This window comes from Motacilla alba, chromosome 4A (assembly GCF_015832195.1).
Source record: "Motacilla alba alba isolate MOTALB_02 chromosome 4A, Motacilla_alba_V1.0_pri, whole genome shotgun sequence".
Lineage (NCBI taxonomy): Eukaryota > Metazoa > Chordata > Aves > Passeriformes > Motacillidae > Motacilla > Motacilla alba.
This window is the reverse complement of record NC_052045.1, coordinates 12602153-12746331: the sequence shown is the minus strand read 5'-3', so window position 1 is coordinate 12746331 and position 144179 is coordinate 12602153. Positions and strand designations below refer to the sequence as shown.

At 43.5% G+C, this 144179-nt stretch overlaps 1 protein-coding gene across 1 annotated transcript; it reads left to right on the top strand.

The window, feature by feature from the left end:
• Positions 1–60108: 60108 nt before the first annotated feature.
• Positions 60109–143721, top strand: MAMLD1 (mastermind like domain containing 1). The gene is made up of 5 exons (XM_038122840.1): positions 60109–61704; positions 109421–111151; positions 139739–139885; positions 141148–141229; positions 141520–143721. Exons 1-5 carry the CDS (start codon positions 61651–61653, stop codon positions 142536–142538), a joined length of 3033 nt encoding a protein of 1010 aa, XP_037978768.1. The 5' UTR covers positions 60109–61650; the 3' UTR covers positions 142539–143721.
• Positions 143722–144179: the final 458 nt, after the last annotated feature.

Here is a 144179-nt window from a genome sequence, read left to right as displayed (position 1 = left end):
GAAACCCCTTTTAAAAATGTTTAAATTTTATTTAATAAAGTCAACAAATAGTATTGTTTATGATAGGTTTTGATGATATTGTTGCGGGGGGGGGTTGTTTTGAGGGGTTTTTTAAGTCTCAGAAACCTCCAAGCATGATGTTTTTCATCAGAAATAAACATTCTTTCAGGCTGTGACCTCCAGAAATTACTTCCATAAAGGGAGTGCTGACTGAAATGATTGTAACCATGACTTTACTGTAACAATTTGCAAAATAGAGATGGTGCAGTAAGTGTGATGGTTTCATATACATTTACTCATGGCTTTTAAAATTACTTCTGTGGCTGGATAGTAAAACCATCCTGCTTTATATTCCATGTGCATATTTATATTTATATTTGGCTGTCCACAAGAACTATGTTATCCTATCTCTGGGTAGGAAGTGCGTGGTATCTCCTGCCAGCATTGCCTACACTGGCTGTGCTGCACCCTCACAGAGCAAGTCTTGTTACCTGCTGCCCATGCCTGCATTAAACTTCCTAGAAATATAAGAGCAATTCTATGGATGCAAAGAGTGGTTTTGGTACAGTCCATGTTTACAATTCTAATTGGGATTAATAAAGAAAACACATAGCCTATGCATACCCACACAAAAGGTACAGTGGCAGGGTATTGATTGAAATTGAACGAGTTCTGTTCATGTAACAAAATTAACTCAAAAGTAACCTAGATCCACTTTCAAAGGCATGAAAGAGCTGAAGTCGTTGTGAATCCAGAACCACTTTCTGAGAGCTGAAATATCAAGTTACTTTAGGCATGGCAACAAATATTTATATTTACAGTCCTGTTAGTTTGAAACTTGGCTTATCATGTATTTGCCTGGACAAGAAACACTCTTACATTGATTGACTGTATACAGCATCTCTGACATTGTCTGTCTAAGGAATGAGCATTCAATTTTCATCCTCTTTCCTCTTTATCTGCATTGTCAGATCAGTGTTTGTAATGGCACAAAAGGGGATATGCTATGAATAGTCCAACTTCCATTACACTGGTGCCCAGCAATGCAGAGGTGGATTTCTCTTTGTCATGGGAGAGTCACTGTAATTGTCTCAGAGCTTCATTAGATGACAGTGTCTCTATGTCTGACATGTCAAAACCCAGAGACAACCTACTAATTTCTTGTTGAAAGCAGCCACAGTCTCTAGAGTTGAAAAGATACACAAGCTCCTTCCTTTTATGCTAGCATACCTGACAAGTACCAAATGCTCTCAGCTCTAGATGAAATCTGTAATCGACAGGTTTTGTGGGTGCTCAGAGCTCTCAAGTGGTTTTTTTAAAGACAGAGACCACAGTGCTTCATCTGGGCTCGGGTTTGGGGGTTTCTTGGCATCCACCTGTGACTGCCATGTACATTCTGTTGACAGTGAGCAAGTCACTTAGTCCACATCCTCATTAGCTTCTTCATCTCAAAATGGAGCCCACAGCTTTTTGTATCTAATACGTCTGTGGTGAATTCCTGAGGATTGGTAATGTGTTCAGGTTTTATGGTGATGGTTATTTTAACAAAAAATGTCATCAATAATATTTGGATTCTTAAGGTGTTCATATGAAATTGTTCATGTTTCATCTATCCTGACTCCACATCCAGACAACATTTAGGTCCTTCCCAGCCTTTAGTCTTGTTTCCCTGAGATGGAAACTCAGAGCATGTGTTGGAACCCAACCATGATGTGTGGTGTGTGTGGGTGCACCATGTGGGTGCACATCTACCCTACATCTATAAGGTGAGATGCTGTGACAGGCAACATAGTTTGTCTTCTCCTGATGCCTGACTTCTCAAGGAAGTTGGAGGCAGCTTAGCAGCTTTGTTATTCCCAGCCTAGTGGATCCGGAGCAGTCCTGGGGTACTTCTGAGAAGACTGTGAGTTCTGCCTACGTGGTTGCCTTCAGCAGCAACATGATAAGCAGCAGCTTGTAGCACCATCACACCCTCCCACACTGGGGATGACTAGAATGTGCAGTTGTCTTCCTTGTTTCCTAATCTAGTACATGATTTTATTGCCCTTGGATCCTGCACTGATCCCAGACAGGCATACGGATCTCACACACTGTTACAAGGGAGGAAACCCTGAGAAATGCTAAATGTCTGGAACTTAAGCAGAGTTGCTGGTGACTCTTGAGTCTCAGGATCACATCTGAGATGTATGATGTATAATGGACACACATGTTGTATGCAGTCCTTTTGCCCTTAAAGAGGAATTTTTATTTTGTATGAATGGCATTGGCCAAAGATATTGTCTAAACACACAGATGTTACATAGTCTTTACTGTGATTGCTTTCTGCACTTTTGGAGCTGTTAATTTTAGCTCTTCATTTCCACAGCAAGACCTTCTGGCACCTTTGTGGAACAGGAGCAGGGTCCTGAATTAGCACAGCTCCGTGGTACAGACAGTGTATAACTGAAGGAAGGAAGTAGCTCCCCTGGTATGTTACTGTAAGCAGCATAGGGATATTTGTTGAGATTCATTGAGGAGTAGAGGCTGTAAGAAGTTGTAGTGTACTGTAGCTTCCCAGCAGAAGACAAGGGTATGGAGGCTCCAAGGAAAACAGACAACCTGTTTAATTCTCATAATGCTTACTGTCCTTTGCTCCCAGGATGAGCAGAGCAGTAAATGTTGAGCAAAGCAGTAAATATCAAGCAAAGGATGTTGATTTGTATGCGCAGCAATTGTTGGAATAAAAAACAGTTCAGACCCCAGTGACTCTTGCCAGCCCTTGTTATGGCTATAGAGATCTGAATTCACAGCAAATAAATACAACTGAAAATTCAGGGTACCATCAGGTTGTAACTCCAAATAGATCCTTTTCCTTTGCAGAATTGACTGGAAAGTTTCCATGGGAGGAGAGAGGCCTCAGGGGAACAGGACCTGTGGAATTGTGTTGTGTGGGGAGCTGTATCCCCCACCCTGAGATGCTGCTGGCATTTCATTTTTTGTTAAGTAACACAATAATCTATTGCAGAGAGAACAAAATGAGAACTCTGTATCAGAGTGTAGATGCCAGACATGCATTAATAAAACAATAAATGAAATTAATAATTTATATGTGGCTTTTTTACTTTTTGGGTGGGTTGTTTTTGTCTTTTTTTTTAACACTAGTAGAAGGATATTACCATTCAAACTGAACTGGAGTGAAATTACTTCTACTAGAGATAAAACATATTCAGATGAGCAGCATGCTTTCCCCACAAAGCTAACTGCAATCCCAATTAACACTTCTCAAAACTGAATTTTTTTCCCCCTGCTTCCTAATGAGGTTTTTTCCTCCCTGCTGTCTTGATACAAAGCTTTATGCCGTATGAGTGTGTTCATATGGTGCTTGAGTGCGTTATCTGACCTTGATTGGTGTTTTGGGAGCCAGTTAAATAGATTACATAGAGGTTACCTTGACAACTGTCTTTGCTGATTTAGCAATGCAGTTCATTCTTGGGCACAAGACTCTCAGCAACTGTGGAATTCCACTGACTTCATATTAATCATTAACACAATGTTCTGGAGAGGCTCTGCCGAGCTAGCAATAAGGACTGTATTGAAATTATTTTTTTAGTGGGTAAATGTTATAGACCAAGATATGTTTACAGTATGAAATGTTGTTCACAGTCATAAAATGAAAATATATGTTCCTGTTTATTTTTTCTCTCTCTTCTAGTTTCAACAATAATATTGGAATAATAAATCTCCTATCATGTCTGATGGGAAAAGATGGTATTTTAAATGAAACTCTTTCCTTAACATTGATCTTACACCATACCTTCTTTTAGGTCTGTGCTGTAACCTCGCAGGCATGACAGATAGTTAAATTCAGTGTGCAAAAGCTTATAAGCCTGGAATCTGAGCTCTATTAACTTCAAGGAGATTGCTTCTGATTTACATTTGTCTTACATATTGGTCAAAACCTGGTGCTTTTCAAAAGATGTTGGTAGACAAGACAGGCACTTTCTTCTTGAAAACTGCTGTCCAAAATTGTTTACAATAGCTTAAGCATTAAAGCTCTTATGTGATCAGGGCTTTGGGCTTTTTCTTTAATATTTTTACTCTTAAGTACCTAGCTCAACCAGAATTTTGCAGGAGGATGTCAAAATTCCAGGACTGAATTTTATTGCAAGAGGCTGGAAACCTTGTGGAAATTAGACAAAGTTTTTTAATGAGTTAAATATGAAAATGAATGATGAAGTCAGAACAGGGGCCACAGCATGGTTTTTCTTCTACTATGATATTCAGTGTGCCTCATAATGTCTTGTCCATTGTCTCCATTTTCCATCTGCAGCATTGTATGGCAAATCTAACTGGTATTTTTGGGTTGAAATTGCCCTATTGTGAAATACAAAATGTCATGTACAAAGTCAGAGGAGAACAGAGTTGAGGTCTGTGACACATGGATTTCCCACGTGGAGGGAAATTATATAGGGCTTATGGGTAGATATATTGGGCTAAATATTTTGTTAGTGCTATCAGGTAATGAAATACTAAACTTTTCTTTTTTAACTGCCATCATTAGGTTTCAGAGTTAGTCCATTACAAATAAAAAAGTCATTTATACTTCCTGGAACAGTTGTTTGAAAACTCAGAAAGACAGAATTAATCCTGGTGTCTTCCAGTCCTGATTGTGAGTTACTGTTTGCCCAGTTTGAGAAATATTTTATTTCAACTGAAATTATACTGAAAATCATTTTCCCCAGCTTTGTTCTTCCATTCTTTGAGCAGTTTGTTGCTGGGCCAGTGCCACAGGCATGAGCCATGTTTTTTGTTTGGGGTGAGGACAGTGCACACATGGCTGGACCTGTGGCCACTGCAGCTACTGGGGATTTTTCAAGGTGTTTTCTGCAGAGTACCAGATGTAATTGGAGCTCTTCTCTTGAGCAGTGTCTGGGTATGGTCTCATACTCTGTTTACAGCCAAGGACCCTTCCCTCACTTCAACACAGAGGACTCCACATAACCACACAAAGAGGCAGTTCTATCTGAAGAGCTTTCAGATTTTTTGGAGACAGGTATCTACAGTCATTCATGAATGGCTTAGTGAGACATGATATTTGCCTTTGCACTCCTGATTTTGTGTGTGCAGTGCTTCCTTGGCATGCTGACAGCATTGAGACAAACATTGGAGGCATAAGTCAGTCAGAATAGCCAGTAGGAGCTGGATTGTGTGGCTGAGTTACTGTACCCAAATAGGAATCTTCCCTGGCCCCCTCCAGCACAGCTCTTCTGCATGCCCAACTTAGGACTTCTTAGCATAAAAATACACAGGTCTGCAGCTGGAGCCTAATTTTGGACGTGCACCCAAGTACCTTTGATACAGTATACTGACATTTATTTTTTGCTGGTGCAGGATCAGAATCAGTCTGAGGCAGGCTGGTGGGGCTTCCTGGAAGCTATTCAGAAGAACACCCAAATCCTTCACTGCAAGAGTGAGTAGAATTGCTTACAGATTGCTTAAGGAAAGAAGAACTTTGTTATTAGAGATTTTAATCTGTCACTTCAAAAGACAGTGATTATTTCCAATACATGCTCTAGGGTGTTTCACAATTGGCAGAGTTGATTTGTTTTGGAGGCCTGTAACCCTGCAAGAATTCAAAAGTAGCACATTTTGGGGCTTCTGGTTTTGAGATATATGGCATAGCTGATGGAGATCTCCTTGACACAGTTTCTTTTTTCTTTTTTCTTTTTTCTTTTTTTTTTTTCCCATTCTAGTGGGTTTGACTGTTCAGCACAGAGGTGCCCAGCTGCCAGCCACCTGATTATGTCATGCTGGAGTATTGAACCTCCTGGAGAAGGAGATAGAATAGCCAAAGTATAAATAGAGATAGGGTTGGTTTAGGGGTTTTTATCACAACTAGGAAAGTTCCTTTTATCTAAGGAACCTACAAGCCTGAAACAACTTAATTTCTACATTTTGTACTAACAGAGTTTCCAACTATCTTTGACTCATTTTAAAATGCAAGGGTCGACAGAAGTCTTATTTTAGAAAAAGATCCGTTGCAAACTGCTTTTAGCCCTATGTCATTTTTACACCCATGTATTCATTCCTGCAAGCTGTGACCTCATGTGATCAGAATCCAACCCATTTGTCCCATCTGCCCTTCTGTCACTGCAGGAAATAAGGGAAATATTTCTGTCTCTCATGATAAATAATTATTTCCCTTGTTCATATGTGAATGCCCTGTGTAAACCCAGTGGCCCTATGTACTGATAATTGTCACATTTCAGCATTCATAGGAAAAAAAGGGTTTCATAACTATCAAATTTCCACTGGTAGGAATTTTAAGAAAATGTGTTTTGAGGCCAAGTATCTATTCATATCGAAGTTTAACGACTAGTCAAGACAAACATCCATGTTAACATCTGAGATATATTTATGCTTTAGCCAATCTGGTCAGACGTTTCAAATCTGTGTCTATCTGGGCCTGAGAAAATTTTTCCAAGATTATTAGATATAGTTTGAGGCCTATAGACCTGAGATTAATGGCTGTTTAAAGCCTTTAAATTTCTGCAGAAGAACAAAAAAGCAGAAACATTCACAGACTCAGATAATGAAAAAGTCACTCATGGATTATCAGGAGGATATTTCAGCAAGATACTGTAGAAACGTTGTTAAATTATGAATAGCAGCCACTGTGGTATATTCTCAGAAGATATGGTCAAAACTATCAATACTGAAGTTATGCAAAGAGTTAAATAGGGCTTTCTCCAGGCTGATGAAGCAAATGGCTCTGGAACCTATTAATTCTTTTCCCAAGAATACTCCTGTGGTATTGGTGCCTGGTGCCTGATGGGCTTTGTACTAGAACAAAAAGCATGTTTAGATGCTGATGCTGGAAGCTGCTCTAACTTATGCTTTGGGACTGTCTCGCAATTAGGTTGGGATCAGGGGATTTCGAAAGTCACCTTTGCACCTCCTGTTTTGAGCTGCAGTCTGCTTTTCTATCTTGTATCACACATCATATCGGGGGATGGGATTGGAGCAGTAATTTACTGTATTACTTTTCCCTATGCACCAATAAATAGAAAATATTTTGTATTTTTTACAGATTTACTCTTTTGAAATAACTGCAGAATTTAGGATTGATCCAATATTTGTCTGGGAGGAAAAAACCTTTGCAGACTTTTGTTGTTATATATGTTTTTCTAAAAGATCCTTAATGGAACAAGATAATTCCACCTGTGTGTCATCATTCACTGTAAGGGTAGAGTTGTCAACAGACTGCAGGGAGATGAGCACTCTGGTTTCCTTCATATGGAAGTAAGATATATGTGTGTTAATTCCTTATATGTCACCTGGAAGGTTTCCCCTGAGTATTGCCACGTCATGCAGTTAACACTGCTGAATTCCCCACAAGAGTCTGCACTTCTGATTTTGTACCCACACTAAGACAGTGATTCCAGCCCCAGACCAGCTTCATTGTTGACTAATACCAGGTACAGGTAACTAGGAAACTTGTATATGTTTATGTACAACAAAGGCTTTACTAAAGCAAGACAGAGCACTAGCTTAGAATACAGAATGATTTCTCCATCTTCACTTTATTTTTTCTTTTCTCAGAGGGTGGGGAAATGGGAAAAAACAACCTCTCAGGTCAAGGTTGAAGACTTTGTAGTGCAGAACAACAAAGCTTGACTGTGATAATCTACAGAGCACCTGCCCTGAGGATAAGCAAACAGTTCACATTTTTCCTCTTTCAAGTATGGTATGAGCAAAACAGCACAAGCAAAAGATTCTTTTGAACCTTATAGGAAAGGAAAAATGGAAATCTTAAGAACAAACAAAGTATTTTATGTCCTGTGCTGGATTTTGTAATAGAAGCTGCAGCACGCAAATCAAATTGATCAAAACCAACCATGTCATAAACCATGTGATTGGATCTGAGACAAGAAGGTGTTCTCCCAGGTTTACCAACTTATTATTGAGCTTAATTTTTTCTTCCATGCCCTGTGCCTTGCTGATGGCAGAAGCACACTGCTTGCCTTGTGAACCACACCTGAGTTTAGTCCCTTCAGCAGGTTGATTTTTCCAAAAAGTCTTCCTTCCTAGTTGCTGTGCTTTAATATTCTTTCCATGTACTCCAGAACATTCCAGCACCTCTTATTTTTTATAGCCTGAATAATCACATTTTTAGACTCTACTGGTCTAAAGCCTTCTCCTAGCTAGTAGAATTTTCATAACTAACACACCACACACCCATCACATGGTCCATGCTGATCATCCCACAGACATGCAGGTTTTTTCCTCTCTCTTTTGCATTTCTGTTGTTCAAATATGGTGTTGATGAGACTCCAGGAGAAGTCTTGCATGATCTCTTCTCTGTGCATGATACAATCTCCAGCCTTTGAGAAAATGTTACATGAAGGGATAATCCTTCAAGGAAAAAGTTTCCCTTTCAAGTCTTGGACTTTGGTCTCCTACCACAAACACTGAGCAAATAGGCTTCTGATAACTTTGATTTTACTTCAGCTGACATTCCAAATTATACAGAAATACAAAATTACTGAGGAGAGCACTGACAGACAGCATAGGGAACCATTAACCAAGAATGAATGGTTAAGCAGAGATATTAAGCTGTGTGTTGCTGAAACACAGACTGAGTGAAAGGGAACACAAACCTTAGGAGTTCACATCAGGCTGAACAGCAACAAATGAGTCCAACAAATAGACATGCTTGGATTTCTGGAGGGCAGACTTTGTCCTGTTTAGGAGACTGATTGACAGAGTCCCTTGGGAGGCAGTCCTGAAGGGGAGTCCAGGAGAGCTGAACATACTTTAGGAAGGGAAGTGTAAAAGCACAGGAGCAGGCTGTCCCCATGTACCAAAAGACTAGACAGTGAGGAAGACTGTCCCAGCTGCACAGAGATTTGGCTATAACTCAGGAACAAAATGAGAGTTTATGACTTTTGGAAGAAAGGGCACACAACTCAGAAAGGCTACAGAGATGTCATGAGATTATGCAGGGAGAAAATTAGAAGGGCCAATGCTTTGACACCGTTTCCCACAGCATTTCCATGGAGAAACTGGTTGCTCGTGCCTTGGATGGGTGCACTGTTCACTGGGTAACTGTCTGGATGGCCAGGCCCAGAGAGTGGTGAGGAATGGAGTGGCATCCAGCTGGGGCTGTCACCAGTGGTGTGCACCACGGCTCAGTACTGGCTCAGTTCTCTTATCACATCTTGATTAATATCTGAACAAGGGGACTGAGGGCATCCTCAGGCATGGATGGCACCAAGCTGGGTGGGAGGAAGGACCAAGGCAGTGACCGTCCCCTTGTGCTGGGAACTGGTCAGGCCACACCTGTGTTCAGTTTTGGGTCCCTCATGACAAGAAAGACATTGAGGGGCTGGAGTGTGTCTAGAGAAGGGAACAGAGCTAAGGAAGAGTCTGGAGCACAGGTGTGATGAGAAGCAGCTGAGAGAGCTGGGGGTGTTTAGCCTAGAGATAAGGAGGGTCAGGGGGAACCTTATCGCTCTGTACAACTGCCTGAAAAGAGGTTGTAGTCAGGTGAGGGTTGGTCTCTTCTCCCAAGTAACAAGCAATAGGACAAGAGGAATTTGCCTCAAGTTGTGCCAGAGGAGCTTTAGATTTGAGATTGGGAAAAATTCTTTCACTGGAAAGGTTGTCAAGCACTGGAACAGGCTGCCCAGAAAAGTGGTTGAGTTATGGTCCCTGAAGGTATTTAGAAGATGTATAGATGGCACTTAGGGTCATGGTTTAGTAGTAGACTTGGCAGTGTTGGGCTAACTGTTAGACTTGGTGATCATAGAAGTCTTTTCCATACAGAAAGATTCTATAGTTCTAGGCTTGCTGGTGTCCTGAAAGCTGTTACTGACTACATCCTCGCTCCATCTTGATCCCACTGGAAATCCCTAACAAAATTCCTATTTATTTCCATTGCTGAACAATCCTGGGAATTGATGCTTTATCCTGGCCTTATAAAATTCAGAGGCAGACACAGTTAAAGGATAAGGGTTTTTACCTCTGTATTTTAATAAAGATCCTTATCTTGCACTACTTTGCCAAGGTGGGATGCACCGCAGTGCACACACACACGACAGATCACCTATACAATTTATAGACCTTACAAATTAGCAGATATAACAAGGGTGCCCCAATGGGAGGCCTGGATGAATGGTTGATATTCCCCCATCCGTGGAATTCCTCCCTGGATGGGCCAAATCTCCACTTTACAGGATATGTTCTGGAGTCCACCTTGGTTTCCCAAGATGGTGTAGGGTTTTCTGGCCTCCTGCTATGAGTTAGGATGATGCTTGGTCTCCTGGCCTAACAGAATACTGGGGCTATGCTAAGTTATCAGACTTAAGAAGTTACAAGTATGCATGCTGAGAATACTGAGGATACATAAAAGTTATATAAAAGGTATATAAAAGAAAAGGCAAAAAATCATCTTGGCATCAGAATAATAGAAACATTTATATGCAAAGAAAATGTGTGTGTGTGTGTTTATGATTCTCCTCTGGGTTCTATTTTCTGTAGAATCAAAGTCCCAGTTCCCATTTCATGATGAATCTAAGTCTTCACTTCTGTTAGCACCACAGAGAAATCTCTGACAAGACAGATGTCTGCAGCCACCAGAAGCCTTAAATTGAACACCTAAAAATAGAAAGCTGCAGAATTTATAAATATTTTTGCAAATCAACCTTTTATAACTACCCTCCTTTTGTAGCAGTGGTAGTTAGCATTGAAATCCAAGTACATTTCAGCAAAAGAGAAAGCTGACCAAGCAACCCAAGAAATTCTGCAGAGTTCTGCAAATTGCAGGAGGCCCAGGGAAGGAAATCACTGCACGCCAATTTTCCCCACTGATTTCTATTGTCTCTACTTATCATATGTAACACTAGGAATGCAGTGTGGAGCACTCTATCTTCTCCACAATTCTTACATAGCTAATAGCCTGAATATGTTTTATGACTTTGTACTCTCATTCAACATACTTTACTCTTCCCTTAGAAAATATGATGTGCCCTTTATTCTCTTTGTTCACAAATTAGTTCGGAGAAGGATCGACCGGTAGTGTGGAAAGCTGGTATTGGATCTGCTAAGATCTCTTTCTGTTCAGATTTGCTTTCTGTGGCTGGAGGCTACTCTTGATAGTGATTTGGAATGAAATTTTGTTCATCCCCTTAACAAAGAGATAGTTGGTTCCATTCAGTACTTCCATGAGCTTCAGACAGTGTTTATATAGTGTGTATTCAAAACACGCCAGCTATTTCTTACCATCATGTAGTTTCTCTGACCATGAGCTGGGCTTCTCTTTTATCAGAGGGCTTCTGCTTACCTGGCATCTCTTTTTGTTCTTTTGTATCTTTCTCTGTGCAATCATTCCCTGCACTGCCTGAGCAAATATGATTATGAAGAGGAAGAACTGCACAATTTCCCTGCAGTGGTTTCTTCAGCTTTTCTTCCAATGACTTGTTCCTGTCCCCCTATCTCATACCTGAGGTTGATACTCCCTTCTCCACTTCCCTGGCTCCAGCATGTGGGCATTGCTGTGGAGCCCATGAGCAAATCACTTTGGATGATTTCCATTTATGTCTCATGTCTCAGTGTACCTCCTCACTGGGACTTCTCTCCTCTCTTGTGCATCCCATAACCCATTTCTTCCTGGTTTCACATTGCTACTGGAGCAATCTGTGCCTGGTTGGAACAAATTCAGGGGACTCTTTAAAGTAGAAAGTTACTTAACCCAAGAAGTTTCACCTTTCAGGAGAGACCTTTGCTGATGAATAGATCTCTTAAAATTGGTCTCTACTACCAAGACTTTGCCAGGGAAGTCGAGCCAGTAAAAGCTTCTTGATAAGGATTGAGTACTGTGTATAAAAACTGCCTGTATTGTAACCAGACTTCTCTAATTATATAAACCATCCTGCAGAAGATTTCTTTTGCTGCCATAAATTGTGCCAGCTCAGGTGATTTCCTTTCTAAGCTATTTTGGCAAAATGCTGCCTATGCAATGCTTTGTAGGCTACAAGGATCCCTTATGGAGGATTTTTTTTGGACCAGCTGAATTTTTCTATTGGCCTGATATGAATATCTATGAAAATCTAACTTGGGTCGTACCAAAGCCTTTGGCTTAGCTGCAGGAGTGGGAACATGAGAGAAGGAAAGAAAGAGACTATTCTATTCTTCTATTGCAGCCAAAAGAGCCCCCGAAAGATCTCGGTAGGCCCAGTCCCAATACTTAGCTTATCCACTGTCCCCAGAGGATGTGAGCATTGACAGTACGTGTCCTTCCTCTGCTGGGTGTTGAAGTCATCGTGGACAAGACATATTTGGTATGTTCTTATGCTTATGCAGGCCATTGAAAATGCTGGGCCATATGCACAGGTCCTTTAGATTAATGCCAGTGCACCTCTTTACACCAGCTGACAGCCTAGCCCATAATGCACTAAATGCTATTTATTATTTTATTTTGTTTCCTAGAGTGAAAATGGAAATGACAGTGATACACAGGTCAATTCAGTCCTGCTGACAAAGCCTTAAGGGGCTTTATGTTAGGGGCTTTTTCCCCCTCTCCCAAGAGAATCTCCTTTACAGTTTTATATTTGGCAAGGTTTATTAAATAAGCTCAGCAAATTAGCAGTCTCATAAGCTTGTTATTTTTTGTATCTTTTTATTTCTTTAGCTTTATTAATCATCACGGTGCTTGAAGTTGCTAACATGAAAAATGCACTGTAAGAATAAATAATCATTATTATCAAAGTGCTTTCATAACATGATCTGTAGGATTAAATCCTTATTAAAGCAGCCTTATTGGTCATGATTATCATGATTATTACATATTAATTAGTCGTACCAAGATAGTGCAGCTTTCAGAATTATCTTTACCAAAGTCAGTTAAACACAAAGGTTTCAAATTGCAATAGATTTAGTGGTTTAGGACAGGGTACTGGGATTATAGATAACATTATTTATTCAGTTCAGTACTTGCAAAGAGCTGATGATGTGCTCAATGCTGTGCACAGCAGAATTTGCTGTCTGAAACATATACTTTAAGAAAGGGAAATTATATAGTTGCATTAGAGTACGGGGTTTTTTCCTGAAATCTGGGAGCACAGTGTTGTTTATGGCTTTGCTACTTCCTGTGTCTGTTAAATTTCGTGCTTTGTCATTTATTTAATCTTCTCTGACTCAGTGTATGCATAAAGAACATTCCATTAATTAATCTGTGTACAGCATTTTAAATTATAGGTACCATATAAGAGTAGAGCATTTTTTCCCATACCTGAGAAGAAGCTGCAGCTTTGGATTGCCATGTCTGTAAACTCTTCATAGATGTGGTGCCTGTTTGGTTAATGTAACTGTGAGGTGATGTGATGGGCAGATTGTGTACAGAACACTTCCCTCCTTTTCTTTTATCTGAAGTGATGCTATTACTCCTGCCCTTTGATAAAGTAACCTAGCCAACTTCAAGAGACATGGGATAAGAAAAGACTGACAAATAAAATATTGTTATGGCAGGTGTTGCAAGATGGTACTGTTATATAAAGTCTTCCATGCTTTTTTTTTTTTCCCCCACCTTGTTATGTGAGCAAATGTTCAGTCTTGGGAAGACACAATGTGTTTGTAAATTTGCTTTTGCAAGGTCTTGGATATAGAAAGTCAAATAATTCATTTTGAAGCCTCAGCCTGTGGATGGAGTTGTTCTGGAGACAGATACTCTCCAACAGACAGGCATTAATACTTGGCTAAATTCCTGAGCAAAGCCATTGCCCTCCTGCTGCCATCTTTTTTCCAGGTCTAATTCTGCTCGTTCCCTTCTCTCTTTATGTCATGCCTCAAATTTAGCATCCCAGGCTCTTCAGGGGCAAGACACTGTGTGAGATACAGAAATGCACCTTAGGCACTGATTCTGCTTGGATTTTGTCAAAAGGACAAGGTGGGGAAGTTAAAAATGGCAGTCCCAGGAGCCACCATATTGAAAGGGGAACTGGTGGGTGACACAGGAGCAGATGCCCTAGGGAAGGACAGCTTTCTGGCCTCTGAGTGCATAGGTGTCACCTGGGATCCTGAAATGTCTCTTGCAGGTTAATGCTCACAGGAAGCTAACACTTCTCTACCAAACAGAGTGAGGAAGAAATAATGTCTTTTTTTTTTCTGCTAATTGGACATCTTCTAGGAAATGGAAAGCTAAATGTCCCTCTGCTAAATCTAGCATATAGAACTAAATTTAGGTCTCAGAAAGGCTCTGCCCACCAGGATTTTTGAGCGCTGTGGGCTCTCTTAGCCTCTTCCAGTATCACTGCTACAATTTGTGTTTTATGCAGTGAGATACCAGTGGTTGAATTACTTAACGAGATGTCCCAACTTTGTCGCTTGCCATGTGAGTGATATAACCATTGTTTTATAGGATATTCCTGTCACAGCCTTTTCCGAATGGAAGAGATGGAAGAGATCCAGGTTGAGGTCCCCATCCAAGAGAGGAACAGTGGGGTTTAAAATGTGGATCACCCAGGCCCCAGCTCCTACAATGCTGGGTTTAGTACATGCTTAGAGGTATTGACTAAACTGGTCCCTGCTGGTTAGTAAATAGTCTGTGGTGCTGAGTAACCTGGTCTAGATTCTTGCCATTAATGTGCCACGGGAACTTAACCTATTATGGACATAATGGCTCTTCCTTTAAAAGCACCACGCTCCTCTTGCACTCAGTGTCATTTTGGGGTATGCAAGGAATGCACGAGCAGGCTGCTGACAGCAGCAGCCAGTCATTTGAGCAGTCTGAACTTTTTGCTTGGCTGCCCTATTTAAAATGGGTACCAGTGGAGCAATAGATTGGCATCTGATGTTAGTTAGGAAAAAAACCCTACACACTTAAGTGAAACAGTAGCAAAGTGATTTTTTTTGGTAAATCTCTGGAATTAATAATTACAGCTATTTGAGAAGAAAAACAGTATCATTCATATACTGAAATATATTCTCTTCCTTCCCACAGGGGAAGCCTGTGTAGGTGTGGAGCTGCAGTCTGGGAAATTAAAAAATGCAAATTAAAAAATGCAAATGTAAAAGAGAGGCATTGCTTGCTGCAGTGCTCTAAGGGTTTTCTTGAATAGCAGCAAATTAAAGAAATGCTATGTAATCAAAGTTTATATCAAGCCTATGAAAGAAAAGCAGCATTATCTCTAAATATAGTGATAGTACTCTGCTCCTGATCCTTTGTATTGTGTACATATTACCAGTAAATTACAAAGCTACTGTATTATGGGGTTCAACAAGTCCTTGAAGAAAATGCACATTACCCTTTTATGTGCCACTTTATTCTGTTGTATTAAAACATGATGATTAGGAAGGAAAAGGTACTTGGGCTACTTATTTTTTTTCAACTCAGTTCATTCAGGTTTCTTCACTCCATTTCCCTTTGCTGTCAGTACCAACAAGTGCTTCCCAATTGGAGCTTTTTGCTGCCAGTGGTAATACAGGTCCATCAGATAAACTGCACTGATTGTATAGAAGTTTAGATAGTGGATTGTTCTGTCTTCCACATCCCCTCTCAATTTATGTGTATATAACACTATCCACCTGCTTTTCTCAGTTTCACATCAACTTCGTTTGTGGTCTGTTTGCAACATTTCCCACAAAAGGCCGACACAGCCCATCTAGGGAATAAATGCACTTGCAAATATTATCTGTTCAGTGTTTCAAGATAAGCACAGTGCAGTGAGAAGGAAGGTAAGCAACATGGCCACTTAGGAACTTCCCAACACAGGGGTGCAGAACAGCAATATCCAGATGGATTAACAGCACAGAGAGTGGGCAATGTGGCTGAGGAAAAGGAGAGAGCATCAGGCAAATGGTGCATCCTAGCAACATTCAGGTAACCTGTGGTCTCCAAGGCAATATGTAACTGATTTTGAAAGGGATGAGATCATTGCCAACTAAAATGAAAAATAAGCTGTGATGGAAGCTCATATTTATTTGATTGGTAATTACAATCACTTTCTCCAGCAGAACTCAGGATATGTTGGGCATGACTAAGAACAGAGGGCCAGCCATAAACCACATAGCTGGGAGTTTCACCAAAGGTAAGAAACTCTCTTTAAGTTTTGCTTCCTCTGTTTGAAAGAACTTGTATTGGTTTGTGCTGTGATGATTGCACAAGTTTCGTTAGTTTCATTATTTTTTTGTGATTCTTTGTCAGCAAACTCACTGTAGCCAGAGGTTTGCCAATGACAATCTCTGGGCTCCTGCAGAGATTGGGTAGAAAGTAAAGTAGAAATGGAAGGTTGTGGAGTCTTCTTTCCTCAAATGTTACAGGGGAAGTTTGCAACCACAGCAAGGTGCAGAGCCTGGTGGTTGTGGAAAGTAGAGCAGATTTGTCTAAAAGCAACATAGGCTTTAGAGAAATGCTTGTGACCAGAGAATTCGGATACTTTTGGCTGAAAATGTGCCTGCAGTCTGAGCTGTACACAGAATGCAGCTCTGGATTTGGCAGATTGAGCAAACGAAGACTTCAGCAGAATCTCTAGGTACTTGAAGAAACTAGGCCAAGAACAGCAAGGTAGATAGCCGCTGAATAAAATTTTTTTACATGCTGATTTTAATTAAAATAAAGCCTAACTACCCCATTGTGGCACCACTACAGTTTACAATTCTTTCTTCATTTATTTAATGAATCAAAACAGATAAATCAGTGCTTGCAAATAGTGCTTGCAAAGTCTCCTAGATTAAGAGACGAAATTCAGATAACCTTCACCAAATACATTAATAAAACCAGAATTAGCAAAATACCCCAAATACATCTATAGATGAAAAATACTGAAAGGATTTGAAAACTGCTCTTAACAATAGTTGTAAAAAGCATATTTTTAAATTTAACACTGTAAAATAAGATATGGTCCTTACTGTTCACACTCATTAGACAGAGGGTATTTGAATAAGATATCATGCAATGGAAAAAAGATGGCATTTTCAGAGCTGTTATGATCGTGTGATGTGGTGAGGTGAGTAAAGATTCCTCCTGGGCATCTTCTTGAGGCACTTCTTATATTTCAATGACTTTCCCTGTCTCTTGGTCTGTCAAAGAGGGAATTAAAACAGAACTGCATTGGCAGTGCAAAACACTCACTGGTAGACTGTAAAAGTCACTTATGATGTGACCTTTACTAGCTCAGGAGATGAACTCCTCCAATCCCAACCGATTATTGCAAAGGACAGTCATCATCTCTGTTTCTTTACCCACTTACTGCATCTTGACAGACATTTGTAACTAGTCTGGCTCTGCTCCCAAAGGGGCAGTTTATTACAGAAGTACTTAAGTGTTTCCATGATTAGCATTCCAAATACTTCATGGTACCACATACGAAACACAGGTCTACCTCTCCTTTGACATTTCAGTCCTAAATTGAGATGGCCACTCAAATTTTACATTCTCTGCAGTGTGCATTTAGCAGCCCTGAACCTTTTCCAAATAGTCTGGCTTTAGCTGCTTAGAAGAATCCATTACTCTCAAATTCAAATACCATCATAAAAGCTGCTGTAACACCAGGGGTCCTCAAAAGGTCTTTGCCCAATTCACCTAACATTACCAAAGTGCTTGTAACTGGACATTTATGTTACATTCCTTATTTTAGTCTATTTTTAATGTAACTAGCATTGACAAAAGATGGTGATTTTCTCAAGGTCTTAAAAGAATCTAATATATCTTTACTATTGGGTCTTCTATTCTTTACACTCATCTCTTACTCCTGACAGCTAGAGTCAAATTCTGCTACCAGTAGTTACTGGTTTTATGGGTGTCAGTATTAGCTGTTCTGAAGCCTCTAAAATGGCTAAAGAACTTACTCAAGTCATTATCATTTCTATGGCAAAACAAGTCAAGTTGTCAAGCTCGTCCTTTTCAAACCAACTAAATCATACCTTCCTGCCCTGACATCACTGGAATTACCCATCTGTTTCCTGTATTTTAGTGCCTTGTTGATTTGAGAAGTGCCTCACTCATGTTTCTAACTAAAAGTGATGTGCTGAAGCACATCTGCAGGCATTGAAGCAAGCTTGCAGCACCTATTCAGTGAATGGATTGAAGGACTTTTGCCTCTAAAGCTATTAATCTTGTACCTTCCAAGCAGAGAAATCAATAACATTTTGGAAAGTCAAATTGTTCATAACGGAACTGTGGGTGGTGTCAGTGCAGAAAAAGCTCATAGTTACTGGAAAATACAGAGGAATATATGTATTTATTTGATATTGGGTGGTATCAGAAACATAGCAAATACCTCTAGCAAGAAACAAACAAGGAAATTTTTGTAAAAGCTTTGTTGTCCAAAGAAGGGAAACAGATCTAAAACCAGAAGAAGCAGGGCTGTAAGAAGTAATAATCAAATGCACATAGTAACTAGACCTGGACTACAGTGCATAACCTTTTCCTTCAAATGTGGATTGAAATCTTTCCAAATATCAATTAATCCCTAATCTACCATGCATTTCCTAGTTGCTTCCTGTGCATTATTAATGGACTGGTCACCCTGAGATGAAGGTAGGAAGTAAAAGCAATTAAATTCCTCTCCCACCCCTGCAGATACAATTGACCTAGAGGATTCAGCTACAAGTAAAAATTAAAAAGCTCCAAAAAAGAATAAGGATGGCCTTGCCTGAGCCAGACTGTGTAGTCTAAAAAATAGCATGCAAGAGCAACAGCAAGCTCCCTTTATATAAAATATCAAATTCTATGATCAGGGCTGATCAAGGAAAAAAAGCAGGTGCCCAGTCTCTGCTGGTTTTTCCTGGTGGTGTCCTGTAGCTGAATGAAAACTTTAAACCAGAACTCCAGACACTGATTCTTTTCTCCGTGTAGAAAAGAAAAGCCCATCTGTCTCCTGGGAAGTATTGATTCCATTTGAATTCAGAGAAACAATTTTAACTTCATGCTTTTGTGGAGGGTGATGGCCACAGAGTTCAGGAAGGCTTCTGACTGTGTAATACAGTTAACTCTGGCCTGAGAGGGATACAGTCATCCTAGCCTGCAAGTCCCAAACAGATCAGTCAGCAGTGGTAACAAGGAGAGCTCTGTGGCTGCTGTTCGCACTCGAACGTTAAAGGCTTGTGTTTGCTTCCTCAGTGTTGGAATGCTGAGGGGAAAGTCTATCCCTTTTGCTCCGTTCAGCATCACTGGAGATAACATACTAGGCTAAAATAGATGTATTTCCAATTATCCTTCTGTTTAGGAAAAAAGCCTCCTAGCTCAGCCAAGATTACGTTACCAAACTTGGGGTGCACGAAGAACTGCCTGGTAAGGCAGGAAAACATGGACAGTGCCTACACAGGGAAGAAAAGTGTCATGTGGTTGTATCAATGCAGAGGTCACTCTGAATGTCTCTGAGTGAAATCCTGGGCTGTACCCACCCTGTGTGTCACCACAAGTGTTCCTCACTGTTGGTTCTCTCTCTGGAGACAGCCAGCAGACACTGCCATTAGGATACACCGAGAGTGAGCCAGCTCTGCCTCTCCTTGCCAGGCAGTCCTGCAGCCAGGAGAGCCCAGTGACAGAAACCAGGGTGGGGAGGTGCTTAAAGGGGGACCTGGGCTGGCAGAGGAGCCCAGCGGAGGATGACTGGAATGGGAAACAGGAGGGGTTCATTTTGCACTGTAATGAAGAATGGCTTTGGAAGCAGGGTGCAGAAAGGTGGGCTATTGGCTGAGACTGAAGTGCCCATAAAACAACAGGCAGGATGCAAATTGGTATTGTCATAAAATACTCAAACAAAATTATATCAAGTATTAAAAACTCTGCTTACATGCCAGCAAGAACTGAGTAAAGCCACAGAACACAAGCTTGATTCTGTGCCTTTTAATGAGACCATTGTACCCATTCTTCGTAACAACATAAATTCAGGAGAGACCATCCACTTCGATTTAGAATTTCCATGTTTGTCAAACTGAGTTTCTAAAGTGAGGATTTTTTTTCTCTTTTTCTTTTAAAAAGACAAAAAATAAGGAGATCACAGTATATTCTAATCACTTGTCAAAATCTCTTTTTTAAAATCAAGCTGTTGAATGTTCAAGAATCTTTTTTATGCATATAAATTACTGTGTTTTACTCTTCTATGATTTAAAACCGATTTTATTAATATTAGCAAAAATGCCGTCACAGACAGACTAAACTCTTGTGCCTTAACTCAAATCCCAGCTAATTATGGCTCAGCTGTAAAGTTATAAACCCTTGAAAAACAAGGTTTATAAGAGAAGTATTGACACAGTCTTAACTATAGCCATGTGAATGGAGCCACTGTAATATTGTTTGGAAATAGTGTTCTAAAAGGGAATCTTTTATGAAAAGAGATGCCAGCTGTTCACTTTGGAAACATTTATTTCATTGGCTCGTGATAAAATTGGCTGCAAAAGATATTATTCTGAAACACAGAAACTTCTTAATTTCATTATGACCTGAAGTCACTGAGAAAGACAGGATGCCTAAGAGCAGTGAAAAAGGATTGCCACTGTTAGTTTTTCTTATATTGCTTTTCAACAAATAGACATATTTGACTTAGAATAATTCATGCTGGACAGGCCCTCAGAAGGTCATCAAATAACTCCTGGTCAGAGCAGAAGAAAATAACAATATGTTATTTTTATTTCATTTTTTGCAACAAATATTTTCTTTTTGTTAAAAACAAAAATCCACTTGCTTTGCTTTGAGGGAGCAGAAGTCTGCAAGCATGGCTAGAACCCTCTGCCAACCCCATCCATGCTCCACAGTCCAGGATTGCATAGGAATAGGTGGATGGGTGGCTGTAACCGCAAGAACCCAACACCCAAAGAAAATAAAAAAAAAATTAAAGAATCAGAGGGGAATGGGTCCTGTTGACTGGCTGATGATCTGCCACAAGGATTGTGAGTCAGAAAGGTTGCTGGGTCTGGGAGAGAGATCCAGCATCTGAGAGTTGGCTGGGGAGATGCCACAGCTGAAAATGCTGCTCCACTGATACCTTTCTGCAGAGAAACTAACAGGAAATAGCTGTCTACCCTAACAATGAGATCTGCCAGGAGTCTCCTGTACATCACATGGAGCTTGTTCACCTCCCAGGGAGAGGTATGGAGAGGTGTAGCTCTGTCTGTGCCCAGGGACACCTGGCTGTGAAGTCCTGAGATCATATCCTACATACCCTCTATTATATATATCTTATATTCTAGCATATTTTAATGGTGCAAAAACTCTTGGAAGTGCAGAGGAGGAAAGAACTTCTGCTTCCTTGAGTTATTTTTCTGTAATGTCCATGCAGTGCTAAGACCCAGATCTGTGTGTGTTCATTCCTTATTGCTGCATCTCTTTGTCCTTGAATAGTGCTGATGAACTTCTTGTACTGGCCGGTGTCTGCTGCTATTATTGACTGCAGTCTCCATCCTCTGCCATGTCATTGAACTTCCATCACCATCGGCTTCATTAGCAATTATTGTTTTGGTGAAAAAAAAAATCCTATAGCACGTATTATGGGATGACCTGAGGCCATTATGGAACTGAACGTTCCCATAAGGATAATCTAGCCACAATATATCAAAGTGCTGAGAAAATATCCTTTGTCTCAGGTCATGTAACCAATGTGGCTGTTAAATGTTTTAAAAGCAGTTATATAACTGGCATTTAAAATGTTTTATTGAAAACCCTTAATGCTACTGTAACTAAAATGACCTTTAGTGGAGTAACACACATCACATTTTAAAATGGGATTTGATTAAAAATATCAAATGTTATAATGTGCTCATGGCTCTACATGTACCATCCTGTCATACCAACCACAGAGGCAGATGTACTTGCTTTGGCTCTTCAATATTTTCAGCTTAAATTTATAACCTAGTTACTTTACAAGGAATGATTATTATAAGCTTTTAAACATTCCTTGCAATATCTGACATATGAGCACTTTATTATTGGTATTTTTTTATGAACAGGTGGTATTTTTTAAGGCAGATGTTCCTAAACAGAGAGCATTTGATCTAGGGAGAGTTGGCTGATCAGAGGCTTCTCAGTGGCTTCTCTTCTCTTTCCGTGCTATGATTAGATCTTTCTGAGAAACAAAAAATGCATCCATTAATCTGTACTGTCATAGAAGAAACCACAAAACTGCAAAAAGTAGAAAGGTGATTTTACATGGTAATGCAAAGCAAGACAGCCATGATTTTTTTATTCTCTTAAAAGATTGCCCTTACTAAAAGCAATTTCAAAAGCCCCATAGAGAAACCTTCACTTGAAAAAATATTAAATGTTGTGTTACAAGTCATCTACTGCTGATGTCTGGAGTTTTGAACACAAAACCATCTGAATAGGAAGAGTGGAAATGTTTTTGAACCCAAGATAACAAAGCTAGAAGTAGAACAGGTACGCAAGTGGGGGGGAAAAAAACCCAAACAAAACAGATTCCCTGAATGACAACTGAAATGAGAGATATTTTTTAAAAATGGAGAAATGCTCTTGCTGAGACTATCTAGCCCACTGAGAAACACAATTCTTTTTTCACTTTCAAGTACTCTGAAGAGGGCTAGGTGGAAAAAAAAAAAAACTTACTCCAACAGATGAGAGCAAAAGATCTTTTTATCTTTCTATTTACTTTCCTGTCTAGTAGCTTTTTCCCTACAACCTCACAAGCACCAGTCATTCCAAACATTATCCTCACTATTTTACAGGTAGGAAGTTGAGTCATAAAGGAGTAAAGCAGTATCCAAGATCACCAAAAAGATCACCAAGAAGGCCTGTGAGAGGCAGAAATCAGGAGCTGAACAGTCTGTAACACATGCTTCCATCACATAAATATTCTTCCCAACCCAAACTTCACTCGCAGTGCCTGTGCAAATATCTCACTCATATTAAACCGATATGTGCAGAATGGGCAAGACTTGTTGTACATGGGAGCAGGATTCAGGAATTCAGAGGATTAATTTGTTGCCAAGGTGTTCATAAGCAAACTGAACAAATATGTGGCCAAAACAGACATACAGAAATACTGGAGGAAAGTTTATCAAAAGTGTTAAAGATATAAGGGACAGCAATGAAATTTAAAGTTAATAGAACGGACTCAGTAACTTCCCCATATCTGTTCATGCTTTCAGAAAGTCACCTCTAATCCCATGAATTTAAAAGGTACAGCCACAAGCTTTTAAATACCTTGGTGCAATTCTAATAATTGAACAGTTAAAGCAGTAATTTGGCAACAGCTGTGGCAAATAAGGGAGAGTCCTGCAGGGACAGGAAGCTTTTGAGGCTTCCTGGGTGCTGCTGGGAAAGAGGTGAGAGGAAAGGCTGAATAAGAAGGAGCACTGAGGGGCTGGAAGCAATCCAGAGCACTGGGGGAGCCTGAACTACAATGAGGAGAGATGGGAGCATGAGATGAGTAAGAAGTCCCAGCCAAACAAGTGTTGTACTGACAGAGCTTGACAAATGATATTTCAGGTATGAAATTTGTTTCTTTGTGGCTGGTATTTTAGACTGTGAAAATTGTAGAGGTTGGCTGGGTGAGACAGAATTGGTGCTGCTGTTGTCAGAGATGCTGTACAAAGAAGGGTGTTGTTTTCTGGAGCCATGGGAGGTGCCTTAGGAGAATATTTTTGAGTTGAAGAAAGTCAAGAATCCTGTTAAATATGTTTAAACAAAAGCACAGAGAAGGCTCCAATGTTGTTAACAATTGCAAAAACCCCTGAAAGTTGAAACCAGCCAAGTGCTGGAAGGAGGGAAGTTTGAGGGGGTTGAAAATAACTCCAGTAGTGAGGATCATGCTGAATAGTCATATCAGCATTTGTGCTCAGTCAGCCCAGGACTTGTCTGCCAGACAGTTTGATTTTTGCAAAGGGAGAACAATGGAATCGTGCATGCAAAAAATGATACTTTGTGGAGGAGAATGCTTCTTGACCAAAAGGGAACATAGGCTAAACTGATGTTTAAAACTTTAAAATGTGAGCAAGAAAAAAATAGAAAAAAAAATAGAGAAATCGAACAAACATAAATAATAATAAATAACTCCAAAGACACTGGATAAAGTGGGCATAATGGTGGTGGCAGCTTTTGTGGCTATGGGCCACGGTGGAGATATCAGTGAGCTTGTAGTGTGTTACTTATTTTGGTACTTTTGCAATAAAAAATGAGTAGAAACAACAAAAATGTTTTAAGAAATGTCACTATGGAGCTGGGAAATCAGTAGGTTTCTCATGGAATTTCTTCTAAAAGGGAAACATGAAATAACCCCGAGAATAGTAAATCCCAGTAAATGTTTATACACCAAACTTCACTCTGATGAGCAGCTCAGTCCCCCTCTGCTACAGGGCCCTGGAGCAGAGCTGGCAATTAATCTCCAATTGCTTGAGTGGGAGCAGTTCACAGCTCAAGGGGCTCTGTGGATTATAAATCTGGCAAGCAAAATGGGAACTCAGAGAACTGGTAATGAGGGAAGTGCCAATAGTTAAAGCTATAATCACCAGAACTGCAGGGCAGATAGTCAACACCTATATGGCAATTTTCAATTCAATAACTAAAGCTAACGGAGTTGCCTAACAACACCACTGAGCTGCGATTACAACTGGCAGCATTATGTAACTGTGACAACCAGACGAAGTGAAAGAAAAAAAAAAGAGAGAGAAATGCATGTATATTTCCAGTCCTAGTTACTGAAGGAGTCTGGGGGATGGAGCCCCACATTTGAAAGCTGCAGAGAGAACATACTACAACCCATTTTGGATACTCCTCATCAATACTCTGGGGATCTGCAGACACACACAAAGAAGAGGATTAGACAAAGGCACTTTATTTTTATCCTTACCATGAAAGTGGCACCAGAACTGTATTTTTTCCACTGATTGAATAATGCAACCCAAGTATTCCTAAAGAACCTGGAGGCATGGTTAGCTTCAGCTCTAGCCACCAGTGTGGAATTTTGCACTGCAATATTCTCATGTTCAAATTTACCATAGCAACCTCCACATCACATTTAATACACAGAGACATCCCTCCTCTTTCCTGTTTAAAGAGCCCTTGTTAAGTGGTTTTGCTGTATTTTAGATGCCAAGATGTCGGTAAGATTGATGGAAGGGTGCACAATCAAACTTGCAAGGAGAGCCTAGCATCTAGCTCATTATGTAAGAGAATTAGCAAGGCAGTTCTTTTGACATGACAGTCCATTATGGCAGCTGTCAATCATACCTTAACATATGCTTTTTTTGTCCTCTTTGGTGATTTTTTTTTAAGTTGTTTCATTCCTGTTCCTCAATAAGGCAGCATGTAGATGCTTTGTGTGCGTGCACAGGAGCTGCTGCAGATCTAGATGGGCAGTGCTTTCTCCACATAATTGCTGGGTAACAGGTAATTATGCACGCACATGTAATCCTGACTGGTATGGCTCTTTGTCCCAATTATATGTGCACAGAGGCTTCAGTCTGCTATGGCTTCTCATCCACCTCATAGCTCTGGTCCTCTCAGATGAGATAGTGATGCTTAGGTATTTTGGTGTAGAAAGTCTAGGTTTGCTTCCTGAGGAAAATGCAGCTAGAAAGGCAGTTATATTAACTCATTCCCCCTTCAGGAGAGAAGAGAAAATCTTGCACTAAGACTTGTCTTAAAATGGTATCAGACGTTGTTAACATAATAATATGTGCCACTTTTCATAAAAGGACTTCCATGTAATGAATTTAGCCTGGAAGATGATTCAGTATTACAGTAGTTAGCCAGTGAAGAAGTAGATGCATAGGGAATGTCAAGTTTGACTCCAGTTCACACCCTTCCTCAAGTCTTCTACAACTGAGCCATTGCTTATTAGAAAAGAACAGGGCTGGAAAGGAAGCACCTGCTTAAAAGGCTCTTTACTTCTCTGAAAAAACATCTAAGAGGAGGAGGAAGCACCAGAAGGACAGATTATCTCTGAAAAAATAGAGAAGTACATCTGTACAATCTCATCTTGACTGGTGTGCTCATTTGAGAGGGCTGGTTGCTGGCAGTAATGCATGCTAGGAACCCTGGGAAGTTAACACATATCAAACAATAGTGCATTTGCAAACACAGAATATGTATTACAATAGAATCATCTTTTCTTGATATCTTTAAGAAAAAAAGTCCTATATGTTAGAAGGCAGCTCTTGTAAATTATAGTTTCAACTGCTTTGATTCACGCACGTATATCAAGCAGTACAGTTGAGACTAGGAGAACACTTTACTGGTTTGGGCTCACTCACAGGAGGGAACAGAGATAAGTTGGAAAAAGAAGCTTCATTACTGCATATCCGTCTTTCTGCCACTTGTTCTTTCTGAATATCTCTCTTTTCTAGCCCCTGTAAAGTCCATGTTCTTCTCTTCTGGGGCAACACAAACTTAACTGCTAACACAAAGCTGCACCAGTGGAAAAGAGGTGACATATTTGTCCTAGCAAAGATGAACTTCCAGAAGGGGATTAATTCACTGGCAGAAACAAGGTTTGATCCATTAAAAATGCCTTATCTTGGCTACAACTTTTATTGGAGTGAGTAGGAAGGTGGAATTGCATTTTAAAAGCCTAGTGGGAATACAAGGGTTTGGGAAGGTTTCTTCCTGAAGTAGATGTTTTCAGAAAAGTCCTTCAAAATATCATCTAGTTTCCCTTCTCTTAATTTTTCTGGAAAGAAGTGGTTTGCTTTTATGCTGTTACCTGCAATCCTAGGTAGGACTGGGGCACCCACATAAATGCAGATACATTACCCCCTCTGCCCCAAGGATCACACAGATCAAGGCTTGTGTCCTGCAACTATTCTTGCTTGCATACATTGGCAATGATTTCAGGGGGGTCCTCCAGAGCCAGGGCTCAAGAGACCTCCCAGCAGGACAGGTCTTGGACAGTTGGTGTTAGCATTCGCCTTCGTCTTTCTGCACAAATGGATGAAGCATCATTGACTTCATTGGTACTGCTCAGATGTGCAGTGGTGTGCAGATGTTTGCTTCTGACCTTTTAACATTCTTTTCTATTAAAAATCAATAAATGATGCCCTGAAATACCAAGCAATGCACATCATTCCAGCTGATTGCAGCTTAGGTGTTTTTCCTTTCTGTGCTATCATTTCATAGTCCTTAATAACTGTTGGTTTGTTTTGGTTTTTCCTTAAGGGAGAGAATATATATATTCACAACCTGTTAAACAACTTCAAGGATGCTTCATTCTACTATTTCAGCCATTAGGTGACTCTTCCCGTGGTCTGATGTGCAGTGAAATCAATGGAAAGTGTTCTATTAAATTCATTTGGCTTCAGATCAGATGCTGCCATTGAAAACTCTAATATAGGCAGCCTGGTCTTTGTGATATCTACCATAATGGCACAGTGTGGTCCCAATCCTGCAGTCTGACTCTGGGAAAATCCCTATTGACTTCAATAAGAGCTCTCTTAAACTAAAGATTTCACAATCAGGTAATGAGAAGCAATGAGCATACACTGCCCTCTCTATTAGATCCTGTAGTCAGACTACTTCTGATGGCCTTCTATAAAGTGATTTTCTCTAGCAATCTGTGCTTGCAGCAGCACCTGCTCTGTTAGTCTCTCAATTCTTCTCTTAACAAAACAGCTTGACTCCGCAGGTGAAAGATTCTGAAACGTTTTAATTAACTAGCTTGAGCACCATTTGATTTCTATCTCCCTGGATGTTTCAGGAATTGCAAACTGCTTGGTTTTGTGACTGTCATCAAACAAGATTTGAACATATGAAACAGGCTGCTATAAGAGGAAAAGGTGCTGAGTTTATAATCAAAAGTAAAGTTTATATCAGGCCACTGTAAACAGTGTGTGTACACAGCTTGTTATCACTGGGAGATTTGCCTAGCAATGTTTCTCAGGCTGCAGGAGTAGTTCTAGAAGCCGTGGGCCAAATCTTATAGCTCTGGTTTAGTCAAATCTCCTATTGGTCTCAGATCTTTTGAGTTGAGGCTTATCTTGAGTTTTAGAGAATGAAATAAAAGATCAATGGGAAGAGGGGGAAAAAAAAAAACCACCTAGAGTTTTTTAAACTATTCATTTTTCAGGTTACACAGGAATATGCATTTTGGTAGGCTGGTATTGTACAGAAGCAATTGGAACTCTGGCTCATACGATTAAATAATTACTGCAGTGTTCTGGCCACATTAGCATAGCTCAGTTCAGTAGGTCAAAGCTGTGCACCTACCACCTCTAAGAGAGGGATCAAAGGAAGGCAGTAAAGCACAGCGCCGGGAATCCTTCCGAGACATCCCACACCTCGGGCTGCCACACCCGCGCCAGCCGCTCCCAGCAGCAGCAGCTGCAGATAAGGGCTCGGTGTCTGCCTGCAATGGAGCAGGTTCTTCTGAAGGCCTCAGAATGGACCTGTGTTTAGCAGGGGCACAATCAAGCTGGAGTAACTATTACAGCTTATTTGGATGTATCAGCCTGAGTTACTTGCTTACAGGATTTGATATCAGGCTTCTGAAAAAACTGGGGGAAAATAGGTGTGTGAAAGGAAGGAAAGCCATCAGATGTCTGTCGTGGCCAGTGGGAACTTTTTTTTAGTTCTGCCAAAATGATGAAAATATACCTTTACTAAAAAGATAAAAGCTAAAATTCTCCTGTAACAACTTGCCTCCATGATCTGAAATATCAGAAGGCTTATAAAGGGATGAAAGCTGAACAGTTTTACTAGTACAGCAGCAAAGCACAGTGTACATTTGTGGAATCCAGGATTTGAACATGATTTAGTCTATATGGAATGGGTTTAAAATGTTCTACACACAGTAAGAAACCATTTACCAACAAATCTTTAATAATCAGTGAAGTGCTGCTGGGGAATTTATTTATTTATTTATTTTATATGGGGTTTTTGGTTTGTTTTGTTCTTTTTTGGTCTGGGATTATGACACATGTCTTTGCAGAATTGCACATATTAGTGTTCTGAAGTCAGAAACCTTAATCTTAAGGTTTTTTTCCTCCTCACATTAAGCTCAGCAAGCTAAATGAAGTGTTCTGTGCTACGTTGTGTCTTTTCATAGTTCCTGAACAGAAGCCAATTTAAATGGTTAAAATCCATTTACAGGTAATGGTCCTCACAAACACTGCACCACTGAGACTATTTGTCTTTCTGAACTTGTGCTAGCGCTCACTGCATTAGCAGTTTAATCAGATTTGTTAATGAATAATGTTTTGCTTGCAAAGTATATCTTACGTGCATTAAGCTGTTAATTGTGGAGTTGCCACAAGCCCTGGATAAAAGGCAGTGCTCTGCAGCAGCCAGGGAATCCAGATCCCAGCTGGGCTCCTGCTCCCACTCGCTGCTACCCCACTGCGGGGTAACAGACCCTGCTGAGCCCAGGGGTTCAGCTGAGCTCTCGGAGTCCTCTGAGCACCGTCCTGCTTCCCTCTAGTCCTTGGTGGGGCTCAGGAAGCAGGGAGAAAAAAAGATGATTTTTCTGATGCAAGGGGTTTTTTTGGTGATTTTTTTTTTTTTTTTGGTTGGTTGTGGTTTATTTTTCGGTAACTTGAAACAGAGGAGTGTAGAGGATTTTGACTCCTGAAAATACTAACTTAACCCCATAGGATAGTTTCTGTATTGTTGATTACTGATGTGGTTTTTCCCTACTGATGACTTTGTTGTAGCCTTGGAGTTGTACTTTCATTCTTTGGCTTAGCATTTTAAGAAATTAACCAAAAAATGGAAGTTTGATGTAAGCCTTGGGCTGTTTTAACCTGCTATTTCTTAATGCTTGGTCCTTACCTTAATCTTGAAGTTTCATTCATGTCTTCTTCTTGAGTGGATGTAATTTATTAGTAAAATATATTCACAGTTGGGCATCACAAAATTCCATAGGCTGGGCAGTCTTTATTAAAGTAGAAGCAAGCTTCCACATTCTGACTAGTGATAAATCACAGCACTGTGTATGAAACTTCACATTTAATTGCAACGTAGAACAGTGGGGCAGAAGTAGGAAGTGAGGTTTTATTTCTCTTTGAAGTTAAACATTCCACTTCTCATTTTCTTATCAAGTTTTCAGTTTCATATGCCTTTGAAATACAGCGATTACATAAAACACTGCTTTGAACAATGTCATAGAAAACTGTGTGCCAAATTTTTTTTTTTAAGGCATGGAAGAATATATAAACATAAGTTGTTTCACACAGTATCTTGTTTTGTGGGCTTTTTTGGAATGCAAACTAGAATACTGAATCAGGCATTTGTTTAAGGACATAAAGAAATGTAGAAATTTTCAAATAGGAAATCAGGTCCTGGATCCAGGTATTAGTGATCAATTCCTTACTCAGTTTATGTGGCAAAACACTTTTGCAGTGTTTTAAATATGTTCATTTTCCTCCATAGTGATTTTTTTTTCCAGGGAAGGTTAGTATGGTCTCAGGCTGAATTATCTGAAATTGCCTTCCTTAAAGTATCTTTTTCAATACCGTTAATTGTAACTTTTATTGAGTCATTCTGAAATCTGTCCAACTTCAAAGAAATGAGACAGACGTGCCTCACCAGGGTGGTTTCGTGGCTGTCTGCTCTCTGCCTTTGCTGCTGGGCTGTGCCCCAGCAATGTGAGCAACCTCTGGCTGTGCCCGTAAAGAGCAAGCTGGGCCGAAAATGGGCAGCCTTGAGCTAACAAAAGCACCTGTGGCCAGTAAGCTGAGCTCAATGTTCACTGTCCCTTACCTCAAGTGACACCTCAGGTGGCTCAGAGGTGAAGCGGTGTGCATGAAAGCCACCGCAGGCCCCTGTCACCAGCACCCTTCCCCCTCAGCCCCATCCTTTGTTGCCACCCGGCCGCCGAGCACTTCGTGGGAGGCAGCAGCTCCCGGTCCTCGGCTCCCTGAGTGTCATCAGGAGCTGCCTACACACATCCTCCTCCAGCTGGCTCGGGAGGCGGCGGGCTCAGGTGAAAGGTGCTGCTGGCAGCTGGGGCTCCTGGCAGCAGCACACGGTGCTTACTCAGATCGGCTCTCTATTAAACATTCCCCTATGCCTGCTTCGCTCGCTTGCTCCTGCCCTTTCCCAGCTGATACTGGGAATTGCTCTGCTCCACTGGTGCTAATTCAGGAGGATGGTGCTGGCTTGCTAGCCTGGCTCTGGGAAACTCTCTCCTGGGTTTTTTCCTCTTAAAAAGAAAAGAAAAAGGAGGAAAAATAAGTCCTCTGGGTTCTCCTGCTGTGGGTTCCACAGATCGGGATTAGCTGGTGGCACAGCAGCGATGTGGCACTACAGTGGCACAGCTTCCCAGGCAGGGGGGACCTGGGGCCCTCTCCCCACGAGGCTCCGCCAGCGGTCACCGCGGCCGGCCGTGTCCCCGGGCAGGGGTGGCGAGGGGCTGCCCCGCCGTGTCCCCGGGCAGGGGTGGCGAGGGGCTGCCCCGCCGTGTCCCCGGGCAGGGGTGGCGAGGGGCTGCCCCGCCGTGTCCCCGGGCAGGGGTGGCGAGGGGCTGCCCCGCCGTGTCCCCGGGCAGGGGTGGCGAGGGGCTGCCCCGCCGTGTCCCCGGGCAGGGGTGGCGAGGGGCTGCCCCGCCGTGTCCCCGGGCAGGGGTGGCGAGGGGCTGCCCCGCCGTGTCCCCGGGCAGGGGTGGCGAGGGGCTGCCCCGCCGTGTCCCCGGGCAGGGGTGGCGAGGGGCTGCCCCGCCGTGTCCCCGGGCAGGGGTGGCGAGGGGCTGCCCCGCCGTGTCCCCGGGCAGGGGTGGCGAGGGGCTGCCCCGCCGTGTCCCCGGGCAGGGGTGGCGAGGGGCTGCCCCGCCGTGTCCCCGGGCAGGGGTGGCGAGGGGCTGCCGCCGTGTCCCCGGGCAGGGGGGGAGCGTGGCCCCGCTGGGCCCGTCCGGGGCTGATGCGCCAGCGACGCGCGGGGCCAAACAGCGCGGACGTCACCGCTACCGACGGCTCTCCCGCCAGCCTCCAGTTCCTTCCTGGCTTTATTTATTCCTTGTGGTGAGCACCAGCTGAATGCGCCGTTTTATCCCCAGCAGGACAGGGCACACCCAGTGAGGAGAAGCAGAGAGTTCATCGCGGCTCCAGCCAAGCTGGCGGTCTCTGCGGGGTCACTGTCAACACGAGCGAGTGGGGCGCGTTTGGCTGGGGAAATATGATGAGTAAAACTTAAGGAAGGAGGGAAAGCCAAACGTGTCAGCTCTACCCAAAGCAGAGCTAGGTAAACCTGCTGCCTATTGGGTTACACCAGCTGCTGTAGCCCATTTCCTAGAATAAAGGCACAAAGAAACCAGATTGTGACCGAAAACTTATTATTATTGTGACCGAAATCTTATATGTTTGCCACTCTGGCACCCTATTTTGGCAGTAGAAGGATTGAAATTTTTTTAATTAATGTGTGATTGCCTTCTTTGTGTCTACTTCTGTGATGCTTATGTATGGATGGCACACCCCAGCGTATCCCACTGATTCTGAAGCTGATCCTTCTGCTTTGGGACGTCAGTGCGAGTTAATCTGACTGATCTTCCCAATCACTGTAAGGTTTTTATTTAGCACCTAATGCTGTGTTAAATTCTTCTTCTCCCTTCCCACCATGTACTTAGGGAGCTGCTGAGCGCCCCATGCCCCAAGCAGTGTCACCACTTGCCATTCAGCTAATTATCCACTAGCCCCCATGGCAGAGAAGAGTATTTTAAAGTGTTTAAAAAACACTTCCCTCATAAAGCCAGCAGACTTTGGGGAAGTAATTGCTCCATCTTTGGCTTAAGATAACTTCTGACACCATGTAATGCTTTATAAATACGCGAGAGGCAGGTTTTTCAGGAGAGAAGGCACACTACCTATTAAGTGCATGAGCAGGCAGCTGTGGCTGATTTTACTCTGGTGTTTGGGAACTCCTGAAGTTTTACTTCAGTAGAACCAGGATTTCACCTTTTTGGTAGACACGGGATGCTCTCAGTAGTTCTGTGTGATTATCAGCACAGTCACATATACACCAAAATTATTATTTCATTTCTTAGTCATACTCCTGCTTGCAGCCAGATACCTCAGCCCTAATATTCTTTGGGTAGCTCTGCTATCATGTTATGTACAGTCCTCTTTCCTTTGTGAATACAGCACTGAAATATGACCAAGTGCCAAGCCACGGTGCCAAGGTATGAAGTGCATATGAAGAGCAGACTAGCTCATCAGCAGAACAACCAGTGCCATAGCCAGGGGTTTGGGTACAGGTTACATTTTTGTGTGAACTGAACTATGCTATAAACATGAGACAGAAAAATCCCAAGTCAATGAGAATACTGTCACATAAATAAAGTCATATTTATTTCTTCGACCTAAGAAAATGTTGTGACTAAAACACTGAGGGAGATTAAAGAGGCAAAAAAACCCAAACCCCTAAGTAACACAGTAATAAGTGGTGAGTCCAGCTTCCCTCTTATAAACTGGTCAAATGTGCCAGAGCAAGTTCTTAAGGCCTTCAGTGATCACAACTGGAACAATGCTGCAGAGCACACAGGAGGGGAGGCTGTTCTTGGCTAGGTCCTGACTAACACTGACAAGTTAGCTAAGGGTGTAGCTGTGGCTAAACCACTGAGCAGCAGTGAATACAGTGCATGGGGCTGTACTTTGTTTGAAAATGAAGCTTCCTCTCATCAAGAACACATGGAAATATCTGAGGAAAACTGATTTTTAGAATACTTCAGGAAATGGGCAAATTAGGTCTGACAGAACAGTGATATGTAAAACAATGAATCTAATACAAAAGGTGCATCAGGGAATTCTCAAGACATCTTTCATAATAACAAAGCCAAAAGCCATGCAAGACATGGAAAGATAATTTTCTTTCAAGATACGGATTTAGATTTTTTCCCTAATTTTCCAGCATGCTGTTCCTATTTAGTGGCCTGGGAGCCTCTCCTCCATCTGCCTGCAATGCTGGGTCTTGCTTGCACAAGACATCACCAGTGAGTAAAGTTACTCACACTTCATACTGACAAACAAACTATTGGTTTTTTGCCTGTGTGAGAAATAAAATATAGAGACCTTACTTGTATTCAAGAAAGAACAATTAAATGTTCAGAAGCAGGTCATGAGCTTATCTACACTGATGTTAACTAGGATAAAAATCTTAAGAGATTTAAATGTTTATGATTCACAGCATATGTAAGTAGTGACTGATGAGACTTAAGGAAATATTTCCCTCTAGGGCAGGCTTTTCTATAATCAGCCATTACAGGCACACTTCTTCTGATCCATTGTACCAGAATAGAGGGACAGCAGGTGTGATCCACAATGGCAGCTCCCATCTTCCTGACAGGTAACAGCTGTGGCTGACAGTCCCTGTTCTCTTGAAGCCATGCCTGCTGCCAGTGTGCAGCCCATTTGGGGTTTTCACCAAGGCAATATGGGGGGTTCCACTTAGTTGTTTTCATCATTTTAAGCTCCTTCCCAAGTAACCTTGTTAAAAACATTTCCAAAATTGCTGTGGATTGACTGTTGATCTGATGTTACAATCAACTAGCCAGTGCCTGGTCCAGCAAGGAGTGTTCTTGTTCTTGTGTGTTGCTGTTGAAGACTGGGCTGTGTTATTTCAAGACAAGATAGCAGCCTGGGCGGGGGAAAATATATATATATATATATATATATATATATATATATGAATAGGGAAATTACTTCATGCTCTACTTTGGGCAGACTCTTGCTTCTGTAGTTACCACCTGCCTTACTTCAAGACCAGCAGAAACTGTGAGTAGGTCTGTCAGGAAGGCAGGTGTGACTTTGAACAAGTATGGTCCTGTTAGATCAGCAGTAAAACCTGTCATGTCCTGCCACCAAAGACAGAGGTCCTGTCAGGCTGCTGCTTCAGTGCTGTGAAACTAATGTATGGATGTGTTTGTTGGAAAAGAGAGGGTGTCTGATGGGCACAAGTAGGGGATCAGCAGTTGGAGTGGGTACCTGCATCTTGCCCATCTAAGGGGCAACTTTATACACTGAGTGGAACAGCTCAACATCCACTACAGTGCTGTGATCTTTACCAAGCCTCCTGTACTGGGAAGGCACTAAAAATTGAAATCAACTCCCTTTTCTGTTGACAGCTCTTTATGATTCTCTCACTGGAAATACTGAAGTCTGCAGTTAAAACGGAAATGTGTTTAAGAAGTATACTTTTGTCTGTGTTTGCCTTGGCTAGAGGCTGAAGTGAGTACAGTGTGAAAATGTGGTGCAATAAAAGAGGCTTCAAGAAGGAAAAGAGTATGAGATGCGTATGTTATAGATGTAAATATCACTAGCAGAGCTGTGCTGCAGAATAAATTGAAAGGTTTATAATGGGTTTCTGTCAAGAGGTTGCATAATGGTTAGGAAGGCGATACATGGTTCAAGTCTAGAAATGGAAGCAGATGGAAAAGTATTGATTTATATTAGTGACAGTAGAAAAATAAAGGAAATAATTGAGCTACAACAGCTAGTTTCATGCTGAAAGAACAGTGTTCACATTCCAGTTACTTGCTGCTACTGTCACAGTGACTCCAGGAGAGATGCCTGTATTTCAACCACTCACTAGCATGTTTGAGGGCCAGATAATTTAATAGCCATCAGCAATGAATTTAATGGCATTATTCTGTACTCAGCTAGTGCTATTGAAAGCAGAATTTTGTCTTGATAGGAAACAAAACAATCTGTATTTCTACCAGATTCTAATGTAGAAGATGTAAAAGCACAATTGTGCTGAGCACTAGAGAATGGGGAAGATGTCAATGATGCAACTATAGCCTCTTATATGCTGATCAATCTATACTGACAGACCCTGGATGACTTAAAAAATGATCATGAGATCACTCCATTCTCCACCACTGGAATGGAGTTTACATTAAGTGGAAGATCACTGGAGCAAAGCATCCCAAATACTCCTTTGTTCCCAGTTAAAATCCCTAACGAGATTGGAAAGGTACAAAAATCACTTCCACTTGGCTTTATCCCTTTAGTGAGAGAGGGTTTTCTTCTGGTCACATAAAGCAAAACCTGTTCCTTTGTGCCACTTTTACAGGGCCAAGCATTCTCACCTGGGGTTTATAACTCACCTGCATGGGGCTGCATCCAGACCAAATGGTCTGGGAGAGTTCCCTGCGGGTCCAAGATCCCCGGGCGTGCAAATCAAGTTCCCTGGTGCCCAGGCAGCCAGGCTCCATCCTGGGAAATCGGGAGGGATGGTGGTGGGTGGCTGGGTCTCCCTTGACAGGAGCTAGCAAGACAGCTGAGGCAGGGATCTGAAATGGGAATGTGCTCCTGTATCTTCCAGCCGAGCCCGAGCCTGTGGCATAAACAGGGACAAACCTCTCACCTGAAGAGCTGCATGCAAAGGGACTCCTGCTGTCTGTGCTCCCCTTCTCTCCCTTCACCTCTCACCTCTTTTCTGAGCAGAAAAGCTGAACTGAAGTGGGCTGGGTTCCAGATGAGTCTCAACTCCCACAGGGTACTTGTTCTCCCCTTTCTTGGAGTTTCAGGAGTGATAGAATTCCTGGATGTGGTTTCTTTTGTGAGTGTAGCCACATGGAGAGATGTGCCTGAATGTAGATCTTCACATAACATAGCCCTGGAACAATAAAAATTCTGTAAATTAGGATTGGGTGTTTAAATCTGAGCCAAAAAAAGCATACAGGGGTCAACTAAGGCTGTGAACTGTGTTGTGCAAAAGCCTGTATTTTCATCAGCCTTCTTTGTACATTTAACCCGTAAGGTACAGGTACTCCTGCAGCTGGATTTGCACTGTGGTGAGGCAGCTTTCTGGCAGAGGTGGCTACAAGTCCATATTTGCAAAGCAAGGCCTGAAGGACCCTGCTCATATTCCTTTGGAAAGATGAGGTGCCCCCCGTTCTGGGGGTGCTGCTGACACTTCCTGCCATCTTCCACTGGTCCATCTGCCCCAGTAAGTGACAGTGCAAAGCAAGAAAGGTGACTGGGATTTCTGGAGGGACCTAGGCTTCTTCTTAAAGGACTACTAATATTGGCTGCTGCAGGAGCAGATGGGATTTGCAGGAACCCCAAGCTCCATCTGTTCACAGTAGACACGATGAGCCCAAGTTCCAGGGCACAGCTGAATGCGGTGGCCAGCCCAGCACTGTCAGCTGGAGGTGAGGAACAAGTGGGTCAGAGCAGCAAGATTAGAAAACAAGCAGTAAAGGCCTCTTTCCCTAGAAAATGGCAGAAAACACTTTTCACCACTGTTGAAATATACCTGTGGTAGAACCGAAAGTCCAGCAAGGCCACCTCCTGAACACACCAGGCTGTCCTTTGAACAGCCTTATTTCCCCTTTTAAGCTGCCCATGGCTGTGGCTGCACTGAAGGAGCCAGAGCTGACTGCAGCATGCAACCTTTTACTTAGTGGGTGGAGCTGGCACAGCAGCATTTGTAACCTCAGAAGCTTGAATAACCCAGTTTCTAAAATCATCGTACTTGCCAGCCTATGCAAAGAACATATAATTAGAGCAGCTTTGACTATTTCTGTTGAAATAGCTCTTGCAGCTTCTTGTTAGTTCTGATAGCAGGAATGTTGCTGCTTCTGCACTAATTGCTGTAACAATCTTCCGAGGGCTCAGTCCTGCAGTCAGTACGTACCATTCCTGCTGAGCATGCTGCTCTTAAAACCCAGGGACTGTCAGCCCTGGCAGAGCAGGGAGCAGTGCTGGCTGATGTTCTGCAAGATTTTCTTGCATAAAAGCAGAAGGCATCATTACTTGTTACTGATACAGTTCTTCAGTGTAATCTGCTCTGCTTCCATCAGGCTCTCCACAGCTAACTTCTTTCAATGGCCATGAACTCTGCTGTGACTCTCAGGTACAGTCTCTTACTGCTGCAAAAAAATTAGCCCCCTTGGGTAAATGGTTAGTTCATCTAAGACAGCATCCCTTGATGATTAACTTGTTACTTTATGTGGGGAGAAGATGCTAAAGCTGCCTTAGCTCTCTGTTACCTGTGACATGTTTACCATTCTCCACAATGGCAGAGCTTTCTCCTTGTTTTGGCTGTGATTCTTAGTTATCACCAGATATTTCCACATCTGGAGCACCAGGGCACAGTTTGCCTCTCCACAGCATAAACTCCTAGACCTGCTCGCCTCAGATGAGGCCACATTTGAAGTAGACTTGTTTTTCAGCTATGGCAATCTCAAACTCTAGCTGTGCGTGCACAGAAGGCCAAAGAACTTTTTATCCTGGAATGGCAGAACTTCTCACCAAAAGGCAAAGCTTCCTTTTGAGAGCCTTGGCCAGTGTTGGTGGTGTCAGGCTAAAGCGTTAGCAGACCAGGATCTTGCCTATATAACACAGATTAGAGTGGTGTATTTGAAATACTTTAACACAAATTTATCAGTCACTGCCTCTGGGGCATTTGCCTGATATGTTGCAATCATCTGGATATTTTAGCAGAGTTTCAATAGACTTGCGTCAAAATCATTTTGCCATCATCTTGACATAGTAATGTAGTCTCCAGTGATTGCAGTGACATTATTTTGCCATCATCCTGATATCATCTATTACAGCATTGTGGTCCCCATGCTCTGGCATTGCTGAGCACTTTGCCTCATTATACTATTTTCATAAGCTTGCTCTGAAATTTGTGCAAAATAGCTCTGGTTTTCATAGCAAGTTACATGCATGGGGGAGTTCCCTAAAATCAGAAAAGATATTTCAAGTATACTGATCTGCTATTTTAAGAACACTCCAGATTTTTAACATTTTTCCTTTAAATGACCAAAATGTTTAATTCATACAAAACTGCCAGAAAAAATGTTCACTTAGGAGGTAAATGATGTTTTACTCAGAGTTTGGCAGGAGTACTGAAAACTGGTTCCAAATTATGCTTTGTTAAACTCTTCATCATTAAAAGCAACATAAACTTAATCTTTTTGGGGTGTACACTGGAGGAAACATTGCTTATTGCAGCCTGAAATAGCCTCAGTATTCTTATGTTTATGATCCAGTGACTCCTATGTTTGGGATCCAGCTTATTTGAACAAGCTCAGTCCTTGACTGTATCATTTAAAGTCTTGAGCACAAACATATCCCAGATATCTTCAGATGCACAGATAATTTCAGAAATTGAGAGTATTGCTGAATTGGCTTGGGCAGGGAAAGGCTTATGTCTGGGCTTACCCTGGCCACATTTAGCTAAAGCCATCTTAAACTTGGCCCTATTCTGAGCTTAAGACAAACAATTTCTCCAGTGGGATTGTTCATGTGAACATTAAGTACACACATAAGTATTTGGAGAATCCAAGAATGCAAGGGACAGATGTAAAGATTCTCACTGACTGTAGTGGCTTTAGAATGGCTTCAGTAGCTTCACACCCGGTTGCTAAAGAGCTTCTACTTCTCATATTTGTGGAAACAGGAGGAAAATTTAAGCTTGGTGCATCAGTCAGTGTACAGTGGTGATCCTCTTGCAATCCTCTAAGTACTGGAGTTTGAAACTTAAGTATGGAAAATGCTGTCTGTGGTGTTTCAGCTCTCTGTAAGCACCAGGAATGCTTTCAGCAGGGGGTACAACACTGACATCACTGGAGACCCAGCTGACACAGGACTTGATGCTAAGTAGCAGTTTATATTTTGCAAGCTTTTTGTAAATTGCCATAGGGTCCCTGCTTTGTAACACCCTGCCTTGGTATCCTCATATCTTTATTCCATGGGTCTCTTTTTCACCTTTTTAGTTAATCACATTTTCTAAAGAGAACAGCAGTAAAAAATAGGTACCCAGTGAAGGCATTAATCCTTTTTTTCATGCTCTCATAGGAGGCCACCAGATTATAAACAAAAAATTTTTTAAAAAGTAGTTTGGTTATTTCTTAATCAGGAGAAAATAGCCGGGGGTTTTTTTGGTTGTTTGGGTTTTTTTGGTTTTTTTTGGTTTTTTGTTTTTTTTTTTGCTATTGATGTTACCCTTTTCAAAAGTACACACGTAGCAGGAGTTTTAAAGTTTCAGCTTTTAAAGTATGTTGTCTCACATTCCAGTACTGATCCTTGCAGTATTGTCTCTTGGTTGGCTGCCCTTTCATTTCTCTTCAATTACAGCTCCCTCAAAAGCTGTATAGAAAAAGATGCAAAAGAATAACACAGGCCATTATTCTGGGCTTTCAGTGGTGATAGACTCCACTATAGCAGACATTCAAATAATGACTGAACTATCACTCCCCTCAGAAGCTGTTCTAACAAAACACCACCAACAAAATTCATGGGGTTAGTTAATGTTTTATCGTGACAAGTTATGGGATGATATGGAATTGCTTTTTGTTCAAACCCAGAATTACCTCATGGTTCTGTTAGCTATATTAAATCTTCATTAGTCCAAAAATGAGACTGAAATCAGGCCATTCATACACTGACATCTGCTGAGCTTGCAGATGAATAAAACTTTGTGCTTCTTCCCTACATTCAGTGGGTTGGCAAACAAATAATTATTTTCTGTTTCTATTTTGTTTATACAAAGCCACCAAATCGTGGTGCAAAAACATGCAATAGTAAATCTCCCATTGTCTCTAACCAGAGCCATGTCTGGGTCCATCTATATGCAAGTTGTAAAGTCTGTCCTGAAAAAAGCTGCCTGGTAACCCTGTGAGTATGCCAGCAATCATAAATGTGCTCTATTTTACAGGGCATGCTGGAAAACTACTTGTGCTAGGAAAAAAGTTCCTGACAGCAGCAGCCTCTGTCCCTGGGATGGGAAAGCAGGCACGTCCATTAGTGATTCCTTTGTCACTAGGAGCAGCTTATCTTCATAATGCAGCCAGGGGAAGGCTGAATTCCTATCAGGAAAACAGACAAGTAGCTACTACTATAAGCTGAGTGGGAGGAGAAACATAATGGGGACCACATCGGTGGGACTCTGCTGAAGGGAGTGAGAGGGGAGTTAGATAAAGTGAAAATAGGGTCAGTGTCAAAATGTTTAATTAAGAGGCAGCAGCAGTGGAGTGAGAAGGAACAGGAGATCACAGGAGATAAAGGGATGGTGGGGAAAAGTAACAACAGCAAAAAGCTCAAGGATCGTCTTTGAATTCTCTGGGGGTTTTTCCCAAGGAGAAACATTGCTTCTGGAAAAGAATCTCCACCTCCTTTATCCTGGTGGGAGGCGCAGGTGTGAAGTCTGAGAAGGTTTCATTGATCCTCAGCAAGGAGGGGGGACACCCCGAGGAAAGGGACAGTGCTGCCAGAGGGAAGGAGCTGCTGTGTGAGGAGCACCTCTTCCATTTCAGTGTAGGTAAATAAACAAACAAATAAATAAACAAATGGTCACATCAGGGACAGGCAGGGAGAAAGCCCCTGTGCCCCAGAGGGAGGGAAGAGATGGCTTTTGTGAGCCCATGTGCTGGGGCTGGGTAGGATGAGATGTGTGAGGAAGAGCTCAATGGGAAGGAAAAAGGGCTTTTTCTCTGGTTGCCCACAGGCTGAAGCCCAGCACAGAGTGCTTAAAATGCTTCTGCCAGGCTCTGCTTGCATCTTTCATTTTAAAACAATGAATATAGCTATTCCTAATTTACTGTAGGTTGCTCAGAGCTGGCAGATCACCAGCGTTGTTTCTTCTTTCCTTGGATTAACCCAGTGTTCTCTGCATTTCCCTGAGTTGCTGCCACCAGGGTTGTTGTTTTGAATCCTGCAGCACCAGCTCAGTCAATCAATCACCACAATCAGTGCTGGCATTGAGACACAAAATAACATGGAAAAAAACCCACTGTGTAACCCAGGGAAGGGCTTGGTGGCACTGTGAACTCAAGAGCAGACGCATCCTGCCAGTGGCTACATCATCTCCTCATTCCCTGCTCTGTGTTAATGTCTGTGTGTGTGTGTATGTGCATGCATTGTAGCTTTATCTCCTTCCTCCTACAATCTTGAGAAACTTGGCCCAATATGCCAGAAAACCCTATTGAAACAGCAAAATACTTAATGGATCCTCTTTATGCCTCAAATCCAGTCCAGGCTAGGGAGAATGGGAGAAGAAATTGTGATTAAATTATTCGTTTGATGTATTCTTAATACATGCTTTATTAGCATGTAACTAAGTGTTGTTAACTGAATTAAATATGTTGTGTAACAGATCACACCTCCTTTACAACTGACACCCTAAGATAGAGATCAGTGTTTGTACAGGAAGGGAATGCAAGAATTCTTATACACTTTGCCTTTTCAACAGCAGACAAACTCTGTCTTCCTCTGATTTCCCCAATTTTATTATCATTTTAGCGATGTCATCTCATGCTGTGTAAGTTCAGATAAACTAACTTCCTCATTTTCTGGGAGCTGTGACTTTCTTACAGCACTGTGGCTTCAGTGGGCAGAGATAGAGTGACATGTCTGGGACTGCTGGGGGTGCTAGGAACATTAATATCTTTATGACTGTGAGCTTAGTGATAGATATTCTAGTTACCATTTTGTTGGAAAGCTTCAGCAACTGTGTCATTCAGAGCATTCTGCACATGGCTAGGTCTCAGTTGAAACACATTTGTTGTAGGATAAATTCTTGGCTAGTGGCCAATGATCCCGTGTCATCTGTCTGCATGTGTGTTAGCCACAGGTTGTTGTGCAGGAGGTGCAGTGGGTAGGACCTGATCTGCTACATGAGGCTCTAACGTGGACTTGTGTTCAGGACTTTGTTTCCCTCTGCAATGAATTCTTAGCTAGAGCACAGAGTGCAGGCTGTGTTTTAGCCCAGCAGTTCAGTTTTCTCTGGAAACATGGAGCATTAAGTAAAGTCCCTGTGTGTCCTTCAGCAGCAATTCCCGGCTGAGCGCTGCCACAGGTGTGAACAGTGGATGGTAAAAGCTTGGGCAGTTGTGCTTGCACCTTGGCAGGGAAAAGGCTGCCAGCTGAGCTCCTGGTTCAGTAAAGTGCTGAGAAGTTAGTTCAGGTACAGAGGTGCCTGCAGGAGGGATCACCTCTCTGCTGGAGCTGAGGCACCGGCTGACGCACCTGCGGAGCCGCTGACGCCGAGAGCGGGCCGGGGCTGCTGTGATGTGCCATTCCAGCATCCAGGCACGGCTGCCATTCCCCCAGAGGGAATTATCCTTTCAAACTGGAGAATAGTAGCCCTCATAAAGGGAAGTGGGTTTTTAGAGGTCATCTAAGTCTGCCACAACTTTAAAAGTGTAACTTCTGTTAAGTGTACATCTCGCAATACTCTTGAAACCTTCCAAGGAGGGAGGCTCTACGACCTCCCCAGGCGATCTTTCCCAGTGCTTAACTAGCCATATTATTACCCAGTGTTTCCTAATGTTTAACCTAAATTTCCTGTGCTCCTGTTTAACCCAATATTTCTTATCCTATCCATACTGGATAAGGAAGACTACTTACTCCTTTCCTCTTTTAAGTGCATGTTACATATGCAGTCCTCCTCAGCCTTTTCTGCAGACTGTATGAGAGCATTCCTTCCAGTTCTCCTTGTAGCTTGTGTTTGCTGGGCCTCTGGCTATTCTCAGTGGTCTCTGCTAGATCTTTTCTGTTTGGTGTCTTCTTTAAAGCTGAAAGGACTTGCCACAAACTGCCTACACTGCTCCAGCTGTGAGAAATCACATTGTATTCTAAGCAAGCATCCTCAGAATGGCCTGGTATCACCTGGGCAGCCCTTCTCTCTTTTACTATATGCAGAAACTAAGTCGTTCTGATCTAACATAAAAGACTGGAGTAGAAGTATTTCATAGGAGCAAATCCAGGGCAGATGGCTACAGAAATGTATTTAACATACTTCCAGTTTTAGAGAGAATTTTGTAGGTAGAGGGAGACTGTATTTTTCCTAGCTCACTTATGACCATGAGGAGGCTGATCCTGGAAAGCTTTAATATAAAGTTGAGATTTATCTGTTGCTTCTCCTCCATTCCCACTGAAGGAAATTAAATTGGTTTAACAAATCTGTGTTCTTGACAAAGCCATGCTCACTGTTACTCATCTCCTTGTTATTTCCTGAGCGGTTACAAATAATATGATTGTTTCCATATTTTTCCAAAAACTGACCTTCACTCACTGCTCTTTAATTCCCCATTACAATCTTTTCCCTCTGTGTAAGGAAACACACTATCTGCTGTTTTTCTGTCTTGTAGATATTCACCCATATCCCCTCATGGCCCTGGGATTGCTTCAGGTAGTTCAGTAGACTACTTTAGGATGAATTGCAACTGACCCAGCCAAGTTGAAAGATCTGATTTATCTAAGCACTATTTAATCTGTTCTTTCCCTGATTTCACTTGTGTTTCTACCTCTGTCACTATTGCTGTTTCCTCCCTAACCTCATATGACCTTTTTGGTAAAGATTGCAGGAAAAAACCTTCAAGCCCTCAGCCTCTTCAGCATCACCTGTCAATAACTTTCCCTGCCTTGTTCAGTAGAAGGCCAACACATTTTCCTCATCTTCCTCTCTTTCTGAAGTATGATTACATCCTGTTTTCTTGTTGTCCTTTCTGTACCAATGCATTGACATTTGACCTTTGTGATTTGGGCCCTACACTCTCTGTTTTCTTTCCTCCTGGTCTTCAATAATCTGAGCTAGGTTCAACTTTCTATGCCTTCCTTTTGTTTGAGGTCAGAGAGGAGTCCATGATTTAGCTAAGATGGTTTCTTACAGCACTTCAAATGGTTTTGCTGCTTTAGGATAATTTGCACTCATGCTGTTAATAGAACTATTTTAAGGAACTGTCAGCTACTCTGAGTGCATTCCCCATGAGATAATACTTAAAATTCTCTGAGTTTATTTAATCTGGTTTTTTTCAAGTTTATTGCTTCTATTTGCTATTCATTTTCCCTTCCAGGAGCAGTGGGCTTTCTCATTCCATGATAACTGTCACCAAATTGCATTCTGTTTGCTTATTTTTAAACCTATTTCCCCTGACTCTTAAAATGAAGAGTAAAGAATGTTCCCTTCAGTTGCTTCTCCAGCCTTGTCTCCCAGAAGACATTGGCAGCACGGAGTTGGTCCTGTGATCCCTGTGTCCCAGCAGGCATCTCCATCAGCCTCCTGCCTGAGCCTCCATCATCTCCAAGCCCAGTGGCCTGGATGTGTGTATGATTCATCTTCTTGCCCTCCAAAAGAAGGAGTTCTGTCCATCTGTTCTTTGTGGCTTTACTCTGTACACCCCCCTCAACCCCCCTCTACTGTGACAGCACCTGTGCTCACTCCTTCTGTTATTATTAGCTAGGGATTTTCAGCTGGTTATCTCTTCCCATGTTTTACACTGTGGGATGAATGTGTCTGTGGAAAGCATTTTGTCCTTCTCCCTGAAAGAGCTCCACCAGATATATTAATATTCTAGTCGTGTGAATTATCCCAACAAGTTTCTTGTGCCAATTAATTCATAATTTTGAGCACGTATTAAAACTTCCAAGTCCTCCTGTTTATTCCATGTATGTCTTGCATAAGTTCTTGTGATTACTTTTTTGTGATTGCACCCAGCATCTCTCAGGAATAACTCTGTGAAGTCAGCGGGTCGTATTTTGCTGTCATTTACATGAATGTCAATCCAAATGATTCTACTGATTGGCAAGAAGCTATTTCAGATTTCCTTGCATGAGGGTAAAGGAAGAATTTGGCCCCCTGAAATGAATTCTGTGTGAAATAGGTCTGGGCCAGGAGGATTAACATGTTTCTCTAATTGCTAGATGTGTTATATTGTATGTAATCAGTGTAGTGGCAATAAAATATGATTGCCACACCCAGACTATTTCATCACTGAGCTTTTTTGAATCCCTTAATTGTCCTTCATTTGTTACTGTGCTCACATTAGTAAGGTGCAGAGTTTAACATAATTGAAAAAATAAATTAAAATTATTAAAAAATAGAACTCTGAGATGTGCATGCAAGCAGACTGTACCATGTACTTTGTGCTACAGCAAAGCAGCAGAATGAGGTAGAAAAAGTCAGCTTTTGAGGTTTTATTACTTTTTGCTTTGTGATGACTGGCTTCAAGCCCACACATTTCTTGAATACACAATAGGGAGTTGGGCAAGACTGCAGAAATAAATTTTATTAACACACAATCACTGCAGCACCAGACAGAATAATCTCCTTTAGTCTCCTCTAGCTGGCAGAGTCCTCTTTGTACCAGGTCAAGTCAATTAGCAGTATAATGTACGACAGGTTTTATTTAAAAAGGGTTTAATTAAAGTTTTGTTACAAAGCTCATACAAACTAACAATCTGTCTTTTAGGGATATGTATTATCTAGAAATTGATTTTAACTTAAACACTAATTTATAGACTGTCCCCTGTAATAAGTATAATTCCTTGGAAGATATTAAGGTCCTCCTGCCCCAAATAAATTCAGGTCCTGATTCAGCAAAACATGTAATTACTAAGGACTTCAATGAAGCCACTCATGCACTAAAAGCTGAAGGTGTGCTCCAGCACTTTGCTGAATCGGGGCCTTACTGTATAACCCTGCCCTGATTACACACATGGGCCAATTCAGACAGGTCTTTGCTGAGAAAGATACTCAAAACCCTTTCTGAATGTCTTTAAAATATCTCATACAGGCCACTAAGGATGGGAGTATTTTCTTCTTCTAGATCCAGATGGTTTTCACAAGTCCTGGTATCTTCTCAGTTCTTGCATCTAAATACAGTGATTTACCTGTGCCACCTGAGAATATATTTTTAAAAAAGAGAAAGTATTCACCCTCCTCATTATTTCAGTTTTTATTCTTTTTTCTCTTCCCAAGGAAGAAAAGATGGCTCCCCCGAAGATGGAGCTAAGTAGAGCTACAGTAACTTAAATGGAGCTCTGTTAGTTTATGCCATTTGAGGATGGTAGCCCAAAAGTTTAAGTAGATGTTAATGAAGACTAGCAGTGCTACTCTAGAGATTGCTGACTACAAACTTTCACCTGATTGTAATTCCTATAGGCTAAAAATACCTCTAAAAGCTGAACAATATGTTACACTTCAGGATAACTGATAATTGATTATTCTATATGACTTTCTTTTTTTGTGATTATTCACAAGCTATACAATTTAGAGTCACAAACAAGTGACTAGAAGAGATTTCTGTGTAGAAAAGATCACAGGGGTTTTTTGGCTCTCTCCTGGGCAGTGTGGTTGACTTACACCAAAACTTCTGGATCATTAATTTTTCCAGTGAGCAGGAGGCAGGTGAGCTGGGCTCTGTAGTCTGCCTCGGACACCCCAGAAGGCGCTGGATGTTTCCAGCATGTGCTGGAGCCAGGAATGCTGGACCCTCCTGGGGCAGCTCCCCGTGCTGGCAGCGTACAGCCGTGGATCCACAACAGTGGCCAGAGACACCAAGAATCCTTAGAAGGCATCTGTCTTCTCTTCACAGCATATTTGAGAAAGTTGTGCCTTCTTGCTGTAATTTTTATTACCAAAGCAGAGCCTCCTCATTTTTTTATTTTTACTTTTTAAACCTTTTGTCATTGAGACACATGTAACAGCGGGTCAGAATTTGCTTTGATTAATCTCCAGTCTGGTTCTACTGTGTTCTTCCCCGTGGTGTAAATCTAGACTGCAGCTGGTAGGGGGTTGTATGCTTAAAAAGAAAAAAGCCTCAGTGCCACAACATGCAAAGTAGCATGCACTGCCTACTTCTATGTCTGAATAGCCTGAAAACCAAAATATAATTCAAATACTGCTTTTCCTGCCTCCTTCTGCCTGAGCCCTCCAGAGCTGAGGCAGGGAAGGCAGGTGTGTATTTGAAATATGTGACAAGAGAATAAAATGGGGGGCAAGCGGAGGGAGAGAGAAAGAAGTGCATTCAGAAAACCTGTAGAAAAGAATAAAGAAAAACTTGAATAGAGCAATAAATTCTGTGGGACAAGTCCTACCCCGACAGCTTCAGTGACATATCCCTTGATTTCAGGGAGGCTGCTGAAACCGAGCTGTTCAGGAGATTTTGCTGTGATGGCCCTACTTGTTTGAGCAGCACTGTTGGGTGGGGATGCCTGCCCCAAATATACATCACAGGCTGCCTGCTAGCTAGAAGAACAGGCTTGCTCATTTAAAATTGAATCAGTCTTCGAGCTTAAGTTTGCAACAGAGAAACATAAGGAATGAAATAGTTTGCAAAGAAATTCTAAGCAATCCGATAAATTCTCAAACCAAACTCTTCAAGATGTGTCCAGGATTAATGCCCAGTCATATTACAAGTTAAACATGCTGGTCAAAGCATATTTTACAAAGCCTGAAGAGTCCTAGCACACAACAGAGCATGGGGTTCTTCAGGAGTAACCACCAGGCTCAGGTGTGCTGGGGGCAGAGGGCACAGCTGGTGCTCCTGATGCAGGCTGCCAGGATGAGAGACAACTGACCCCTGCAATTAAACAGAAATATTTCCCACGCTTGGATTCCTTGTTAAGAGGAATGGGGTATCTTTACTTGCCATTTTACAAGTCTATGGTGACCACATTGTCCATAGTACATGGAGAGAGATGAGTGTTCAAGGGCTCAGGTACCATTTCCCTGGCTCTGCATCAGTGTCCTAGGGGTGGTGGAATGGCTGTGTTGGAAGGTGTGCAAAGCCTCACAGGTGTCAGTACTGATGAAAGGAGCAGGGAGGCTGGGATGAGCTGGCAGCAGGGAGAGAGGCAGGGAATCAGGGATGAGCTGCTGGGAATGGTTGGATGTTGCAAGGTGCTGTGCACCAGCCTGTGCAGGTAACTGCACTTCCCAGAACACCAGCTTCTAAGGTCCCACAGTATTCCAAAGGCATTTGCAGGTTTAAAGTTAAGTGTGTTTTTAGAAGTGCAATTGAGTTTGGGGCCAAACTGATCAGCATTTTAAGAGCTCCAGCCCAGAACTGCAAAGCAAAATAAACCCAGGCCTCCATGTGCCAAAGCCCAACGTGTCAGCCCACTCTTTCATCCACCCCTTCCTTCCCTTCCCTCCAGAAACAGTCTCACCCAATTTTACTGTACCGGAATGGAAAATAGGAACCAGAATGCACTAGGACCTCTTTTACAATTTTTTTTCCAGTCCAAATAGGTCCCATAGACCTCTCACCAAGTGATTTCAGTTCTCTCAGTCAAAGTAGCCACATGGGATAAAAATACAAACAGCATTAATCCTAAAAGACAAAATACAGCAGAAGAAAGAGTTGCAATGAAAATTAAAATATCTGCAAATGAATTTAGGTAGCGTCCACCGTCCTTTTTACGTTCGGTGTGATCTTCCTCTGGAAAAAAATAAATTAAGGTCAACATACAAACTTCCTCTGCTTCCTGGAATTCTTACATATTTTCACTATGATAACATGATTTGTGTGTGTAAATGCGAGGGGAGAGGCGGCCGGGAGCTGGCAGAGAGCCCCCTCCCCCTCGGTCCTGGGAGAATGCCTGAAGCATGAGCTCAGCTGTTGGGCTCCGCGCATGGTGTCATACACTTCCACAAGCAAATTCACAGTGACATTAAGAAAAGAAGATCTGGGGCCCTAGTCTCTAAAGTGTTCACAGTGTCCACGAGACAGCTCCTACATAAAGGGCTGCTTATTTGTTGAATTAGCAAATTGGTACCCGTGGAGGGGGTTGAGAATATCTGAGCAATCCTGGGGTTTTGGTACAGTCACAAAAGTGTGTTTTCTTCTATGTGAGTTTGCTCTGACAGAAACTCAGGTCTTTGCATTTCTGCTTCCTCCCCCTCCTCCCTCATAAATAAACACCCTTTAAAAAAAGGTAGCTTACAATTAGCCATTAATTAAGTCCTTTACTGGTTAAAAATAAATAGTTGCTGAAAGCCTAGGATGAGGATCTCAGCACAAAGCACATCTGTACACCATGGTGTGCTTCTGAGAAACAGAATTTAAATGATTTGCATATGGCCACCTAAATATTTAATGGCTTTGCAGTTTAGGAAAGCTGGCTTAGAACTATGCTGTGCAGCCTACCATCTCCTCTGGCTCTGCTGCCTGTGTTGGGTCAAACGTGTTGTTATTTTTAGGGCCTGATCCTGGAATTTCAGAAGCTATTGGAGCCCTTGGCACCATTTTAAATGGGGGCTCCTTTCCAGTATTGTGTCTGCACACAGCTGAGCCTAGGACACGTTCAAGTTTCTAAAGCTGCTGGAGTGTTTGAGAATCTTTAAGCCAAAACCTGGCAGTGTTGTTCCCTTCACAAAGAAGTTTCACACTAGCATGGTATCAGTTCTCAAGCTGCCTTACAGCCCCTCTTTTTTCCCCTGCCCCATCCCCCCACTGTGGCCCGCTATGTACACGCTCCCAAGCCCAGCTAAGCATTTCACGAGTGTGCAGGGCTGAATGCACATTCACAGGAAACAAAACCGTGAGATACTTTCAAAAATGCAGACACACACAGAGCTTCTAGACAGCTACAGGCAGGTGCAGTGTTTGTGCTGCAGCCGACTGTCCGGTGCTGCTGCAGCACTGAGGCATTCCATGATACCGCGCTCCAAGGCCACAGTCAAATATTAACTGAATGGAAAAGTTAAAGAAAAAGAAGCAGCTCTTCCCAGTGGAATTGTAGCATTCTCTCCTCGTCACATTCTTTTGAGCTCATTCATTCCTTTGAGCTCCAATAACAAGTCAGGTCTTTGTATATGGTGAGACTTGTAATGGAGAAGAGAGAGAAATTGCCTCAGAAGCAGAATCCTGTCTTGCACTTTTTGCAGGGATCACCATGCTTCACTGTGACAGCCACAGAGAGATTTCTTCCCAATTTCACTTCCAGGCAGCCTCCCTGGCACAAACCTGGTCCCTGTGCTTTCAAGTCTCCCATCACAAACAGGCATCCAAATAAGCAGCATTTCTGGAGCCATCATTCCAAGTACTTCATCAGGTAAACACTGTGGCTGATGAGGCCAATAGCCCTGGGGATTCTTAATCTCATGCAGAATCAGGTTTTACTGGCTAAATCCCAGTAATCCAAAATTCCTGTTGACCCCAATGGGAGTTGCAGGTGCTTGAAAACCTCAGATTTATGGATCGCTTCATTCATCATTCCACTGCAGCCTTGTCTGGACAGGAAGACAGTAACCTTTAAAGAGCAACACTTCACAACCATTAAGGAACTAATATTTTATGCATTTGTATCACAGTTGGCTCCAAAGCCAACCTTGGCAAGTGTCTGGAGGTTTCTCCTGAGAGTTATTTTGTGTGTTAATACTGCTGCTCTGTTTAAGGTGTTTAAGGGTTGTTTCTCTGATCCTTCTTCATTAGAGGTAATTGAATAGTTTAGAAACCCAATCACTGTTTGGCTGAGTCTTCCAGTCAACAACCCCACTGATTGAATAATCGCTCACAAGACACAGAGGCACAGAAAGATAAGTTTATCACAATTTTCTAGCACTCAGAACATCTTCAAAGTGCTTGACAGGCCACTAATTACTTTCTTATAAACAGCTGTGGATTCAAATCTTGCCAAAATGCAGAAAGATTCCTGTAGCTCATTATTTCAATTTCCCTACTTCACTGGTGACTTCGGCAGCAACATCCTCCGCACAGTTCCCTCACTTGGGGAAAAAAATTCCCTCCAGTTGCTTTGCTAGGAGGTTCTGTGCAACCCCAGGTGCCAGCCCCTTCCTCCAGGCTTCTGAGCTGCTCTGTGTTCTTTCTGTGCTAAGAGATTTCATTTCACCACCCCCAGCGAGACAGAGTCTACCTTCTGCCTGAGGCAGAGCTGCAGCTCAGCCATGCCAATTATAAAAGATGCCTCCCAAACTTGTATTCCTGGTTTCCAGAGTGACTCCGAAGTGCTACCACACCTATCTTCAGAGTGGCTAAAAGTTACCAAAAGGCAGTGTGGTCACATGGAGTCACATACCGTGCTGATGAGCATAGCATGAATTGCTTACTAGATGGTCAGAGACACTCGGATTTTCCTCCTGAAGTCCCTGACAGAGAGAAATCTGCATATCTCTCTTTTTTTTTTTTTTTTTTTTTTTGTGGAGGAATTGCTGTTTGGCTCTCCATGCTTTGCTGGGACATACCATGGCTTGCTTTCCTCCTAGGCATTACACCCAAAGTTGCACTTGCCTGTCTTGCCTCACCTCTTTAGGCTGCTCTGTATCAGGTGAGCCCCACCTGAGAAAACTGCTCTGAGCTCTGTGCTCCATTTCATTGCCATTGACTTCAGTCCTGCTGTCTCAAAGACCCTTTCCCATGGCCCCTGTGGAAACTGATACATGCTCATACCAACATCTTTCAAAAACCCTCAAAATAATGTGAATTTTGAATGTGTGATCACTTTCATCCTTGGACTGCTGACTCCCCAAAAGCCTCAGAATCACTGCAGCAGAAATTGCATTGAGATCCCTGGTTAAGTGTCTAGAGGTGCAGCTGGAGCAGAGCAGCGTGGCTGCTAGTACAATAATTCAGCAGCAGGCTAGAGTTAGGGTCACCTGTGCCATAGATATTTCAAATCTCTCTGATTAAACAATGTTAATTAGTGGTGGTTCTTTTTTCTAGTACAGTCAGAGCTGTTTGTCCCTGTCTAGTAATGGAAGAATGCCACCACCTTCAGAAGTGATTTCTAAGGACTGATTAAAGAATATTTGTTCAACTTAGAGAAGAATGAAGTCCTACATATATGTTAATACATCCCCACTAACACAGAATGGCTTTTTGTTGTTCTCCTCTGTCTGGAACGTGAACAATTTATAGTCTCCTGCTGCATCTAATTAGTGGATCTGACCCCTAAATGGAAGCAGTAGAGGTTTGTGATTTTTAAGTCCAGCATTTCTGGGCTCTGTCATTGAAAATAAGGCTTCATAAAAGACTCAAGAGATGCGGTAGGATGATTTTTAAAAGCCAGTCAGATACAGCCAGGAAATAAAGGCATGCTCTGAAGCAGTTGCATGGCTGCCTTGGTTCACATTCACAACGCAGAGCGAAGGTAAACTGCTTTCAACATGGATATGTGGGAAGAACTTGGCCTTGTACAGCGAAGGTAAACTGCTTTCAACATGGATATGTGGGAAGAACTTGGCCTTGTACAGCTCCCTCCTTGGTACTAGCCAAGATAAAAATACATCAGGATTACCAGCATCTAGGAAACTAGCATATGGTGCTACCACAGAATGTAATATGAATATACTTTAGAAAACCATTATTTTTCTCTTCTTGAGCAGTTTCTCATTAATGTAGGTGCCATTCATTCTCTGCCTGTTTTTTTCCACATTTTCCCATGAAAAGAGAGAATATGCTTGAATTAATTTAATTGCCGGTGTTTTTTTTTCAAATAGTTGTGGCAGAAATAACTTTTCCTAGCCAGGTTAAACAGCCCCTTCAGCTCAGCAGTTAACACTTATTGTTGCTGTCAGCCCCTCTGCATTGATTAGGGATCATACTGCTATTAGTGCTGAAGTGGCTTGGGAAGTTGCAGTGCTTCCTTTTCTCTCTCCTTTCTTTTTCCTGCAAGAGCAAGATGATCTCACCATAATCTGGCAATAAGTTGTTTTCAAATACTTTAGGAAGAGCCAGAGTGCTCAAAAGGAATTCAGAGGTTCATTTCCAAGCCAGTTTAAAATTGTCCCCGAATGAGAGGGCTCCTTCCTTCACAATGTGGTGATCACTGTTCTGTGGGGCTGTTGTGTCCGTGGGAAACGGGCATCAGCCAGGCAACAGCCCCCACGGCTGGAAGCTGCTTCCCACCTTTTCCATCCTGCCATGGCAAAACCAAACTTCCCTCAGGGTAGTGTGTAAAGTGCAGGTGCTGCTGCTCCGAGCAGCAGTGGGTACAGTTGGAAGGCACAGCAGGAAGGATCACCATCACCTCTCTGAGAGGGAAGTGCCTTCCCTGTCCCAGCTGCACCAGCCACAGCAGCAGGGAGGGAGCAAAGCTGATTCTGGTCCATCTCACAGTCTTTACCTGCAAAGGTCACCCTGGCTGGTCCTGTGAGGCTGTGCCCTGTTCTCTTCTTCCCAAACTTAATCTATTCTGCACTGTACATAAACAAGTGAGAAGACAAAATAAAAAATGCTATCCTGTTTATTCTGTCATTTCTGCCACCACTGTCAGCCTTGAACATTTTGTATTTTTGTAAACATGGAATTCATTAGGGCATGCAACTGACTTGAGAAAAGTGATGGTAAAGCAGGGAGGTTTTTTGGAGAAAAATATAGAACCTTACCCCTTCTCTGAACACTGAGATGGGCATGGACCACATTCCCCATGCAGCAGAATTGTCAGCATCTTTCACCAAATTCCAAAAATGCCATTATACCCTGTGGCACATGCTGGCAGCTCCAGCAGTAGGTGAGAGACCTGTCTGCACCCTGGAGTACTTCCCTTGGGAAAGGGAAGACAGCAGAGTGGGTAGCTGGAATTGGAGGTGTGAACACAGCACTAAGGAGTAGTAGGGCTAAATGAAAGAAGCACTGTGCAGGAATGTATTGGGGGACCAGGAGCAGAAGATGGGCAGGAGAACAGAGGGTCCTGAGAGGGGGACAGTTTGAGAGGACACACATGCTGGAGCTCCCAAGGGCTCCTTTCTGCCTTTTACAAGTGCTGGCAATGAACTATGACTCTTGGCCCCAAGGTACAAAGAGTAACTATACTCATCATCCTTTTGCACTTCCATGTTGTGTAACTGACTTGTAAGTTATACGTACCTAAAAGTAGTTCAGTTCAGGCTGTTTCTTGATTTATATGAGAAGTCTGAGGTTACTGGTCTTGTACTTTCCTTTGGGGGACAGGGAGGGTGGTAGCACAATTCCTCTGGACCGTGCCGCTGTATTTATTTGAATAACAAAATGTACAATTCTGGATGGATGCCAGTTTTGTATTGGACATAGAAATGTATCTTAATAGCTTTTATTCATTCCTTTTCTGAAGGGAAGTAAAGCTTTATTTTTTTGGTTCAAGAAATCTGACACTAGTTGAGACACCACACATTTCTACAGAAGGCTGCAGCCTCTAGCAAACGGATGCATATTTATATGACAGGATATGCTCAGTAGCCCTGGGAAACCAAGAATTGAAATCAATAATTTCTAGTAAATCACAAACTGACATTGGCAGCATCCTAGTCTGGCTGAATATCTGTATCATCACAGACACTCTTCTTTAATAAACAGAACATACAATGTTTCATGCGTCGGTTTTGCATTTTCTTGGCAACTGCATAAAAGAATGATTTCTAAGCATGATCCAAGGGATCACTGACAAAGGAAAGAGGGTAACATTTGTTTCTGTGAGCTTTATGGGTTTAAATCTCTGGGCCAATTCTGCCATCAGGTAGTTTATGAATATTCATGTAAATTGTTTTGAGTTGAAGAATATGTAACTTTGCCATGTATCTGGCATGGAAAGAACACTTTGACAGTCATGAAATAGAGAATGTTTTAAAAAATAGCTTTAGCAAAGAGAGGACAGCTTTAGAAACTGAAGGGAAAATGAAGGAAAAATGTGTGTTTCCTGAGGACAGCAAAATTATGTGAACGTAGAAGCATGTTCTTATGCTTAGATACTTAAAGCAGTTTGGAATATCTTGTATCAGCTATGGTCAGATTCTGCCTCTCTGTTGATTTCTAGAGGAACTGAGGCAGATTTGTATATCCCTGATCACTGCACTTGTATGTGAACTGTGTGATCCAGCAGTGAAAAACAGCAAGGCTAGAATTATTGCTATTGTTTGTGTTATTACATATTCTGAGTGGTGTCTTACCTGCAGTTGGGTACAGGAGTCAAAGAAGTGTATCCTATTGCCTAGACCTATTGTTAACCTGGAAATTTGGCAAGTGATGCCTATCACTGTTTGCTCCTGATCCAATACCCCCATGTGCTTGGACCTGGCTCTGTGCCCATTTGGCTGCTGGAGCAATTGATAAATGAGACTACGCTGCTAAACATAATGCTTGGAGAAAAGGCATCTCCTGGGGAGAGACAGGGGCTCCTTTAAACAATGCCTGAGTGTTTGCAGGTACTTCAGCAAATGACAGCTTTTATTCTTAGATGTGACTGAGGCTGCAGGTGGAATGTGCAGCAGCCTCAGACCTGCCATCCAACACACCTGCAGCCTAGCACAGGGTTCATGCTCGCTGGGCAGAGCCAGCAGCAGCCACGCTGAGTGCCTACATCTCAGTTCAAGAGGGAAAATGTTTTATGCACAAGTCAAAAGTGGAGAAATGTCATTCATTATCAAACATTTCAATGTATTGTTGCTGACAATAGAGCTATTGAATATGATATTATGTTCATTTGTATCAGCTTCTGTGCTTTTAATGAAAAATCCTATTAACTGCAAGATGGTCAGAATTGAAATGTCTGTTAGTCTTCTACAAAAGCAGCTCATAGAATCACAGAATGGTTTGGGTCAGAAGGGACCTTTAAAGGTCATCTGGTGCAGACCCCCTGCACTGAGCAGGGACATCTTCCAACTACATCAGGTTGCTCAGAGCCCTGTCCGACCTGACCTTGAAAGTCTCCAGAGATGGGGCATCCCCCAACCCTCTGAGCAACCTGTCAGCATTTCACCACCCTGATCATCTGCGTGCTTCCCTCAGCACTTGGGTAATCCCTTCCATTCTGAGGCACTCCTACATAATGTTAGCATGTGCCTATGTGGATCTCTGAGCTATACAAATAATTGATTTCTGAGCTTAAAAATTAAGTTCAAAAGATATCAATTGGAAACAAGCTTTTGGCCACTAAGCAGACATTAACAACTTGATTTTAAGTGATACTGTAGGAGAAGACAGACACTTTATGCAATGTACTTTTCTGAAAATATGAAGAAGTTACTCACGGAGTTGTCATCTCTTAACACCTAACAGAGAGATTAGATTGGTATCTGTTTTTCCGTATAAAAGACAAAGTTGTAATTCACTTTAATTGATATAGTTTTCTAAAGTAGTTCATGTACCCACTGAAATGTTAGTATGGCCTTCCATCCTTTGATGATTTTACTTATATACTCTTCCATGGGAACTCAGGTAAATAATGACTTATGGAAGTTGAAGGACTTACAAAAAGTTGATCATACGTGTTCTTCTTTCATGTCCAGTGAAGACCATCCTGAAAACCTTTAATTAACTGCTTACAATCAAAAGTTTTTTCTTGAAGCTTATTTTTCTAAAAGTAATGTTTCTTTAAAAGAATTTAATTGCTACATTACCAATTATACACATATACATGTATTTTTATATATGACTTACAGAATTACTCAACGTAGCGAGCATTACGGAGTAAATTAAAATTGTTTATTGGTGCATTTTATCTATTTTTAGGTATTTTCCATATACTTCTAGCAGGGAAAAATCAAGTATTGATAGGACTGAAAAGAGAGAAACTGAAAGATGGTAGATGTAGATTAGATATTAAGAAGGATTTCTTTACTGTGAGTGTTGAGGCCCTGGCACAGGTTGCCCAGAGAAGCTGTGGATGCCCCATCCCTGGAAGTGTTCACAATGGGGTTGGATGGGGTCCTGAGCCATCTGGTCTGGTGGAACGTGTCCCTGTCCATGGCAGGGGATTGGAGGCAAATGGTCTTGAAGGTGTCTTCCAATCCAAACCACAGCATCAAAGAATGGTTTGATTCTATGAAAAAGGACATGCAATTACAAACATTCAGAAATTACCTGAGATGCTGTTTTACTCAACACAGTGTTAGTGATGCTGATAGTATTGTGACTTTCAGAAATGAACTGAAATTTTGCATGCATTAGCAATTTCATCCCTAGTTTATTACACTGTACTGGGGGGAAGTACCCGACGGACATGAGCCTTCCTGGTTCTGAGCATCAGCCAATTACAGACCTGGCTTTGCTTAAAAAGAAACTTGCTAAGAGGCTTGCACCACTACGTGCAATTTGTCCTACAACTGCTCAGTAAAAGTTTCTTTTCTATCTTCTGTAACATCAGCTTTTGCCTGTGGTCAGAGAGAAGATACCAAATGAGCTGGATTGCTGATCTGATCTAGCATAAGAAATGCAGTACTGACTAGTCCAACTGAAGGTTCATCTAGCCCAAGCTGTTGATTTCACCTGATTTCAGGTTGCAAATGTGCAAGTAGAAAGCGTCACGTGCTTGCCATCCATCTGGTTCTGAGGCACTGGCAAACTTGTGAATCCTTCAGTGAATCTGTGGTGAATCCTTGTGCTGCTCAGTTGCTGCTTCCCTTCAGTGTACAAGATGTGCTGTGGGGCAGTCCTTTCTGCTCTGACTTCTGTTATCCTTTCTGGTGTCAGGAACACCAGAGGCCAGCTGGAAGTCAGGCACAATTCTTCTGAGAGAACAGAGTCTCAGCATCATGGTTACCTGGAAGCTCAGTTTTAGCATCTTTAGTTCACACTAGCCTGGAAGATGCAAACCTTCTCTCTAGCTCTTGGCCATCTTGCATTAGCAGTGCCTGTTGCTGACACAACCCATCAAGGCTGTGTCTGAGTGCACAATCCTTTTGTTTGGTGAACACAAATTGGGGCTGTTATTTAGCATATTGCTGCTTTCCAGCCAACTGTTCTCCTTAGGTAGAAAGATACTGCTTTTTCCAACCCATGAGTAAAGGAAAAACATTGGTCTTGCTTGGGATATTTTTGGATTGTTATGTGTTATGGGTTTTGTTTTGGTTCAAGGCACTCTTCTTATCCTTTCGTTATTTTTCAGAAAAAATTATAATTTCTCAGCTCTCCTACTCTGACTTTTGAATAAGACATCTCCATGTGGAAAGGAATTATACTAGTTTTATAAAGGAACAAAGCAAACTATATTTTCTGTGGATAATTAAGATGCTAAATGAAATGTGACAAACTACTGTAAAATTGATAAATAATGTGATTAATCAGCCAGTCAGGCCCAGGTTTGATACCCAGTATTGGGAGAAGTATTTGAAGTACTAGAATATGTTTTGTCAAGCCTCATGGCCATAACAGCCTTGATGCCATTAGAATCACATCTTTTCTGCAGAATCCTACAAGTCCCTTTTTTCAAAATAGGACAGAAGCATAGCAGTAAGGTAGCCTGCAACATGCTTAGGGTAAGCCTAACCTGAGAAGATGAAATACTGCCCTGAGGAAGCCAGTGAAAGTTTTGTTATTGATTCTAGAGCAGCCAAGGATTCCCCCAGGTCAACTAGAGTAAATATGCCTAAAGAAAGGGCTCATCATTTAATCACCAAAGACCAAAATTGCAGCCCTGAAATCCCCTGCTTAGCCATTACCTATCACTGAAAATGAGTGATCTCTGCAAGGGGTTTGTTAAATGCTTGCACTGACTGAAATTGGGGTTTTGAGCATACCCAAAGCTGTCCTGCCACTGTTGAGTATCCCACACATACCATCCAGGCCAATCAGCCCAGTGCACCAGGTCTGGCAGCATGGGCACACTTGGCACTGAGCTACTGGAGTGACATCCAGAGCCTACACAGCTTAAGCCAGCAGGTTCAGAAGGAAAATATTACACAGTTCTGTCATGGACTAACTGCTAAAAGTGTCCTGATTTGATTTCCCTCTGAGAGCACACCCTACCTTACAGAGGAGAACACAAACCACTACCTGGCAAGCAGATGCCCTTGGCAACTAAAGGCAGCAGCATCATTCCTGCTGCAGAGCAGGCACACACAGGACTCCTATACCCTACCCACATCATCTTCCTTTTGGGGGAGGCCTTTGGTCTAGTTCTATGGAGCGAACAAAGCAAATGACAGTTCTTCAGAAGTATTGTCATCTGTCAGGAACTTCAAATCTTTGGCAAGAGTCAGAAATGACAAAACTTCTTGACAATAACTGGTATAGAAAAACTGACATGGACCCACTGTTCATCATCTGATCATGGTGTTGTCAGTAGGCCCAGCTACAGCGTGTGTGAATCCCTGGGTGCCCCACGTGATCCATACATATGTATTTTAGTTCAAAAATCTCCAGGGAGAAAGATGGGAGCCCTTACACACATATGTATCTTCAGGGGAGGGTTTCTGACACAGCACAGTGGCCACACAGTGGCACCTCCTTCCACGTGGAGCTTAATTCAAGCGTGATGAATGTGTATCTTCACTGAACCTGCTCATTTTAGGTGACTCCTGCTCAGCATGTTGGCTCTTTTAGATCCCATGCTGATGCCCTAATTCTGTGTTTGGGCCTCAGCACCTCAGGCAGGGTAGTAGATTTGGTCTGGGCAGCCCAGCAAACCCAACCATCAGATGTTGACAGACCTCCCCTTAGTCACTGAAACCTTTTGAGATCTGGCCCTCAGAGGCTGTAGAATTCAGGGTGTTTACACCCACAAAAGTTTGTTATTTTTGTGTTTCTTTTTTTTTTTTTTTAATTGACAAAACAGATCAAGGAAATTTTAAATAATATAAAAGGCAAGAGCACTAGAAAAGCAAAGCAGTAAGTTTCCAAACAATGCAAACTGAAATACCACAAATACTGCTCAGGGAAGTGGGCCCATTGTTGCAGTTGTCACAGGCAAGCCAGAGGCTTCAGCAAAGCTAAAAAGCAATGCTTCTCTGTTGATGAACTGTTATTGCGAATATTTATCAGCTCAGGGTACAAAGATGGGTTTGGAGGTTTATAAGTTTGCTGCAACTTGAAGGTGATTGCTGTCTAGAAAACTTTCAGGAAAGTGAGGTCAGATTCTGGCTCCACTTTTACGTATTTGGTTACAGTAAAGGAGTTGTATTCAAATAACTTTCTTCCTAATTTTACAGAGCATAATTTACTCATATCACTATTTCAGGAATGATCTTAGAAACTAGACATTTTATTACAAATGCTAGTAAGTCTTCCACACCTCATCCATTGAGTCAATGTACTGGGACAGAGTTTCTAGCATCTCCAGTTTATCAGGATAGGAGTGACAATTGTAGTGATTTAGCAAGGTAATAAAATGAAATTATACCAGCAATTATTTGTGGACCCAGTGTGCTCTCCTAGCTGCCTGCAGCTTGCTCTTCCCAGTTCTTTCTGCACAGTCCAAGAGGAGGTCTGAATACGTTCTCAGCTTTCAGTTGATGGTCTATCAAAATTAGTATTCAGAGGTTGCAGCTTGTAGCAAGCACATTTATAGTCATATGACAAGTGCGTGGCTTTGTGGGAGCTCGCTATTTGGAATTGTGTCTGTCTTCAAAAGACATGTACATAGCACAAAAGATGAAAATGAAAGAACTCTGCTGTTTCCTTCTTGCTAACCTGGGTTCACCTGGGCGAAATGAGTTTAACCCTTTTGTGTTAAGAGTGCTGAACATCCTATGCCATAAAGGGACAAGAAACTACCCTCTGTAAGAATAACTCAAACCTTTACACTTCATACTTTGGGCTCTCTTTTCAGTGATTTGAGCACTTTGATTTGGAAGGGGAAAAAAAAAATCTATTAATTGCCAGTAGCTTTCTGACCTATCTGACTTTGTACTAAATGAATTTGAAGCTCTACAAGGAAGGTGCTAAACATTCTAAGCAGCTTTTTGTGTGTTAAAATTTTGACCATAGGCTGGTTAATTTTCGCCTTCGTGCACGGAGAAAAAAATTAAATCCTTGGATCTGTGGGGTGTCCAATTTCTGTAGAGAAGAAAGTGTTACTTCCCCTTTAAGCCTGGCGCCGTTCGTGTGTGTGAGTGTGCGGGCTGTGTGTGTGAGTGTGTGTGTGTCTCCTCCTCTTTGAGTGACACAGCACTTAGATATGCCTATCAGTAACTTAAACCCCACAAACTCCACCTTCTAAGTGAGGAAGCTGTGGGTTGATGGAAATGTAGTGAGCAGATCGAGACAGACAGTGAATCATTAGCAAACTGCAACGCCAGGATGAACTTGTCTGGAACCTAAAAGGAGAAAACAGGCTGCGAGTCCTCTGCGGCGCTGGGTTTGCTCAATACAGCCAAAGTGGATCTAAAAGCCGGTTGATTCCCAGTCCAAGATGCTGCTGGTTTCCCAGCGGGTAGAAGCACCACGGATGGAGCCACATATTCCAGTAAGTAGCCTTTGAAATCGATACGGGCTGGGAAAGTAGGAGCTGGTTTAAAAGGACTTAAACACCCTCGGAACAGTTGCTCACCGGGCTCAGCACGGTCGCAGCCAGGCTGGAAAGTTTGCAGGGGCGGTTCAAGAAAGTGCCCACCTTGGGCTCGCTCTGCCCGCGGGTCCCGTGTGCCGGGGCCGCCGGAGGAAAGGGGACAGAAACTTGAGGGGGGAATTTCGCCCTCTGTTCTGGTCAGAGCTGAAGTCGGACCACGGAGAGGAGGGCAGGAGGGAGGGGGTCCGTGGGCTTTAAAATGGTGGTGAAGAAGGTGATTTGCGGTGCGGTCCCGGGCACGGCGGCGGGGCAGCCAGTGCGCGGCAGCGGGGGACGCTCCGTGGGTTTCCGTGTCATTGCTCGGGTGGTGACGCGCTGGGCTGCGGGCAGAGGCGCTGGATGCTGCGGGAAGAGGCGGTGGATGCTGTCGGGGGCGAGCGGGAGCGGGGACCCGCCGGTGCGCCCGGCACCGCCAGCCCGCGGGTTCTCGTGTCAGTGCGGCCGGGCCGGCTCAGCCATCGTCAGGGGATTTCCAGCTAAACTTGGATCAGACAGGCAGGGGAGGATAAACCCGTCATCGCCCGGGGACTCCGCCGGGAGGGTGTCACGCATGGAGGGGCTAGCGGTGGTCCCTCTAGTATCATTTTTTAAATAATTCCTGGTATTTGCGTTGGCAGCCGCGTGCCTGGCTATTTTGGGAACCTGAAGCGCTCGTTCGATAGGCAGGATTGTGAACAAAAGGCTCGTCCGAGCCCCGAAGGAGCCCTGGGTTGTTCTGACGGGAGCGTGGAGCGCGGCGCTGAGCCCGAGCTGCGGGAGCGCGTGTGCGGGAACAGCCCCGAGCGCGGGCGCTGCTGCCGCCGCTCGCCGCCGGACCGTCCGTGCGCTCGGAACAGAACGCGTGAACAAAACGCGTGCTGACTCACGCTTTAAACTGTTTTGGTTTCTGATGCTGTGGTTAAGATCGGGGCTCAGAGCAATGGCAGGGTAAACACGGCGCTCGCTGGCTCGGTCCCACGTCCCCCCCCCCAAGGCAGGGGCTGCCCCTCTCCCCCGTCAATAGCCGGTCCCTCCTCCCGGTCCCTCCTCCGCCGCCTCTCCCGGCCTGTTGCTCGGCCCGGAGGAGCGCCGGTGCCGGGGGCACCGCGGCTTTTGTTCGTCTTTGGCTGGAGGGGGGTTGTCGCCAGGGTGACTCGGAGGGATCCCGGGGAGAACGGCCGTTTCTGGGAAGAAAACGGGCTTTGATTTCCTTTCACACCGCCCCCCCTCCGGCCTCCCCCCGGAACAATAAATTAAAAGGCCGCTTTTGTTTTCCACGGTGCTCCCGGCGGGGGGGCGGCGGAGCCCGGGGCCGGGGAGCGGGGCGGGAGGCGCCGCGGAGCCGCGGCCTGGCGCGATCGGGCGGGCCGGTCCCCGGTGCGGCGTGCGGGGGACGCGCGGCCGTCTCGTCTCGCCTCGCCTCGTCCCGTCGGAAGCCGCTGAACGCTGCGAGCACCGGCCGCTTGCGAGCAGCCTCCTGGAAGAGCCTTCCTCCGCCGCCGCCTCCTCGGGCAGCGAGGGCACCCCGCGGTGCCTCCCCCGCCCCACAGCGGGGGGATTAACTGCGTCTGGCCCCTTCCGCGGGCCGGGGGCGGAGGCGCCGGGCTCCCCCCCCCGCCGCCGTGCGGCCGCCTCGGCTGGGGCGGAGGGCGGGCTGTGGGAGCGCCGTGAGGGCGGAACGCTGCCCCGGTTATATAACGCGAGTCTTCCCCTACTTAGCCCCGTAATCCCCGGGTAATGCCTAATGCCGGTGCCCCGGGGGGCTGCGGGGCAGGGGGCGGCTGCTGCTCCCGGAGCTCCCCCTCTGGGGACGAGCTGATGGGGAAATAAAGCTGCCGATGTGCAAGATGGACCATATGGTGCCTCCGGGAGACAGGGAGCCGGAACGGCCTTGAACCCGCCGGTCCGGGCAGCTGGGTGCTGCCTCCCCCGGCGCAGCGGCATCCCCGGGCCGGCGGGGCCCCGGCGCCCCCAGAACGGGCTGCCCGGGACGAGCCCTCCCGCTCCCGGGGCGGAGCTGCAGCCGGGAGAGCCGCGGCGGCGGAAGGCGCTGATAGTGCCCGGGGGAAGCCTCGCCCCGGGGAGGGGGGAAGCCCCCACGCACGGAGGGGCTTTTCCCCGCAGCCGCGCTCGCCCGGTGCAAGGCAGCGAGAGCAGTTTGAGTAAGTTACACGCGAGCACCTAAAAAAGCAGCGATCTAGTGCTGGCACTGCCCATTTTCAGTCCTCTCTCCTTGCCATATGTTTAGAAGGGAGAAAAAAAAATGCACTTTGGGAAGGATGCTCTCAGCTGAAGGAGGAGGTGGGCTGGGGGGCGAGGTACAAGGAAATTCCATGTTAGGAAAGCATTAGCAAGGGGTGACTTCTAATGTTTTCCTGCGACTGACGTTGACAGTGACACACATGTGTGGGTTGATATTGGAACGTCACAGAGTTTTTAAACTCAACCAGGAAATAGTCTGTTGCTCAGGGATAAAAAACAAATAGTCTGTACTGTAAGGCAGGTAACATGCAGTTAACAGCCCTCGAGTGAGTGAAAAGCTGTTCAATGTTCACAATTGAGCAGCTCAAATTCAATCCAGCTTTTTATTTTCTGAGGGCTTTTTTTCTCTTTTTTACATGTGGTTTTTTCAACTCTATTTTTATTCCTTTTAAGTAATACTTCAAAATCAGAAAAGCACATATTGACAGGGCTTTGCTTTTGGCCCCTTGTAACTAAGTATTTTGAACTGTAAAGTGTCTTGGATTTTTTTAAAGCTGAGGTAGTTGTTAGAGGGTTTGGAGAGGGATTAGTAATTAAAGGAGGCAGTTATATTTTTAAAAATTTTTGTATGACTTCCCCTTAACACAGGTAGGAGTGTTTAATAAATGCAATGGTTTTTACTGACCCCCGTTGTAAATGTTACAGTGTGGTAGCATTTGGAGATTTAAAACAGGATTAGGAAGCTATTGTGCTAGATGGTTTCTGAATATGCAGGAAGATTTACTCGAAGAGTTCATGATCCCAGGTGTCAGGATGATACTCTTGCCCTGACTTAAGAGGTCACTAACCTGCCTGGGTGTGACAGTAGGACAAGAACTGACCCAATAATGGGCTTCATGAGAGAAACAAAAGTTAGGGAGGCAGAAGGAAACACAAGGGCAAGAATAACAGTAAGAAAAAACCCTAAGTTGTCTTGTGGGTTAAGTACAGTGCAACTCACTAGTTCCCTGTAATTTAATCAATAATTCCAATTAAAATTGCAATAATCAATAATTACAATTACATAGAACAATAAATGTTCTATGTTACTTGCTATTCTGATAAAAATCGCCTTAAAATAACTTCTATGAGTACATAGCCATGGGAAAGTGAAGTAAATTTTGTAGAAGCTGTGACAAATGGGTTTATCCAAACTGGGGGATGGAGTAGTAGAAGGTTGAGCTCCTGAAATAGGGAGAGGGGCAGAATCCCCAGGTTCTCATTGTTCCCTGCTGCTGGCTGTGTCAGCGTTTTTCAGCGTTTAGGCGAAGGTGACTATAAGTTACGATTCATTAGTAATTGGTATGGTCTCCAAATAAAGATAGCTAAATCAGTTTAAATGGTGCTGGCACCTCTCCAAGGAGTCCTCTTTATATCTGACACATTTGCTGCAAACTTCTTTGAGGAACAATTAATATTGTACACTGCTATATCATCCTCTGTGGGAAGAGCAGTGATGTAACTCGCTATGAAGGCTTTCTACCTGATGTTCCAGTTTGACTTGCAATGTTTAAAAAAAACCCCAAAACCAGCATTTTGAACTGAAGGAAGCAGAAGACACACCAAGGCTTTGTGTTGAACTGTTTTATATCAATATTGATTTTTAAGGGGGTTTGTGTTATAAAGAGGGAGCTTTTATCCCCCTGAGCTCTTTGGCAATTATCTTCCTGCCATAAATGTTGATACGCACATAATGGATGTAACTAAAAAATCTCCTTATCCCAGCAGAAAAGGCTGACTGTTTGTTGGAGCAGAGAGAATGCTGAGAGTGTGAATAGACAAACCCATATGTCGCTGGTGAGAGAGATAAATGATGGACGAACAGGAGTTGGTTACTATGGATCAGCACAATAAACCAATTCCCATCATACACCTCTCTTAATAATATACCAGTCTCAATGCCATTGATGGGTAACCTAGGTAGCACCAGTCAACTGTAAGTTTTTCAACTGTTCTTTTCTACATATCAAAGAACAGTTGGGACATTTCTAATTTTTTCAGATGTTGAGTGCTAAAATTACACAGAACTTCCTTCCTTGCCAGTAGTTTTCAAGAGGAACTTTAGAGCACAGCTGTAAAATGCCGAATGTGCGTAATACCACTGTGTGTTTGTAGTAAGTTTTGTGTTGTGCACCCGTAAAAGGGGTACCCTTGAAAAGGCAATCGCTGAAAAAATACTTGATGAAACTGCTTGGGTGTATAGTGCTGCCCTCATTAGGGTTATTTCAGGATTGGACTGGCTTTTGGAAGATACTGGAATATTGTTTGAAGTGAAAATAGAAATAGAAAAAGGCTATTTAATTTTTAAAAACAGCCCTGTAGAACAGGCAGTGATCAGTACCATGATCTTAACTTTCTGTAACCCGTTTCAGGACTGCCAGCAGCTGAAGGGAAACTTTGCAAAACAGTCTGTACTTGTATCACAGTCTCCTTCCCTTGTTCTGTACTATCACTGCTAGTACTTAGCACAGAAAATTGAAGTCTTTGTCATTTAGAGGTTTCACTTTATGTCCTTGTCTTCTGGAGGATAGTTCTCATTGCAGTTGCTACAGACTGGCCTGTTAGCTCAGTTCACAATGGAAGTATGTCTCAGGGTGACAGCATAAGCAGGGCTTGTGGCTTTTAGGATGTGACTCCGTGGTTTCAGAAGTCGCCAGTTACACTACCAGAGAGCAGTGCAGTCAGAGTGGGATAACTTGCAAATGACTTGGAAGGAGTACTTATTCCTCTTGGGAGCCCTTCTCGCTGGTAATATTTTTCATTTCATTAAATAGAGGAAAAAGTATTACTAAGTCATTACTTTCCTTTAAGAAGAGAATACTTACTTTGTGCAGCATTTACTTGCCAAGTTGTAGTAGGTCTTTCAGAGCTGTTACCCTTGGTGTGCGCCCTGGGTTAACTGCAAGCTGTTCATTGGGCTGGGTGGTAGGAGAGTACACCCAGTTTTCTCCTGCCAGGGCCCAGCCTAGCAGTCCTTTTCCATTTTGTAGTGGATGAGGCTCAGATTTGATCCAAGAATTATGGGCTCAAGGATCAGGCCCTTCACTGCGGACAGGGAATTGTTCTGTGCCTCTACCCTGCTCATTCTCGCCTGATGGGGGAAGCTTCCACTTAGCAAGGCAGGGCTCAGTGTACTATCTCTGATGGACGAGTTTTACCTGGCTCTTTGCTCCTGTGGAGAACCTGTTGTGCCCAAAGGGAAGAGCAGAGGAAAGAGCTGTGGGTTTCCTTCCTCCCCTTCCTACCCACTAGCCAGCTGGACTGGCTGGAGGACACTTGCTGTGCCCCAGGAGTGTGTGGCTGGAGGCTGTATCCGTGGGGCCGGTGGAGTCCGTGGGGCCCAGGCATGGGAGATGCAGCAGGATGCAGGATTTCATATGGCCCTTGGCTCAGAGCTGCCTCGTGGCTACAATGAGCCTTTGATAAGCACTGACCTGATTAAAGGGCTGCTGCTCACGAGAGGCTGGGGTGCACCCTGGGCCTCTGGCAGGGGCTGCCGGGCTGCCCAGGATTCCTCTTTGGGAATGGGTGGCCAGACTGAGGAGGGGCAGGCCAGAATTCACTGGAGTGTTCTGTCCAGGGGAAGGTGTCATATTGTGACTTGTTGAGAGCCACGGTGCTTTTCCCTGAAGGGACTGTGCAGTTTTATTGATAAAGGAGTGTTACATAAGTACCCCATCAGGCATGTCCTGATTTGTTAATAATTGATGATCTGGGTAGTACAGAAATGCTGCTGGTGTTAAAGCACTTCCACATAGATCTGCAATCTCTGCAGGCTCCCTGCTTGACTTTTACTTTAATTGTAATACAGGCATTTTGCTTTTTTCCCATTTGGTTTTGGAGTTATTTTTATTTTCTTGGTGATCGCGCTGCAGGTGTCTGTCGTGCTTTCCCATTTGGTCAGGGCCAGCTGGGGACTCAGCCTGGTGCAGGCAGGATGGAGGTTCCCTCTGCAGGGCCAGGTGTTACCTGTGGGGGTGCTTCACTCCACGTCAGGCAATCTCTTGAGTGGCAGCAGCATCAGCCCAGGGAGAATCCTGTTCCTTGCACCTTCCACCTTTGGAGGGAAGGTGTTTGGTGGGAATGGAGGCAGTGGTGCCTCTGCAATTCCTGCACCAGGATTTGCCAGCACAGGAGCCAAGATGCTTCTCGCACAGCACTGAACAGGTGCCCTTCAGTTACCCCCCTGTTGATAACAGGCTGTGTTTGCATGGATTTAAAACCTGGCTACTTTCATGTGCCACAGCTAGAGAGATTGGGAAAAACATTCACCTCTGCTGACACACATACAAAAGAAATACTTACTGGGTATCATCACCATCATGATCTGGCTGCCTCTTTCTTCTTGTAGGATTTTTCTTTTCTGTGTAAGTTTCTTTTTCTCTAGAATTAAGTACCTCAAAACTCCGAGCAGATTTGGGAGTTACGCCTACCCCAGACCTACCTATTTATTGCTTTCAGAGTAACCCAGTAATTCAGAGTAACCAGTAATTCAGCACATTTACTCTGTTGAGGGCAATGAAACCCATTACCTGCATTAAAATCCGAAGCAGCAAGGTAACTTTCTAGTTATGTTGTGAAATATAATGCCATTGTTCACTTTTATTAATGTCTCGAGGTAGATTACACGGTGGTTAGGAGCCTGTTCTGCTGGGCAAAAGACTGTCTGTAATTTCAAGTGGTTGATCCTGATCAGGCAGTTGGAGCGGCTGCAGCAACAATCCCTTGGAGCTCTAAATCACATTTGTCACAAGATCTGCCTGGTAGTATTGGCTGCTCCAAGACTTACACCGACTTCTCAGCATTCCATCCCTTTGGTTGGATCACAGCAGTGAGGGACTTGCCAATCTTCCCTGTTCTTTGTGCCTAATTCTGAAAGACTGGCAGGCTTTATGCTCTGTTTTCTGAAGAGGGCCCAGCTTTACTAAGCTGCCTGTCTGTCAGGGATTAATTTAACCTCTAATTACTACATTTTCTTCACAGTTTGCTGCACATGAGCGTGTTGTAACAAAAGCACAAAGAAGTATGTCATTTTATTTAGCCACTACTCTGAAATTAATTTAGGGGGTACAGAGTCAGATCTGACACACTTGGTGTTAAAATAATTGTGCTGGCATTAGAATTAAAGTACATAATCTTGTTGTTTCTAATGATACAACAGTACTAGTGTAAATAGTGTTGTTAACTCGTTAGTTATAGCCACAGTAATAGAAGTGATATGTACTTACAGAGAAACATTGAAATAAGCATCTCAGCAAAAGTTTCCCCCAAATAATTCATGGTTTCCGCAAAATAGTGGCATGGTTTCTGCTTGATTCCCATCTGACATTTTGGGTTAGGATTACATATCCAAGTGTAGTTTGTTGTTTTTTCTCAAAAGGTCTGCCAAATTGCAGTAAACAAACATTTATGATGGCTTGGGCTTCTTCCAACCTGGATAATGATTTTTGATTTTTGGGGTTTTTTTAACATGCGGCATCATGGGAACAGTACAAAAGGCCGTATGTCCTCTTGTCCCTGCTCACAGTGACATCAGCAGTGCCACAGTTCACACTGAGAGCAGCCTGCTGTCTTGAAGGAAGAGAGTGAGTCTGCTCCTGTTACGAAACATGGCATGACTTTCTTCTTTTCCAGTTCTGTAATATTTGCAACAAAGGTGTCAGTTGCTGTTGTTTTGTTTTTTTTTCTTTTGGGTGGGTTAGGCCTGGGAAATGCAAGCTATCTCCAGTTTAAGGAAATGTAGCTAAAATGTAGCTAAAGGTTATTGGTGGTACATCAGAAATGTGCAATAGGGGTCTTGTCATCCAGCACCGTGTTCATCAACTCTGAGCCAGGCTTGTTAAAAATGTAATTTTAACTTTGAAAATGTAATTTCTCATGTAAGGTTGGATTTTAAAAATCATTGGTTATGTACTAATAGTTTATTTCAAATGGAAACAAAGATTGGTTGTATTTTTTTTGTGTCATTTTTTTGTGTCATTTTTTTTTGTGGCATTTCAGTTAGAAAGCATGGGCCCAACTCAGTAATTCTCCTTCAGTAAAAACTGTAGGTGTATTTGATGGGAAGCTTCCCCTAAAGATTCCCCAAGGTCAGGTAGGACACAGTTACAGAGTCACATCTTGTATTTCCTTTCTCAAAAGGAGAATTAATGTGGCATCATTATCCAGGCTTGTGACAACAGTGACACAGGATTGCCAAAAAGACTAATGGAAGGACAGTGATGATTGATTCCCTTTACAGCAGTAGATCAGATTATTTCTCTGAATTCTTTCTTCAGTTCTCTCAATTCCCAAACTGTAACCAGTTACTGTAGTTATTTACTCTAATTACTTCCAATCTACAAGTAAATCGAACATGAATTAAGATCGACTGATGTGAGGGACGGGGTGGTTCCGTGAGCTGACAGTCAGGTTTGGAGATGCTCTCACTGGTCAGAAGTTCAGAATGGTTTGAAAGCTCTGTGGAGCAAGTGGGATTTTTGTGGATATCAGTTTTCATATAACAAGCCAAGGCTGAGTAATGCTTATTCTAATTTCAAAGTTGCCCACATTTTTTTTCCAAAGGGCCTGAATATCTGTATATATGCATTGCTGGAGGCAACTTTAGGAGTAAATAGTTCCTAGGTTCTTACTTGTCCATTGTAAAATGGGAATGATGGTGCTTTACCTTTACCTTCACACTAAGTATCCTTAACTATTTAAATAAATCATCAGTGCTTTTTACCAGCTGAGGTCTTTAGGGTTCTTTCAAATTGTTGGAAATTATATTCAAAATAAAGGTAGGTATATCCTACTGGAAAACCCCCTCACTGAAAAACAGTTTTATTTCTTTGCTTTGGCTGTAATGCCAACTTAGGATTTTTTTTATTCCCCCCCCCCCCCCCCCCGATATGACATTATAGTATCTTTCTTTTTGCTGAAACTTCAGAATTTCATGTAGGGGTAAATAAAATATTTAAAGACAAAAATGACATCTACCCTCAGGCATGTATTTTAACGTTTCACTCTGTCATGGGTCTTCATGGATTTAAGTTTTCAGCAATAGTAGAAAAGTCAATATTTTACAAAGACATTTGTAAAAGTTCCAAACACACCAGTAGCTTTGTCCCCAAGCATTAGAATGTAAACATTCACATTAATTTAAGAATAATTATGTATCATTCATTTTTTTGTGGTTATCAGCATGGATACAGAGTATAATTTCACTTTGCTTGGACTAGTTACTTAAAATCTTACTAGGATTTTCACAAATCCAAGTTTATGTAAGGAAATAATTTCTGAATGTATCTGATACTTCAGTAACCCAGTGGATCTTGCTGATGGTCAGGTACTTTTAAGGACCTCACTTTTTCTCTTACCTTAACTTACTTATTTTCTTAATTGTGTTGATTTAAATAAATTCACAGAGAGAAAAACTCAGGTTTACACAATCTGCTAGTCAGAAATACAGGCAAAAGGTTTTGATCTCTGACTGTCAAATGGTGACTCATTAAAAAGGAATTTTTGTTCCTCCCTTTTCAAAGGGTTACTCACTACCAAGCAGTAAGTATCTAGTTTTGATGCTACTGCATTGAAATGCCTGACATTGTTGGTATATTAAGTCCAAAGCCTGTAAGACTGTTTGTTCACAGGCTTCATGGGTTTTTTGTTTGTTTTTCTCGATTAAAGAAACCCATTGGGGGATTTTCTTCAAGCTTTACCCTGTCAATTTGAGTACAGACTTTGTTTAGATTTTAATAACAGAGGACCCTGTCCATACTTTAAGCAGTGGATCATTCAAATTATTTTTAAAAACACATGACCAAGCAAGCAGTAATTTCTTTCTAATTTTGCATTGAGTAACATTAGACAAGGACATTGGAATTCATCTAAATCAAAAAAATTTTCTTTGTCTTCCACATCAAGGGTTGTGTGCCAAGCATTTTTTAATACTGCATAGCGTAAAGATGAAAATAAATTGTACTGAAGAGAGACAGACAAAATCCAGCCCAAGGCATGCCCTTTTTCTCCATTTCCATATTAATCTTGACTCTCTGAGCCATTTCTTTTGTTTTCCTGTTCTTACCTATTCTACACATTTGATGGAAGGGCACAAAGGCATGTTTGAATCTTCCATCTCATCTCCTCTTCTTAGGTATGAATTTGTTGGTTTGAATTTACATAGCATTGGAAAGATGTTTTCTTGGTTGCAGCAACACTTGTGTTTGACTTGAAGCAGAGCGAGAGTGCATTTGGGCTTTTCAGTACTTATGAGACGTGAATCTTGGTCCCTGATCCCAGGAGGTAGATCAGACTTAATTTCAAGTGAAAGTCCTGCGTCTGCAAATAACTTCCCATGTCAGTTAAAGTTCAATATTCTTGAATTCCAGAAATGTAGATGAGTCAAATCTGAAGTTTAGGGCAAGTGTGAAGGATGTAAGAGAAAATGTAGCTGTTTCTTCTGACGGCGCTCTCCCCTCCCCTTCAGGGCTCCCGCAGTCTGTCAGCTGTAACAGAGTGATTTGATTACTTTGTAGTGTTAAGCTAAAAGAATAAATCTGAGAGCCTTGGGAATGGGGAGCCAATCCAACAATCAAAACCAAACAAGTTAATAAACGTGAAGCGTTTCTGCTCGCTGCTGCTGTAGAAATGTTGGTTCTAGAAATGCTTGGGGCAGCCGTGGCCATGGCCCAGTCAATTAGTGTAAGTACATCCCCTGTGCACACCACCATTAGCTGCATGCTGGGGGCTCAGCTCCCTGTTTTGAAGGAGAAGTGTGTTTTTTCTGCTGTTTGTAAATTATGAAGGTGTTGAATGTCTCAGGATAAACTGTTCGTTGCTCACCACCTCGTTTCCCATTCTCTCTTCATACCTAGAAAAAGCTTGACTTAGGCCACCCGAATTGCCCTTTCTTTAAAATCATTTTGGCCTTACACATTATCTATGAATTTCTATTTTCCCCTTGTCAGTTCTTCTCTTCCCCAGCCCAGCATCCCACAAACTAGCCAGAAATAGAGCATTTCAGTGACTGTCCACAGAGGTGGTTTGAAATCCAAATGACGCCCTCAGACTGGTTTCTGGTGCCCACATGCCAGGCAGAGTCATTTGGAAGACAGTGTACATAGAAATACTGTGAGCTACAGCAGCAGTGTCAAGTGTTGTTGAGTAAGAAAACCCGTACTACTTGTCTGCATGGAACTGACTGTGGATGTGGGTACTTCTGCAGATAAAACCTGGATTACTTACAAAGAGCCTTATGCTAGCCTGCAGCTTTAATTTTATCATATCTAAGAATGGCAGTAATGGCAAACTAGCCAGGAAATGACCAATTCTGGCTGCCCACAAGACCTCCCTGTGGAGCATCTACGTGTATGTTATTTCAGGGTATTCAGTGGCCAGCTAGTCCAGCAAACATCTATTTGTTGGTGTTCATGCCTGGAACAGAAACAGGTACAGCCCTTTGTGCAAGAATGGCAGAAAATGTGCCACTGAGTGCTTTGCCATCTGCTTCTCAAACTGTAGCGAAGCAAACTGTTAAACTTTGCATGGAGCTTAGGGCTTGATTAACTTCAATTACCATCCTGTGGTACATGTTTGCAATGCCGAGGGGATTAGGTGGCATGTATTTTCAAGAAATACACGTTCATTATTCAGAAGGGTTATGCAATAACATCCAGTGGTCATTTCCTTTTGGAGCATAGCTGTGTTGGTGGTGCAGCTTGTTTGTTTGTGCATTCATCCTGCTGGATCCCGGCGAGCAGACGGACCGGCACTGCCAGCACCAGCGGAGCCGCTCTGCGGCACCGGCCGCGCGGGCTGGGGCTGCTGCAGCCACACATGGAGAACCCGAGACCTTGAGGTGAAGAGGTCCAAAGTACAAGGAGGCAATGGTAGGGGAGAGAGAGCTGGGATGGGCTGGGACCAAAGGGAGGGCAAAGCCAAGGAGACAGGAGAGCTAAGGAAACTGGGCAGGTATCTGGGAGATGATGGAGGCGCAGCAGGTCCAGAACTGCCTCAATAAGGCTGGAATCTCTCATGTGCCTGGTCCACAAGGTCCAGCATCTCCTACAACTTCCAGTCAATCAGTAAGTGCTTCCTGTGTGCAAACTTGTTCTGTGCTCCTTGGGCACTGACTTCCAGGCACTGCTTTTCTTTATTTCTGTTGTCTCTTTTAAGTTTGCAACCCTAGTTTTTCCCTTGTACTCTTCATTTCATGCCTTTGTTGTGGTTGCTCTGCTCCTGGAATCTCACCTGGTGTCGCCTCTCCAGAGGCAGGCCGAGCTGTGGCAGGGAGCAGCACTCCCTGAGATCACAGGCATGGCTTGGTTAGGTTTGTTTTGTCGGAAGGATTTTTATTTGGGTGAGCACAGTGCTGGGGCAGCCCAGGTATCGCACATCTGGCTGAAACACAGATGCTGTTCCCTGTGCAGTTGCAGGATGTGCCCCTTGGATGTGAGCTGGTGCTAACACTGGGGCAAAAGTCAAGGTATGACTGCCCTGCTATCCTTATTCTGTGAATTCGCTGGTTTAGGCAGAAATAGTGAAGGCAGCTTTCACCTGGCCAAACTGCACTTCACTGCCAGCAGGACAGCAATGGCTGCGTGAGCTGAGTTTGAGCTGCAGAAGTTGCTTTAGATGTTAAGTAAATAATCTGGCCCTTGACACACATGGAACAGCAGAAGTGCCCAGAGCAGCATTGCCAGCCTGCCCCAGGCTGGCTTTCCCTGGGCCAGCCTTCCCTGGGACAGCCTCAGGGGCATGTCTGCATGAGACCAGTGCACCTTGCTGTGCCCTGGGAAGCTAGGTCAGAAGATCATCTGAGCTGCTAATTAAACATCTTTCAAATCTCCTTCAACAGCAATTTGGGATCTTAAGGTGGCCTTGGATTCTGTGAACCAAAGACTGTAATGTTCTCTTTTACAGCTGGTTCTGAAGCATTGTAGCTTCCCTGAAGTAAGGAGATGTAATTCAGTGTTTATAAAAGCAGACATGAAAGTAAAAGACTCTTTGGTTCTCTCTGAGAGCTTTTTCAAATGTAGAAAGAATGAGTCACTCGACATTTCATTACTGAATAGGAGCTGATTTACAAGTGTGTATGCCCTGAGATGAATGTCGGTGGATGAACTCCAATAGTTTCCTCCATGACCATGCTGTAAATGGGCTTCAGCCAGTTTGATGTAATTCATTTTGTGGCACTTTGCTGTCTTTTGAAATGGAAGTATCATCCTTCTTATGATCTTGTGAATGCTAGAAGGCCGATTAACATGGGAATTCCTGATTAGCTTTAATTCAGCTCTACTACTCCAAGAAAGCATAGTTCCTGAATTGCACAAAGAAAGCCTCTTCAAGCACGGATCCAAATCAGTGCACTGAAGATCCTGTTGGTAGGTGTGGTGACTATGATTAATATTTACTTGATGTCTTTCATCTTCCAAGTACTTTACACAGAGTAAGCATTTCATCTTCACAAAAGATGTATGAGTTAGGTGAAGTAAGTTTTACTCCCTTGACTTTATTAATAAAGGCAGGGAAATGGAAGCAAGGAGATGAAAGTAGTTTGGTCATGGTTACAAAGAAGGCCAGCACTGAAACTGTGTAATTTCAGGTTTCTATTTCTGAGTCCAGGCTAACGTCTCTTCTTGGTAAGAAGAAGCAGCAGGACAGACTTTGGAGTAAGAACATTATAAGAACTCAGTGAGGGATCACTTAGGCTTGTGCCCTGCCAGCCTGTTCTCCTTCCTCCTCCTTTACAGAGGCATTCCCACAGGTTGCCACTTGAGTTGCAAAGCACCTGTGGATCTTTCCTTAGGCTTATATAATGGCCCAGTTTAGTCATTGGTCTGGTTGGACCACTGAGAAATAAGTGTATGTTGAGATTTCTGGAATAAAAGAGTCTCTGCTGAAGTGAATATGATGAGATGCATATACAATTTTAATCAATTCAATGGCTTACTGCATTAGAAAGTGCTTAAATTACTTTGTTGAATTTTAAGCATGAAAGGGATCTCATTAATCTGGAAAAATTATTTGTTTACCTTTGGTTTGTATACGGCTACTCATAGAGCTCTGTTTGAGTATACACTGAAGTTTATTGCCACATCAGGGCCCTGGTTTGCAGCAAAGGCCATGTCACCCTGAGCTGCAGACTGGCAAGGAACCTGCTGAGGGCCCAAAGGTAGTTTTTGCCTTAAAGAGCTTCCTATTAAGATGAGTCAGTGGACTAAGCTTAACATCTGAGAAAGTCCTTGTCTGAGAAAGCATCTGATCTTCTGAAAGAGAAGCCTCCTTGGTAGATGTATATGAGTTCTGTGCATCCTCAATCTGGTTGTGCAGCTGGTTGACTGTAATGGAAACTCTCACCTGGGAGGCTCCCCTGGGAGCCTCCCTCCTCCTGTGTGGGGAAAAGCAATTGCCTTTTAGTTCCTCCAATCCTATCTCAAAGAAGAAAGAGAAGATGCCCTTGCTTGAAACTGAAATCCACTCTGAGATGGTGGCCATATAAGCCACTTCATTTTATCTAGATTTGACTGTAAATTGAGCCTCCTGTTTCACGTGGAGTAATGATGTTAATGCTGCAGTGAGGAGTCACTGGCTGAGAGAAGGGAGACAGGAGAGCAAAGCAGAGCAGCCCCATTCCCCTTGTAAGGCCATGGTTCAAAATGCTTAATTAGTTGTTTCAAACCAGTGGCTCTTCTCTTTTGAGGCAGGAATGATGTATCAGCAAAAGCTGACCAAATTGATGTAGCAAATCAATTCTATGGTAATCCGTTTATTTAAACTTTGGTACTTAAATTTATAAGCTCTTCTCAAGTGTGCTGTGCTGCCGTTCATTAGCCCTTATTCTTTTATGCTCTTGCTCGGAGGTTTGTGCTGCAGATAGCAAAATGGCCAGGACATGCCACTTGAAACTGCCTCCAAATGTAATTCAAGCAGGTCTGCAATAATAGTGCTAAAAGAAGAGCTATTTAGCGGTATTATTAATGGGCAAAGAGTTCAGGCAGGATTATGAAAAAGTAAATTTTTATTAAGAGTGGAGGAGCTAGAAGAATGGACTGATTGCCCTGAGTCCTCTGGGCCCTCGAGCAATCAATTTCCCTTTCTAGTATTCAGTTACTTGCTAATTGTATTGATTTTTATCAAATATGTGTACAAATCAATTTTATATTTTAGTGCTATTAAAAGCTTCCTTCCTTCCTTGCAGGCAACGCTGCTCTGATCATTCTCTTTGTCTTCCTTTATTTTAATGCTTTTATCCTAATGCATATTTTCGTTAGGACATGCATGTTTTCCTTTAGGACATTGAACTAGGCTGGGATTTTACCTCCATGCTCAGGGGTGGAGCAAATAGGCGTCAATCAGTCCAAACCTCTGTGAAGCCAGTGGAGCTGTCTGCCTAAGGAAAAATGGCAGGAAAGGGATGTGTGGTGTCATAAAATGGGTGGGTGCAAGTGACCACACAGCGTGACCCCCTGAAGAACAGGAAGCACGGCTGTCACCGGATGGGGATTGTGCTGCAGAAAGCTTGTAATGAGAAACAGAGGGGATAAATGCTGAGCGTGATGCACTCTTACTGAGTAAATGGGGAAATGAAGTCGGGGTGAGAAAAATGAAACTCCTGTTTTATTAGGATGACCCCCCCATTGCTGCTGCAAACCAAAGTCACTTAGGCACTTCAAGTGAAGTGGATGCTGGAGACATCTCTGAGCAGAGTGAATGTATTGAGCTCTGAACAAAATAAAACAACATTCTCCATTTGTATTTGTTTATGCCCATGGCGATTCAAATTGTTCCTGTCAAAAGTACCTATTTTCTGAGACAGCACACGCTTGTGCTCTCCTTTTAATGTGAGTCACACAGTTTGGGTTTGCGGAGAATCTCTTTGGCTGTGTGTGAGCCTGAGAAATGGACTCTCATAATTTAAATGTTTGGTGTATGTACAGCACTGCCAGAGATGGTGGGGAAACTTTGGACTTTTAATGGTGTGAGCAGTAGTCACAAGAACAAGGGGAGTTACACTCTGCTTTTCCACTTGCTTCTGACTTAATATTAAAACTGGAGAGTTTATGGTGGTATGTTTTCTGCTCTTATGTCCAGCCACTTAAACAAAATACTTCTATACTTTTCCTCAGGAAGGAGGAGTTGCATTAGCAACTATATATATATATTTATCTTCGGGTATATACACATGTGGTAAAAATACACCTTACGTTAAATCATCTAAAACAGTGGTACATAGAGCATTTTATATTTTACATGGATCACTTTGGTCTTTTTGATTATGTTCTCCTCCTTGGTTCCGCTGATGTTTTTTCATCTCACAGCAAACCCACCTGGGAAAACCAGCAGAAGCCACAGCTTTCTCAGCTTCTCCTCCCTGCCAGTCGCTGCTCCCGAAGGCAGAGGTGCTGTGGAATGGGGAGACAGACCCAAGCCCTCCTGCCATCGGCACAGAAGGACCAGGGTGCTGGTCCCCCAGGAGCCCCCAGAGGGGAGCAGGCATCATCTGTGCCCCATCGCACGGGTTTGCTGCACTCCCTAGCTGCCACCGTGGCTTTTCTTGCCCCTTTGGGCTGCTTGGTATTTTCAGATCCAGTGTAGGCACTGCAACCACCATCACCAGTGTAATGATTTAGAAGCTGTTTGGGAGAAACCAGCGTTGTTCTGCTTTGATCTCTGAGCTCAGTGAGTTCCCTCTCACATTTGCAGCCCGGGGAGCGGGGCACGGACCCGCACAGCCCAGCCCGGGGCACGGACAGACGGACGGACCCGCACAGCCCTGCCCGGGGCACGGACAGACCCGCACAGCCCTGCCCGGGGAGCGGGGCACGGACAGACGGACGGACCCGCACAGCCCTGCCCGGGGAGCGGGGCACAGACAGACCCGCACAGCCCTGCCCGGGGAGCGGGGCACGGACAGACGGACGGACCCGCACAGCCCTGCCCGGGGAGCGGGGCACAGACAGACCCGCACAGCCCTGCCCGGGGAGCGGGGCACGGACAGACGGACAGACCCGCACAGCCCTGCCCGGGGCACGGACAGACCCGCACAGCCCTGCCCGGGTAGCGGGGCACGGACAGACGGACAGACCCGCACAGCCCTGCCCGGGGAGCGGGGCACAGACAGACGGACAGACCCGCACAGCCCTGCCCGGGGCACGGACAGACCCGCACAGCCCTGCCCGGGGCACGGACAGACGGACAGACCCGCACAGCCCTGCCCGGGGAGCGGGGCACGGACAGACGGACAGACCCGCACAGCCCTGCCCGGGGAGCGGGGCACGGACAGACGGACAGACCCGCACAGCCCTGCCCGGGGAGCGGGGCACGGACAGACGGACAGACCCGCACAGCCCTGCCCGGGGAGCGGGGCACGGACAGACCCGCACAGCCCTGCCCGGGGAGCGGAGCCGCTGCCTCGGCACCGCCTGGCCAGCGGGAGCGCCTTTTGTCATTAGGGTTATGCAGCACCTCTTGTACGAGAAATCACAGCCTGGATAAGCCGTGTGAGGGGTCATTATAACACAGAGAAGATAAATGTACCGGTTCTGCTGGAGGCTGTCCTCAGGCTGTTTGTTATGTGTCTCTAACACTGTCACTACATCACACACTTCCTCGATCTCCGTATTACCCTACAAGCCTGTCTAATGGGATCCTCTGTTGCTGATTCCAGCTTACCCTGACCTACTTCTTTCTTGTGTCCCAGCAAGCTGTCAGGAGCTATCAGAGCACTGGGAGCTGAAATAAACACTCACTGAGGGGAAAAGCAAGGCTGTCTCTAGTGAATTTAATTAGCTTTGTTTAACTGGCTTGTTTGCTTTGTAAATCACATCATTTTTAGTCAAATTTAAGGGATAAAAAAATCTGTAATTAAAATCAAATGATGCACGACCTTATTAAAAGTCAAGGGTTTTAAAAGTTCTATACAAAAAGTCATTTAGTTTGTAACACATTTGCAGCGCTCTGCATATTTTAGGGAGAAGAAGGATGAAAATGAGGTTCTTTTTGGTTTTGGGATCTTTTTTCAGACTGGAAGGAGATTGGGGTTTTTTGAATCATTATCTTTACCTTTTCCAGAATATAGGTTAAAAAAAAATTGCTTTGGTCGTTTTGTCAACATGTAAAGCTTGTTGCATAAAATTTTAGAATCCAAATAAAGACTCTTACTGTTCCTTTCTTCCCTATGGCCTAAGCATCAGTACATTATGCATAGTTTGAATCCTTGCTGTTGTGTGAGGCCATGGTTTAAATCCTGGCTTTCCTTTGCACGTCTGTTGCATTTTTGAGTGTTGGAACAGAAGTCATTGTAATTGTGACTTTGCCAGACAAATGAAGCACTGACTCGGGAAGTCATCACTGGGTTGAATTTGAAAGTGCTTAGAGTGTTTTTATCAGACAATACATTTTGTCTTTCAGATGCTTTACTGTATTTCAGTGTGGCACATACTTCTTCTAACAACTGATGTTCTTGCTCTTGTCAGTGTAGGGTCTAATCCTCTTGCTGTTGAAAATGATAAAAGCCCTATGAATTCCTAATATGTCTTATCAAAATCAGGCTAAAGTATAAAATGTCTGACCCCAACTTCTGATTCTTCTTCAGCAGAAATATGTTTCTGCCTTGCACCGTGCGTGCATATTGATAGAGCCTCCTGAGCACATGGCTTACAGAGATACCCTCATCCTTGTGCTGAGCTGCAGCACGAACAGAAAAGGATTAAAAGACCACTGAGAAATAAATGGGTATGCATTAACTTGCAGTGTGAGAAACAGTAAAATATGGGGTAAAACTACTACCCGAGAGTATGAGAGGAATTAAAAATCTGTTTCACAAAGGTGCAGAACTTCTTTGAGTCTTCTGAAGAGGATGTAAGATTGGCTAACCTGTAGTACTGCACTGAGAATTACTTGTGGTCATAATTTCATTGAGGAGTATAATGAGCAGCCTGATTGCTCAATGACTTCTGAGTAACTCACTAACTTAAGGATCAGTGTGAGGTTTCAGGGAAGGAAAAGAGAAATGTTCTTTTCTCAGTGGGAGTTTTGGAGGTCCCTTGGCCCCACTGGAATGTGTGGTGCTGGAAGCTCTCTGCTGTGCCAGGAGTGGAAGTTGGATGGAAGTCTTACAAAAAGATACACAGAGGGAGACTTCAGTGGCTTGACCAAATTGAATTGAAACGAAACAAGAATAACCAGGTGAGGGGGGTAACTGAGCACCAAGTGGTTGAAGTCAAGTGACCAAGTTTGTGGTCTTCCAGCAGTAGGGAATGAGGCAAGGAAAGCTGAGACATCCCAGTTCAATTTCAATATCTTCAATGACTCCAGTGAACACAGAGCAGAAAATTTGAGGTATTATAACTTCAGAAACGTGGCTCACATTCTGCGGCTTTACCAGATCCTGTGTGTATCCCTTGTGGATTGAGGTCTTAAGTATTTTTGGCATCTGTAGCTGAGCTGTGTAGAGTGGGAGGAATACAAGTATTCCTCCTGGGTCATTGCTCCAGAGAAAGTGGGGCTGAGGTTCATATTGTGGAGCTTTTATCACAGACATAGAAGCAGACATGTTTTATAATCTGATCCAGTGTGAATAGCAAGACAAATTCATAGTTGTGATAAGCCAGAGAGGTGAGTGGTGGAGCAGGGAGGTACGAGGGGCTAAAGCTAAATGCTCATTTGGACCCATTAGCTGCTGAGTGCTGCTCACTGCAGCTGAGAACCGGTTGTGAGGACAAGGAGACCTCAGCGTTGTGGGAAAGTGGGAATTTAGTGTGTTTAGCAACAAACATGTGATTAATAGCTGTGTGCCTGTCATCTCTGCCATAGCACCGCCGTCCCTCCATTCATCTCCACAGCTGCGGAGGAGGGGAGCAGGAGAGGGACTCTGCTCAGGGTGGGGGGATGTGTGCTCTTGGTGGGAATCAGGAGCTGGGAAGGGACCTGCCCCAGCACCTCCCTCTGCACTTAGAAAACTGCCCAGTGTGTTCTGGGCACCGCTGTAATCTGAATAATAAACATTTAGTTCCAAGCGCCTCATATTTGGCTGTGGTTCTGTTCAGTGATGCTTTGCTTTGAGGACACAAAAAGGGACAAATGTTCATAAGGCTTGAGTCGTTTAACTTAAATCAACCTCCTCCTACCCACTATTGACAGATCAAGAGAACCAATGAGGCATGTTTAATGACACATACACCCAGTTTACAATTAGTCTGGAGACTGATTTTTTTTTTTTTTTTTTTTTTTTTCTCCTGACACCACAAGGAAAAATTTGGTTCTGCAAGAGGTCTTACTGAATGTAAGACGAGCAGGGCTGCAGTGGGTTTTTTTTTTTCCTTTTTAAATGTAAGTAGAATATCTTCTAGGTCAAATGATTTAATCTGATGCTCTAATGTGACATGGTTTAGCAATCCTTCTGCTCCCCTTCTGCTTGTAATAAGTGACAAAAATATGGGTTCTTGCTTGATAAATGGGTTAACAGTATTCACAAGGCAGGTAATAGAAATCCATATTAATAGGTGGAAATTGGCTCTTGATGCCAGGCAGGAGAGTCTAATGAAAGTATTATTGTTTTAGCTTCAAGCTCCTTTGGAAGCTGAAAGGTAAATGCCTGTATTATGTTCTTATTACCTATTTATCACATCATATAGCTGAGTGGATATTTATTAAATTACATTCATGTTTAATGCCTGTTTGTATACTTTTCACTCAGTGTGTTCTCAAAGGAAATTCTCTGGAAGTGTTTCAGAAATGCACAACTATTTTCCCATTCTGTTTTTATAAAGCAAACCCATTGTTGCCAACTGTCAATATACAATTGGCTTGGAAATTAAATTGTTTCCTGCTAAGCTGTAAGAACCAGCTAATCCTGCTCGATTTAATTTAAGAAATAAATATTTAAAAATCTGGAAAACACACGATATTTTTGGGTAGTGTTGATTCTTTTTTTGGTCTTTGATAATACCCAAGATCCCAAGAGTTGGGCTTACCTATTTTCAGCTTTAATTTAGCATTAAATTGCTTCATCAGGGATTTTATATATGACCTTCTGTATGTTTGTGATTCTTTTGAGAATATTTAAAATAGTACTGAATACCATCAAAGATAAGAAATTAGAAACCTGTTTATTAATACACCTACTTATCGTGCTTCTGCAGTTTTGCATTCTTATTTTCTTCTTAAGCAGCACTTTCAATTAATTCCATCTAGATTAAAAGGGAAAAAAAAAAGAAAAAAAAAAGAAAAGGAAAAAAACTAAAAGAACAAAAAACTAAAGCAAAAAACCAAGCACAGCTCAAGCATTCCCACACAGCTTTGACCTGGAGAGTGCTGGGATCTCGAGGGCTTTTCTGTACATCCTGAGAGGCAAAGAAAAAAAGGAAGGTGGGCTTGCATTTTCTTCCACCATATTATTTCCAGTTTGTCCCTCTTGTCAGAGCACTGTGGCTGTGCAGCTCTGTGGGGTGATGCAGTCACAGTGAGTCAGGTGAGGACCAGGACTGATAGCCAAGGGCTCCTGCTTTTCTGTGTACCTTGTCCAGCAATCACACCATTTCCTTCCTGACCCAGCATCCTGCACTCACAGACCATGCAAAAGAGATGCCCAGCTGGAAATCTGTGCCCGTTTATTTAAGCAATCCCAAGCAGGACGTTTGACTCCCACTCTTACACTGAGGAGTAGCTGTCATGTGTGGAAATCTGCAGAGTGTAATTCTTTCCCTTCACCACGTTATTTGCAGATGCCTCAGAAAGGCCTGGGGCTTGGTGCAGGTGGCTCCTGTGCTCACACAGAGCCTCAGCAGCTCTCACAGGCACCCTGGCCAGGCATGAAACAGCCCAAGTGAAATGCAGGAGCTCCTACCCATGAAATCCTGCTGGGGGGGATCAGGCTGTAAGATCTGGACTTAGAAATTACAAGAAGGCCAAGTGGTTTTTTATTTAAAGGCTTTGATAGCTCTTGTCTGCTTGAAGTTTAATTTCAGTGGAATATTGTATTGATCCATCAATGCAATCTGTTGAATACTGCTATTTGAGCCACTCTGGCTTGTTTATATTAAGGATAAATAAATAGCCCAGAGCTGCTGGACACATTGCAGCTCTCTGCAGTGCAGGCAATAATGCAAATGCTTCTGCAACAAGCAGGTTAATCGCGTTATCACTTCTATTAAAATTTTGGTGCCACTGCCCTTTAAAGACCTAATCTTTATCATTAGTGGGTTGTAACAATGCCCAGTGAACATACTTTCAATTTAGAGAGACTGGAAAAAAATCTGTATAAAAAGAATACCATGTTATGCTTCACTTAGTACAGATTTACATTATTAATGTAAGAGAAGAATTCAGAAAACAGTTGTAATCATGCTACCTTTTTTTTTTTTTTTTAATTGTGTGGGGAGAAACAATAAATCAGTCTTCTGGAGTATGTGGAGCATATGAGCATGCAGGCAGAGTTTAGCAGATTTATTGGGTTTTGACACTTTAGGCATCTTGGATCAGCAAATGTTACTAATGTTTTAAGAGCCATTGCAAGCTCTTCCTTAGATTTTATATATATATATATAAATAAATATAGAATAAGAAGTTTATATATATGAGTGTATGTATGTGTAGAGATGTAGAGAAACTCCATCTCTGTTAAGCATTTTAGTTGTCACGGGAATAAGCTCTTCAAACTGTTATTCTTTCAGTTTTAATAATCTAGGTCCCTTTTCAGTACTTGCAGGTCTGCTTTACCTTTGTGTTTACTCAATTTGATGAAGACTCTGTGGGGTAATTAGTTTCATTTCTGCTTATGGCTGATATCTGATAGTCTTCATTCTTTTGGCTTCTCAGATCTTGGTCAGCGCTCTGGTGTGTTTGCTGTAAGCACTGCAAGGAATGGCTGTTCTCTCTGCTGTACCCCAGTAACACATATTGCAGCCTTTGACTGACTCCCCATTTCATAACACCTTTAAAATATGGCTCTGTTTGAGTCAGGATTTCATAAATCATATTGATAGAAAAGTTGCATTTGATCCTTTTTCGTGTAATGTGACAGTACAACAGAATTTGTAGCATTGGAACTCATCTGAGAGACACCCATAGTAACATTAGTATTTTCTGACCTGCCCTAATTTCTCTTCTTATTCCAGGCATCTGTAACTGACTGTGTTCATTTTTTGTGTAATAATGTTCTTTAAGATGAAATTTTGCTAGTTGGCATTCCAGCAAGTCTTTAATAAGATTTTTCATTTTCTTGATTTGTTATCTTACTCTCCAACAGTTTGAGCATATTTGAGTTATTTTGAGTTTGGATTCTGTCCTTGGAAGTCAACACGAAGTGCTTAGCATGAGGCAGAGATCTTGTAGGTCCTACAGTAACATGAAAGCAGCTTGTGGCACTGCAAACAACAGCAAAACCACTTACAGGTTTAATATGTTTGGATAGGAAATGCCCAAGAAAATGTATTTCTGAGCCCTGTGTTGTTTGTTAAGTCACACTGACGCACAGCCCAGGGCCTGAGGAAAAGTTCAGGAGAGGCAGAGAGCCAGGGAGGAACTCATTGGTGGAGAATTTCTGTGCAGATAGTTTGTGGGCTGTTTATTGATTGCTCAGGTCATTGGTGAAAGGTCAACAGCTCTGCTGTGTCGGCAGATAAAGACAGAGGAATGGCATGTTGAGGTCACATTGGAAAGGAATTCAGTCGCACTAAAGAAAGAACATTTTAAACCTTTATTTACTCAAAAAGGGTTGTGAGGTATTGAGCTTGCACATTTATGACCCTTCAGTGGAAGATTAAGAAACCTTATTCTCGGCTTTCCCTGGGAGTTTTCCCCTTGCTTTACAATCTGCTTTTAGAGTTGAGCCATTTTTAGCTCATTGCTTAATTCCTTGCTCCTGGTTTTGTGTCTGGCAAAGATTAGAAGCATATTTCCTTGTGCAAAGAAACACTGGTAATTTTTTCTGAACAACCAAATTTTGAAGCAATTATGCCCTATGGTTAATTTAATTTCCCCCCCCCCCCCCCCTTTTTGCCTCAAAGTGCCTGTAGAGTGCTGAGCCCTGTTTGTGTTTATTTCTACTGTGTTTTGCTTTAACCCTGTATGAAGGTAACTATTGCATGGCAGGACTGAGATTTAACACATCTGAAAGGTGAAGTGTTCAGGGCAGAATTTAAATCAGGAGGACTCGGGTCTTGCCTGAGCAAGGTAGTGACACTGCTCATCAGCTGGTGTGTGCTGGGATTTAGGCAGGCAGGGTGAAAACAATCCTTTTCATTTTATTTACCTCCATTAGGAGCCAATTTAAATGAAAGCTAATAGACCATTGTTGCACTTCAGAAAAGGGGTTCTTATATAACCACTTAAGTTCATGGTTTTAAGTAACCCAGTGCAGATTTGTTTTGCAGTAAGCTGTAAGTAGATGGGGAGCTGTTTTCCAGAATTGGGGACCAAAACACCTGTCAATAAGCATGGTATTCTGTCTAATGCAGAGTCCTGGTCCAGCCCTACCCCATCACCAAATTCCCCTTAATCCCTGGAAGTGGTACAGGGAAGTACAGCCACACAAAGTGGTTGGCAAAGAGCATGTTTGTTTCCTTAGTCAGGCTGGGCATAAAGGCAGTAAGTGAACAGGATTTGCCTGTATAGAAGATGTGAGCAAAGGTTTGTATGTGGGAAACAAGGTTGCTGTGACTGATGATTCTAATATTGTCACTCAGTTTGGGCTTCTAAACTCCAAAATTAAAATTTAAAAAAAAAATCCCTGTCTCTTTCTTCAGTGACTCAAAGCTCCCGAGTTTATGATCAGGTAGATTTTTTATTTTTTTAGTATTAAAACTAATAAATCCTGCCTTTTAGATCTTCCAGGACTGCTCAGTTAGTTTGCTTCCCCCCTGCCAACCTTGATGCAAAGCACTGTGTAAAGTTAAACACTTCTGCTTTTGATGAAGGCACTCAGAGCTGCTCAGGAGAAGATGCCAAGGAGCACCTCCAAGCACTGGGCCTGTCCCTGCATCCTTGTGCACCTTCTGCATCATCCCTGCTAACCAGGGCTTCTCCTGCTCAGCTTTGTAGGTTGGTATGTTCAGTGCAGCCATTTCTGTACCTCACAAAGAACACAGTAAAAAATAAACGTCTCACCTGTGTTTTGCAATCACCTCATCTCTGCTGTTCCCAGCAGCTTGGACGTGGGTGGAAGGTGACTGTGATCTTCCAAACTGCCCATGCAGCAGGGGCCACCACCTGATGTGCCCTGCTCTGGCACTGTCCTAAGAGGACAGAGCAACAGAGGAGCTGCTTCCAGCTGTTGGTGTAAAACAGCTGTAGTGGGGGCTGCATTTTGGGTAAAATTTTGATAAAATGTAGAAGAAAGCTTTCCAGAGGCTAAGCCAAATGTGATGCCAAGCAGAGGATTTGTAGCTTTATTGATGTGTGGCAATACTACAATTCTTCATAGGTTTTCTGAATACTAGAGAAGTGTTATGTTAGACCAGTAATGACTGCAATAAAAAAACTCAACAAAGTAAAAATGAATAGACTGATTTTTTATTTAATTTATTAAGAAAAAAAGAAGCATTGAAGATGAAATGAATACACTGCTACTTGCCTGTAGTTGCTGAATCACATCCTGTTCCATCCAGAAGTAACTACATGTTGGCATCTAAATGGTTGTTGAGTCACCTCTGCAATATGAACTGGTGATTTACATTCATACACTAGAAAAGTGTCTCTGTTTAATAGTGAAAAAAAAAAAGCCAAAAAACCCCGAACACCCAAACTGGTTTTTACAAGAGAATATCCCAGAGGAAAAAATCTCTGGATGGGGTTAAGATTTCTATTGACAACAGACAGGCAAAAGCTTGCAAGGCCCCTGCCCCATGTAGCTGCTGGGAGAAGGTGTAGAGGTGCAAATAACCCAGCTGCAGTGCTGGCCAGGAACACATCCAGGAGGCTGCTGCTGGAGGTGCAGGAGCTACAGCTCCCTCCTTTTTCTAAATGCATGGTCCCAAAACCTGAAGCAGAGCCTGGGGAGCAGACTCCTACAACTACTGGCAGAGCTCGGTGCCAGCGCTGTGCCCAGAACACCGTGACCGTGTTTTCTGTGTGGGTGCCCTCCCCTCGCAGAGAATCAGCCCTTTGTCTGAACAACTCCTTTCTCCTTTTCTTTTCTTTCTGAAGTTTTCAGTTGGTGACTGGGAAGCGGGGAGGGGAAAGGGGGAGGCAGCTTGCAAAGATGAAGCAACTCATGAAAAGAAAGCTGCTGAATAGGCAGATTGTTTTATCTGGATGAGTTTTGTGTTCCTGACTCTGTGTTGCAAGGGAAGGTACAGTACAAACAGCGTTCTGGCTCACACTCTCCTGCTTCAGCCAGGAGATCGCTCCTTCTGCTGCTGCTCAAAAGCCCTGAGCGTGTGTTATCTGGTTCCCCTCCCCCTGAAGGTATCTGTTTGCTGCTGATGGCATTTCTGTTCAGCCAGGGCCGTGTTGACGCTGTAAGAAATGTGAACTTGTCTCAAGGATTCTGCAGCTTTGTGCACCCCCACAAAGTGGTATTTCCTATGGCTGCTGACTCCAAAAGGGTCCTGTGTTCCCAGCCTCGGCAGTCTGGAAAGAAACCTGGAAAGCTGAGGATAAAACATCTTAGTGTGGTTTAGGAGGAAATGTGGAAGCCCAGGCTTGGAGTGGGGACCCCAAATTACCCTTCATTGGCTGAATCTTCTCCTGCTTCTCTCTTCTTCCATCAGAAAACTTTAGGAACAGCTGAGGCTCTGGTCAGATGGTGGTTGCTTTGGTTGCCCATGTAATCCCAGGCTCCAACACGAGATGTGGTGATAGTCTTTGAAATGGAGAGGCCACGGCCTCCGTGTTATTAAAGGTCATCAGGCATCTGGTACGAGCTGAAGGGACTTTGTGCAAGCAGAAGAGCAAAAAGGGTGTATAAATTTTAAAGGAAGGAAAGAAGAGGAAAAAAATTATGGTAAATTTAGTGCTTCAGGTTCAACACGGCAGGGAGGGACAGGAGGTGGGATGTGTATGTCCAGGCAAAATAATCCCGATTAAATAAGTCCTGTTGATTCAGGGCCTTTGAAAAGAAAATTCCTCCTTGAATGCAACTGGTTTGGTTTTTTCACATCCTGAACTGTGTCAGTGAAACACTGAAACCCTCATCAGTGGGGGGGAGAGGAATGGTGCTGCTGGCCTCTTCTGTGCTGAAACTGTAATTTAAGAATGAGGGGGTTTTAGGGCTGCTGGAAGTTTTCTGGTGTTTCATCTGAGAAAAAAGTGCTAATGCATCCCCCCCACTGAAAGGTAGGAAGCCAGTGAGCAGGACTCTCCTCAAACACAATGGCCCTATCTTGCTCTGTTATGCCACAAAGGAGTGGCTTGCTTAATCTCTGAAATTAATAGAGCAGAGAGGAAACGGCTCTTAAAGAGATGTGTGTCTGCTTCCTTCCTGTGCGGAGCGTGGGGAGCCTGGGTCGCTGAGGCAATGTCATTTCACATAACTAGAGGGCTCTTCTTATAAAGGACAATTACAGTAAGTCTAGCAAGGCTGGAATTTTTGACTTTTCAGGGTTTTTTTTCCCTGCTAGGGTGGCGGGGATTTTTGTTCAAAACCTGGTATATTATTTTGGTGGAAGATGATGCTGTGAGAGTTTGTCCCACATTTGCTTTCTCAAGAGATGGATGTTTTTTTAGGGGGGAGGAAGCGGGGGGTGTCTGCCTGTTGTTTAGTGACATCAGAGAAACCAGCCTGCTGCTCCATTCCCTGCTACTCTTAGTGCAACAGTCTAAATGTGTTTTGAGCTCTTGTCCTAGGAGAATGTCAGTTCAACCAGAATTAACGGAGTGTATTCTAGTAGAACAGCTCCTTTTTCACACTGTGTTGGCCCTTCATAGCAGTGTGTTACTCTTGGTGTGAAGCCAAATCGACTGATAAGCAATGCACTAGAATTTTGTGCACGTGGTCAAGGCTGTTCGCATCTATACAAACATTTTTAGCTTCAGGAAAAAGGTCTAGTGCTCACAAAACTAAACTACACCTAACCACTCTCACTTCAGAGGGAGGGAGAGAGAAAAACTGGCTTCCCAAGAAGCCTTCAGGATTTTTAAATTGCTTCAGGGAAAAAGATGGGGAGACCAGGAAGAGATGCCGTGGGGAGCAGGGCTCCTGGGTACCGAGCTGCCTCCAGCCCATTTGATTTGAGTACAGGGGGATGCTGCTCAGCATGTTTCAGGAACTGACTTTAGTTGGGCAGATGATGCTTTGCTCTGCTTTCATTCCTTAACTTTTGTTAATAATTTATATGTGATACTGCACATTAGAAATACACCTCCAACTCTGCATTTGAAACTGCTGTCTAGAGCAGCATAACATCATCCAGCCATGTTGTGTACCTTGTGCTTTTATTGAAAAGAAAGGGGGTGTGGATTGTGTGAGTTTAGAGTCACAATCAGGGGCAATCTGTAATAAAATGGCTATCTATAAAGTGCAGGACAGTTTGTTCCCTCCTAGCAACATGATGTATTTTACATATGAACAATAGTAGGTTGCTTTGCACAAAATGTGGGTTTGTTATTATCAGTGCTGCCACCCCTTGTCCCTCATTTATTATTGGACTCACTGCAGCAAAACTGCCAAGTTCTTGGTGCTTTTTCAGCTTTCATTCAGCCGCATGATTTGTAATGACTGTGATGAGCTGGGGAAAGGAGGAAGTTTAAATTTGGACAGTTGTGCATCTATCTGCAGCTAACGAGGCATCTAATTTCTATGCAAATCTAATACAGTTTTACCACAGCCCTGGCTGTAAGTTCAAGTATTCTGTAGTATTTTTCAATATTTTTCTGCACCTTTGCCATTGCCTGTGTGTTTTAAGCGCCATCTATTTTGGATTTTATTTATCCAAAAGACAAGATGGAGAATTGGCTGATATCAGTGCTGCTCACCAGTGGTGTGGAAAGCTCAGCAGCCTTTGTCTGCCTGACCCCACATTTCCTATGGCTGCTCTCACCAGGTACTGGAAAGGGCCAGTATCCAGTGGGGATTGTATTGCTGCAGTGTCCTTTTCCTTTTGATGCCTTTTCAGGAGCCCTGAGTAGCTACATCCATCTGTCCCAACCAGCACTTCAGTGCCCTGCACAAAATTCCCCTTCCAAGGGGAAGCATGGAAGCATGCTAAAGCTTGGTTTCAGAGTCCCTGCAGGCTCCTGGGGCCAGCTTTTTTCCTGGTTTCAGGCAGGTACCCAGCCCCAACCACTGTGACCTTGTCTGTCTTGCAAGGAATTATTGTGCTCCACGCAATACTGCCTGAGAGCAGGCGGCAGCACAGCACAAGGTGGGATGGCTACAGTTTAAAATAGAAGATGGCATAATGAAGTTCTTAGGCTAAATGCCAGTGTAAAATTAGCATTTAACTTCCCCCTTAGAATTTGCCTGTTAATTAGGTATCACTGTCTATATTGGAGTCATTTTTAGAAGTTGTTACAGTAATATTAACATGACTGAAATGCACTGCATGAAATTATATTATGCATCAAAGTTTTCTCCTGGTGGGGGCTTAGATCATCCAGCCCAGCTGGGAATGGTATTATTTTACTTGTTCTATTACAGACATCTAGACACATACACAGCCCTCAGACTTGAAGGAATGTGTCTGCAAGGTAAAATAATAAGTGTATGCAAGACAGTCCACAGGATTAGAAGGCTATTTAAATGAGAAGAAAAAGTGGGGGGATGAGAAAGGAAGGAATTCCAAAAAGATGAGAAGGGAAGGAATTTCATGCCTTGTTACAATACCCTATTTCACCTTCCAGTTAGAACTTCTCAAACTGGATCAGGGCAGTGAACTTTTTCTTCTGAACATATCAACCTATAAAGCCAGGTGTTAGCATCCCAGATAAGGCTGGACAGAGGATTTTTGTTACATCCTTTCTTTGTACTTTTTTTTAATAGAACTTTATGTGGTGCCTTTTATGCATTTTGATATCAAGTTTCACCAACTTGCTAAAAGTTTCACTTCTAGATGTTTCCCCAAAATAGATGTAGAGATGTGGCACTGAAGTGTTGTTGTTGGGCTTCCCTTTCCTCCAGACCCTTTGTGAAATCCTGGAAAAGTCTGGAGTCCAGTGTGTGCAGGGCTGCCTGTTCTTGCAATGCCTCCCATTCCCATGTAGTCCTTGTCTTTCTTTGGGGCACCCTCATGGTGTGGGGTCCCATCCAGCTGGCCTGTGATAGCTCTGCCCATTCATTTTCCCCAGCTCTGTCTCTTTTCTTCCTCCTAACCAGCACAGAGTGAGAGCAATGTAGGCTCTGGGGTCCTGTGCCATCCATGCACCACAGGAGTACCAGAAGGCAGGCAATTTGCATTTTAATAACTCCCTCATTATGTATTTGTCTGATCCTGTCAATATTTTGCATTTTTTAAACTTTGCTGACTGCAGACATTGTGGGCTATCAAGTCAATAATTAGATTGCCTTATTTTAAGCACCTCGGTTATAAATCAGAGCAGCCCGATTCTGTAGCCCAGTGCTGTGTCTGGAGAGCAGCTGGCCTGTATGTGAAAGGCAGAAGATTTGAGGAGAGCATTGCACACAGATTTGCTGTTGTTAGGAATGCCTTTGGGAGCACACTTAAAATGGTGGGGGGGAGGGGTCAATCCTTTTTCAGAAAAAAAAAATCACAGAAATTAAATTTTCATCAGAGGACATAGCATCACCTTTCCTGTCAAGTGAGTATGGTTCTTCCCACACCACGTAGGAGTGTTGTAAACCTCACCTTCATTTTATTCCACCTGCCTAATGAGGTGGGGTGTTTCGTTTCACCTAAAGCCTGAGCTCCTGGCAGAAGCATTAAATGCAAATTGCACCTTGAGGGACCCCCCTTGAATCACACAACACAGCTTGTACTGCCACTGATGCTGGGTTTATTGCAATTGTTGTCTAAGGCTTTGGAATTATAAATGTTTGTGTTAAACATGTACGTGCTCTTCCTTGTAGTGCAGTTATTTGTATTGCACGTGGGGTTTGAAAGAAGTCAAATCTGGATAGTGCAGAAACAATAAAATCTCTATTCATGTCTAGATGCCCAGGTATGTGGAAAGTGAGGGTGAGTGCTGCTGGTGTTTCTGTAAAAGATGTGGAGATCATTTCATCCTCAAAAGAGCAAACTGTGAGTGGATACACAGAGAAACGCCCACTGAAATCAGCAGCAAAGTTCCCAGTTGTTTCACCAGCTCAGGTCCAGTTATAAAACTGAATACAGATTGTTCTGAGTATAGAATATCCTAAAGACAGATTTCAGAGAGGAAAAGGCCAAGTCCTGCTTTTATTTTAAAAAATATTACTGATGACCAATACCCAAACTGATACCCAAACAGAAATGTGTTTGGTGCATGGGGCAGTGGAGAGCCTGGACCCAATGAAATCTGCAGCTGGCAATGAAATGTAGCAAAATGGGTGCTGGGAGGGCATCAGCACAGAGGAACCCCCAGGAACAGGTGAGCACAGACAAGGGCAAAGTTTGCTTCTTTAAATTTGCATCAGGAATGAAGGGGCAGTTGCAGATGCATTGGAGTGGGAGGAAAAGCATTATTAGAAGCTGCATTATTTCACTTACTGTAAATAGTTTTTTGTTCAGCATGGAAAGACAGCAGCTCTTCCTGGGGTTGTTTGCTTTTCTTGTGTGACTGCTTGATGGTTCAGCTTGTTAATGGACCGTTCTATTAAAAGTGTTTAGTTGTTTGACAAAAGCCAGGAGCTTACTATGTGCTGGTGAAGGCTGCCACTGTTTTCTTATATGGAGATATACATGTTTTTAAGGAGTAACAGAAATTCCTCCTGGTTCTTGGATTGCTCTTAGAGTTAGACACAAATCATTAGAAAACAGTGGATATGTAGTTGAGGTTAATTCTCCTCCCTTCCCATTCAATCCATGAGCTTCTGCACATTTTAAGGGAAAGAGAAGTTTGGCCTCTTTCAGAAAACCCAAAACTAATGTGGGTCATTGAGAGATCCAGACCATGGCAATGTGTGAGCTATCTAGGAATCCCATAACAGCTTCATTTTGGCACCATGAAATGGGCAGTCCTGAAGAGCCCGTGGTTTCCAGAGTTGCTGTGCAAGAGCTGCCCAAGGTGCCTTCTTATCTCGGCCCCATCCCGAGAGGCACCCCAACACCCTGAGCCCTGGGGGCTTAGTGACAAGCAGAATCTCATCTTGCACAAGTGCTTGGTGAGGAAACCTGGTGGCCCAGCTTCTGGCCAGCTTGTTTTTCCCAGGAATGCCCTTTTCTTGGCAGAGTTGAGGAGCGGGGCCTCGTGCTTTGCCGTGGGCGCAGCTTGCTCCCAGGAGCCAAGCGAGCTCCTTCCCCACAGTGCAGTTCCATGTCCCACACTAGAAATGCTGTATTGTAAATGAGCAAAGTTTGTTTTCAGGGAGTTGCTCATATTGACACTTCTGACTTACTGTCTGTCTTGTTACAGAGCAGATTTGTCTCACAGAAACCAGGAAATGCTGTGTAAGGCAACACGCAGGGCGCAGCTGGAGCAGAAACTTCCGTAAATCAACAGTCTGCCCCAATGTCACCCCATTTCTCCCATGTGTTATTTTTGGTGTCTTGTTGTATACTAAGAAAAAGTACTTCAAATTCAAGCAGAAGGAGGGTTTTTTTGTGTTGGAGGACTGATAAATTGTGATGCATTTTTCCTTTAAAGAAACACTTGACATTTATCTGTCCCTGTTCGTATATAATGAATGGGGAAACAAAAGAGGGAAATTGTGTTTCAACTTTAGGTGCTCAAGAGGAAAAAAAGAGGTAGTTTTACTAGGGAAAGACATGCTGTATCTGATTACAATTCCTTATTCTTTAGGCTGTCATTTATGCCTGGATAAGTAAATATAAAATGCTGCCAGGGTAGAACAGTGCTATTTTAAATACATTGTCCAAACAATTGTGCAAAAGAAATGAGGTGAAGGACTAATTCTGTGTTGGTTTTCTGATTAGATTTTGAAATAGAAGCAAAGTGAAGATGACTGTAAAAGGGAGAAATATAACAGCTGAAGCCTCCTAACAAATGTGCTTAATCATTGTACACCTTTCTTGCTCATTAGCACCTCTCATGTCTGTATGGAGACCAAATAATATCAGTTCTTTAACAGTTCTTACATAAGAAACAGAAAGAATATAAAATAGGCTGAGTTTTTTAAATTTTTGTTGATATCACCAGATTCATGCAGTTAAAAATACACAGTACATTTTAGATTTGAGTACATGTAGGTATAAAACAGGGTGTCAGCCTTTCTCATAAAAAAAAATTAATGTGTTTGGCAATGTGTTTGGCTTTCTATTTGGTTTTGGCTCCAAATCTGACTCAAATGTTTGTGTAAGAAAGGCTGCACTAAAAAGTGCAAGGTCAGGTTTTGGAGTGCTCAAACGTGTCATGGAGGGAGGGGGAAGAATTGCTGCCATACATAAGGCTGGTGTTTCCTGCCCATTTCCTACCTCATGTCTGGTAAATGTAGTGACTGAAGCACAGGAAACCAGGTTCCATTTCTTTGCATCTCTTCAGTTCAGTAGGAAGTTACCTTAGAGGAGCTGGAGATCTCTTGCCTCACAGGGGTGGGATGAGGTGCACAGGGCTGGGTATGCACCGTGGTGAGGAACCAGGGGTGCTGGTGGGCACTGGGAGGGACACTGCTGAAAATTTTCTTCAGCAGAGAAGTAGGCCCTCTTATAGGAACTTGGGAATGGGGGGCTGGTGAAATGCATATTGATGGTCATGATGTGTGCAGGAAATGCTGTCAAGGGCCTGGCAGAGTTTTGAATAGGTGCGGATGGAGGTGAGGGGTTGCAGCCGTGGTCAGCACTTGGAAGGACTGAAGGTAGTGCATTTGAAGAAGTTTCATTTCCTTCTGCAGAACAGTACCTGACAGCCTCTGTGCCAATGTGAGATAGAATGGTTGCCCTCAGCCACTTTGTAGTGGCTCACCTATCCCATCTCCATTGCATTTGCAGTCAGTCAGTGCTTCTCAGCTGGAGTTCAGCCACTTCCACCTGAGAGACTGTCATTTCTTACAGAGGACAGTCATCTTACTGTGTCTAAGATGTCCTTAAGGGGACTTTCTCTCAGTACAGTTCCACTTAAGATTGCTGAGACTACCTGAGCACAGCACATGCAATGTCCTGCTGAGGTCCCAGCATGTCCCAGCCAGGTGGGTTGCATTAACACAGTGCCCACCCATGCTAATTAGTCCCAGAGCTAGCTCAGTGTGGCCTTGGCTTCAGGATCTCTGAGCCCCAGGGAAGGAATATGGTCTGAAGTGAGGAAGTCATCTCAAGCAGCTCTGTTAAAATTAAGTGAACCTCCCCTCTCTGGATTAGGGTTAAACTGGTGCCCCTTCCATTCCTTGAATGTCCTGAAACTTGAAGGTGGGCACAACACAGTGTTTAGTGACAGATGAGAACACTTCCAGGAAATCCAAACTTTAATTCCCACTTTGCAAGGTCCTTGCAGCTGCCCAGGAACACTCCATGGTGCCATCTGGACAGTCGTTTCCTGATGGTTGCAGGAGTTAAATCCTCACTAACCCATGTAACGATAGCTGAAAGAGGAAGTTCCTCCCATTCTTTCAGGAAAAAAAAATGAAGAGCTACCTGCCCTCCAGCTGTGTGGTTTGGGAGAATTCATAGCTGTTTGTTCAGGTTTGCAGTTTGGTGAATGGCTGTGTGTGCTGGCCTGGGCAGCAGCTCTCTGTTGGCTGCCAGCCAGCCAAGCCAGCCCTCTCCTCAAAGGGGACAGGGCGTCCCTGTGCCTGTGCCTGCTGGTGGCTCAAGCCCTTTTTGGAGGAGAGGCAGAATTCTCAGTAAGTCACAGGATTCAGTGGCAGCTGTGATAAATTTATATCAAAAAAGAGTTTTGCCTTCAGACACTGTTCTTGAGCTTGAAAACTTTTAGGGGAAGTAGCGTAATTCTTGTGGGTAAACTGAAATGTCATAGCTAAAAAGCAGCAACAGGTTTGTCATCCTAAACTAGGTACACACAGTTTAAGTGTTCTGACCTTTCAAGAATGTGTTTGTTCAACTCCAGACATCATGTCTGTATTAGAAAATAGAAGGGTAATTAAGTGTTGATGTTCAAAAGCATACAGTGAGTTTTCCTGTAATATCACTGTTTCTTAGTAAAGGCCAAGTCTTCCAACCCACATTTCTCAGTTAAGGAGCCCTTACTCGGCTAAGGGCTATAACCCAGGATGTCAGCCTTGCTCTCTGGGTGGAGGGAAAGCCTCTGCACATTTGAAAATTTGTCCATTAAGAAGAGGCTCAGAAAAAAAAATCAAAGTACCTGCAGGGTTTTTTGGTTTTCTCCTTAACCTGGTGCTCATGTTACATAATATGAACACTTTGGACAAAAAAGCATGCTACTCCGAATTGAATTTGTGTTATGCTTAAAAGAAAAAAATAACTCTGACCAGAACAAAAAAAGAGCACATGTATATTGTAGACATGGTGTACTGCAGCCATAGTGCTTGGTACACGTTGCTGCCTGGCCACTGCCTCCTGTGCATTTCTGCGTGCTCTGGTGCTGCTGCAGAGCCAAGGGACACCCTCCTAGCCCTGGTGCTGTTTCTTCAGTTCTCACCTCCCAGACATACATCCACACCTGTGGTGGGGTAGAGGAAACAAATAAACACAGTTTGTTTGAAAGTCCATTACTGTTTAAAGAGTTCTAATTAGAGAATGTTTGATCACATGTAGTATTGGGAGAGAAGATAAGTGAAATGGGGAAATGAGGAGTCTGTTTGTAAAGCACTCAGAAGGTCTAGGGTTTTCTGAGAGTTTTCAGATTATCTTGTCCCCTTGAAATTAAATTGCAGCCAAGTGTCTAGGCTCATCTGCAAGGCTTAGCTAAGACACTTAATGAAAAAAATAGTTCCTTTAATAATTCCCTTCTTTTCACCAACAGGATATATGGAATTCCATCAGTACTTCCTCTGTAAATCAAGATATTGGAGGCTATTGTCTCCATGTGCAGCTCCAGCTCAGTGTGCAAAGCATTTCATATTCAAAGCTTCAAAGGTCAATCATCTGATTAATACTCCCATTCCCCTGATGAGTCTTTTCTCTCTTTGTGGTATCCCTGTAGTTTTGAAATGCCTTATGCAGATGACTCTGAAAGCATTTCCTATGCACTCAGAGTTGACCCAGCTGCTGCAGTTGCGTGTCGATGCTGCGCCCATTGCAGAAGTTCCTAAAGGGAATGAAGGAGGGAGCTCCAGCCATCCAGGGGGCTTCTGTGAGGTGGTCCCACTACAGCCAGCAGTGAGTTTCAAGCTCTTTCTCCCTGCTGCAGTTCATCTCCCAAGAGTTTTACAAAGAGACCAGGACCACATAAAGTATCCCCAAGTGGAGCAGCATGCTTCAGCCTGTGTATTCCAAACTACCTCCTCTGTTATGACAGATAACTGCAGTCTGGCTACAAAGTCTGTATCAGGGATTGGTAACCCTCCAGGATGGTACTTGGCACTCAAGAGCTAACACATGTTTTTGTTACATGAGCATGAGTCTAATAAAATGGCTCACTGGTTTAATATGCCCCTTTGTAAAAACAAGGCACAGTTGGATTTAGAAATTGTGATGATTTGGCAAGTTCAATTATTAACTTCTCTTGCAGGGTTAAGCTTTGACCAGAAATTTGCCATGAACCCATGGGCACATCCTGCTAGGAAACAGCATGCAGAAATCCTTTGCTGTCCTACTTGATTTATCTGCACAGTGCAAACTCGGAGTGTAGAGCTGTATTTTTCCCCTGAGGAAGTCACAGCAAGCTCCATCATCACTCCAGAGGAGAATATGCTGAGGTTTTATTGTTCTTGTGCTTGAAAATATTTTTGCTCTGTTCAAGACAATGCATCTTAGGAAACTGTAGCAGTCCTGAACTGGTCTGTTTTATACTCTGCTTTCACCATGTTTTGGGAGAAAACTTGGAATGTGGTGAAGAGCCTGAGCTATGTTAGCTATGCAGTGTCCTGTGGGATTGTTTGTGAACACAGCAGCTAAAGATAGGAGTGCACCACAGAGATGCTAAAAATACTGTCCAACTCTACGGTGGTTGTTTAGCATTTGGAGTGCTATAGTTGGCCTTACACAGACAAAGGGAAGATGCAGTTTTGCAATTTGAATATGCAAATACAGTCCTGATCTTGCAAATGTGCAATCATATGCTCAAATCTGAAAAGGCCACTTGTATTCCTGAAGTTAAGCACTGGCACGATTAAGAGTTTAATCAGTCAAATACAGTGTCATCAGAAGTTAGTGTGATTGCAGTGCAGAGACTTTGCTTCAAAAAACAGCCAAAAAAATCACATTATGTGATTGAGATCAGATCTTTACATTCCACATGTTGATACTTGGAATTGTGTTGTCGTACAAATCATCTCTTATTAACGCGGTAGGTTGCAAACAGTTTCTTCTTTGCATTTATATGCATGATTTAGTAAACAGTATTTTAATATCAGTAGGAACACATGCTATGCTTCATGGCTTTCAACCGTGTGACCTTTCAAGGCAGAACAAAAGCTTAGAAATTAGAGTTTACATAAAACTGAGAAGTGTAGAAAGCTTAAAAGGCTGTGTAATTCACTTCTGCAGCAAGAACACCATTTTCTCTAATATTGTTTGCATAAGTCAGCATTTATGTTGTCAGTTTGCAGTGATGAATATGTGATTAACATTGCTTCTAGGACAGAGGGGAACTGGTATCTCTAGCAAGTGGAGAGGTTCTCTGGTTAAAACCCAAGTAACTATGGCATTGCATATTCTGGCAGAGAGAAATTCTCCAATTCCTGTGTATTTTTAATTCACTCCTTTAGTTAGGAGGAAGGAGCAAAGAGTGAAATGTCATCCCTGATGAAGTCAGTGTCCCAAAATATTCATAGAATCATTTAGGTTGAGAAAGGCCTAAGATCATCAAGTCCAACCAATTTACTTAATTGAGGCCAAGATTTCAGCAGCTTTATACAGAACATGGGCTTCAGGACTGGCATCTGTGTTTGGTTTAGGGTTTATAGTACCACTGACATGCAGAATCCCTTTAAAGGTCCCTGGGTAAGTTCAAGAGCCATGTTCAAAGAGCAGGTACTACAGGAGCAAGAGCTGTATGCTGAGCTGGTCATCTCCCTGCTGCAGGAGGAAAGGTGTGTGCAAACAGCATTTTTCCAATGAATTGTTTTCATATTCCAGCTGGTGCACACTGAGAAGAGCAGAGGTGCTGGGTTGGTAAAGATGAAAGTGGTGGGATAACATGAAGTAGTCAGAAACAAATTAAATATTCATTCCTCATGCCTTACAAAAGATTTCTGCTTCTGGCCGTTATACAGACTTCCTTCTACACCCACTTTCTGTGGGACTAGATTGATTATCTTTTTTCTCTAAGTAAGGCTTTGTTTTTGGATCAATATTAATCAATATCCTGTTTATTGTTTCATTTTCATTCACAGAGAATATCAAAGGAGCAGGAGAGGAGCGGTTCAGAATGTTTCTTTCCTTGCCCACTTGTTCCATCCTTCTTAAGAGTTGTGCTTCAGTTTTTGGTACCACCTAGGAGAAACCTCAAACTGTTCTTTAAAATGTTTTGTCCTGCCCGAGCCCAGGGCAGAGCTCTAGATTCAGTGATAGATCATTTTGCAGTGCAGGCACTCAGCAGAAGGGCACTGGGCTGGCAGATGTAAGGGTGCTGGTCTCAGCATTCAGGGCAGCCACACACAGGAGGCTGGAGCTGTTATTCTTTGGAGGAGTAAGTGTCAGTACTTCAGCTGTTGGAATAAAAATGCCCTTTTTTCAGACTGAAATCCCATTGTTTCTTACAGTTCTGTGAATTTGAAAGCATTTTGTCCCTAGGTTTGACCTAATTGGAGGCTCTGCCTTCAGGCTACTAATTCCCCAACCATACCTTTTGACAGAATGGCACCTGTAGTTTGGTAAAACCACAGAACTAAGTCTTCTGAGATATTAAAAATATAATACAATATGTAGCAGAAAAGAAATGTCAGACTGGGTTTTATCTGCTTATCTAGTAAATGGAAAACCTACCTCATAATTTAGGAACACGTACATCCTGTTTCTTCTGCTTGTGGTCATTGCATAACTGTCCCAGTGTTAGGGGCTGAAAAAGAAAAGTATCTTACAAATCCTGGGAGACCCAAGTAGCAAAAACGTCACTTTTTGCTCAGTGGAGAGGATCTGCAGCTCTCCAGCCTAGACATTGCTGTGAGAAATTAATGTAGTCTACAAAATTACTGCAAAGTGTTGCATAGGACTTTGAAATTAATGGACTATAAAAAAGATATAAAACAATACTGCTGGTATTAAAACTGAGCTAAGATGAGGTAATACTGATGGAAAGGCATTGAGTCTAAGATTGATCTTGATTTACAGCCAGATATGAAAGAATTGCTCTTGTACTACAGCTTAAAACCAAGAGGCAAAGGACTTGTTCTGTCTTCAGATGTCTAGTTAATAGCACTTGTCATTAAATGGAACGTGGAAGTTACAGCCAAACAATATGCGTGACGTGATTGCTGTAAGTCTTCAGATGACTAATTACAAGGCATCTGCACAGAGATCTCCTGCTAGCAGCACAACACAGGAGCAGGCACTAGTCCTGTTCTTCCAGATCCATTTGTCAACAGCAATTTTCTGCTGGAAAAATTTCCATTTTAACAGTGACATTAATACCGAAAGCAGATGAATTGCTAAGGAAAGACAAGATGGGAAGGCTCTGAACATTTGTTTTGATAGGGCAGATCTCTGTTGGTGCCTACCAAATGAGTCTGGTGATTCTGTCTGACCTGAAAAGTATCAAAGCTGCTGGGTTTTTTTTTCTTTTTTTCATTTCTTTATAGTAAATGGTACTTGGCCTCTTGCATGCATGTTGCTTGTGTAGGATGGAAAATAGGTATATTCTTGGCTATGTCTTTTTTCTCCTTGGAACTCACCCTACATCGATACCTTTATTCAGACATTAGTGATGCTTCCTGTGATTTTGCACAGGAGTAATTAGAAAAATCTTGTTCACATACTTGCTGCTCTGTAGGCTGTAAGTTGTTCCCTTTGAAAGCAACACATAGATCACACATATTTCTATCCTTATAAGTGTAGTTGCATTCACACAAATCGATTAATGAGAAAATAATATTTGTAGAATCTTCTTCCCCTTAATTCTTTGTTAAAATCTAGAAAAAAAGAAAGCTAATACTTTAGGCTCATGGTAGTCCAGGTTGAATTTCCTGTTAGTTTCTGTGGCTTAAGCTTATTGTAAGATCACATTATTCTGGTTTTGTCTAGTCATGATGTTTGATATTTGGGATTTCTGTGCTTACCAGCTAAAGGGCACAGATCTGTGTTTTGTGGTCTCTGACAATTCATTCTCAGGGGGTGTGTGAACACAGCTCCTGGTTCCTGCAGCTTTGCACTCACAACAGGGTGTGAGATTTATTAAGGGAAAGCACACACCTTGTTCTTTTCTTTCTCTTTTAACACAGCATGAGGTCCTTGATTTACTGAGGGAATAACTGGGGAAGATCTCCATGAGTGGTGCAAGTAATGGGGCAAAGGATCAGTGCACACTCCTGTCAAGTCAACTGATGCTTGTGTACTGAGGGGACATCAAACTCCCCACATGCAGCAGCAGTGTTTAGGAGGGGATTTACATGTGCACACCTAAGTAGCAACTTCCAGTACCTGTTGTTACTATATTTGTTTTAAAGATGGGCATTGGGAGACTCCCATCTTTAAGCTGTAGTGTCAGGTAAAAACAATCTACATCATGCATACAAGGTGCCTAATAACCAATGTCCTTTCATGGTTAAAGTGAGTGCTTACATCCCCCATTCCTCTTCCTACATCCTCCCTTCCAGTTGCCTATTTCTATGAGCATGATGAATAGAAGTAAATCCACCCTGGAATTTTCCCTATTCATAATCTTTTCTCTACCACCACACCTCATAACAAACAGATCTGCCACCTTTACAGCCTATAAGTACCCAACAGACCAAAGTGGACTTTACTCTGGTACTCCTTACCTGAAAAATTGGGGCATTGCAGTTTTTAAGCACACTGGTGCATGCCTCTGGTAGCTTGGAACTGCATTGTGATACCTTACACTGTAAAATGACAACTTAATGTCCATTCATGCTCAAATTGCTTGAAATCAGAAGGGTCAAACAGCCCAATGTAGTAGAAGAATGTGATTTTAGCTGATTTTTAATCTCAGTCTAGAGAAAGTGAGTGGTAGTTTTAATTGCTTGAGCGTCCTTCAGTTCTCCTTGTAGCCTGAGATATGACTTTGATAAAATGCAGTTTATGTTCCTTGTAGTCAAGTACTGCTTTGGCTGCTCACTGGTCAGCAGGAGGCAATTTTTCTTGGATTCAGGTATATAATGTGAGTGTCTTTTACCAAACTGCAGCCAGCATGCACAAACAGAAACCTACAGATGTGCTAAATGCACTTAGTGCAGTGCCAGGTCCTGCTGTACTGGAGTGGGATTATTGCCCAGGAGCATTTGGGGTTTGCTGTTCATGTGCAAGCCAGCCTACTACTCAATACAGAGGGTCTGCAAGTAACTGCTACTATTTTAAAGGTAGTATTTTATATCAGATCCACTTTCCAGCCTTTAAACACACAGGCACATTCTCACTTCTTTTTCACCAACTGTCCCTAAATATTAGCAGGACAGTAAAATCTGTCTAGAGTGTGGATAAATGAGCAATAGAGAGCACAAAACTTTCCAAACTGTGAATTTAAGCCACAGGAGGGGAAAAAAAAAGTGAAGTTTTCTTGCTTTATATGGAAAATTGCCAGTTCCATTTTCTCATTGCATGACTGTTTTTGTCAGAACAGATAGAAACATTTTGGGCTGATGGGCAGATAGGTCTCGCTGAAGCTTGTTGAAGCCACAGAGGCTGAAGTCTTGATCGCTGAATGCTGCAAACAGTTTGCCTCTGGCAAATACATACTTCCAGTTTTGGCAGTGTCTAGTGTTTGAAAGAGACAGAGACTGATAGATTCTCTGGTCAGTTCAGTTAAGCAAACCTTAGACTCAGGTTTTATACTTTGCAGAGGGAACAGTTTGCAATATGCCTTGAGAAAACACTGGGGGGAAAAAATGCTTCTGTTTATCTCAGGCTTCTGCCTTGCTCAGTCCTTCCACCAAAAATCAAATGTGCTCTATCTGTCAAAATAATTCACATATGCCAGATCTTAGCAGCCTGTCAGTGACCTGGATTCCCGAGGTGTTTTGCTCTGAAAGGCTTTGTGCGAAGCTGCCACCACATTAGCAAATCTCAGGATCTGTGGTGAGACTGATGTCTTCCCCACCTGCCCCATCTCCTTTTACAATAATTTATTTTCCTCAATGAAACAAATAGAAAAACCAACACATGGACTTTCCCAAGTTTACAAGGGTCTTGAGACTCTTAGTGAAAGAAAGTTATCTGAGTCCCATTCTGGATATCCCAGTCATGGATCCATGAACATCAGTTTATTAAATCAGGAGAGTCTCTGGCCATGCTGCTGGGCACAGGGCAGCTGCCGAGGGAGAGTGTGGATGGCAGCAGCCCACTGCTCTCAGTGCTCACTCAAAGAGGCTGTGTAGGTGTGGGAATCATTGCTGTAGGTTGGATCTGTCCGTGGCAGGGCGTGGGGTGGGATGGTGCAGATCAATAATCAGCATCCTGCGGTTGTTGTAAATCAAGGCTTGACTCTGACAGTCTGCAGGCACAGGAAGAGGCACTGAAATACCTTGCCTAATGTTTTTTCTCTCTCATTTCTGCAGTATGTTGGCCTAAATAGGAATCTCTGGTTAGAGGTGGCTTGTTTCTGGTGGAGGGGTCAATTGTGAGGCTGGAGAAACAAGGCTCTCCAGTACAGGATGCAGGTGCTCCTTCCCAGGCTCCCACCTGCCAGTGAAGGAAGGCATGAGTTCCAGGAGGAGAATTAACAGGGTCTGTCAGGAGGACCATGGGGCAGCCTGGCTCACGGGGAGAACTGGAGCAGCAGCTGAGGACAGCTGGCATGTTACAAGAGAAGAAAGGCTGTTAGTGCCGGCAAAGCAGGGAGCCAGTCCAGAGATGCCCATGTGTGATTGGTTACTGAAATCCAATGGAACCATCACAGTATGTATTTATTAACAATTTGATCACTCTTCTTCAGTTTTTGCCACTTCCTGTCTTCCTTTGTCCCTTCATTGAGTGACAAGGCCAGCACCACCTCCAAAGTTTGGTGCCTGATGCCCAAGGTCACCTTCACAGCAAGGCCAGTGAGCCCAGCTCAAGGAGGGCACAGCCAAGGACTGGCTTCTGCTGAGGCTGCCTTTCCCTCCTTGGACAAGAGAAGCCTGTGGAGTGCTCTGCCCACATGGAGGGAATCAGTTTGGTGCTGGGAGGGAGCGTGTGACAAATTAGCTGTTTGTAACCACAGCTGTGCAGCTTCTGTGGACGCAGCAGCATAAACAGTTATTATTTATTCTGGTTGTGCTGCCATGTCGAGCCAGCAGCGTTGCTCCTGCGTGACTTGGTCCTTCCCAGAAAGACAGCCTGCTGGTTTGGAGAGGACAGTAGTGCTGGGATCACTGCTAAAAGCAAACCTGAGATAATGGAGAACTCACAATCGGATATGCCCTGAATAGGAGAGCTGCCTTTGTTTCCCAGGTATTCCCAAACAGAAGTTAGCCTGTGCATGCCAGCGCATTTTAATGCATTTTGACAATGTCACAAGAGCCCCTTTGTTGCTTGTCTGCTTCGTCCTTGCTTGCACATCTGAATGAAGCTTTCCCATACTGGGCCATAGGCAGCCTCCAGCCAGCTTAGGGGGTGTGTGTGTGTGTGTGTGTGATGTATTTCTAAAATACTCCCATTCACTTCTCAGGTATTTAATTTGAAACAGAGCTGCCCAATATACTAACAAGCAGAGAAAGGGGAAGAACATGCTTTGGTGTTCTTCTCTTTTCTGTTGATTTTGTCAAATTGTGTAAAAAAAAAAGGAAGAGGAGAAAGAGTTGGAATAAACCGGGTCCTTCCTGATGAAGGAATGTTCTGCAACAAACAGCTTCTTGAATTAGTGAGGTCAGGACCTCCTGATCCTAAAAGTTGTAGTGCCTTTTTGATTCTCTCCTGCCACCACTGTGGTTGGCGTGTCTGAGCCAGGCAGGGTCCCAGTAACATGGAATTGTGTTCCTGTCCCCTGCACTGATCAGGGCTGCCACAGTAGCATATGCATGGAGAGCAGCCACTGGGAGCTGGGGCTCCTCACAGCCAGCACCAGCCCAGAGCATGCTGTGTGGGAGAAACAACCACTGAGGTGTCAGTGGGGAACACTGAAAACAACCTCTCAGCCAGAGCAAGGAGTGATTTCTGTTTATAATGGAAACTTCATACTAAAGTGCCTGGTGACTATCGTCTATTTTTTACATTGGTGATGTGCTTGAAGCAGAAGGATGATGGCACCCAAGTGCCCCTTTTAACCAAAATTATTCTGTGATTTGTTTAGTTGCTTTAAGGAGCGTATCTTTCTCAAGTTTGGGGCTACAGTCAAATCTATCTTAAGCAAAAGCAATGTTACTAAATTCTGTGGAGTTATACCTGCCTGCACTGGGAGAAATTGGTCTTCTGTATTTTATGGTACTTGTGCAATACTCACCTGGGAAACAGGAATCTTGCTTTTCAAGAGACCATGACACCCAGCTAATTTCACTGCCTCTTTTACAGCAAATCTTCTCGGGAGGGCTAAGCAACAGCATCCTATTTAAAAGTCCTGTCCCAGTTTTGGAATACCTGTGCCATCAGAAAGCTATGGCCTTATTTTATCTGTTTATATCTAGTAACAGTCATGGGGAAATGAAGTTTTGTTTCCCCATCACACTTACTCCCCAGTGCAACAGTTAAAGAACTGTTTTTCAGAGTGTTTAGAAAGCCCACATTTTTCCCCGGTAACTCAGAGCATAGGAATGTCCTATGGCAAAGGAAGAGCTGGCAAGGACATGCATGCCAGCATGTCAGCTGGCCAAGGGTGGGAGATCCCCCACCACTTCCTGCCTGAAGGTTCCCAGGGTGCAACTTGGGAGCACACTCTGTTTGTTTTGGATGTGTGAAGCCCCTGTAAATACTCTCTGTACATGTCTGAGTTTTAAATACATGTAGTTAGTCTCTACCAACATGTTTCAGCCTACACAGGGTAACATCTGTTGAAACATGCAGCTCTGGCTTAATTTTAGCTGAGAAAATGAAGGAAAACTATTTCATCCATCATTAGACTAACACTTGGGAGAAAATTTAGGCCTGGTTCCATTTCCTAAAGCTAAGCAAATTTTGGCCTCATCAGCAAATGTCTGATGGTGCAGCAGTGTCTGGCTGTGACACTGGGACTGTCTCTCACAGGGCAGCAGTCCTGGCCCAGCACAGACACTGCTGCCCGAAGAGGCTCTCAGGTAACCAGACAACAATGTGTGCTGGAAGCAGCTCTCCTCAGTTCTCCCACCTGTGGTTTTTGAGCACAGCCCGTGTTAAAGCAATGTGCCTGGAGAGCACCAGAGACGAGCACTAATAACTCTGTAAGGGACAACTCTTGGGGGGTAAAGGGAAAATACCCAAAGGTCTGCTACTGTGCTAATGCTGCTGTGTCTGGTGATGGAGGGTAGATGAACACCTCCTAAAAGCTGGTCAGCAGCTCATTGTAGTCTGCAGACCTGCCATGATGATCATGGACAACCAGCTGGTATCCTCTCACTCTCTTCCAAATGTCTCTGTAAACTGGATACCAACATGGCAATGTCTGATACTAATCCCAAACTGCACCTACCCCCTCAGCAACTGTGGGTACAAATCTGATATTGTCCCTCTGCCCACCAAGTTAGAAATAAGCGATGAGAGGTGAGAGACCAGCAGAGTGAGCCACCAGGCAGCCCTGCCATGTTTGCAGGTCAGAGCCATACATGTTTCTGGGCTTGCCTGCAGATAGGCTGAAGGTAGGGGTGGATATCAGCTGTCTGCACAGTGCAGAGGAGCTGCACGTGGTGTGCCCCCTCTGTGCCCTGCAGCCTTCACACACCCTGTGGTGACAGTGCTGTGACTGACTGTTGTCTGAGAGCACCAAAGTGCTGCAGTTGTGCCTCAGTTGCGACTGAGGCATAACTGCAATGTGTTTAAAAATTAGTGTAAAATTTAGAAGTTGGCCTTATGCATAGAGTGGATAGCCCTAGAGTGGATCTGGTTATGCTGGGGTTGGCAGAGGGATTTTCTGTTGATATGAGCTTTTATTAGGTGGGTTTTTTTATAGCACTACATGATGGGAAGCACTTGGACTTGTAGCCCAGAGCTGGGAGATGCTTTACTGGGAGCTGGCTTAGAGGAACCAGTGTTTTTTCACTTTCCATTGCTGATCAGATACTCTTCTATATACTGCTTCCCTCTATTGATAAACAAGGTCATAATGTTTATTTCCCTTAACTTGAAGCAGCAATGTTAAGGTCTGATTAATCCTGTGACATACAGGTCATGCTTGTTAAAATTGAAAGCCATAGATGATTTTATGTGGAAGAGATTGCCATATGCTAAAATAGTACGAGAAGCATTGTTTCTAGTTTCACTTTCTTTATATGTAGAAGGCAGGTTTCTTTTCCCTAAGATTTGTGAATTTACAGCTCCATCATTTCTTGTAGGTCAAGATATTTATATAATTGTATTTTGAAAACATGTCCATTTTTATGAATGAGTGGCAATCCTTCAAAAGAATGAAGCTGACAATGCCTTAGACATAGAAGAATAAACAAAAATTAAGAAGTTTAGCTGTTACTTACTCTTTCTGGAATTTAAAACATCTGTGATAGGAAGTTTGAAAGTCTGTTTAGATAGATAGCTGAGAATTTGGTTTGTTTTGGTTTGTTTAGAAAGTATGCTAGTTATTTCAGATGTTTGGCCTATAAAGAATGTAAAACAATTTAATTGTCTCAGGTCTGAATTTAATTCGAGTCACTGGCAGAAGGTCACTAAATTCAGTCCAGGGTTTCATTCAGATTTGCCATTTAGACCTAAAAAATGTTACCATAAAAATGTTGGCATGTTTGTTATGCAGGGAGTATAATGTCTTAATTGAAATGCAACCAGAAACTATTTTAAAAACTTCTATTACAGTTCACATGACAGACAGTATTTCGTAGCTTTAACATCTGTTTTAAAGCCAACTCATGAGATTTAGCCTTTGTCTGACTATAACTCCTTTGATTTCGGTGAAGTTGCACACATTTAAATCCTGATTGAATTTGTCTCACATGATTGGCTTTTTAATTGTATTATTTAATTTTCTTTATCTCCAACTCAGTGTTTTAGTGTGGAGCTTCAGCACATGTCAGAATATGGTCAATAATGGATCCTTTCTTCTTCCTTTTATATTTTCACAGTTACAGGGATCCATTAAAAGAAAACTGGAAGATGATAGCTCTCCTGCCTCCAGTGGCGTGCCTGATGTCACTTTCCCAAATGACAGTAAAAGACTTTGTCTTGACGATGTAAACCTTGCCATGGGCCAAGGTGCCAATCCCAGCATGGCGTGTCCAGAAATGCAAAGTTCTCCATTCCCCACCAGTCACAGCACTTCTTCCCTGGGAGTCACAGGGCACCCAGTTCTCCTGGAAAACAATCACATGAATGGTGGTGGCATTGGCTCCCCGTTCTCAGTGCCAGCCAACACAGAAATAAATCAGAAGGGGTCAATAGGAGGGCAAACCAACAACATTGTCCATTACGATGAGAAAGGAAACAGCTTACAGTCTGTGGACCAGGAGCTGCAAGATCTATTGGAAGAGCTGACCAAAATGCCTGATCCTTCTCCCAATGACCTGGATCTGGAGAAGATTTTGTGCAGCAAGGCTGAAGATCCACTTGGTCTGAGTCATTCCCAACCAAACATAAGTACCACTCCAAAGTCCTCCCCGCAGACTTCCCACTTGGAGAACCACGTTGCTAACAAGGATTTTTCTCCAGGCTGCAATCCAACCAGTGGAGGATCCCCTCAGATGAGACCATCATCTGCTGGAGCTAACTTCCAAGTTCCTTCCAAACCTGCTGCATCACCCATCTCTACAGCAGCTCAGAACAAAAACCAGCCACCACCAATGCTCCCAGTACCCTTGCCCAACATGCCTGGCTCCAACTGGCACGCTCAGCAGCTAAAGCAGCTGGCAGCCAGCAAGCAGGTGTCCGGTACCAAGCAACAAGTACAGGCTCCCAGCTGGCCAACTATGTCTCCTCCTGGTCTCTCTCCACCTTACAGGGCAGGATCATCCCCACACCATCAACCTTTTAGTCCTCAAAACGTTATGGTGTCTGGCATGCCTGCTAATAATTTACCAGGAAACAACATTCAGAGTCCTCAAAACACTCTGCTTTCAAGCATGACTTCCAGCAGCACCCCATCCAATGGCCCCTCTCCCCCCTATGGCTCTGAGAAGCTCTCCAGTCCAGCTCTGAGCCAGCAGCCCTTCAGCCCTCAGAGCTCCATGCTGCCTGCTCTGACAGCAGCCAGCTTGCCAGCCAGCAGCATTAAAAGCCCACCGAACAACTTGGTTGCCAGCATGGCCTCCACAAATACTGGACCTTCTCCACCGTACAGGCCAGAAAAGCTGTCAAGCCCTGCTCTGCATCAGCAGCCCTTCAGTCCTCAAGGTACATTAATCTCTAACATCACTCCCACCAGCAATCCCACAAATATGCAGAACTCGCTTTTTAAATCAATGACTACAAACCAGACCAAAAATATGAACATAATTATGCAACAGCCATCCAGTAGCTTACAGCCAGGTCTGGTGAATGAGAGCCCTGTTAGCCAAGACCAGTTTTCTTTCAACAACACCAAACCACTGTCTCACTTTGCCTCAGAGTCAGCTACTCAAAAAATGTCCCCTCTGACAGCAGGACAAGGACAGCAGTCCCTCATTCACTATCTCCAGCAGCAGCAGCAGCAGCAGCAGCAGCAGCAGCAGCAGCAGCAGCAGCAGCAGTCTCCAGCCACGCAGCAGTCCCAGCAGACCAACAACAGCCAGTTCCTCCAGCAGCAGTTCCGACAGCTGATGCAGCCACATCGGATGCAGAGACAGATGCAAGCTGCCACACTGCCATCTCAAAGCAGACAGGTGAGAACCTCCCTTCTGTCTTACATGGCTTATGTGAAAATACCAAGTCATTTACTTTCTTATCTTTGCTTTTCCATTTGTGTTTCAAATGCAACGTCACTAAATTTCTGAGGTGTGCACAGTGCATACATGGACAAGACAATAACAACCTCTGGTGTTATCATAGTAAATTTATTTATTTCTTCAACTAAAAATGTACCGTAATTCCACCATGCATTGCCTGTTTTAGCCTGGTGGAGAACTTCGTGCTATTTTAAAGTAATTTTTTACTTGTATAGGTGATAGTCTCTTTTAGCTTATGTTATAATCTCCAGAGATATTCTCATTGCATGTTTCATGTTATCCTTTCAGAGGGAATATCTTCTTTTTATCTTAGTGCCCTTCAACAAGTTCATCTCTGTGTTATGCTTCTGAGGCTAGAAAAGATCAGGTGGGGTGAGAAGTGAAGTTAAAATGTGTCCTTCATGGACAGCAGGTCAAACAGTACAGCTCCTGAATAGCAAAGAGGCAGACTTGAAATACCTGTTACTAGCATTTGCCAGAAGCCATTCCCTGCTTTGGATGAGGGCCATTCCCCACCCATGGTGATCTGTGATACCAATCGAGCTGGTGAATGCAAAAATGCAGCTGGCAAAAGTGAGGCAGAGCCCTGGTTTCTGTCCAGCGACCTCCTCCCTGAGACTCAGTGAGAGGTGTGAATCTGCTACCACCCAGATCAGAGAGATGTGCTGTGAACAGGGTCCTGGGAGCAGGGAAGGGCTCGGGGACTGTGTCTGGGAGCAGCCTGGCTGTGAGGAATAAACGTCTTTTTGTTTGGAAGAATAGTTGGAAACACCGAACCTCACCGCCAAACTGAGGGCTTTGTTAGGCTGAACCAACACTTTGTAAGCAGACTCCTCCAAGCTGCTTAGCTGTGCACACAGTCACTCCATCAGCAGCTTGGGAAGGACTGTGACACTGCTCTCCCAGGAAAGCAGAGACTGATCACTGAAATTCTACTGGGATCTGCTTGAGAGCTGAAGTGTGAAATGCACTCCAGAGCCAGGTCTTCTTTGCCCTTCTTCCCTGCAAAGTGACTGGTCCTTAAGGAGGGGGATTTCATCAGTCTTGGTGTACTGCTGGTGTAACCAAATATCATAATGTCCTGGGACAGCAATGAGAAATAGGGGATAGTTACTAAATAGCAGCTTCAGAGGGGTCAGTCAGTGAGGTGCATTGGCTCTGTGCCTCTTCAGGACCACCTCGCTCTTTCCCAAGTTGTGCTCCCTCCGTTCTCCCTTACCTCATGCAGCAGCCTAGAGCAGGCAGCAGGGAAGGACTGGTGGCTCACTGGATTTGCTTGTGCAGGTGTAGAACAGGTGACAGGGGTGCACATCTAGTGCTCTTTAGAGGGTTACCAGTGAAAGGCCCCTTATTCAACAAAGACCTGGAGCAGTTTGTTGCTCCAGGCACATGAGGACCCTGCTTGTGTTCAGTGGGACCCAGGTTGAACAGAGAGTAGAGAATCTTGCTGGCTTGGGATCCTGGCCTGTGGACAGACATTCCATTGAGAGGGAGCAAAGTACAGCAGTTCCACGAATTACTGCCCACCAGATGTTTTACTCTGGAGGCAGGTGTGGGTGAAGAATACATTCATGGTGTTTTCCTGCATCTTGCATGAGGGCTAGTAAGTTGTTAACCACAGTGACATGATCACTTTTGATCATACCTCCATAACCTTTGAGGTTTGTTTTTTTTTGGCTTCACCACTTAGTCTGCGAAGTAGGAATGTCCTTGTTGGATTCCTGAGGTTTCTATGCCCCAATTTTCCCTGCTTTGCATTTTAGCCTTATACCTCTGAACCCCTTGCATCACTGATTAGACATTAAAAAAAAATTCCTGAAGTCAGTCCTGTCTAATTGGCCGTAATATTCCTTCTTCGAGCAACTTTCCTGGTGCTCTGCCTGTGCTGCATTTCCAGCTGATTCTCACTGTCAGAAAGAGAATTATTATAATCTTGCTGCTATCAGTAAAGATCAAGGACAGTTAAGACAATGATTACAGGTGATGAACATTCTACATTTTCAGACTAGTTAGGTAAGCTTATGGTGCCTCCCTCATTTTACAGGGAAGATTTAGACCAATAATTACACACCAGATGACAGTGCTCCAGTTTTACAGTCTGTTGAGCTGCTGAAGAAAGATGGTGGATGTTCAGGAGTGGAGCATTTTGTAAGGTTTTGATAACTGTACTGCAAATCTCATAGAAGAAAATGGATCCTGAGTGCCAAATAAAAAGAAAGATTACATAGGAAGATTATTCTGTGTAGGAATCCTTGAGTCTGAGATACTTACTGCAGTTCATGGAATCTAGCATGGAGATGTGTTATTTGTCTGCAATAGATTTCTTATTTACATTGAGAGATTGTACTGAATTTTCGACCCCACCTGCTCTGTACCAATTTTATTCCATTAGAGCGAAGTAGCCCCAGTGAGTGTGGTTTTGATTTCCAGCAGTGAATCCAGAGCTGAATTTGAGCTTTGCAGAATTTCAGTGCAGTTCCCTCCTGAGGCAGGTGATGAATAGGACTTTCCAAGCATAAGAGCAGTTGTTTCATTAAAAGGCACAATATTAAAGTTTCAGAAGATGTGGGAGACAACTCCTGCATCTCAAAAATTAGTAAATTTCTGGTGGAAATTTGCCCTTTTTAGCCTCATTCACAGACATTTGCTCAGAGAAAAATAACAGCATCCCCTGAAATGTTGTTTAGTGCTTAAAAGTCATCCCCTTACTCTGTGTGTGTTTGCAAATGTGACTAAAATTTATAAAAAGAAGGCATAGTTCTCTCTTCTTTGGAGCAAGAGGTGCAGCCTTGTACAGAAGAAGAATGTGGATGGTGGCCAGTTGGAGGGAGAACAATAAACCATGAAATTTGATCCTTGTAGCAGGCACAGCAACATGGGGAACAGAGCAGCAGCAGCAGACCCAGAGTGAGCGTTTTGCTTTTGTTTCACTGTGTATCAAAGCAAACACTCCACATTCCAAAAGCAGGGTTACTGCTGGTGCCTCGCAGCTCTACCATTTTCATAGTTAGTGATGTATCTTTTAAGTGTAATCAGTCTGTGTCCCAGATCCTGTCTTGCCTGGACGCTGCTGGATCTGATAGGGCTAATCTCCTCCATCTGAAGCACTATGTCTTTATTGTTGGCCATGGACGGGTATTGATTGAGGCGCTGACAGTTTGCATTGTGTGGTGTTGCAAAGCCTGGTGGGGCTAACGCTGCTCTCTGGCCGTGGGCACGTTTGCATTTTATTCCTGTAGGGCTGATACTGGTGAGTGAAATTATACTCAAAGGTCTGGACTCGTAAATCCAAATAGAAAGATGGTAGTAAATGCCAGAGTCAAAGGTAGTCTCTCCAGAGCTATCACACGCTGTTTTCGGGGGTAAAGCTTCACCACTTGACTTTATTGGCTGTTTCTGGGCGCACAAAAAGCTGCATTTGCCCAGGCAGGTTGACTAGTTGGGCATCTCCCTTATTTTCATGTCTAAATAGAGTTTGTACTTGCAGATTTCCTGTTCTGGAATGTCCAATACTCTGGGTCCAATTCTGCCTTCAGCAATGCTGATACAACACCTCGCTTCAGAAAAGCTGTTCTGTCAGTCCCTGCAGTGCAAGAGCAGACACAGGGCTCTGTGCAGGGGAAGAAGGGATCCCCTCCTCCCCGAAGGCAGGAAAACCAGCCGGTGATATTCACAGCTGAAGTCAGGCTGGAATACAATAAACCCTTTGGGTGGCTGTCTCTTTTCCAAGCCCAAGCTGATCTGAGTTAAAACTTGGGAGTCTCAGGGAGGAGAGCAGGATTGCCCACTGACTGCTCCGTGTGTGAAACGCTGAGAACCAAAACACAGCTGAAAAGGTTGTTTTGCTGGGGGGATGTAGGTGATAAACAGCCATTGTCTGGGAGGGACAGGTCTCTGAGCTCCACTTGCACCGTAGGAACCAAATGTGCTATTCTTAGAGCTCTCTGCATTCCTGCTGACATCCAGAGAGTTGCACACTGGATTGTCGGTGAAGGGTATATTTGTTTCATCTCCATTGCCAAAAATACTGATAGAGAAAAAATGACAAGGGAAGAGACAGAGAGAAAACTAATATTATTTGCAGTAAAAGTGGCTGTACTTTTACTGCATATGGACTGCATATGGGATAGTGAAGAACATGCTGAGGACTAAAATACCCTTTGAAAAGCAAAGTATTTCTTTGACTGTGGTAAAAGCAGCAATACATTATCTGAGTTGGAAGAATAAACTATAGGTTGCAGAGAAACACCAAAATTTCTGAGCTAGATTCAATATACTTTTTTTTTAAGTTAAAAAATCTTCTTTCAGAGTATAAGTTTTCTAAATATAGAAACAAAACTGAAGAGGAAATGTGCTGTTACAAAGAGCAAACTGACCCAGCGGTTAGATGTCAAAGGTTAAATAACTAAAATGGAATACAAAATACAGCTTTTATTAATATGAAGAAATGGTAATACCGTGGCCTTATTTCTGGGTCCCATATATTATGGGAAGTTATTTCTGCCTGTGAAAAGTCAGTGCACTGTGACTGTTTGGTGAGACTGTTCTGACTCAGCAGCACTTTATAAGCTCTGATGCAGGTTGATGAAGAGTTTGGGAAAGCAGAGAACACAACCTGCATCATCTGAGTACATACAGTCCTCCTGCAAGTACAGGGGAAAATGATGTTTTATTTGGGATTTCCAAGATGTCACAAGGCATCTTCCTAATGCATAAAACAATTACAGTATCATGCTTTATTAATAAAACCAAAAGTACTGACCAGATTTCATCTTCAGCTTCAATCCCCTACTCTTTTTCTTCAGGGTCAAACTTATTTTTAAAGCCACTTTGAATGAAGTTCTGCTGGTCTCTTCTCCTCTCTTCTACTTGGGAACCAAGTTTTTAAAATCTACCTTTTATTCTTTTACCAATGCTGTGAAGAGAAAACCAGATTTGATTTCAAAGGACAGTGGCAGCACAATACCAAAGCAAAGCCTTTGAGGGATGGAGGGCTTTTGAAGGCAAAGCAACAAGCCCTTCAACTAATTAAGTGCCTTTGAATAGGGGAATAAAGGAAGCTGCTGATGAATCTGGATTACAGAGAGCAATGAGGCTGAACCTGGAGTTTGACATCTCCACAGATGTTAAAGCATCTTCTTAAATGGTCATTTCTGAATTTATATTTATGCCAGTGAGTTGATATGTTTTTCAAACTTGGAGATTCTCTGTTCTCTTCTCAAGAGAGTCTGAGAGGAGCATGACTGAAGCTATCAACTGCCTTCTTCTCCCTTCCCTCCCCTGTGAATAAATAATGCCAGATAAGTTTTGGAAAGTAAGAAGTAAACTTGTGGAACAAAATGGGATGTTCGGCCTCAACACGTCAACAGTAATACAACATTTTCAGAAGTGCAGTAATCCAGATAAAAAAACCCTTAATTCACATCTGATATTCTGGGCCCATTGGTTTTTTTTTTTTAAATTGCATGTGTTGTCTTCTGGTGTTCCATTTTGGGTATTTCAAAGCATTCCCCTGTTGTAGTGGAGCCCTTATGGCCATGTCTTAACCTTCCCACTTCTTTGGCTTGTATTTTCAGATGTTTGCAGGCACTGATGTTTCCAACAGCTCTGCCTAATGCACTCATAATTCCTTCCAGTTTAGCTCTCTGTTGTGCTGATAGAGCTCTTGGACACCCCACAGCACATCATTAGGGGAAGCAATCTGCAGAGAAGAAGCTTGTAAATAGACCAAATCCTTCTAAACACCATGTGGGGAGCATCCTCCCCCACTCTTACCATCACCCACCTTTTGGATCTGAAATTAATGTGCACACTACACCTAAGCTGCAGCACTTTGCTCCATCCAGACAGGTCTTTTCCTTGGTTGTGACCTGTTTAATAAAATGGAAAATGTTCAGCCAAAAATTGAGCATTTAGGACACGGACAACTCTGTGGGAATCTCACACTGGACAAATTAAAATCCAGTTGGAAAGAAAAAAGAGGCTCAGGAGGTACTGTGAACACCAGTCAGGGGTGCTGGAGGGTTTAAGGAAGTCTTCTCTTCCTTACGTGCAGGACAATGAAGCAACGCCTGCAGGACTGAGGGAGGGTTGTCCAGCGTGGAGAAAGAGGAAGCAGTGCTCATGTGAACACGTATAGGGAAATGCGACTTACCCCAGAGAAATTTAGGGCAAGGTGCTGCATTTCAGCCTGACAGGCTGCTTGCAGTGTTCCAGGTGCTCAGGATGGGGACTGTGTCCAGGCTGTGTGTCCGGGCTGTGTCACAGGGCTGTGTGTCCAGGCTGTGTGTCCATGCTGTGTGTCCAGGCTGTGTGTCCATGCTGAGTGTCCAGGCTGTGTGTCCGGGCTGTGTCCAGGCTGTGTGTCCATGCTGTGTGTCTGGGCTGTGTGTCACAGGGCTGTGTGTCCAGGCTGTGTCACAGGGCTGTGTGTCCATGCTGTGTGTCCATGCTGTGTGTCCGGGCTGTGTGTCCAGTCTGTGTGTCCAGGCTGTGTCACAGGGCTGTGTGTCCAGGCTGTGCGTCCAGTCTGTGTGTCCAGTCTGTGTGGCTGGGCTGTGTCACAGGGCTGTGTGACAGGGCTGTGTGTCCAGTCTGTGTGTCTATGCTGTGTCACAGGGCTGTGTCCCTGCTCCAGGCCAGGCCCAGCCACAGAGCCGTGGGTGAGCAGAGGAGGGGGAGCCCTGGCACAGGGATTCTGTGTGAGCCCTGAAAACCCCTCGCTTCTGTGGTTTGCAGCTCTGAGCAACAGACAGTTGCTTCCTTCTGCTCTGCAGTGCAGGATGGGAGACAACCTCAGCTCCCAAAGGTTTAGGGAAGGTGGTACTTCATGATGAAAAATATCTGGTTCACCAGTTGTACCCATACTCCTCTGACCCTGCCAGCCCACGTGGACAGTTCCTCTCAGGTTTTCCAGACAGGTTGGTAGCAGTTCACAAGTGTTCTGGGCTAAACATCAGCTGAAGCAGTCCCCATCTGCAGATTTTCTTGCCTTTTTTCTCCTCTCAGATTTTACTTTCTTTATTATCACAGATTAGAAAAAAAAAAAAACATATGCAGAAATCTTTAATTAAAAGCAGTTGACCAAAAGGTTTTGAACATACATATTTTCTCAACTGTGCTCTTAGATACAACGAAGTTTTAAATATCCTGGGAATCTAGGGAAGGACTTGACAAACTTTTCACTGCTTGGCTTCAGGATGAATGCCATAACTTCCTTCTGTGTGTCATTCTTAAAAATAACTACTTGTAGAGTGGTTAGTGATGGGTAAGGTACATCCTCACTCACAAGTCAGCACACCCATAATTCTTACATTGCAAAGGTGTGTTCATGGCCCAGCGTGCTGAGGAATAGCAATGAGGAAATGGTTTCCATGACCCTGTTGTACACCCAGCTCATTTCAACTGTACTGTGAATCCCCATTAATATCAGAATATCTTCATTCCATTTTCCCTGTGTTTTTGGAAGGTAAGGTTGCATGATGTCTGTATTTTCTGTCTCTTTCTTAGTCAATGACAGTTTGGGGAGCTTGTGTTGAGCTAAAAGCAGCCTGGCTTTTGGAGAATGTGCTCACTTCCCTAAAACCATGCCCTACTTATTTCCTCAAATTTCATGCCTAAATTAATAAATAATTTTAATACTTTCCACACTGGTACTGTTAGAGCATGGTATCTACCCTTGATTTTTGAGGTGCTTTCTACCTGGTAGTGTCTTGTCTTAGTTTAAAATCATATCAGTACTTCACAAGGCAAAAATACGTGCAGAAGCAGAGTCCAGTTTAACCAAGAGAATGAAGGCAAGCAAGCGTGTAGGAGAGTCCCTGGATGCAGTTAATGCTGTGCCTGGCTCCGGCAGGGCGGGCTGACAGAGCAGCCCCTTTGCCTTCCTATTCTGCTCCTCTGTCCTTCCTGCCCGGCTGCAGTGAGCGCTGCACACCAGCTCAAAGTACAAACATGTTTTGATTCAGATGTGATACCTAGAAATAACTTTCCTGGTAAAATGAACTCGGTGGGGGTTTTTTAATTTTTTTTTTTCCCTTTGGGCATTTTGGAGAAATTTCAGTGTGTGGGTGGGGGGAAACAAAGCCGTGTCTGTAAACAGGAACTGATATTGTCTGTGGGACTGAATGGGGAGAGAAACTGAACTGGCCTCGGTGATTCTCTCATACATCTGTGAGTCTGGAAACACTGGGATGATTCACAGTTTGCTGATTAATACAGGAGCAGGCAAAATGGTGTGAATTAACGGCCATTACAGAGCTGCACTGGATGGCAAATATCCCCCCAGAACAAATGGTGTTTCATGAAGATTGCTTAGAGGAAGAGGTAATGGGTCTTAAATACGAATTAGAAGCAGTCCCATCAAAGCTGTTAACATTAAGGTTTGAAAGCCAAACATTATTATGAGCTGTTTTCAAAAACTGTACATTTAGGAAGCCTATCAGTCTGCCCTGTTAGCTCTGTAATATTTCTGTCTCGAGCACTTTGGATATTTCAAGCAGCCAGCACTAATAATTGATAAAAATTCACAATCAGAATGCAGCAGCTCTTCTTAGGGCTTTGAAGGCTAATCACTCTATTACATGTTTTAAAGTTAAATTTTTTATAGCACATATAAAGGCAAATATCATCATTATCAGTACTACCATTAATAAGAAGTAATCCTGTATTACAGTTTAACCCTTGGAATATAGGAATGTTGAAGGATGAAGGTAGTAAATGCATTACTTCAGTATGAATAAAATTCTCTGTATAACCAGCAAGATAATTTAACATTTGTCATTGAATTAATGAAAACGCAATTCCTTGGATCAGTGTCAGGCAGATACAGATGTGAAAGCAGGTTATGCACAAGCTGTGCTGAGCTATTTTTCCCCACTACAGAATTGATGAGAGACCCACAAGGAGGGTAAGCCCCTTTAATGTAGCCAAAATAGTGTGATATCCTGGCCTAAGACATTACATTTACAGCTTGATCTTGTAAAGATTCAAACACACACGCCTAAATTTACGCAGTGGGAGGTCATTCCAGGATGACTGCGGGATTATTTCTGAGAGCAGAGTGAATCATGTATGTATCCAGGCTTTGTATGCTCAAGAAAGACCAAAGGTGGAGCAGAAGGATGCAGCAAGGGGCCCAGCAGTCGTTGGCAATGCTCTATTAGTGCTGCAGCAAAAAAAGAGCAGGAGTTGGAAGCTTTGATGCACTTGTTCCTGCCTCAGCTCAAGTTTACATTTGAATTATTTTTGGCTTTTCTGGTGGTGTTGTTGTTGGTACTGGGGTTTTTTTCCCTCTAGGGGTTAGTACCAGCATTTTACAAACTTGCCAAGCTTCAAATAAATTAATGTTTTAATTAGTCCAGGGGTTATTTGAAGTCCTCTTGTATTTGTGTTTTGAAGTCATCAATTGCAGAAGGAAAATTTGCCCCTTGCAGGAAGAGAAGCTGTCCTGTCCTTTCAGGCACAGCAATAAAAAAAGCAAATGGGGAAAAAGAATCTTAACAAAACACTTTTCCCCTCTCTTTTGTGATTAGCACACTTCTAATCTTAATGCGTTTCTTCCCTTTCCAGCAAGATGAGGACATACCACCCTGGAATATCAGTAGTATGTATCCCTGTCATAAACAAATCAATTTCTCTTAGTGCTTAATTACTTGAAAGCTTGATTTACTTGAAAGCTTCTCTTTGCATAATAAATATGTTTAATATTTCCTTTACTCTGTGGCATTAAGAATAAACAGTTAGAGCACTGGGTTGAAGGGTAGTTTACAGGACACTCGTGCTCAGGCAGTCTGTTTTCTCTCTCGGTTGCTCTGCAGGCTGTGTTTAAGCAATGAATGAGCAATCATATCAGCATTATTTTTTTGTTTCGTACAACCCTCTTGTTCTCCTCCTTTGCCGCTCAGTCAGCACACTTTCTGCAGTGGCATTTTCGTTTTCTACATGGACTCGTGTTCAGCAGCATGGCTGCATGATGAGTATGAGACACTTTTTTCTCCTTTCCCCCCTCCCCAGAGATGCCCTGTGACTTCCTCTATTAGTCCATTAATCGCCGCAGCTCAAAATTCAGTCTGATCAAAGGAGCAGAACGAGGTTGAAAAGTGCAGATTCTAGCAATTGACTTGGCTGTTTAGATTCCCTGCTGAGCTCATTTAGAGCTGGAATTAGGCTATTCCTGCTGTATTTTTCGTCCTTGGCTCGGCGCTAGCGCAGTGCCAAAGGCTGCCTTGCCCAGCCCTGCCAGGGCAGCGTCCATCCATCCATCCATCCATCCATCCATCCATCCATCCATCCGTCCATCCCCGGGCCAGCGCAGCGCCCAGCGACCTCGGCTTGCCTTGATAAGAAGGTCGGTGCTCACATTGCTTTGGCTACCTGACTGCAGGAAAAGTGGAGAACCAGTTCACTGAAGGAGTAAATCTTGATGGTTCTGGTTTTAGTTCAAGCATCAATTTTCCATCACTTGACATCTTTGCTAAGGTTGTGGCGCGTGATACGAGTGGGAAAGCAAGAATTAAAACAAAAGTAAACGGGAAATTTGTAAACAACGTGGAGTTTCTTGTAAAAGTTTTCTTTACACAGTAATGAGTCACTTCAGGAATATAGTTGGTGTTAATGCCTATTTATACATGCAGTTAGAAACTGGTGCTGTTTTCTCTCATTAATAGTCTTGTTTTTCTTGTTTGCTTAAGGCAGAAATGCAGACTGCCCATACCTGTGGTGTTTGCTGCAGATTAACATCTGCTTTTGCAATTCTTGCACATCTCAAATTCCTGCTGATGTAACTGGGAGTACAAGCTCTCCAGGAATAGTGTCAGACTCTTGATGTCATTATTTGTGATTCTACAGTTACCCAAAGTGTGCTAATATCTCTCAAATAGAGGTAGAGTCATTTGACGTGTAAGTTCTTATCTCATTAAGGTGAATTATTGTTACTGAAATGTGAATGGCATTCTATTATCAGAGAATATTATGTATATAATGGTTTAAGAGCACCTAAGGTCAGCAAGAACAGAGAAATGCTGATAACATCACCACTGTGTGATGGTCCTGAAATGTGAGTAAATCTTTAACTGAAAAAGGTAGACATATCAATGTTTTCCCATAGTTTAGGACTTGGACTAAAATCCCCAACATTTATTTATGTTGCATTTTACTTTTTTTTTTAAGAAATTAAAAATTACTACTTAATAAGAAATATTCAATTTTAAAAAAATTTTGGCATTGAGGGGGAATATGTACCAGTCTATTTTGTGCCCAGTCCAGAGTCTGAGCTTTTTCCTGGATAACTGGCATATATCCATATGTCTATGTATTATATTTTTAAAAAGAACTGTCGCCTTCATGAGGGACCTTATGTGTTTTAAGGTTAGTAAGGAACTCCCATTTTCAATGTGTTGCTCCATTCTAGGTTGACACAATATATAAAGTTACTGTGCTTTAGCTTATGAAGAGCTAAATAATAATCCTCAAATTTCATCCTTTATAAAGCATTTATCAGAATGGTGGGCTAAAATCTTGCTTTCTCTATGATTTCTTATTCTTTTCTACTTATGACAATAGTATTGAGAAATTTCATAAGATTAAATGCTGTCTAGCTGCATTTAAAATACACATTTTGCATATTTCTGTCTTGATCAAGCCAGGGGGAAGGTATGTACCTGCTGCCTAGATTACTGTCAAACATAACTGAAAGTTATTGAGTTGAATTGTACTCTGTTCTCCTAACAGACCCTATTTGCTCCTCTGACTGGGTACTAAAAGGCTTTTATTGCCCTGCCTCACTAACATTTTCCAAATAAAACATTTTTTTGCCAATTTCTGAAGAAATTGCAGAACAAGTACCACCTTAGACAGGCTGGAAGGAGTCCTGTGCTGTGGATTATAACCCAAAACAGTTGGCCAGAATAAGGAATTAAAGTAATCCCTGATATTAGGAACATGAAAATGAGATGACCTTCTGTACATGTGAGTTTCTAACCCAGCTGCATCGCAGGCTCCCCTCCACCACTGTTTCTCCACACCTTTACTGGGCAGAAAACAAAAGCCCAGCCGTTCAGCTGGGAAACTGGAGCATATGCTTGCAAATGTTACAGCTTTTAAATGCATTGTATTTTTAACAGTAGTTCGTGATTGGAATGACAGGAAGGAAATGAGCAGAAAACATCCTATTCTATCTCTGTATAAAATCTTGCTTGTGAAAGATACAGTTACCACAATAATGATGGGACGCCAATTGATTCATTGTGCTGGGAGACAAGTGCTGAGCCCGAGAGCCAGCAGGGTCATTTTCTTGCTCCAGCTCCACTTTGGTTGTTTGCTGAGGAAGGGCAGGAGAGGGTTATAAAGCTGCTGCCACTACATTCAATTCATGTTTTTCTCAGAAGAGAAGAGACACCACCAGCCAAGATCTCTTTCCTTTGGAAATTGTGGCTGGGAAGGGCCCCTTTGGCTCGTCAGACAAAGTGGGCAGTCAGACAGCCCCTTTCCTGAATCCCAGGCAGGCACCAGACGGCTGAAGGAAGAGAGGCACCAGGCTGAATTAGATTGCCTCCTGCTTTGGACAGTACGGCAGGGAGGCAGGCTTAATTGCTTTGCAGCTGTTCATTTTTTCCCCTTCTCCCTCCCCTGCCTCCTCTCCCTCCTCCCAGCTGACTCCAGAGGCAGCCCCTGCTCCAGCCCTGGAAACCTCCCCAACTTGGGGGTAGAGTATCAGAGCTTTGTGGACTCATTTTTATCAGTCTTTATACTCTTTCCTCAAGCCCAGCAGCAATTGGGAGCAGAAAGTAAAGTATTAAGGGGAAAAAATGGTGTAACCTGGTGGTTTGTTGTTTTTTTCCTGGGTTAGTTGGTGCCCTGGTTTCTGAAAGCTGCTAGGACAGGGGCAGGGCAGCACCAGGCAGGTGGCTTGGGTAGCATGGTATCAGGAGAGGCAGCAGGGTGTCATCACCAGCAGGGCCTGGCATCCTGTCTGAGCAGACAAACCGGGAGAGCCTTCCAAGGAGCCCCCTGTGATGTGGCACTCCCTGCAGCAGGATTTACAAGACATTTGGGGTTTGCTCTCCAGAGCTGCTGCTCCCTTCACACAGCTCTCCCAGCCTCCTGCCAGGCGGTGTGACTGTCAGCTGGAGCTGGTTTGGTGACAGTAGAAGAGCCTCAACACCAAAATGGTCCTGCCATGACTGTTCAAGGCAAAACTCTTGAACCTTGGAGAACACGCAGAGCTCTCCAGCCCTCAAAAACTGCTCAGGCCAGACTTGCAGATTTGCATGTATCTCATAATCCCAAACTGTCTGAACCTCATGTTTGTTAAGGAAACAAAGTTTGTTTCCTTAATTGCTCTCACTCCCAGATTTAAAAATTTAAAAGGTGTTTCCATGCTGGAGCAATGAGGCTGTGCTCACCTGCTCTGCAGAGAGGGGCTCTGCTCTCACTACTCAGCCAGCCTTCCCAGCTCTGTTCACCTCCAGCAGCAATGTCAAGCTAACCCAATTTTTCAGCTGGTATTGAGTGCCACAGGCAAGTTTCAGAGATGTCTCTTTAATTCCTGAACTTGTAGAATTTTGTGAATATTTTCCCTCCAGTTCTACTGACTCATGCAGTCCAGGGAGTGGAGGCAGTGAGAGAACATGAAGACTGTAACCCAGGCCTAATTTACTTATCTGGTAAAGCCAGTTGTCAGTAAGCCTTTCACCTCTCTGTCTACAAAGATAGTACCTCCTGTGAGGCTGTTTGGCCTCCCAGGTGTAAATATGGCATCAGTAGTACATGACTGTCCTAGGCCAAGGCATCTCTTGTGCTGGGATACCCTGTCGGGGTGATAGCATTCCAGTGGGAAATGCTGCTGAGCCCACAGCCAGTGCAGGGCACGCAGCTCTTTGTTGTTGGGGGCACGGGCTGTCGTGGCACACTAATCTCTTTATTCTGGACCTGTTTGCTGCTTATTTTTTATGATATCCTTAACAGCCTAAACCAGAACTTGAGGTGGTCACCAGTGCAGGGTTTTGACACATTTCTTTTAAGGCACAGAACTGTAATGGGGATCATTGCTCAGTGCCACTGGGGAGACTGAGGTTGTCATTCCTGGAAAGGGAGCGTAGCTACGAGATGCTTCAGTGCTCAGAGAGATTTGTGTCTGTAAGAAATGGATTTAGAAATAAGTTACAGTAGTAAGTAGCAGTGACTTTTCTTTTTCCCCTAATCTGTTCAACATGCAGCTATGATAGCTGTGCCAGATAGATTTGAATTGAAACTGGCTCCACAAGGTACAAAGGCTCTCCAGCCTCATTGCTGAGACCGGAAATCCATTGTGGCTCCTGATTAGTGCTGGTGAAATCGGAAACCTTTCTTGGGGCAGATAATGATCTCGCAAATGAAAATATAACCTGTTAATCCTGAATTTTAACAGGATAGTTATGCAACTCCAGGCCAAATCCAGGATGTGTCTTATCTGTGTACCCCTTGGTCAGAAAAGCTTTGCTGATGGGGAAGGGTGGGTTTGGACCCCTGCAGTACCCTCTCCTCAGAGCTCCCCTGCTTAATGCCAGGCCTGTGGCCAGAGGCAGCAGAGGGGTGATGGGGTGAGACTGAGTAAAGAAATTTGGGTTCCTATGTTGGGACCACCTCTCTGAACTTCTTGGCTGAATATTGGGCCTCTGTTTAATGTTCCTCCCCATGACAGTCACCACTGCCAAAAGACAGGTGGTCTGGCTGGGGCTATCCATGCTTTTGCAGTCCCCATAATAATCCCTTTAATTATGGGTAACAATAGGTTCTGTTTTTTCCTATGTTAATAACAAGTTCCAGGGTATAAATAACTCTGCAATTAAAACACCTAACGATTTACCATTTGACACCTATGCAGTCTGCTGGAGGAGCCTTGGCTGTGCAAGGAAATTTTTTCTCCTGCCCTGAATATTTTATAATTGTTTTACAAAGAGCACATGGATGCTCCAGTCATTAAGAAATGCCAACCAAGGTACATTGTGGCACCAGGGAGCAGAGAACAAATAGCTAAGGCTGTGCTGCAGCTGGAGGGAGCACTCCTTTCAGACCTGCAGCCCTGGTTTGTTTGACTAGTTCTGTATATTGACCTTTGTTTTTTGAGAAAAACACAATCAAACAATATTGTTTTCTTATAGGACCCATTAACTCCTTCAGAGGCTTTGTGGTGCCTGTTGATGAGGGCTGCAGACGCGTGGCCACGTACTGCAGCCTGGAACACCTCTGCTGTTTGCTTTCCTTGGGTGTCTGCAGAGACAACCTGCACGGCCCCTCCTTTGTGCTTTTGGAAGAGGCAGTCTGTATGTAAATACATGGAAATAGGCCTAGTCACAATTGCCAAGGAGACTGGGGTGATGGGGAGAGGGAAATTCACCTCTGCTTTCCGAGGGGAGGCAGAGTCCCAAGTGTCATTTCCGAGCCCGCCTGTGATGTGTTTGATGTGGAGCCTGCGAATGGAGTTGCTTAAACATACCAGTGTGTGCCTAAAAATGTAAAAATAAAAGCAGTGCTATTTTAAGACTCGAGAATCAGGGATTATAAATAGCCCAGCTGGTGTGTTACTCCTGGCTGGGTGTGTCGGTCCTGAAACATCAGCACAGCTGTCACTTCCCTTTGAAGCGGCTTGTGCTGATGACCGCAGCTGGGAGCCTCCTCCACGTTCCCCTGCTCCCGATAAGCACAGGGCACTGATAAGGTGCTCTCCAGGCCGAGTCCATCACAGCAGCCCTGAAACGGCCCAGCTGGGCCTGCAAGCACACACGGATGGGAGCTGGCTCGGGCTGGCAGGGGGCTGTGGAGCTGGCGCTCCGTGGAGGGAGGCGGCGCTGGCCGAGTGCAGCTGAGGTGGTGCTGCTGAGAACAAGCTGTGGAGCTGGGGCTGCTGAACCCCAGAAAAAAGGCAGAACAGTTGTGTGGTTAAGGACTGGCGTGGGCCTCGTGAGATGTGGATTTAGAGTTCTCTGTTGTCAGTCTTACTCTGTGGCTGGTTGGGATACATCTTTCTGCTCCCATCATTTAGACTTCTTCTATGGCCAGTGGAGGAAAAGATGTTTAGAGAGTAATTTCAGCTCACCTTATGTGCACCTCCAAGGTGAGGTGGACAGGCTGCAGTGAGGGAAGCCTGGAAAACACACCAAGGCTTGACCCTTGCCTGCTGGAGGTGCCTTTATTCCCAGTCTGGGGAGGCAACAGCCGCTGTGATGATCCAATACATAAAGTAAATTAAGTTGAAAGTCACACAGGTACCTTAAATAGCTGACTTTTTACTTTCTGACTTTCAAAAATCGTTTTAGTTTCTGTCTGTTATTCCAGTGTTGTGGCTGGAAAGAAGCACCTTTGATGTTGTGTTCCACTGCCTCCACACTGCGGGTGAGAGGCAGGACGACAGGCTCTTCCTTGGAGGCTGTTTCCAAGAGGAATTCTGGCTGACTCTTGCCCAAGTAATGATATGTTTATTTGCAATATATGGAGCCAGGAGCCGTCTCTGGGTGATAGGGATCTGGAGACTAGTAAACAAGAAAAGGCAAGGTTGGAACTCAAACTGTAAGAAGAGTTGTTTGGGTCTAAAGAAAACAACTATAAACTGAATAATGATGGTGTTCAAAAAGATCTGGAGTGGTGTATGTCAGGACAAGGTGCAAATGTATCTGCCAAGCCCCTGCACTGGTAGGATGCTAAAATCTGGGTTATTCTCACAGGGAGCTCTGAGCAGCTTGTACCCAGAAGGCGAAGCACAGGGAGCTTGTGGGCCATTTTTTTCTTTTCATAACAAACAGAAATGGGCCAGGAATCTCTCCTGGTGTAGCTGAGTCTTCTCCAAACAGGGGAAGCTTATTTCATGTAATTGCACTGGAGGAAAGCTGTCAAATAAGCATCAGTAAAAGATGCAAAACACCCTGATGTCTGAAGGTTTCCAAGAGCTCATGCTGAATTCTTACTCTGTAGCCTGCTTGTAACACATATGCCTGTGTCCTGATGGGATGCTCTGCTAGCACAGGCACCAAGCCATTGGCGATAGAGAAGATGATTTCCATTAAAAAATGAATGGGAACAACAGCAGTGGCAAATAAAGATCTTCCAGGTTCAAACCTGGTAAGCTGACAGCTCCGTTTCCAAAGCTGGATGTTTTCAACTAACCACCTAGAAACAGTATTTAAGTAATCTGCTGACTGTGGTGGACCACTTGCATTCTCCACACTACTGACACTCAAGGAGCTTCTGGGGGTCCTGAACAGGAATCTGAAGAGCTACAGTTAAGTGCCAGGCCAAAGATGAAAGCCTTTTTCTGAAAGTGAAGTTGTTAGTTCAGTCTGAGAGCAGAGACTTCTCCCATGGCTCTGTGTGGTCAGAGCTACTCCTGGAGGGCAGTGGAAGGACTGATTTAATGCTCCATGTCTCCTTGCTTTTATGCTGAACTCTAAATCATGCCTGCGTTTGGCAGCAGCTTAGCAGTGAGTGCAGCACAGAGCCCGAGACCCCTCGGGTGGCACAAGCACCCAGATCTCCTCTGCCCTGGCCTGGGGGATGTTTGCAGCTGAGGTCTGTGGCTCTGTGAGGATGCACAACACACATGGACACAGACAGACGCACACACACACACACACACGTTACGGTATGAAGAAGCTCAGCTTGCTTTTTATTGCCTCTCCCCACTCCCCCCTTCTTCTTTTCTATAATCATTGCAAAACAGGAACAAATGAGTGTGTCACTTTAAACCATGAAACCACTTAGTCCATAAAGACAGATTTGGCGTCTTTGTGCTGGCGGTGACAGGCCAGCGTCACTCCATAGTGATCCCACTGTTCTCCTCGGCCCCGCACCCCACTGCCCTCCCCACCCCCTCCCAGATTTGCTCCGTGTTTGCCTGCCTCTGTTTTTGTGGTTGGTAACCAGCAGAAGAATGGAATGGATTTAATGATTTGTTGGCTGCGGTGCTGGCATGATTAAGTCAATAAAGCTGCAAGCTGAAAACAGTGTAGTTACAGTATATGACTTTAACCTTGTTAATGCATGTTTACATCCCCCTGCCCAATGTATAGCTGTATATTGCATAAAGAAGATCTGACCAATCTTTAACCCATTAAATAATTCATAAAGTGAGAGCAGCCATCAGCTACTTGCAGAGCGGATCAGTAACCATGGGGTCAGCAATAACTTTGGCTCCCTGGACCATATCCAGCATGTTTAAACGCTGGTGATGTCACCAGGCAGGCTTCTAAGCTTAATCATTTGGATGGGAACAAAGGGAAGTTAACTGTTGACATGCGGTGTCTCCGCAGAAGAGACACGTGCAGCATCCCTGCTCGCAGGGAGCGTGGCCGAGCTGCCGCCTCCGAGCCTCTTCTGTACCTGTCCCTCTTTCCTTACAGCAAAAGTGTGGCTGGCCAAATGTTCAAAGGCTCGTGTTTCCTAAAGTCCTTTTATCTTAAGGACAGAGACACCAGAATCCCACAGAATTTCAGGGAATTGTGTGCTGATGAGTGATGGTATTTGGAGGCACTTGGAAGGTTTTCTCATGATGGGTAAATTTTGAATGAAAAACATCTGCAGTGTAAATGAGAGAGAAGGACATACAGTGCAGATGGAACAGGGCAAAGACAGGGATGTGTGAGAGCATGTAAACTGGACCATTCTCCCTGCAGTAAAAGTTGTCATAATAAAATACCAAGCAGGACTTGCAGGAAGATCCCAAGATTTTCACAGGAAACTACCTCAGCCAGTCTCTTATTTTTGTAAAGACAAAACATAGGGCTGACTTGTGCCAGCACCGAGCTCTCTTCACACAATATGTGAAGAATCCCTCTTCCAGCTGGGCACTGAGGGATTCTCCAGGCACTGCCATGTCCAAAGCTGTTGCATGCAGAGTTTTTTGAGGACTTAAGGGGCAGATCATGGGGCACGTGGCTGGGACATGCTGCACTCCACTGGGCTGTGCAGCCAGGTTAGAGGCCCTGGGGAACCATTACAACTCTGTGTAGTTTAGTGTTGTTCTGAGATGCAACCAGCTGTGGCCAGACCTAGAGGAGAGGTGCAGAGAGGAGAACATGACAATGACTTGTATGTGGAGTGAAGCAGGAAAAGCCCTTCCACCTCTCACTGCTGATCAACAAGGAAAGCAGCTCTGCCAGATCTGTGGGGTCATGACCCCAGGGCAAGGGATAGGCACCTTTCAGATGTAAACCCTTAGATTGCCTCAGGAAATTTCCCTCATTCTTTCTGGAAGAACCTTTAATTCCCTTTGGAGGGAAACTGAGACAGGGAGCAATGAAGTTGTTTGCCCATAGTCACGTGAAGAATCTCTGTATGACAGGACTGGAAACTGGACTTGGTTAAGTAAGCCCAAGTCCACCAGAATGCTCTTGTCCTCTGACTCAGTAAAGAAACAAAGGCTTTAGAGGCTTCGGAATTCACCTGTAATGATCCCAGCTTCCACTTCTCCTTCTGACAGATTGCTTACACTCTCATGAGCTCACCCTCAACTGTGTGTCCAAAGGGACACTTGCTTGTGTGGCTGAACTCCTCAGAGTCTTGCATGCACAGCACAGAGCCAGGGGTGTTTGCTGACAGACCTCCGGTTTCTTCGTGTCTCCATGACTGGGACTGCTGGGGTATTAGAGGCACCCAGGTAAAGCTCTCACATGGTTATTTGTGAGGCAGATGGCTGCGTACAGCAGAGCGTATCTCAGAATCCACCACATCCGCTCAGTAATGAATTTTCCAGTGCCAAAAGATAGGCACCTTGTGTTGGAGATTAGAGCCAGGACCTTCAGTCTGCTGTTGCCAGAGATCAGGGACGAGACTGACCCCCAGAGCTAATGCTGATTATTCTCAGTCACTCAGCTATTCTCTGTTTCTTTTTGGTGGTTCTTTTGATGATTCTCAATTTAATTTACCCTGCCTTTTTGTTTTGTTTTGTTTTGTTTTCTTGGTTTGGTTTTTGCTGTAATCCAGAACAGCAGTGTGCTTCAGAGAAGATGCTCCAGAATTTATGGCAAGTCATGTCTGATCTGTGTAGAAATTCCATGTTCAGTTTTCTTTGTTTTTAGCTTGGAACATTGTGCAATGCGCCTGAAAATCTTTCTTTACTGGTCTGTTGATTTCAGTTCATGAACCCACATACACCTAGTGATGTTTTATTATCACTCACCTATCATATGGTGTTATAGCAGCTGGTAATTTGTGTGCATTGACTGCATTTTTTTTTCCTGCTTGATAGAAAACAGAGTTGCTCCAAGCATATGATATGATAATGCTGAATGGGGGGATCCCAACTTCTGACCCATGGCTAATATCCTGCAAGTCACATGGAGCTACCGGGGATTCTTGAGCTGGAGCTCGAAATGCCTGTGTTATCAGCAAATAAACACCATTAATTGCTTCTAATATGACATGGAGTGGTTAAATGACAAGATCCTTATTAATATGTGTGTATATCAGCCTTTCAGTGTGGATGAGGGGGAGTATGAAGTGGTAAAATTATTTAAAATTAGTAGGGAGTATTTACAGGAAGACATAAAGAACTGTCAGTTGAGGAAAGCAGAATTTTATGTTCTTGTTCTGGATGACCTTGCTCCAAGGACAAATCAGAGCTTTATGAAATGAAGCTGCAGATGGCTAGTCTCAACTCTGTAATAATGAAATGACACAAGAAAAAAATGAGACATCTAACAGTTTGTAAATACAATCTGAATGGAAAGGGAGAAAAGGGATTTTTTAAGGGGAGACTGAGTTGACTTGGTTACAACAGTTCAGCTTCAGGTGTTTTAATAATAATTTCCATTTAAAAACATAATGGAATTGCTCCTTGTTCCCCATACTCAAGGTCACCTTAACACATTTTTCATTTTTAACGTGTCAATATCTTGGTTTTAAAAATTTGATCATGAGGACTACCTAGTCACAGCCTTCTTTGTATCCATTATTTAAGCATATTATTGATCACCGCATTTTGTTTTGTAAGTTACGGTGTTGATTTTTGACACCTGATTGGGCAGAGGATCTGATGAAACCCTTTTTAGGTGTTGGACTAGTTTCATCTGTTAGGAAAGAGTAAGGGTGTGAGAAGTTTAATACTGAAAAAGTGATGTGATACTTTGTGCCAGAGCATGCTTTGTCTGTGCACTTACATGAGAAATCAGGAGTAATTATGCTGGGTTTTGCATGTGGGGAGGTTTTCATGCAAAGGGCTTCTCAGAAGTTGTTAGGGAGCCAACTACTATTGAAAGTGAAGAAGACTTGGGCATCTGCCTCTGCAGATTGATCCTTTGCATGACAAGGAAAAAGAAATAAATGGAAATGTTAACTTGGAGAAAGCAGGGGATTTTCAAAATCTCAGTGATCCACTGCAGTTAACAGAGCTTTTCAGAAATGGGCAGGTAGAGAACTGATTTATCCTATTAGCTCAATATTTTCTGACTTTCACTTTGCTAGTGTGAAATATTCAGTATTTCTTTTATCAGATCTCTCTGCTCTCCCTAATACATAAATTTACCAGCCAGTCACTGCCCTTCCCTGTAGCAGCTTCTGCTGGGTGTTGAGCTAACTTGACTCCTTTGGAATCTCATCAACACCTCTGAGAGCATGACTTGACATAACACAAGGATTGCTCAAGTCAAACCACTTTGATATTGTAAGATACTGTAGTTTGTCATCACAGCTAGCACAGCCTTGTAGAGACAGGCAGGACTACCAGCTGAAATTAGGTGAGATAAATACAGTTTTCGATTATCTCATTCAATTTATAGGCAAGCTGCCCTCCATGGGAACAAGAGCGTGGTGTCAAGGGTTGGACAATCACGGCAGCTGTACAACCCAATATAAATACATGTTCTGTGCGGAGAATTCAATTTTGGATCATAACTGTATGTTATGCAGAGAGGTACAAACCACCCATCCCTGCATCTTTGGGTGCATACACAGAAAAACAGTAACAGGCACGGTTTCTGTTAAAGAATGGTGGTGTTGGACGAGTCTGACCCCAGAGTGCTGCTCTCAGGTGGAAGAAAAGTGTGTGAACACTGCAGGCACCTCAGTCCCACTGCCCTCAGGGGCCTGGCAGAGAGTCTTCCTGAAAGGTCTGCCTTGCATTCAGGATGGTGGATCAAAGCAGTTCTCCAGGCTACCTTCACCCATGGCCTAGGAGTTTATCTGGGCCAAAGGAACTATTTTCAAGGGAGCTGCTGTTGCTGGAATCTTGATCCCAGCTCTTTATAAGCACTGCAGTCCCTGGAAGGTTATGTCTGTCTGGTTCACACCAACTCTTCCATTCCTCAAGCTCTTGGCTGCTCCCAAAGCTGTTTCCCATGTTCCTTATAACTGGATTGGTAACACCAATGATTTCCACATGCCTGCTAAAGGATGCATTTTTGTCTAAGAGAAAAATCCCCATTGCAGTAACTCATTCTGGATTTTCTGTCGTTCTGTTGCTCTGGTTGCTGTTGCTCTTTAAGGACATGTTTTGATGGATGAAACCAGCTCTGACAATATTGGTAAATTCTTTGCACAAAAGCTTTATCTAATTCTATTTTTTTTTAAGAGGGGAAGTGGAGTCAGTTTCCATGGTATTAAAATTGTGGATGCATTTTAAAAGCACTTTGGATAGTTCGATGGAATTTTGTTTTGTTTTGTTTTGCACAGTTTGAAGTATAACAACTACAGGAAAATCATTGTTTCATCTGATGTGTTTGAAGGCAGGAGGAAGATCCTGATAAAATTGCTACCCAGGTGTGGTGATCTTGTCACTGCTCCTAGCAAGGAAGGAGGACTACCTTTCAAGGAAACTGTACATGCTCATGCTGTATGAAAAGAATAAAAATCTTAGAAGATTTTTTTAACCAAACCATATACCCACAGATCACTTACAGTCTTCAAACAAAGCCTTTTCCTGACTGACAGCCCCCAAGATAAGCTTAGAAACTTGAGTCTGGCAGTATTTCACATGCTTGTGTATCAAGTAAATGGTTGAAAGATGGGTAAAAAAAAGCCCAGATCCACGGAGCTGCACAGTTTGTTTTATCAATGTTCATACATTGTGCTAAAGCAAACACACAAACAAACAGAAAGCTTTGGAGCATCTCTGAACTGAAAGGCTGTTTTTTCTTGAAGAGCATCTCTGAATTGCGAGCAGAATAGAGGAGAAAAAAAGACAGAAAACTTTCAAAGAGCAGATGGAGAGTTTTGTCAATGGCAAGGAGCAGAGGCAAGAAGCACGGGTAGCCCCAGACCTCTGCATGAAGCAAATGGCAGTGGCATCTCACAGACATCACACTCTTGAGGGGGCTGACAAGATCCTTTTGACAAACTGACTCTGGATTTTGTTTGCTTTGTTTGTATGCATGGGTCACTATCTTAGTATCTGAGGGCATTAACAGCTGTGGAGGCCATAAGCCTTCTTTGTAAAGGTGGCATCAAGGTTTCCTGTAGGTATGCACAAAGTCACTACACACCATGAGCCTACATGTGGCTTCTCTGTCATTCTAAATCATGAAACTTAAGACCATGAAGTTGGGAGAGACAGCTTTAATACCGTTGGTGTTTTAATTGCTTAGTCTGTAGTATTTGCAGTGTAGTTGTGCCTGGGGTCTCAGTCCTGGGCTTCAGAATGAAGTGCTGCTCAAGCTTGAAGTCCCCACCAAAGAGATGCAGCACAGCTCCTGGATGAAAGAGGATGAATCAGGAGGCTGGTGGGAGTCCAGAGAAATGAAGGGGCATTAGTTTGAAACTAGTATTTGCATTTTCTCAGCAGAATACAGAACTCCCTGTTTGTAACAGATGTTCTAAAAATACAGAACAAAACTTGGTTTGTGAAACTTCACCCCACCCCCAGGGAAGAGCTGTCCCTGCCACGAGCCCATGAGTGCCCAACCCAGGAGCCAGGGCCTTAGAGCAGGTCAGGAGTGGCTCTGCTCAAGTCCTGTAGCCACTGTAATTCTTATTTACTATGTGATATCATTATACATACTTCAAACTAAGTTACCTTTGGTTGCCAAAAGAACCCCAAAAACCCCAAACCTGGTGGAAAAAGCAGTTTGTCCCGTTCATGTTCTTGGAGCAAACATCCACCCTGGGTGCCCCATTTCCTTTAGCCATTTGTTTTTATGCTGTGGCTCATCTCAACAGCCCTTCTGGTTTAAGCTCTGAAATCACTGGATTCAGCTGGATGCCCCATTGGAAGGAGAGGGGATATTTCTCAATTCAGCAGCGTCTTTTGAAATGGAATAAACTTTTTAAATTCAGGTACTAGAAGTATTTTAAATTAGCCCTTTTTCTGTTCCTCCACTACTGCTAACACTTTCAGTTAGGAAGTGCAGCTCTTCCTCAGCTCTGCAAATATCTACTGAAATTTGCAGGGCTGCTTGCCTCTCTCTCAGTAACCTTGCTGTGACCTGGTTATCTATTAGAACCACAAAGAATTCAGTCTCTAATTAGTCCATCTGTTAACTATTCAAATTCATGACTTAGTTTTATTGTCTGAGCCTTTAACATAATGCTGAATGGTCTCACCTGGCAGCTTATTTCTTATAAAGCAAATGTGCCTTTCTGAGAGCCATTTTGGTGCAGATAACTGTCTTTTCAGCATTGGACAAATGAGGCTGTCTAGCAGCCTGCAGTCCCCTTCCTGCCCTCACTGAAAAAAAATTGTACATCTCCAATAGCTCTGGGCTTAAGTCAATACAGTTTAACATGTACAATTTCTTTGTTATATTCTTTGGAGTTACACTGTAAGAGCAGATGGGAAAGTTTAATAATGATAAATGAGTTTAGTATTTTCACATAGTCCTAAAAACAATGAATGCTCTTTATTCAAGATTAGAGGGTTTTTTACATACTTACCAAAGAGTGATTACAGCTCTGGTTCGGCTCCTCAGAAAGTCTTGCTTTTAAATTCTTTTTGGACTGTTTGTTAATGAGGATTCAGAGGAATTAGGGGCCATAAATTTACTCATTCTTGCTTAAGTGAAGCCACAAAGTGATTACTGGATATATCACTAAGTATTGAGGACTGAAGTTTATCAACCATGTTCACAGAGAACGATTCATCTCCACGCGTATTTGCTGCAGCTGTGCATTTTCTGTGTAGTCAGATGATGGGGCTTAAGCTCATCAGTGGATTTTTGGAAGGATGTCGATTCATAAATGTCCGTGGTAGGGCTCAGTGGCACTGTGTGCACCCTTTCCATTCAGCAGTGCCCGAGTGGTTGTTGGAGCAGGCCCACGCTGGCTCCAGCTGGGTGCGGTGACTGCGGGTTTGCCATCGCAGCCCGCAGGTTTGGTGGCACTGGTGGCACTGGTGTCACTGGTGTCACTGGCTGGGCCATGGCCTTCACAGTGGCACTCGGTGCCTGAGCAGTGACAGGAGCATTGCACCTTCCTGCTAGCCTGGAGACTGACTCTTTTCTCCCTGCTCTTGGAGCTAGTGCATGAGACACTAAGTCAGAACTGTGTAGTTTTCCCCAAGGCCTTTCTGAGCAGAAATTGCCCCATTAGGGAGCCCGAGGAGTGCTGCAGGAGCTCTGGACCTGCTGTGACACTTTGCCTGGCAACAGGAACACATGTTCTCAAACTCACTCCCCAGTTCCAGGTCTGTGTGGTGTGCCATTTAGTTAAGGATTCTGCCCATTTTAATATGAGTTTTGGGAGGGAAAAACAGAGAAAAAAACATGATACCCACATGCAAATGCTTTTTTTCTTTTCTTTCTTTTTTTTTTTTTAAGTCAAAGAGTCAGAACCTCCCATAGCTCTCTGCACCACCCAGTGTAACTGCACAGCTCAGCCACACAGACCCTTGGGTGGGAACATCCATTTTCAACATTCCCAGCTTTGGCAGCAGAATCCTTCTCTCTTTGCTGTCTTCCTGGATTTATAATGGGATAAAACCGAACTACAGACAAGTTAAGATTATGGTTGCTTTGGTTTGGTTTTGCTAGGGGAAGGAAAGTGATTTTTCTTGGGAAGTGATGAAAAGGAAAAATGTTTAAAGTTCATTAACCTTTGGTACAGATTGCAGTGTCCTTTAGACTACACCATAGCTATTCTTAGTCATGACGTGCGAGTGGTTATTTTTTATTGTACAGGAATACAGTAGTTCCCACTAGTGGTGAAAAGAGAGAACTTTTGCCTTTTTCTTTCTGTTTTTCTTTTTTTGTCTTAACCTAAACGTGAACTTGTAGAAGTCAGGATTTCAAACTCACTCTTTGGCTTCTCAGCTCTGCTATTTTGTCCTAATTTCCCCAAAAGCAAACTGCATATCTCTAGATTGTTTCTTTACTGGCTAATTAAGTGTTATACAACTTTGCTCTGACAAACTCAGCAACCCATTCGGTGTATTTGCAAATGAACTTTGCTGATTGTCATTATTGCTATAGGGTGCCTGCAGAAAATCCCATATAATTAAGCAGTTGTACTGCCACAGCTCAAGAGCTGCAATTAGTAATGTGATTTACACTTCTTTACCATTAATAATATGGAAACATCAACATTATTTTCTTGATGATGTTTAGGAGAAATTAGAATGAGGTGGACATGATTAGGAAAAGAGACTTTTATGTTATGACTTGTTAATGCAATAGCCCAGAGCAAGACATCAGAATGATTGTCCTTGCACTAAAACTCCTTTGCTTCAGTAAGCACAGACCCTCTGCGCGCCACAAGACAAGTTTGGAGGAAATTGGATAGATGGCAGGGATTTTGGTGGTATGAACATTTCAGCGTCTTTCATGTGCAGAGTACACAAACTGAATCTCTCCACTTTCAAATATTCCCCCAGAGGCAATCTGCATTATTCAAAGCTTAACTGTGGTTGCAGAATCCTGTCTGACATGAAAGCAGACTGCCAGCTTAAAATGAACTTTCATATTTACATCTGTAGTAAATCATATTTACTTTTTCCTCCCCTCCTCTTTTTCCGTGGGAGAGAGGGAGTAAAACGGGTAGGAGGGAAGGGGGAGGAGGAGAGATGTCCAGCAGAATTGTAAGCAAAGCACCAGTAATAATATCTAGTCTTACGAGACTGCCCATGAATAGGAATGATAATGAGAGCAGTGATGAGCTGCAGGTTTGTGTCTTTTAGTAAATTATCTAGCAGGCATTTACATTTCATCAATTGTGCTTTTGCATAATAGACCAAAGTGCTACAACAAAAGGAGGCACCATAAAAATGAGTAATTTCAGTGACCTTCTTGGTAATCCCTCTTAGAAAGAATGTCTTGGAAAGAGTTGGATTATTCCTCATGGTGAAACCTCTGTGGAAAGGTGCCCCAGGCTCAAGGAGCTTTCCTGGTGACAAATGCCTTTCAAGGCTTCCTTCTGGCCCCTCTGAAACATGGCTCGTATCCTGTTTTCTCCATCTGAGCATGCTTCTAATTGTCAGATGTCAGAAGGCAACAACCATTTTCTTCTTGCTTATCTCCTGATAACATTGATTCTCAAACAAAGGATGTGGGCTTCCACTCTGAAAACAAAGGAAGCATGGCCCAGCTAAGGATGCTGGATATAATATACATACTTCTCCCTTCCAATAATAACAATACATCATAAATAATGTAGAAGCTGGATGTGAAAACAGAGAACGGGGAATACGCTGGTGCTGCTGTTCCCGGGTACAGCACTCACAGGATCTTGTCCTTAGCGAGGCCTTGACTTCTTGCCTCATTTTTCTCTTGTATTTCCCTGAATACCTGCCAGCTCCTAAGATGTTTAGAATTCAGTATTTTTTAAATTCTTTTTCCATTTTGGGTTGCGTCTTCACCATGTTCTGGTGAATTATTTTTTCTCTCCTCCCCATCATACTGTTTCTTTGGAGGCAAAAGCTCAGCTGTCAAAGTCAATTTGGATCTTTCACTGAGGACTTAGAAAGAGGCTGGTTTGTGCTAGGCAGGAGCAGGGCTCGCTGCATTTATTACTGATTTGTGCCTCGGCATGACCTCACCCTGCATTTTTGTGTGTTCTTCTCTCCTTTCACAGTGACCTCTTCTTGTTCATCCAATATTGAAACTCACAAGAACCACTTCAATCCCAGGCCCACATCTTCCTTATCTCTCTGGGCCCTGGGTCTGATGGCCCCTTTCCCGTTCCTTTGCCTTTAGTTTGCTCTTTTCCTGTAGGTTTTTCCTCTTCATTCACATGGCAAATCCTACCCTGATGCAACTTTCCTTTCCTTCTGTCTTTCAGCATAACAGTTGGAGAAGTTGTAAGAAACGTGATGCTTTACTCCCACCCCTTCTGCCAGCCAGGCAGCCCTGAGACTGCAGCAGTGGTAGTGAGTGGGTCCCCATGGCCTTGGGCAACACATGAGGAATTTTGGTTTAGCTTCTCTCACTTCTTCTTGTGCTGATCCTTAGAAAACAGAGCACTCCCCCACCTCTCACTGTCCTCACTGGAACACACAGGGCCATGTGAGTCCATGAGGTGTTTTGGCTTTGGGACAGCTGAAAACTGAAGAGAGGGCATCAGTAGAGAGGATAAGGACTTCTGTTGTTGCCTCCCTGATGAGATTAATTTTCTTTTTTTCCTCTTTCTTGGCAGGATCAAAACCCTGGAATCGTTGCCAGATTGCAGGAGCCAGGCTCCATCCCGAGCGGCGGCTCGGTGCCGGCACCAGCCACGGTCAATGGGTACACGATGAGGAACCATTTACTGAAGCAGCAAATCATGAAACGGCAGCTGATGCAGGTACGATGCCGAACGCCTCTGTGGGTCGCTGCGCTCTCCACCTCACTGGGAAGGACAGGAATGAGGAAATCATCAGTCAGCAAACACTAAGAGTGACTCTGGAATTGCTAGGCTGAGTCAGACTAAGGCTGTGGTGAGTCTAGCATGAAGTCAAGAGAGGCCAAGGCCAAGCGCTGCTCTGCCAGAGCTGAGTACAGATTTGCCCCCTCATATGCAAGGGAAGGATTTGGTCACCTCCATATCCCTGATGTCATTGTTGGTCAGCCACAGAGTTGTGAGGGAAGATGCAGAGAAGGGAGGCTTGGAAAGTGAATCAGCCCCAGAGGGATGTTCTCCATGCTTGCCTTTCTCTCTGGTACCCTGGGGATTTAGCAGAGCAGATGTTAGGCTCCAATTTGTCCGGGTCTTGACTGGTCTCTCTAGCAACAGAAGCCCCTGTAAGAGGTTAGCAACAGGCTGTGTGAGGAAGCTGGGATGGGGAAATCCCACAAACAAATTGGGTAAAGCAGCTCTGACCACGTGCCTCTGACTTTCTGAATGTGCTACTGGATTTGGGTCAAGGAGGCTCATTTCTGTGGATGGGAAATGAGATGAGACGTAGCTCAAAAACCCTCAATGAAGTCCTGTGCTGCTCCTTGATCAGACTCCCTTTCAAACCCAACTCTGCCTCCCTGCCTTCACTTGGCTTCAACTTTTCCTGGGCCTCTCTAACACAGAGGGAGCTCCACCGTCCCCAGAGAGTCCCCAGGTCACAGCTGCTGCCCACAGCAGGGATGTGAGTGCAGTGCTGGGTGCTGGGGCTAAATGGTGAGAGAGTCAAATCAGGTCACCTGGACTAGCCCAGCAAAGCCTTGCTCAGGGAGCACCTGCTGTGGATCCCTGGCTCCTGTGTTCTGGTTAGAAGTGGCCAGCAGCACTCAAGGGGATGGTGCACATGGGCAGAGCTTCCAGCGGCAGCACAGTTGACTCATGAGCTGCTGAACACAGGAGTCTCCATGTTTGTCCAGCTCCCCTTTGGCCGCCTGCACAGCATCTGCTGAAGGTTGCAGTTCCCAGTGCTGGGATGGCATCAGGACACCTTTGCAAGAAGGGGAATGTGAGAAATTAAAATTCAGTCTGAAACTAACTGTCTGGGCTGAATCTCATCAGAGGAGGGGGATAAAGGGTGTAGGGGAGAGGTTGTTAATGATAGTGGCTACACTTCAAGTGTCAAGGATCTGTCAAGAGACTGTAACTTCACTATTACTCCTCTTGTTTTCCAGGAAAAGCAGAGACAAAACATGCTGGGAGTAACATCTGAACAGAGGAGTTTGTTTGCAGCTCAGCAGATAAACCAGTTTCAAGGTAAGAAAGGAAACAGCCTGAAAATGGTCTGAAAATCCTTGAGGCGCCAGGGCCTGGTGTCTGGTTAAATAGAGACACTTAATGATTCTCTGCCCTGAATTACAAGCATTTTGCATTTTATCACTTATCCTGAGACTCCCATTTCCTTATGCCTCCAGTATAACTCTGTTACAAAGAACACAAAGGAGAAGCCCCCATGACGTGAAAGAAATAGCAGCAGTTTTTAAAGGTGTGGCCATGTTTCCAGGGTGAATCTGTGCTCACCAGCTAACATGTCTCTTTGTCCACAGCCGTGCAGCAGCCCATTCCTGCTGACTGCAACCAGGTGATTCCCGCTCCTCCGCCCAACCACCGCATGCTGCCGTCAAACCCAGCCATGCTTCAGAGCACCTTGGGCTCTGGCATGGCCTCAGCCACGGCCAGCCAGAGCAGCGGGACGATGGTGATGATTCCACACAACCCTGGCAAACAGCAGGGGATTTTTCCACCTAATTCTGACTTTAACATCCCACTGCGGCCAAGCCAGAACTCACTGGGCATGAACTCGGGGTGCCAAACTGTTCACAGCCACTCCACTGTGAGGCCAGGAATGCCAATGGGAGGCTTCAGCTCTGGCTCCTTAGCAAATCACTCTGCAACACAGCAACACTTGAGGCAGCCGAGCATGCCAAGAATCCCCAACGTCTACCCCAACTCATCAGCCCAGATGTGGACACCGACTACTGTGCCAAGAATGCCAAATCAAAGCCAAATGGATACCAGCATGCAGCAGTTTTCTGGGAACACAGTGTTCTCCAAACAGGGCGTGAGGCCGAGCACACCGGGTCAGGCGTTCTCCCAGCAGGCTGTAGTGCCACCAAACCAGATCGCTCCTGGCATCCAGGTCAGGCAGATGCAGAAACTGAGCATGGGACAGTCTGGCCAGGGCTTGAGCTCAATGAGTAATCAGAACTTGAGACACAATTTAACCAGGGGACCGTTGCCAGCTATGAATGTTATGAAATCGTTGCCCCAAGGAGTGTCCAGTTTTAACCACCTCAATCCTGCCCCGGGCCTGGGCCCGCCAAGCTACCCTTCCACTGGCCAGCCCGACGCCTTCAGCAGGATGAGCAGTGCTGCCGAGCTGCCCCAGTACGACTTTGTGTCCCAGCACAGCAATTCCATCATGCCTGCCAACTGCAGCGACACCGACTTCATCGACTCCCTCATGAAGAACAGCAGCAGCAGCAACGACGAAGAGTGGTTGAACAATCTGACAATGATAGATGACATTTTGGGACAGCATGCTCAAAGCTCTGGACATGTTTAGCTTGGAGAGAAGCAGCCTCATTGTAAATAACACACGTATGGCTTTGAACAGAACAGACAACCTGTGAAAGCCACTGCCTCATTCAATACAGAGGGAATAGACTCAGCCAATTCTTTGCCTGCATCAAAGTTTAATATTGGCAGTTTTTCAGACGACTGTATATATTTGAATATTTTGTAAATTATGTTTTCCTAAACCTTAAATGTAGAAGTATTTATACTTCTTTGCTGGACTCTTTGTAAATAAATCTATAGCATAACTTTTGGTTTTATTATAGGGATTTCATTATACCTTGTTATAAATATGCAAATAATATTGTTAGTTTCAGTAATACTGTGTATTACAGCATAAAATACTTATGTTTTTGACATAACTTAACACATGATCTAGGGGTGTCATTGCAACCAGACTAAGCAGAAATCAGATGTGGCATCTATTCTCCCATATCAAGAGGAAAGATTGAAAAGTTGCATTAAAAAAAATGAAACAAAAAAAAACCTGAAAGGAGCTGCTGATTCCCTCGTCACTTAGTCTTGCAGACCAAGCCTGGTACACAGGTCCCATCCAGGCACCCAGTGCATTCAGGGATCTGCTTGCAGAGATCCATTTGCCAGATCCTGGGCACGTTCTCAGCTTGATACACTCCAGTAGGTCGCCGTGCCAGCGCTGTCCTGCAGGGAGTGTGTGCTGGTGACCTTCCGTGCTGATGGTGTGTGCCTGGAGTTGCAGGCTCGGCGTGGCGTGGCCCATGGTGGCCACGCTGGACAGGAGGTGCTGGGCAGGCACTGCCCAGCTTCCAGCCACTGAACCCTTCAGCAAAAAGGTAGCTCTGGTCTGTGCACCTCGACCATGTATATTTGTAGTGTACAGGTGATTTATTCCTGGTTTTAAGGCTTTTCATAATTTCTGTTTTAATGTAAGACTTTTTTTCAGGGGAAAAGTCTACAAACATTAATAGTTAATTTTTGATGTTTTTCTGTCAGCTACTATTGTCCTCTGTATATTTAAGAGTCTGTTTATAAAAGATTCGCTGTACTGTAAACTTCTTAAAATGTTCATACTTTGTGTAATCATATTTTAATAGTCACGTCATACTTCGCAATACATTTGTAATATAACGTCAGCTTCAAGCACAGAATGTTTTTTTCTTCATACCATAATAAACTGCCAGGGGAAAATTGCATATCCTTCTTTATGTGCTCATTTTTCAGCTTCAGTGTTTTGTACCTGCAGATATTTGAATTAATTTGATTTGTCCAGGATGCTACAACGTCAATCTAATAACATGTACAAATGCATGTGTGCTGTTGGTAGGAGCAGTGGACCAGACAGAGAGTTAAAGCAGGCTTTAATTTTATTTTAAGGTGGGATTGCTGAGGCCCACTGTCCTTTTCACATATAATTATAGATGGATGTGAAATTAATCTCTGTTGGGTTTTTTTTTTTACATAGCACCATGTTTATTTAAGTGACAGTTCTTGTGTGTAAATGCCAAGTGTGAGGCAGTGAGAAGGGGACCTTGCTCATCCTGTGACACCTGCAAGGGCAGTGGGGTGGGTACAGAATGTTACTCCTTCAACATAGAAATTGTCTTATGGGAGAGCTGGTGCCTGTCCTGGGGGAGGCCAGGCTGAGAGGAGG

What these genes read in the sequence shown, in the direction of transcription:
- MAMLD1 (XM_038122840.1), top strand. Translation starts at nt 61,651, where the DNA reads ATGCTGCTGGTTTCCCAGCGGGTAGAAGCACCACGGATGGAGCCACAT. An exon ending in GGATGGAGCCACATATTCCA is followed by an intron (nt 61,705 to 109,420) that starts GTAAGTAGCCTT and finishes ATATTTTCACAG; the next exon opens with TTACAGGGATCCATTAAAAG. An exon ending in GCAGATAAACCAGTTTCAAG is followed by an intron (nt 141,230 to 141,519) that starts GTAAGAAAGGAA and finishes CTTTGTCCACAG; the next exon opens with CCGTGCAGCAGCCCATTCCT.